The sequence below is a fragment of the Hibiscus syriacus genome, unplaced genomic scaffold, assembly GCF_006381635.1.
Source record: "Hibiscus syriacus cultivar Baekdansim isolate YM2019G1 unplaced genomic scaffold, ASM638163v2 tig00110532_pilon, whole genome shotgun sequence".
Lineage (NCBI taxonomy): Eukaryota > Viridiplantae > Streptophyta > Magnoliopsida > Malvales > Malvaceae > Hibiscus > Hibiscus syriacus.
In genome coordinates, this window is record NW_024062771.1 from 195,410 (window position 1) to 339,588 (window position 144,179).

The following is a 144,179-nucleotide window of genomic DNA, read 5'->3' on the forward strand; positions in this document are numbered from 1 at the left end:
TCACAAGTTGGCAAATATGCATGTATTATATGAAGCTCAACAAAGCCACAAAGAAAGACCATTTCCCCCTTCCTTTCATCGACCAAATTCTTGATAGGTTGCTGGGAAAGGCATTTTACTGCTTCCTCGATGGATATTCAGGGTATAACCAAATAGCCATAGTATCGACGGATCAAGAGAAAACAACATTCACATGCCCAATAGCACCTATGCATTTAGAAGAATGTCGCTTGGATTGTGTAACGCTCCAGCTACATTCCAAAGATGCATGATGGAAATATTTTCATATATGGTGGAAGAATACATGGAAATATTTATGGATGATTTCTCCGTCAAGGGTGATGATTTTGAACGATTCCTCGGAAACTTATCTAAGGTACTGAAATGATGTGAAGAAGCCAAACTAGTGCTGAACTGGGAGAAATGCCATTTTATGGTGACCGTAGGAATAGTGTTGGGTCACAAAATTTCATGTCAAGGCATTGAAGTCGATAGAGCCAAGGTGGACATAATTGCAAACCTACCCCTAGCCACGAGTGTGCGAGGTGTACGAAGCTTCCTTGGACATGCAGGCTTCTACAGGCGATTCATAAAAGATTTTTCTCAAATCTCTAAACCCTTATGTCTTTTGCTTCAACAAAATCATCCATTTGAATTTACTAATGATTGTTTGAATGCCTTCACATATTTTAAGAAAAAGCTTTCGACAACACTAATAGTTGTCCTGCCAGATTGGAACGAACCATTTGAACTTATGTGCGATGCCAGTGACTATGCATTCCAAGCAGTGCTAGGGAAACAAAAAAGTAAAATTTTTCATGTCTTATACTATGCAAGTTTTACTCTTAATGATGCAAAAGTTAACTATACCACCACTGAAAAGGAACTCTTAGCAGTAGTATTTACATTCGATAAGTTTAGGCAATACCTAATAGGCACTATGGTAATTGTGCATACAGATCACTCATCCATTAAATATCTGATTAATAAAAAAAGATGTGAAGCCTAGACTAATTCGATGGATATTATTATTACAAGAGTTCGATTTATAGATTAAGGAAAGAAAAGTTATAAAGAATCAAGTGGCAGACCATTTGTCTAGGCTAGATAAAAAACCTGATTATCTTGACACAACAAAAATTAGAGAGGATTTCCCTGATGAGAAAATATTATTTGTCACGGTTGCACCGTGGTATGCTGACATTGTTAACTTTCTTGTTAGTGGTATTGTTCCTCCTGATTTATCTAGCCAGAGAAGAAAGAAGTTTCGACATGATGTGCGACATTACTACTGGGATGAAATATTTCTATTCAATCAATGAGGAGACCAAATAATTAGAAGATGCATTCCAGAAGAAGAGAAAAAAATTCTACACCAGTGCCACTCGTCACAATATGGAGGGCATTTCGGTGGAATCAGAATAGCAACAAAGGTACTCCAATCTGGATTTTATTGGCCAACCTTATTCAAGGATGCACATGAATTTTATAAGTCATGTAATAGATGCCAATGAACAGGAAGCATATAAAAAAGGCACGAGATGCAATGGCAAAATATTCTGGAAATTGAACTCTTCGATGTATGGGGAATAGACTTCATGGGACCATTTCCTACATCTTTTGGAGATTTGTACATTCTCTTGGCAGTGGATTATGTATCAAAATGGGTTGAAGCCATTGCTACAGCTAAAAATGATTCTGAAACGGTGTTAACATTTTTGCACAAAAATATATTCACTCGATTTGGAACACCACGAGCTATCATCAGTGATGAAGACACTCATTTTGATAATAAATTGATTGCCAATGCACTGAAGCGATATGGAGTACGACATAGGATTGCTATGGCGTATCACCCTCAAATGAATGGATAAGCCGAAGTGTCTAATAGGGAAATTAAATAGATCCTTGAGAAAGTGGTCAACCCAAATCGAAAGGACTGGTCATCGAAGCTAGATGAAGCACTATGGGCTTATCGCACAACATTCAAAACATTGTTGGGAAAGTCACCATTCAAACTGGTCGGATAGGAATGTCATATGCCGGTTGAACTCGAACATAAAGATTACTGGGCCATCAAGAAGCTAAACATGGATGCTCAGCTTGCTGGCGAAAGAAGACTCTTGGAACTGAACGAGATGGATGAATTGAGAGCAAACGCATAAGAGAATGCCCGCCTATACAAAGAGAAAACAAAACGATGCCATGACAGAAACATACTGCCAAGGCAATTTTATTATGGACAACAAGTACTGCTCTTTATTTCACGTCTTAAGTTATTCCTATGCAAGTCAAAATCACGATGGTCCGAACCATTCATTGTACACCAAGTCCATGACAATGGAGTAATTGAAATCCAGAACCAAAATGATGGTTCCATATTTAGGGTGAACAGACAGAGACTCAAGGAGTATAAAGGAGCCCCAGTTATGCGCGACAAACTGACATCGTTGGCACATGATGTCCAAGAGTTTGCTTTACTTTCTTGAACAAAATTTCATTGCCTAGGCAACAAAAAATTTGAATTTTGTACATAAATAAATTAAGTTATTTTTTTCTTTCATTATCCGTTCTATTTTATTTTCTTTATTTATTGTAGGTAAGTAAAGAACACGTGACTTCATGGGGAATAAGAGCATGCATGAGAAGAGAAGAAACCCTAGGACGCATGGTTTTAGCGATAGAATAAAGAGGGAAAGATATCATTTCCCCCACTTTATGTCCAATCATATATTTCTCATTAATGCATAGATCTTTTCCCTCCAAGAAAGGACAAAACTACCCCAAAACAACCCATTACTTTCCAAGAAAACAAACTGCTCAACTTCTTCTTCTTCATCGTACCTCAACCTCTCATCACTAAGAAAAAAATTATTTCTCTCCCCATCGTCACCACTGATATCAACCAAGAACAATGGTAAGAACAAGAAAAGCCCCAACCCCAACACAGAGTTTCGAACGTTTGTAAACAACGAAGAAGAAGCACCCTTCAAAATGTTTTAGAAACGTCAAGTCTATTTGCAAGATAGATTCGTCTGCTCACCGAGAAAGAGGAGTCGTTTGGACCGGAGGTTATGGACATGATAAGAAAACACAACTGGGAGAAGTTTGCTCGTAATCCCAAAGACGTAGCACCGGCGATGGTACGGGAATTCTATGCCCATCTCAAGGACCTGTCTATCCACACAGTTTATGTTCGAGGAAAGCTCATTCGATTTTCTCCCTCTGCACTCAACCGATACTTTAAGTTGGGAAAAGTGGAGGGGCAGCACAAGAGATTTGTGGCTGAGCCCGATCAAGAAATGTATGACAGCGTACTACATGATTTATGCTTTGGGTGGGCTAAGTTCGAAGGGAATGCCCCAACGAGGAAAAGAGTAGATCAACGAGAACTAAAATCGCACGTGAAATTATGGAACCACTTTCTCAAAGGCAAGCTGATGCCAACATCCTACAACACCACTGTCCTCATGAAGAGTCTGATGCTCTTGCACTCGATCATATATATGAGGAATATCAACATTGGAGAACTCATTTTTGAACAAATCCATTAATGTGCCAAGAGGAATCGAGGTAACCTTTTGTTTTCTAACTTGATAACCACATTATGCAAGAAGAAAAAGGTTCCTGAGGAGCCCTTCGAGGATTTTATTAAACCCAAGGAGGGTATTACCAAGAAAAAGGTCCCCGAGTTGATGAGTTTAAATGACGATGACCCAAAGGAAGGTTTGGAGCGAGGAGCAAAGTCCGTTGATGTGGCTAGAATTGTTGTTGTGGTCACACACACTTGAGAAACACGCGAAAAGATCGGTCACTTGGAGGACCACATGGAAATTTACTTCGAGTATATCAGGGCAAGGGATATGCAACTCAATGCCTTCTTCCAGGAGTTGCTCCCGAACACTAACATCAGACTACCGACCTTCCCCAGTGTCAACATCAAATACACTACGGGCGGCAGCACATTCCATGCCTCTACATCGCATGTCCCTCTAGAAGTTCCCCCAGAAGTACCCGTTGAAGTGCCACCACTAGCAACTCAAGTACCATGCGTACCAGAGGAAGGCCAAGGCGACACAGAAGAATTCCTCAGCTCCTCCTCCTTTTCAACCTCCCGAAAGCAGTGATGATACTCCACCCCACTTCTTCACTGATGAAGATTTTACTCCAGCACCGCCGTAACCTACGCAAGATCCCATTCCGTCCCCTGTCAGTCAAGTTACTCCAGTCCCAATAGTAATTCCTAGTCCAACACCAGTTCCAGCACAACCAACTCCTACTACCGAGTAGTCAACTCCAACACGAGCCTCCTCTAGCAAGAAGCACTACAAGAGAACTGCAGGCCATGTACTTCAGTCAACTCCCTTACCAATAGCAGTAGACTCGGGATCTGAGAGTCCCTCTCCTCCCAAACGACTCCGAACGAGGGCGTCCAACCAAGCCATCCCACCACAGTGAGTTTCTATTTTATTTTTTTTCTTTTTCGCATCTGTATATAGATTCATGTAGTTTTAATTTCATGTATTGAGAATAATGCATCCCTCAAGTTTGGTGGGTATTTTACCATATTCTACCATACTTTGTTAGAAAGAAGTTGAAGATAATTGGCTGAAAATTTTGATTGTCATGACATAAGCAGGTTAAAGTTATTTTTAGGAATAAATTAGGGATACCCAATGATGAATGCATAATTTGATTGCCTATGCCAGAATTATTGTTAAGGCTGTCTAAAGAAGAGAACCAACCTTAGGCCTGATTCTTTGAAGTTCATAAACACAATTGTAGGCTGTCTTTGTTTCAGGTAATCTGTAAAAATTTTGGAAAAGAACTTTTTGCTTGCTGAGACTTCAAAAATATTTTAAGGGTGAAGTAAAACTCTCTAGTGTTTGAAAACTTGAAAAATAAGAAGAGACACTCCTTTGTGCAAAGGCATAAACATAAAAACTCCATAAGAAATTAAGATTAGCCACGGCATATGAGTGAATGAAAGTAGTCACATAATGATTATGCCCGACTAGCTTGGGGGTGGAAGGTATGCTCCCTTACACCTAGAGTGTGGAACGATAGTTGTAATGAGCTGACTCCCCTGCGAAAAAAAGAAAAAAAATAAATAAAAGAGATGATAAATAACTAGGAGATAAACTAAGCCTGACAAATAATTTGTTGCCTTGACAACCCATAAGTGCTTACTCAAGTTTTCTAATTACCTTTATACAAAGACTGGTTACAATCATGTACACACTATAGTAAAGAATCCTGACTAGGGATTGGACTTAACTTACATGACTGTCAAAAATATTGAGGCCAAAAACTTTTTGTTGAGGGCTAAAATCTAAAACCATATGATTTTCTTAACTCTGCTTTGCCATGACAATTTTGATTTTCTTCTAGCTATTGTACATTGCTTGAGGACAAGCAATAGCTTAAGTTTGGGGGTGAGATAACTCCGTAAAAAGACTTAATTTCTAGTCTTTTCACTTAAGTTATTGCTCGTCTAAAAAAAGTATGCATAGCAATTTAGTTGCATTTAGTTGTATATAGGTTACAATAGCTTGTGGTGGATAAATTTTGCTTAGGCAAGATTTATTCGGTTTGACTGATGCTGCTGAGGAGAAAGGGTTGTTTGGATTGTGTTTGTGTGGGAAAATTACAGGGGAAGAACATTTCAGTTGTGACAACATAAATTTGCAAAGGCTAACGAAATAGATGAGAACGTGAGGAGTAAATTTATCTCACCGAGGCAAGGTTTATCTGAAGAAGTCTAAAGCAGGTGTGACAAAACTGCCTGTGTCACAAGCCAGCTGGATGACCTACTTCACGTGCAAGCAAGCCTTAGTTATCCTGACAGCCGCCTTTACTTTTTAAGTCCGGACATTTATTTGTCAATGGTTATTTAAGGAAACTCAAAAAACCATGCAAAGCCTTGGGAGATTTTTTCTTATAAATAACCAGTCGTAGCCGCCAAAGAGAGAGGCAAGGAAGAATAGAGAATAACTTTACCCAAGGCGTGAGCAAGCAACTACAGTGCTTCTTCACCGTCTACCCACCGACCTTCCTTGGTGTCCTCTATAACTAGACGTTAGCAGAGCGGTGATCAGGCCTCGAGAGAAGGTGGTCACCAAGGCAGAAGTAGTGCTGATCAGAATCATCGCGACAGAGCCCCCAATTTTGGGTGTCGTTCTTCTTTTATTTTTAACTCTTTAATTATTTGGGGTTGTACTAAACGTTGAATTTTGGATGATATTTGATAAGACCATGAATGTCTTACTTGGTGTTAAACTTTATGTTGCTTGAACAATATTTTTATGTTTTATGAATGATGAATTATGTTTTGCTTATGCTATTTTGCTTATTGTTTAAATATTTTGCCTTAACACTGTAAGAGCATCGAGAGATCACCTGGGGTTTTGGTAAAAGATGTCTCGGCATTGTAAGAGCATCGAGAGATAGCCTTTTGTCGAGATAGTGATTCTTATATTTGAAAGAATTAAGATAGATTTACGTAAGCAATAAAATGAATCTGGGATGGTGAAGTTCTAACTTGTCTACCTTAGAGATAAGGAGCGGTTTCAATCGACTAACAGGGATAGATGCTAGAGTAGGATAGACAATGCCTATAGTTTACGATGAGAGGTATTGCTACAGTAACATATTGTAGTTAACGCTGAGGAGTATTGCCATAGCAACCGTCTAAGAATACCTAGTAATCCTGTCGGGCAGCTTGAGCGAGTCATAATAATTCATTCTAGACCTAGAAATAATTGTTGACAATGCAAGGGTTTAGCATCAGTACTCTGTGATATGTTTGATTATGTGAGATTGTTTGCATTCGATTTAAATCAATACTTATATTGTTTTATTTACTTTAGTATTCTACATATTTATTTTGTCTAGACCAAAACTTTCCTACACTCATTAAATCACTTCTTTATTTTGTTAATATTAGTTCTTAAGTTAACAACTTAGTAAGACTTAGTTTGTGACATTAGTTTTAGTTGTGGCGAAAATATATTTCTCGACCAATCCCTGTGGAGACGATACTCACTTACCCTATATTACTTGAATCGATTGTCTATACTTGCACAGATTTGCTTGCCTTGACATATACATTTACAAGTGATCAAGAGGTATGGGGTGCGGCATAAATTTACCACATCATATCACCTCCAGACCAATGGGTATGCTAAGTTGTCCAATCGAGAAATCAAGCAGATTCTTGAGAAGGTGGTAAACCCGAAGAGAAAGGGCTGGTCACCCAAGTTGTATAAAGCACTTTGGGCTTATCGTATCGTATTTAAGACACTGCTGGACATGTCCCAATTCAAACTTATGTATGGAGAAGCATGCCATCTACCTGTAGAGCTAGAGAATGAGGCCTATTAGTCTATTAAAAAACTCAACATGGACGCCCAACTATCTGGTGAGAAAAAGGTTGCTACAGCTCAATGAAATGGACAAATTTCATGCCCAAGCCTATGAGAATAAGTCATCCTATATAATTCTCGGTAGAAGTTTTTTCAGGGCAAACTGAAGTCCCGATGGTTTGTACCCTTTCAAGTGCATCATGTGTACCATTATGGAAATGTGGACATCAAAAATCTCGATGATGTCTCAATTTTTAAGGTGAATGGCCAGCACCTCAAGTTGTATACTAGATGCCCAATCCTATGAGACAAGTCAACACTTCTCTTCCATGATGTTTCAGAGTTTGCATCACATATCCTTTAAATTTGCTCTATAACATTCTATTTTGTAATCTGTACATAAATAATATATTTTAACTTACCCGTTTCTTTTATTTCCTTTTTAGTTTTATTTTATTGTTAGTTCACTTTCAAGTTCATCCAAAGATATGTGGCTACATGAAGAGAAAGCATGAAAAAAGGACAAAAAGAAACACTACCAAAATATTTGTCTAAGGCAGGAAAAAGTGAAGGAAATAATCTTTTTTTTAATTATTTTATTTATTTTATTCCTTTTAAACTTTTCAAAATAACCAATTACATTCTAGGTAATTATTACCGTTTCTTATCTTTCCTCTTTTTGCAATAACTCCCCCAAAACCACCCACTCATATTCTCTTTATTCTTCACTTTGTTTTTATTTTTAAGTTTTCTCTTAAACTTTTTCTTCTTCACTCGTTTTATGGCACAACTACAACATGTTTTTCTTTCTTTTTCTTCTTTCCACTGCGAAACCCCAACTACCATCACAACACAAATTTCTTTTCTCTTTTCTTCTTTCACAACTAAGATGGAGAAATACAAGAATGCTTCCAGCAAGGGTTCTTCCTCTCAACCACCGTTATAAACCCTCATTCATAAATTTAAAAATAATACGACGGATGATAGATTTCAGCACATAAAAGGTCGATCAGTGTATTTGGAGTAGGGTTTTATTCTACCAGTAGAAGGTGAAGAGCCTTTTTAACATCCCAAATACCAAAATAAAATTTTTGGAAACTTTGAAGCATGAATCCAAAATATTGAAAACCTTAGGGACTAAATTGTTATATTTTGTGCAGGATGGTTTAGCAAATAATTGATGGAGTAAGGGGTATAATGGTTATTTGACAAGAAAGACTTTTATTTCTCCTTATAAGAAAAAGTAACCACGTGGATAAGGAAAGAAAAAGGAAAGAAAGCTCTGGAGTTATCTTCTTCCTCCTGTGGGTGCTTGGCTAATGGTGAGTTGGTCTTAAACTGGTTAATTCTTTCATTTAAAGTTTGATTTTGATTTATTGAGTGATAAGAAAGCTTAAGCAAAACTTAAGGTAGCTTAAAACTCAAAGAATTGGAAATTATGAAGGATTGAATGTAAGAAGTTCATAAGTGAAAATTTGAATAAGAAGGTTTAAATGAATTTGGAAGTTGAATTTGACTTGTCATAGGTGTGAATAAGAAGTTATAAGTGTTAGAACAAAGTTTGGATTACACGGAAAATTTATTGAGATTCTTAGTTTTAAGAATTTTGATGATATATGGAAGATAATAAGGTATTGGAATGATAGAAGTTAATTAAAGTGTTTATAGTTGAGTTTGGTGGTACGAAAGAAGCTTTATATATGAAACTTTAGAGAAGTGTTGATGATTTTTTTGGGAGAAACAGCCTGTTCTGGGTAGGGGGTACCGATACCTTATGAATTGGTACCGATACCCTAAGACCAATTTTGAAGAACATCTTCATGAGGTATCGATACCTAAAGGAGGGGCATCGATACCATAGGTACCAATACCATCAGTCAGGTATCGATACCTGTAAACATCGAATTTAAATAGTGTATCGATACCCAGTCGTGTATCGATACCCTTCTAAAGGGAAGTATCAGTACCATACATAGGGGCACCGATACGACTTAAGGGAAAATGAAAATTTTGTTCATTAAATAGTTAAGGATCGAGTTATAATGTTTAGGCTTCTGATAATTGTCTTGGGAATTATATTTATGTAGATATTGAGCCTAAACAAGTTCCGAAACAATTGGCAAGTAAGATTGATCAAGAGCAAAGTTCAGACAAGTTGACAAGAAATAATAATCAAGATAATATATGAAAGTGGTAATGACTAGTGAGGGCATGTGAGTGCATATTAGTTGATAAATGATGTTTAAAGGAAATAAAACTAACGATGAGTCTATTTCTTATATTATGATGCATGAATTCATGAATATAGGCTTGTGTTGATATGATTGTTGTATGTATTGTATGTTATGGTATATGATATATATGATATAAGTGAGTACATGTTAGTGTAATTATAAATGAGATATGTGATGATATGAAAATCTGTTATAAGATATATGATATGAACATAAGAGATCATACGAACATGAGAGATGTGATTATGAATGAAATGATATGTTTATATGAATATGAGAAAAGGTATACGTGACTATGTGATCATATGAAAATGTGATAAAGAGCTATGTGAAAGAACTATGTGATATGAATGTGTGAATGTGTAATAAGATAAATGATAATTCCCATGTTATGTGTCATGAGAGCCAGAGGTATAGTTGGCATTCCAAGAGTCAAGGGTTCTACGTGGTCTTTTGGGACATTTCATAGTGGTCCTTTGGGACAAATTCATATGCCCCAAGTGGGACCTTAACGAGCTATGGTGACAGTATATATTCACAACCTTTATATACTCACATATTTATAGTTCTCACATGTGTATATGGGCTAATAAAGAGATATAATAAATAAATACGGTATAATGATATTTTTATTTCATTGTTTAGTGATATATGTGTTATATGATGTTAATGTGTATATATGATAAGTAAAGGGTCATATGATAAAATATATTAATGATAATGAAAAGAACAATAATAAGAATAATGAAATAATATGTATATGTATGTAATTATGTTTTGATTCATAATGAATTTTATAATTTATTATGATTACATGAAGTGTGCATAGTAGGAATTAGTAAGGATATGTTATAGCAAGTTTATTTATGCCTCACTAAGTCATCGACTTAGTGTGTTAGTGTTTCACACGTAGGTTCTGGAAAGCAACAAAAGAAGCTAGAAGAGCAAGAAAGATTAGCATCTTCCTTATGAAGTTTAGATCAGAAAATGAATGATTTAGATATATTTTGTTATTTTGAATATAGTTGTCATGTACTAATAGAATTGAACTGAATATGCTCTGATATGTTATGTAAACCAATTGATTTAATTAAAGTAAAATATTTATTTTCTTGAAATGTGAATTTAAATTTTATCCGTTTGTAAAGGAAAAACACTTTGAAAAGTTGATGTGACATCTCATACTCGGATCCGGGTCATATACGGGTTGGGGTGTTACATTTAATGGTGTCAGAGCTAAGGTTTAGTAGGCTTAAATAGAAGTTAAGCGAGTTTTAAAAGGGTATACATGCCAACATAAAGTGAAATTTCTGATCTGATAGTGTAAGGAGTGTACTGTCTTGCTAATAGAATTAGACTGATGTGTTATAATAGAAGTATGATAATGAGAGTTTCGAAAGAAGTGATAGACCAGATGGTGATAGCAATTCACCTGCTCTCGCCATACATGATGAATAACGGACACATCAGGAAGTACCTCGTAAGATCAAAGGTGGATTTTAGAAAGTTGAAATCATGTTAGAATAACGTTAAAGTGTCTCCACTGTCTGAAAGTGGAGAAGTTAGATGAAGTAGATCAGTTAATGTGGATGAGTTGAAGTACAGTAAACAAATGTTATTTTGAGAATGATAGAAGATTCAATGATGTGGTTAGTAGTTTCAAAGAGTTTGATAATAAGCATCTAGGTGATAAGTTTATCATATATATACAACCATAGCTTATGAACTTGAAACAGGGGAGCTCGAAACTCAGATTAAAAGAATGCTATGGTGTTGAAATCGTTCCTTTTTCAAGAAGTAGTTATTGGTGTTAAAGTTCTAGAGAGAGCTCATAATGATTGAGAGAACTGGTATTTAAAAAGATTAGTATTATCAAAAATCAAAATCGATGAAAGTAAGACCCACTTGAGTAGTAGAGTCTGGTACTGGAAGATTAAATAAGGAGGTAAAAGTTAGATATGAAGTTAAGTGTGGATATGAAAGTGGTGAATTGGATTGAACGTTATGTTAGGAATTATATAAATTGAAGAAGAAGAAGTATCTAAAATGGATCAAGTGATGTAGATATTGTTCTGAAGAGTTTAAGAATGGTTACATCAGCGATCGGTTGTAAGATAAAGGAAGTTGTAACGCTTGAGTTTGAACTCAGAAAATTACATTGTGTATGAGTAGGAATGCGGATTTGATAAGTTAAGTAAATTATTGATGGGTTAATTCTGATTGGAAAGGATGTATATGATTGGTTAATTAGGGCTTGTGCCCTAGACTGAACAGTTGCTACTGACTAGCTGTAATATTAAAGGTGATAGAGTTGTAAGATTTGAAAAAGATATAATGTTAGGTTAATTAAGTATGGAGTGGATTTGAATATAGTTATGAACTATGATTATGTAGATATGATATAGTCAAATAAATGAGTATTTACATGTATGAAGGGAGCTTTAAGGAAGTATAACACCTATTTTAATCGATTAAGGAATTATTTAAATTTGGTTTCTAATGAATTAAGTAGAGGCCATCAAGTAAAAGAGATGGTAAAGAATGAGGTTCTGTAAAAGAAAAGTTAAATGTCTAAAAGATTTGAAGAAAAGAGTTTCGAAACAGGAAGAAAAAATATGATCTATATGGTAAGAAGATTTGAAGAGTGAAGGAGATAAGGATTCGTACGCTTGAAAAAAGTTAAGGATCAAATAGATAAAAGCTCTATTGAGTCATGAATTATAAGTTTAATACTGAAATAAGAAAAGTAGGTAACGTTGTATAAATAGATTGTTTGATTTTGCAAAGTGTATGTTTTAATCCTATATGATGAAGGAAATCAGTTGAATTATGATCTTGAGTACTAAGAATGAATGTAACTGTTTTTATGATAAGTGATATGAGATGAATTTTCAACGGTCAAAAGTAAGTAGATGAGGAAACATGAGAACATTAGAAGATATGTTCTTATTTGTGTGTTTAGTTAAATTTGAGGACAAATTTACTTAAAAGGAGGGGAGAATTGTAATATCCCAAAAGTCGGGTTAGTGGCCAAAATAGAATTTTTGGAAACTTTAAAGCGTGAATCTAAAATATTGAAAAGTTCAGGGACTTAATTGGTAATATTTTGTGCAGGATGGTTTAGTAGTTAATTAATGGAGTAAGGGATATAATGGTCATTTGACAAGAAAGACTTTTATTTCCCCTTATAAGAAGGAGTAACCACGTGGATAATGAATGAAAAAGGAAAGAAATCTCTGGAGTTATCTTCTTCCTCCCGTGGGTGCTTTGCTAAAGGTGAGTTGGTCTTAATCAGGTTAATTCTTTCGTTTTAAAGTTGGTTGTGATTTATTGAGTGATAAGAAAGCTTAAGCAAAACTTAAGGTAGCTTAAAACACAAAGAAATGGAAATTATGGAGGATTGAATGTAAGAAGTGTATAAGTGAAAATTTAAAAAAGAAGGTTTAAATGAATTTGGAAGTTGAATTTTACTTTTCATAGGTGTGAATAAGAAGTTATAAGTGTTAGAACAATGTTTGGATTACAAGGAAAATTTAGTGAGAATCTTAATATTAAGAATTTGGATGATATATGGAAGATAATAAGGTATTAGAATGATATAAGTTAATTAAAGTGTTTATAGTTGAGTTTGGTGGTACGAAAGAAGCTTTATATATAAAAATTTAGAGAAGTGTTGATGATTTTTTTGGGTGAAACAACATGTTCTGGAAACGGGTATTGATACCCTATTAATGGGTACCGATACCCTAAGACCAATTTTGAAGAACATCTTCATAAGTTATCGATACCTAAAGGAGGGGTATCGATACCATATGTACCAATACCATTAGTCAGGTATCGATACCTATAAACATCGACTTTAAATAGTGTACCGATACCCAGTCGTGTATCGATATCCTTCTAAAGGGAAGTATCGGTACCATACATAGGGGTACAGATACCACTTAAGGGAAAATGGAAATTTTGTTCATTAAATAGTTAAGGATCGAGTTATAATGTTTATGCTTCTGATAATTGTCTTGGGAATTATATTTATATAGATATTGAACCTAAACAAGTTATGTAACAATTGGCAAGTAAGATTGATCAAGAGCAAAGTTCAGCAAGTTGACAAGTAATAATCATGAACATAAGATATGAAAGTGGTATTGACTAGTGAGGCAAGGTGAGTGCATATTAGTTGATATATGATGTTTAAGGGAAATAAGACTAGTGATTAGTCTATTTCCTATATTATGATGCGTGAATTCATGAATATAGGCATGTATTGATCTGATTGTTGTATGTATTATATTTTATGGTATATGATATATGATATAAGTGAGTAAATATTAGTGTAATTATAAATGAGATATGTGATGATATGAGAATATGTTATAAGATATATGATATGAACATAAGAGATCATACGAACATGAGAGATGTGATTATGAATGAAATGATATATTTTTATATGAATATGAGAAAAGGTATACGTGACTATGTGATCATATGAAAATGTGATAAAGAGCTGTGTGAAAGAGCTATGTGATGTGAATGTGTGAATGTGTAATAAGATAAATGATAATGCCCATGTTATGTGTCATGATAGCTAGAGGTATAGTTGGCATGCCAAGAGTCGAGGGTTATACGTGGTCCTTCGTGACATTTCATAGTGGTCCTTCGGGACAAATTCATATGCCCCTTGTGGGACCTTATACGAAATGTGGTGACAACATATGTGCACAACCTCTATGTACTCACATATCTATAGTTCTCACATGTGTACATGGGCTAATAAAGAGATATAATAAATAAATATGGTATAATGATATGTTTGTTTCTTTGTGCGTTGATATATCTGTTATATGATGTTAATGTGTATATATGATAAGTAAAGGGTCATATGATAAAATAGATTAATGATAATGATAAGAACAATAATAAGAATAATGAAATGATATGTATATGTATGTATTTATGTCTTGATTCATAATGCATTTTATAATTTATTATGATTACATGAAGTGTGCATTGTAGGAATTAGTAAGGATATGTTATAGTAAGTTTATTTATGCCTCACTAAGTCATCGACTTAGCGTGTGAGTGTTTCACACGTAGGTTCTGGAAAGCGAGAAGAGAAGCTAAGAAGAGCAAGACATGTTAGCATCTTCCTTACGAAGTTCAGATCAGAAAATGAATGATTTAGATATATTTTGTTATTTTGAATATAGTTGGCATGTACTAATAGAATTGAGTTGAATATGCTCTGATATGTTTTGCAAACTAATTGATTTAATTAATGTAAAATATTTATTTTCTTGAAATGTGAATTTAAATTTTATTTGTTTGTAAAGGGAAAATACTTTGAATAGTCAATGTGACATCTCAGACTCGGATTCGGGTTTGGGTGTTACATTTAATGGTGTCAGAGATAAGGTTTAGTAGGCTTAAACTGAAGTTAAATGAGTTTTAAAATGATATACATGCCAACATAAAGTGAAATTTCTGATCTGATAGTGTAAGGAGTGTATTGTCTTGCTAATAGAATTAGATTGATACGTTATAATAGAAGTATGATAATGAGAGTTTTGAAAGAATTGGTAGACCAGATGGTGATAGCAATTCACCTGCCCTGGCCATGCAGGATGAAGAGCGGATGTCTTAGGAAGTACCTCGTAAGATCAAAGGTAGATTTCAGAAAGTTGAAATCATGTTGGAATAACGTTAAATTGTCTTCACTGTTTGAAAATGGAGAGGTTAGATGAAGTAGAATAGTTACTATGTGGATGAGTTGAAGTATAGTAAACAGATGTTATTATGAGAATGATAGAAGACTCAGTGATGTGGTTAGTAGTTTCGAAGAGTTTGATAATAAGCATCTAGGTGATAAGTTTATCATATATATAAAGGAAGAGCTTATGAGCTTGAAACAGGGGAATCGTATTGTGTATGGATAAGAGTGTAGCTTTATAGGTTGAATGAATAGTTGCTAAGCTGGTTTAAATTAAAAGATTTATGCAAGTAGTTGGTGGAGGATTTGCACTCAGATTAAAAGAATGTTATTGGTGTTGAAATCGTTTCTTTTTCAAGAAGTAGTTACTGGTGTTAAAGTTCTAGAGAGACCTCATAATGATTGAGAGAAATGATTTTTAAAAAGATTAGTATTATCAAAAAGAGACAGAGATTATGGGTTTCCAAAACAACCTTGGTTAGAATCAGCTGTATTTCATGTGGAAATATCAAATTCGATGAAAGTCGGACCCACTTGAGTAGTAGAGTCTGGTACTGGAAGATTAAATAAGGAGTTAAAAGATAGATATGAAGTTAAGTGTGGATATGAAAGTGGCGAATTGGATTGAACGTTATGTTAGGAATTATATAAATTGAAGAAGAAGAAGTATAATGGATCAAGTGATGTAGATATTGTTCTGAAGAGTTTAAGAATAGTTACATCAGTGATCGGTTATAAGATAAAGGAAGTTGTAATGCTTGAGTTTGAACTTAGAAAATTACATTTTGTATGAGTAGGAATTCGGATTTGATAAGTTAAGTAAATTATTGATGGGTTAATTCTAATTGGAAATGATGTACATGATTGGTTAATTAAGGCTTGTTTCCTAGATTGAACAGTTGCTATTGATTAGCTGTAATATTAAAGGTGATAGAGTTGTAAGATTTGGAAAAGAATAAGGCTAGGTTAATTAAGTATGGAGTGGATTTGAATATAGTTATGAACTATGATTATGTAGATATGATATAGTCAAATAAATGAGGATTTACATTATTGAAGGGAGCTTTAAGGAAGTAGAACACCTATTTTAATCGATTAAGGAATTATTTACATTTGGTTTCTGATGAATTAAGTAGAGGCCATCAAGTAAAAGATATGGTAAAGAATGAGGTTCTATAAAAGAAAAGTTAAATGTCAAAGTTATGAAGTTGTGATTAAGATCGATAATTAGAGATGAGTATAAAAGAGTTTCGAAACAGGAAGAACAAATATGATCTATATATTAAGAAGATTTGAAGAGTGAAGGATATAAGGATTCGTATGCTTGAAGAAAATTAAGGATAAAATATGATAAAAGCTCTATTGAGTCATGAATTATAAGTTTGATACTGAAATAAGAAAAGTATGTAAGGTTGTATTGTTTGATTTTGCAAAGTGTATGTTTTAATCAATATGATGAAGGAAATAAGTTGAATTTTGATCTTGAGTACTAAAAATGAATGTAATTGTTTTTATGATAAGTGACATGAGATGAATTTTCAACGGTCAAAAGTAAGTAGATGAGGAAACATAAGAACATTAGAAGATATGTTCTTATTTGTGTGTTCAGTGAAAATTTGAGGACGAATTTTCTTAAAATGAGGGGAGAATTGTAACATCCCAAAAGTCTGGTTAGTGACCAAAATAGAATTTTTGGAAACTTTAAAGCATGAATCCAAAATATTGAAAAGTTTAGGGACTTAATTGGTAATATTTTATGCAGGATGGTTTAGTAAATAATTGATGGAGTGAGGGATATAATGGTCATTTGACAAGAAAGACTTTTATTTCCCCTTATAAGAAGAAGTAACCACGTGGATAAGGAAGGAAAAAGGAAAGAAAGCTCTGGAGTTATCTTCTTCCTCCTGTGGGTGCTTGGTTAAAGGTGAGTTTGTCTTAAACTGGTTAATTCTTTCATTTTAAAGTTGATTTTGATTTATTGAGTGATAAGAAAGCTTAAGCAAAACTTAAGGTAGCTTAAAACTCAAAGAATTAGAAATTATGGAGGATTGAATGTAAGAAGTGCATAAGTGAAATTTTGAATAAGAAGGTTTAAATGAATTTGGAAGTTGAATTTGACTTGTCTTAGGTGTGAATGAGAAGTTATAAGTGTTAGAATAAAGTTTGGATTACATGGAAAATTTAGTGAGATTCTTAGTGTTAAGAATTTGGATGATATATGGAAGATAATAAGGTATTGGAATAATAGAAGTTAATTAAAGTGTTTATAGTTGATTTTGGTGGTATTAAATAAGCTTTATATATGATAATTTAGAGAAGTGTTGATGATTTTTTTGGGTTAAACAACTTGTTCTGGGCAGGGGTACTGATACCCTATGAATTGGTACCGATACCCTAAGACCAATTTTGAAGAACATCTTCATGAGGTATCGATACCTAAAGTAGGGGTATCGATACCATAGGTACCAAATGCCATCAGGTAGGTATCTATACCTATAAATATCGAATTTAAATAGTGTACTGATACCCAGTCATGTATCGATATCACTTAAGGGAAAATGAAAATTTTGTTCATTAAATAGTTAAGGATCGAATTATAATGTTTAGGCTTTTGATAATTGTCTTGGGAATTATATTTATGTAGATATTGAACCTAAACAAGTTCCATAACAATTGGTAAGTAAGATTGATCAAGAGAAAAGTTCAGAAAAGTTGACAAGTAATAATCATCAAGATAAGATATGAAAGTGGTATTGACTAGTGAGGCTAGGTGAGTGCATATTAGTTGATATATAATGTTTAAGGGAAATAAGACTAACGATTAGTTTATTTCCTATATTATGATGCATGAATTCATGAGTATAGGCACGTGTTGATATGATTGTTATATGTATTATAAGTTATGGTATATGATATATGATATAAGTCAGTACATGCTAGTGTAATTATAAATGAGATATGTGATATGATAATATGTTATAAGATATATGATATGAACATAAGAGATCATATGAACATGAGAGATGTGATTATGAATGAAATGATATGTTTATATGAATATAAGAAAAGGTATACGTGACTATGTGATCAAATGAAAATATGATAAAGAGCTATGCGAAAGAACTATGTGATATGAATGTGTGAATGTGTATTATGATAAATGATAATGCCCATGTTATGTGTCATGATAGCTAGAGATATAGTTGGCATGCCAAGAGTCGAGAGTTATACATGGTCCTTCGGGACATTTCATAGTGGTCCTTCGTGACAAATTCATATGCCCCTAGTAGGACCTTATACGAGTTGTGGTGACAACATATGTGCACAGCCTCTATGTACTCACATATCTATAGTTCTCACATGTGTACATAGGCTAATAAAGAGATATAATAAATAAATATGGTATAATGATATGTTTGTTTCTTTGTACGTTGATATATGTGTTATATGATGTTAATGTGTATATATGATAAGTAAAGGGTCATATGATAAAATATATTAATGATAATGATAAGAACAATAATAAGAATAATGAAATGATATGTATATGTATGTATTTATATCTTGATTCATAATGCATTTTATAATTTATTATGATTACATGAAGTGTGGATAGTAGGAATTAGTAAAGATATGTTATAGTAAGTTTATTTATACCTCCCTAAGTCATCGACTTAGCGTATGAGTGTTTCACTCGTAGGTTCTGGAAAGCGAGAAGAGAAGCTAAGAAGATCAAGACATGTTAGCATCTTCCTTACGAAGTTAAGATCAGAAAAGGAATGGTTTATATATAATTTGTTATTTTGAATATAGTTGGCATGTACTAATAGAATTGAGTTGAATATGCTCTGATAGGTTTTGTAAACTAATTGATTTAATTTATGTAAAATATTTATTTTCTTGAAATATGAATTTAAATTTTATCTGTTTGTAAAGGAAAAACACTTTGAAAAGTCAATGTGATATCTCAGACTCAGATCCGGGTTTGGGTGTTACATTTAATGGTGTCAGAGCTAAGGTTTAGTATGCTTAAACCGAAGTTAAACGAGTTTTAAAATGGCATACAAGCCAACATAAAGGGAAATATCTGATCTGATAGTGTAAGGAGTGTATTATCTTGCTAATAGAATTATATTGATACGTTTTAATAGAAGTATGATAATGAAAGTTTCGAAAGAAGTTATAGGTGATAGACCTGATGGTTATAGTAATTCACCTACCCTGGCCATACAGGATGAAGAGCGGACACCATATGAAGTACCTCGTAAGATCAAATGTGGATTTCAGAAAGTTGAAATCATGTTAGAATAACATTAAAGGGTCTCCTCTGTCTGAAAGTGGAGAAGTTAGATGAAGTATATCAATTACTATGTGGATGAGTTGAAGTACAGTAAACAGATGTTATTATGAGAATAATAGAAGATTCAGTAATGTGGTTAGTAGTTTCAAAGAGTTTGATAATAAGCATCTAGGTGATAAGTTTATCAGATATATAAAGCCAGAGCTTATGAGCTTGAAACAGGGGAATCGTATTGTGTATGGATAAGAGTGCAACTTTATAGGTTGAATGAATAGTTGCTAAGCTGGTTTAAATGAAAATATTTATGCAAGTAGTTGGTGAAGGATTTGCACTCATATTAAAAGAATGCTATTGGTGTTGAAATCGTTCCTTTTTCAAGAAGTAGTTACTGGTGTTAAAGTTATAGAGAGAGCTCATAATGATTAAGAGAACTGGTATTTAAAAAGATTAGTATTATTAAAAAGAGACAGAGATTATGTGTTTCCAAAACAACCTTGGTTAGAATAAGTTGTATTTCATGTTGAAAGATCAAATTCGATGAAAGTCGGACCCACTTGAGTAGTAGAGTCTGGTACTGGAAGATTAAATAAGGAGTTAAAAGATAGATATGAAGTTAAGTGTAGATATGAAAGTGGTGAATTAGATTGAACGTTATGTTAGGAATTATATAAATTGAAGAAGAAGAAGTATCTAAAATGGATCCAGTGATGTAGATATTATTCTGAAGAGTTTAAGAATGGGTACATCAACGATCAGTTGTAAGATAAAGGAAGTTGTAATGTTTGAGTTTGAACTCAGGAAATTACATTGTTTATGAGTAGGAATAGGAATTTGATAAGTCAAGTAAATTATTGATGGGTTAATTCCGATTGGAAAGGATGTATATGATTGGTTAATTAGGGCTTGTGCCCTAGATTGAGCAGTTGCTATTGACTAGTTGTAATATTAAAGGTGATAGAGTTGTAAGATTTGGAAAAGATATAAGGATAGGTTAATTAAGTATGGAGCGGATTTGAATATAGTTATGAATTATGATTGTGTAGATATGATGTAGTTAAATAAATGAGGATTTACATGTTTGAAGGGAGTTTTAAGGAAGTATAACAAATATTTTAATTGATTAATGAATTATTTAAATTTGGTATCTAATGAATTAAGTAGAGGCAATACAACTAAAAGAGATGGTAAATAATGAGGTCATGTAAAAGAAAAGTTTAATGCCAAAGTTTTGAAGTTGCGATTAAGATCGATAATCAAAGATGAGTATAAAAAAGTTTCGAAACAAGAAGAAAAAAATATGATCTATGTAGTAATAAGATTTTAAGAGTGAAGGAGATAAGGATTCGTACGCTTGAAGAAAGTTAAGGATCAAATATGATAAAAACTCTATTGAGGAATGGATTATAAGTTTGATACAGAAAAAAGAAAAATAGGTAAGGTTGTATAAAGAGATTGTTTGATTTTGCAAAGTATATGTTTTAATCATATATGATGAAGGAAATCAGTTGAATTATGATCTTGAGTACTAAGAATGAATGTAATTGTTTATATGATAAGTGACATGAGATGAATTTTCAACGGTCAAAAGTAAGAAGAGGAAGAAACATGCGAACATTAGAAGATATATTCTTATTTTTGTGTGTAGTGAAAATTGGAGGACGAATTTTCTTAAAAGGAAGGGATAATTGTAACATCCCAAAAGTCGAGTTAGTGACCAAAATAGAATTTTTGGAAACTTTGAAGCATGAATCTAAAAGATTGACTAGTTTAGGGACATAATTAGCAATATTTTGTGCAAGATGGTTTAGTAAATAATTGATGGAGTAAGGGGTATAATGGTCATTTGACAAGAAAGATTTTTATTTCCCTAATAAGAAGAAGTAATCATGTATATAAGGAAGAAAAAAGGAAAGAAAGCTCTAGAGTTATCTTCTTCCTCCCGTGGGTGCTTGGCTAAAGATAAGTTGGTCTTAAATTGGTTAATTCTTTCGTTTTAAAGTTGGTTTTGATTTATGGAGTGATAAGAAAGCTTAAACAAAACTTAAGGTAGCTTAAAACGCAAAGAATTCAAAATTATGGAGGATTGAATGTAATAAGTGAAAAAGTGAAAATTTGAATAAGAAGGTTTAAATGAATTTGGAAGTTGAATTTAACTTGTCATATGTGTGAATAAGAAGTTATAAGTGTTTGAACAAAGTTTGTATTACATGGAAAATTTAATGAGATTCTTAGTTTTAAGAATTTGGATGATATATGGAAGATAATAAGGTGTTGGAATGATTGAAGCTAGTTAAAGTGTTTATAGTTGAGTTTGGTGGTTGGAAAGAAGCTTTATTTATGAAAATTTAGAGAAGTGTTGATGCTTTTTTCGGGTGAAACAGCATGTTCTGGGCAGGGGTACCGATACCCTATGAATGGGTACCGATACCCTAAGACCAATTTTGAAGAACATCTTCATGAGGTATCGATACCATAGGTACTGATACCATCAGTCAGGTATCGATATCTGTAAACATCAAATTTAAATAGTGTATCAATACTCCAATCATGTATCGATACCCTTCTAAAGGGAAGTATCGGTACCATTCATTGGGCTAACGATGCCACCTAAGGGGAAAATGGAAATTTTGTTCATTAAATAGTTAAGGATCGAATTATAATGTTTAGGCTTGTAATAATTGTCTTGGGAATTATATTTATGTCGATATTGAGCCTAAACAAGTTCCGAAACAATTGGCAAGTAAGATTGATCAAGAGAAAAGTTTAGACAAATTGACAAGTAATAATCATCGAGATAAGATATGAAATCGGTATTGACTACTGAGGCCAAGTAAGTTCATATTAGTTGATATATGATGTTTAAGGGAAATAAGTCTTGCGTTGAGTCTATTTCCTATATTATGATCCATGAATTCATGAATATAGGCATGTGTTGATATGATTATTGTATGTATTATATGTTATGGTATATGATATATGATATAAGTCAGTACATGTTAGTGTAATTATAAATGAGATATGTGATGATATGATAATATGTTATAAGATATATGATATGATAATATGTTATAAGATATATGATATGAACATAAGAGATCATATGAACATGAGAGATGTGATTATGAATGAAATGATATGTTTATATGAATATGAGAAAAGGCATATGTGACTATGTGATCATATGAAAATGTGATAATGAGCTATGCGAAAGAACTATGTGATATGTATGTGTGAATGTGTAATAAGATAAATGATAATGCCCATGTTATGTGTCATGATAGTTAGAGGTATAGCTGGCATGCCAAGAGTCGAGGGTTATACGTGGTCCTTTGGGAAATTTCATAGTGGTCCTTCGGGACAAATTCATATGGCCCTAGTGGGACCTTATACGAGATGTGGTGACATCATATGTGCACAACCTCTATGTACTCACATATCTATAGTTCTCACATTGTACATGGACTAATAAAGAGATATAATAAATAAATATTGTATAATGATATGTTTGTTTCTTTGTGCAGTGATATATGTGTTATATGATGTTAATGTGTATATATGATAAGTAATGGGTCATGTAATAAAATAAATTAATGATAATGATAAGAACAATAATAAGAATGATGAAATAATATGTATATATATGTATTTATGTTTTGAGGCAGAATGCATTTTATAATTTTTTAGGATTACATGAAGTGTTCATAGAAGGAATTAGTAAGGATAAGTTATAGTAAGTTTATTTATGCCACACTAAGTCATCGACTTAGTGTGTGAGTGTTTCACACACAGGTTCTGGAAAGTGAGAAGAGAAGCTAAGAAGAGCAAGACATGTTAGCATATTCCTTACGAAGTTCAGATCAGAAAAGGAATAATTTAGATGTATTTTGATATTTTGAATATAGTTGGCATGTACTAATAGAATTGAGTTGAATATGCTCTGATATGTTTTGTAACCCAATTGATTTAATTAATGTAAAATATTTATTTTCTTGAAATATGAATTTAAATTTTATCCATTTGTAAACGAAAAATGCTTTGAAAAGTCAATGTGATATATCGGACTCGGATTCGGGTCGGATACGGGTTGGGGGTGTTACAACCTTTTCCCCTGAGATAACATCTGTCATAGCAAAACACCACTCCGAGGTTTTTGTTCAATATCCAGGTGATGTCACCCCATTCTTCATGAGGGAATTCTAAGCTCACCTCACAAAGATTCAAAATACCTCAACATTCCTGATTCTGATTGAAATGGGCTTTTCAGCATGCCCTAATATTTGTTTCTTGTTAATCTGAGCCTTCAAAATACCCCACATGGATATGTTTGAAGGAACCTTTAAAATGCCCCAACATTTGCTGATATAGATGCTAAAAGTGTGCTCAACATTACTTCTTGTTGAGATGAGCCTTCATAAATGCCCAAATATTCATACTGACGTAAGCCTTCAAAATGCCCCAGTATTCTATTTCTGGTTGAAATGGGCCCTCAAGATGTCCCTCTAAATCTGTCTGAATTGGGATTTCGAGATGCCTCAATATTCTGCTTCTGATTCACTCTCAATGTATGTTTGACTGGAATATCATGATCCTCATGAGGTCCAATTTTGATAATGCACTGTTATGGGTACTTGTGGCTTTATTCGTGCCCCAAATCTGTTTATCTTGAATACTCTCATTCTGGTGTCACTAAACAGTAGTGTTGTCAAGTAACTGGAGGAATTCTCTTATTGTTGTCACAGAATTAAGAAGTACTCAATCATTCTGACAAAAACGTCTGAGATATGTGTCTTCTGAATGAGGTGGCCATTTTCTGGATCTGGAGGGATTTAATTGGACAGAGCGGTATAAATCGCTTGGTAATCCATTCCAGGCTGACACTGTGGCTTATCATCTTTCATTGAAGGCTATCTCTGAAATATACTTTTAAGTGGTAGAGAAGCCAATTTTGGTGAACAGTAATCTGATGCAATAGCAAGACTACATATACAGTGGTACAGGCTCATCAAAAATCCACACCCATGCAACATGTTAATTCTGATAACAACTCATCTGATTATGAAGTGATCTTTCAGGATGATTTCACATATATTGATAGTTCTTTCTGATACCAAAGAAATCCTGAATTCTGATTCTGATGAGGAGAATAAATTGTTATACTTGACAAAAATAGGATATTCAGAGGCTAAGGCTTCAATAGCCATGGAGAGATGTGGTCTGAATTCATCAATTACAGAGTTGACAGATTTTATATGTGCTGCTCAAATGGCTAAGGCTGCTGACACACTTCTTTCAGTAGAAGATAGGAAGCAATTATGCAATGACCCCAATTACAAGCAAAGACGAAACTCTGGCTATGATTTTTGGAAAAGGAAGAAATAGAGGAAGCTTGAAAAGAAGCTTCTTAATGAAGACGGTCATGCATTTCATCTTCCTAATCCAATGATTGGTTTTGGGGTTCTTACCAAATCAGATCAGATAACTCAAAGAACACTTCCAGAAGATGCTATTGGGCCTCCTTATTTCTACTACGAGAACGTGACACTTGCTCCAGTTGATGTTTGGACTGGAATATCACAGTACTTTTTTGATGTAGAGCCAGAATTTGTAGATTCGAAGCATTTTTGTGCTGTTGCCTGGAAACGGGGCTATATTCATAATCTGCCAATCTAGAATAAATTTCTTCTTATTCTGCTTACTCCATGCACCATACATGATATTTTTCCATTGACAAAGAAATGGTGCCTTCCTGGGATCCAAGAACAAAGTTGAACTGTTTACAAACATGTACAGGAAGTGCCAAATTGACAGAAAGGATCTGTAAGGCTCTTGAAACTTATGACGATGAGCCATCTTCGAGTATCCAGAAGTATGTTCTTGATGAGTGCTGAAAATGGAATCTGGTATGGGTTGGAAGGAATAAAGTTGCTCCACTTGAACCTGATGAGGTGGAAATGCTTCTAGGTTTCCCTAAAAACCATACACGAGGAGGAGGATCTGCTAGAGACATGTTCCCCGGTGGTATCAATGTCCTGTCTCTTTTTTCTAGAATCAGTGATGCAGAGGTTGCCTTCTACTGTCTTGGCATACCTTTGAAAACAAATGTGCAAGAACTGAATGATGATCAGTTAGAGCAATTGATGAGTAGATTTGTCAAATTTGACCTTGTTGTCGGTGGCATTCCATGTAACAACCTTTTCTTGATAAGTTGCTGATAATGTCACAGGAGAGCATCATAAGTTCAATTCTCCAAACTTTCTGGCTTCTCAGACCACTTGATTTCAAGAGTGCTTCATCATTTTGGTCTGACTTATTCTTTCTCTTCAATAGAGGTAGAATAGGCAACAACTTGCTTCAAGGACCTTCCTCATTTGAGACATTCCTGTTTGAAAATGTTTTTTTCTCCCTTTTTTTTATTGAAGAATGACAGAATTTTGTAAAGTATTGCCTTTTACAGGTTCACAATAGAATGAAATCATAAGACATGAAATTAATGAATATCAAATAAATCAACTACACTTTTAAATCATTCAAAAATCATAGTCCTATGGAAAGTGTCAAAATTATTGACTGATTTGAGGTGTAGGTTAGTTATGGTAAAGTAAGGTCTCTCAGGTTGGTTCAGTATGTCACTTCGGGCTTCCACTAACTTAAAGAAATGGTTGTTATGCTCATCTTTGTAGAAACTCTTCTTATTTCCAAACTCTCAGGAATGTCCTTGGGATGTGCGAAGCTTCATTAAGAGCTTAAGATCGTCTCTTATGTCATTGTTGCACCATTCATTATTCGAGTCACCTTTTCAGGTTTTCAACTCAAATCCTTTTTTGGTTTTAAGATGTTATTTAAAAATGTACATCTTGAACCCCCCTTTATCATTTTTTTCATATCATGCATTAAAGATTTTAAAAACCAATTTGTAAATAAAAATCAATCTTGAGAGGCGGAATGAATTCTGAAGATATTCTCTTTCACTTAGAAATCCATGTATGATTAGAATGGACTTTTAAGGTATGTAACATAGGCCATGACTTATGGTTACGAAAAAAAGGGGATAAAAAGACCCAAATAAGTGTTTAAAGGTAATCAAACCAAGGATCAATTCATTTTGATGCCTTCACCCTGCCTTGCTTAACTTGGATCTGCTTTGGTGGGGATTTTTCCAACATCTGGATCCCTCTAGACTGCCAACTTTTGGATTCATTTCCTTTTTCTCATATCTCCAGCATTTATTACTCTTCTTGTTTGTACTTGATCAACCTTGTAACTTGAGGCTCAATAAGTCACCCATCTTGATTTAATTTTCCTTTTTCTTTTTTTTCCTGTTTTCCTTTTTTTTTACCTAATGAGTATAGGACTTCAATTGCTTCGAGCACCTCCTTTTCCTCTTGCATTTTGGAAATTTTCCATTATTCTTGATTGGATTGATATTCAAGCACTTTATATTTGACAAACCTTGTAGTTCAAAACTTTCTTGACTTCATGGAAAATTGTCTTCGTAATAAAACTGTATTGACAATCTTTATTCTTGTGAGCCAATATCCTTTACCTTGCCCCCCCAATGTGGAGGGTGATCCTTGGTTAAGGTTGAATCCGAAGAAAAATCACTCAGGCTCAAGTGGGGACAACAAAGGATATATATATATATATATATATATATATATATTTAAAAGGATAAATGAAACAATGTCGTTCATCATCTCATACACAGAAACCTTTGTAAAAAGAGGTATCCATAGGGGGATGAATATTCAAGATTAACTTTATTTACATGAAAAAATGTAATTAATGCATGATATATTTATTTCAATCAATCACTTTTTCCTTCTTCTTTGAGTATGCCTCAATCACTCGAAATCATCTTCAATAAGTTGATTCATGATGCCTCATATCGTCTCTTCTTGAAGGAAGATTCCCAGATAATTGAAAGTTTGGTTCTTTTGAGGTGTTTTGGTTTATGATGGTTTTGTGTTTGGAAGTATAAATGTGTGACTTTTAAAGTCATGTATATGGTGGAAGGGGTAATATCATAAACCAACCAACTCTATCCGAGAAGGTAAACATCTAGAGTTAGTGTCTCAAAAACAGGTAGAGACATTTCTTCATAGTCTCAGATAAATGTACGGTCAAAATTTGGTTTTAGTAAGGATCAAGTAATTGGCATTGGATGGAAGGTATAATTTTATCACTTGCCAAAGATATATAACTCTTTAAAAATTAAAAGAATATTTAATCTACTTTATACTCAATAATCTCAAGGTTAAAACTTGATTCCTTGCTCATAACCATAAAAGCAATACACATTTATTTATTGCACAAAAGGTGGAGAAAGGAACAAAAAAACAAGTTCAAACAAGATGCTGAAAATAGAAATTACTACAGTGGTAGATAACACTTCCACTTGTTTATGCATCATGCCTCATTATTCCTATAATGTTGGGTATGTAATAGGATCAGGGTTCTTTTCTTCATTTTCCCCCCCATTTCTTGATTATTTCTTTTGTCAAAACCCCTTTGTCAACGAGCGTCTCTATTTCTTTTAACAGTGACCAATAATTCCCTGTTGAATGTCCAGATACCCCCAAGTGAAAATTACAGAAGCTATTTTGATCATAGCAATAGGCATAAGGCTTTGGTGACACCTTCACCAATCTTGGTGTAATATATTGACCTTTAACCAAATGAGGGTACAGGTATGAGATAGATTCTTGAAACACCTTCAGAGTTTTTCTTGCTCGCGAGGCTATCACCTTCTTTGATCGTTCTGAACGACTGAATGCTCTCATGTTATCGAGGGGGTTCTGGGTGCTCATTTCAGCTATAATTGGGGTAGTGTTCACCAGACTCCTTAGATTTCCCCTTGGGACCAAATCTTGAATTTGTCTTGAATTACCATGCTCTCTAATAGGTTCTTGATCATCAGACACTATCACATCAAACTCATCATTATCATTATCATTCAGAACCTTATTCACAGCCTTCACAGCGGGATCCTTTAAGGGTTTCTCTCAATGGACTATAACATTTATCAGGTCCATCAGTTTTATCATTTGCTCTTTTGAATCATTATGGGATTTTTTTACTTGATCAATCATCTCTTGTTGAGTCTTGATAAGTTGCTCTTGTAGTTTCTCAATTCTACCAACCCTTGCTAAAATCTCATTCATGGTTCTTATCCTTGTTTAGGAAGACCAAGTTAGCTCCACTTTGATTTCAGAAATTATGTCATGGAATCATCCACGAATTACACTCATGTTTTCATGTTTAAATGTATGTAAAATAGTTTAAAACCAAATGTAATTATGTAAAAATGAAAATGTAAATACAAACGTAAAAAATGCAAATGCAAATGCAAATGTAAATATGTTATGTAACAATAAAAATGCAAATTGTATAGTACAAAAACAAATATAAAAGTATAAATTCACAATGAAAAATGCAAAGATACAAAATGCAAATGCATGTATGAAAAGGTGTTTACTCAAGAGTGATCATCTTAGAACAGATTTCATTGAACACAAAAGTTTCGGTACATCAAACAAAACTTTACATATAAGGATATCTTTCACTCCTAACTTATCCAAAGCCCAGTTAGTTTCCATTCATGCTCAAAAAGTTGAGTCTTCAGTCTGCTTCATCTCCTTGTAAAATCAGCTAAATCTATCACTTAAGAACCATATTATTTGTCTGAACTGCAACTTCTTCCATGACATTCTCTTTCATCTTCTGTGTCATTTCTCGGAGTTGCTCATTTTCCCTTGTAAGAGAACCTTTCTGTCCAAGAAGTTCTTGAACAAGATCTTCATCTATGTTGCAGTTCTTTTTCAGCTTGGTGACCCCTGTGATCCACTCTTCTGGGATGTTTCCTATGCCAGCATTTCGAAAGGCTTGACTGATCTTCTGGAAATCTTCATGCATGGCTTCCATTTTTGTGCTTAATTTCTTATTTTGATCCTTTAAACAACATGCTTGAGCTTCATAAAAACCTCCTCTATTCTGCGTGTCCCGACTGATACTCTTACTGTAGACTGCTTTTGGTATCAATCTGGCAGGATCTTTGTGGAGTACTTTTGGTATTAATATAATAGGCTCTCTGTGTGCATTGCTTGCTTCTATCCTCAGAGTTTCCTCAGGATGTCTTTCCTTGGCCGCATCATATTTTGTTTGATCATAAAACTTTTTGTCCATTTACGATTTCTTTCCAATTTGATGAACAGTCTTTCAAGTAAACACCTTTTGGTTATGTCATGATCATGCAATTTAAACAAAACAAATTAATGTAAACAGGTTAGAGTAATGTAAAATAAAAATGAGAAAGGAAAAAAATAAACTGGTTAGTACCAATTAATAAAAAGAGGAAAAAAATCCTATCTATCATGGTATATAAATCCTAACCTCATGTTTTCTAGTTCCATGCTTTGTTTGGAAAAATTAACCTAACCACATGATTACCAATTCACATGCATTTATTCAGAAACAAAATCAATAAAAAACAAAAGTTAGAACTTATTTCTCTTTTGTGTACACCTATTTTGGATAAAATTTTGGCATGGTTTCAGATCGGGAGAGTTTCTAGGGTTTATTATATGCAAAGTTTCAGTTCTAGGAGTAAAGGTACTCGAACTGTCCTTGTTGATGCCCCCTTGGGCTACCAACCCTCAATCCTAGTCCACTACAGACTTTAAACGGATCGAGTTCAATTCGAGGGGACACATTTCTCTATGCCTGACATGGAGAATAAATTCTCACGAAGACATAGAGCATATGAACCCCGAAAGCTACTTTCTAGGTCTGACACGGAGAATAAATTCTCACGAAGACATCGCTTTCACTCCCACTTAAAAAGGGACAAGCTTGATTAGAAAGCTTATGTTATGCAATGCAAGTGTTGTGTGTGAGGAGAACTGTTCAAACCTCTGACAAACAAATAAATAAAATTTAATACTTGAAAATAAAATAATATACATATAAATATTATGAAAATAATAAGTATATATAAAAAATTTGAAAAGAAAGAATTATAAATTAAATATATGAACTTTTTTTCTAATTAATAGAGATAATTTATAATTAATTTCAAAGCATGACCGTCCCCAGCGGAGTTGCCAAGCTGTCGTAACCAGTTTTAGCCTGGCCACGAAAATTTTACTCGACATGAAAAGTGATGTGAATAAATGGTTTTTAAAATGTTTTTGGGAGTCGCCATAAACCTTTTGAGTCAGGTAGGTCGAATATCTAAAAATTATCTTTTAAAAAGTTTTTAAGAAAACATCAGTTAAAAGATAAACTGATCTGCGTTTTAACCAAAGATTTGTTCTTTTTAATAATAAAAAGGGATTCGTGGTCGATTACGTTTGGGGAAGGATTAGCACCTCCACAACGCCCAAAATTGGTACTTATTAATTATAAATTGTCTCTATTTTTAGAAATTTAAAAATTTGAAGATATATTTAATTTATAATACTGTTATTTCAAATTTAAAAATATATTAATAATATATATATATATATATATATTTTATAAATAAGATATTTATTTACTTAGAAATATCAGAAAAGGGTTTCTAGGTGCTTTAAGATAGCTCTTTCCTTCGATATTAAAAAATAAATAAATATTAATAAAACATTTATCTAAAAATAATAATTTAAAATATTTATTTATTTAAAATACCAGAAAACGGACATCCAGTTGCTTTAAGACTGCCCCTTCTTAATATTGAAAAATAAATAAACATTTTTCTTAAAAGTAATTTAGAAAATTTAAATTCATAAATAGGATTTTAATAGAAAACAAATAAAATAAATAAATAAATATTATTTATTATATATATTTATGACTAAATAATAATAACATAATAATTAAAGTAATAATTTAAACTTATTGAAATCAAAAGGATAATAAAAAAATAAATTATAAGTAATTAGTGACTAAATTAAATAAAATTAAAAATAACATAAACAAAATGCAAAATATCAAAATTTAGGGACATAATTCGAATCATAAAAATATAGCTACTAGTAATGTAATTAGCCCTTATTTATTAATAGGTGATTAAAATAAATATTAACTAAATTATGAGGGACTAATCATAATATTTAACCTAAATATATATAACTACGGTGCAGTGACTAAAATATAATAAAGTATAATTGAAAGTCCAAACTAAAAGGCACATAAACTGATTTCAGTGACTAAAATGATTAGATTACAAATTGTAGTGACTGCGTAAAGGGTTTACCCTTTACCAAATTACACACAGACCCCTCCCCCAAAACGATGTCGTTCGGGGACGGGTTTTGAAGCCAAAAAACTGGCCTAAAATAGCCGGTCTCCCTCATTTCCTTGTTCTACTTCTCTCTCTAAAGAGAGAGAAGCTCTGCCTTCTCTCTACAAATTCCCTCACCGGAGGGATAAGGCCATCGGACGGCCACCATGCTCCGGCTCCGATTCCCGCCAATGACCACCATTCACGGTGGCCGGAGTTTGGAAAAATAGCCTAAATCGATCCTCTATTTCCCCTAAACCCAAATCTAGTTTCTTTTTCTCCTAAAACTCTTTCAATAGACGTAGATCTAAACAAAAACCGAAGGTTTACCTCGGTTTACAAAAGTTTCCGGTGACGTTTGGTATCTCGGGGGTAAGTTCTTCTCTTTTCTGTTTTTATTTTTGATTGTTGATGTTTGCTGTGTTCTCGTTGCTTCTCTGTTCTCTGTATCTTGGTTATCTTCCTCTCCCTCCTCTTTGTTTGCAGGTGAGCCAAGGCTTTATAGCTTTGATGAGGCTCTCATTGGACCGGTCCCAAAGGGATTTCTCGGTAAGTCACCGAACTATGTGGTGACTCTCCATATAGCTTTGACGTGTGGATGGGTCGTGGCAGTAGTAGAGTATTCGACGAGGGCGGCAGCTGGCCGAGACGTGGAGGCATGGCAGCATCTTCTGGAAGCTTGGCAGCAGAGGATGCGCCGCGTGGTAGTTGAAGAGGCGGCTGGAAACGTGGCCCTAGGGTGATGATACCCTAGGGTTTCATCTGGAACCTTTCTGTGGACCGTTGGATCAATGTCAGATCCAACGGTCATAAGGAGCTGGCGGCTACTGGTGATTATACAAACCTAAATTGGGTTTAGGGTTTAGCTGGGCCAATTAGCTTCTATTTGGGTTGGGCTTCCAGATCTAGGCCTCCGGGATTTGTAATTGGGTCGTGTAATCTGGGCCTGTTTGTAATAATAAAAATATTAAATAATAAAAATATATAATAAATAATAATATAATAATATAATAATAATAATAATATAAATAAAAATCGGGACAAAAATTTAGTGTCTACAGCTGTGAATTGAATGTACATGACTTTTAGGATTGATAGGACCAACTTTAGATCTTGAGACTTTGTGAACCTTGATACACAATTGTATGTTTTCCATGCTTAAGGAACTTAGAAATTTTTTATGAAAAAACCTTTGCATGCAACAGCATTAACTTGTTGAATAATGTGCGTAATGTTTAAATTGTTTGATGAAAATCCATTGTGCTTAAATGTTGCTGAATTGGAAATAAATGCTTCAATATTACTATAGAGAGACACTCTTCTTTGCTACTGTAGTGTCTGGATATTGTTCTTCAAAAAATGGTAGCTATAGCATATGAGTGAATGAAAGTAGTCATGGGATGACTCTACCTGACTAGCTCGGGAATGGAAGGTATGCTCCCATTCATCTAGAGTGTGAGATGGTAGTTGAGATAGGCTAACACCCCTCGTAGCAGTGTAAAAAATGTTAAGTTAAATTTATGTTAAGTTAATGTTAATGGGAGTAAATGTGTGCTTAACTGGTAAAGAAATGCTAAAGAATAATATGAAACTTGATTAAAATTTTTCTAACTTTGTTAAGCATGGACTGGATACAATAACGCACACACAATGCAAAGGGTCTTTCTCTAGGTAATTGTTTGTTGTAAAGCCCATGTCATATCATTTAGATTGCATTTAGGTTATAAAGTTGCATTTGTTAGAAACGTATTGCTATAACATAAATTTATTGGAAATTGGTGTTACTGAGGGAAAGGCCTTGCTTTTTGTGGTGTTGTGTAGGCAATGAAAACTTAAGGAGAAAACATGACTGCTAAGGCAAGCTGGAGAAATTACTTCTAGAGCATTATGGGGATGGAATGCTAAAAGACTTGCCGCAATAAAAGATGGCTAGTAAACCTAGAGTAGAAAATATAAAATAGTAAAAATATTTTTGCTTAGTTGTCTAGTCACACGTCACTCACCACCCATGCTACAAATTTTGGGACCACCTTCCACAATAACCACCCTTTTCATGTGAGAATGATGCCACTTAGGGTACAAAGAAAACTTTGGGCCCAAAACCTAGAAATATTCTCTCTATAAATACCTAAGGTGCCTTACATTTTAGAGAGATTTTTGGAAAGCTTTGGGAGGTGACCTAGAGAAAGGTGACTGCTCATTTCCATCTTCTTATTCCCTTTTTATCCCCTTTTTGTGGTGTCCTCCATAGCCGAGCTTCAAGAGAGGTAGTAAGTAGACCTCGAGAGAAGATAGCTTACTAAGACGATGCATGGTGGTGGATCTAAGTCACGAAAGTAGCGCATTTGGGAGTTTTTTCTTCTTCTTATGCTTTATTTTTCTATCTTATTTGGGCTTGTACTAAACTTTAATATTCTTGGAAGAACTTAGCCACACCTGGACTTTCTTATTTGATGTTAGATTTATGTTGGATGATTTTATTTTGTGTTAATGGATGAATAGATGTTTTTATGTTTTAAATGTTGTTTTGCTCACTATTTTTATCTTTATGCGATGTAGCATTGTAAGAGCTTTTGAGAGATTGTCTTTTTCTAAGTAAAGATACCTAGTATCAAGAGACCTAGGTTAGATCTACGTTAGCAAGGGAGCCAAACTGGGATGGAGAGGTTCTAATCCACCTTAGAGATAAGGAGAGGATTTTATTTGACTAAAAGGGATATGACTTAGTCAATAGGCTAGTGTTGCAGTTCATGCTGAGAGGTATTATCGTAGCATTAGTTTTATCAAGTTCCTTACTTGAGAGAGTTTAGGGGCATTTCAGTAATATCGGGCAATATACTCATAGGAGTAGAGATTATCCATAGCACATGATAGTACTGACATAGCAAATCCATGACATTTGTCTCTGTAGAAGCTTGATTGTGTGAGGTTGTCAAGTTTAATATAATTTTCCAAGGTTGAACTTATTTTATTGCTTTAGCATACATTTGCATCTTACTTAATTTCTTGCCTGAACACACTTTTACATTTCCAACAACTTTTACCGAAATAATTTCACTCCATTCTCGCCACAACATTCCATCACCATTTATATACCATTTGCCACAACTATACATTCACTTGTTCATACCATCGTACATGTATACTTAGATTTAGTTAGTTTTAGTTTTAGTTTTAGTTCATGAAAACTTTTATTTGCTATAACTTGCTTTTAAAATACCTTCAATCCTTATGGAGATGATACTCACTCACTATTGTATTACTTGTATCGATTGCGTATACTTGCATAGATTTACGTGCCACAACACTATATATTTACATGCGATTAAATATACAAGTATGGATACCAATATCAATATTTTAAACCCTAGTATCGATACTCCAAGCCCAAAGGTCAAAAAATGACTAGTTTTTATTAGAGCAATATTGATACTCCCAGCTCAAGTACCGATACTCCCTAGTTTGGGCATTTTATTTTACAGAAATTAATTCCACAATGGCTCTAAAACATCCCCAATAGCTAGAAACGATCACAAACACATTCTAACATATAAAAAGGAGTTGAATACACTTGAAAAAGGTTACAATACCTATCCAAGCAATCCATATCAAGAGTAAATATCTTTCATTCGTATTTTTCCTTTTCTCTTGTACATAAGTGTTTTAGTGAGCTTAATTGTGTAAACATTTCCTTTGAGAGGTTTCTTTTTACAATTTTTTATTCTTTTGTAAAAGGGGTTTTAGTTATATCTTAGCCATTAAAAAGATAGGGATTTCTAAAGGTTACTCTTGAGCCTATAAAAAAAGAACAAATTAGTGAACTTGTTAGAAAATCCTTAGTGTGGAGATAAAGTAGTGGATGTAGACTTAGTTGAAGAGTCCAATTACTCTAAATATTGTGGCTATTTGTCTATCTTTATTTACTCAATTCCCTAAATTTTATATTTGGCCAATTCACCCCCACTTCGCACATTTTCGGTTGATCGATCGAGCTTCGAAATTCCTAACAAACGGAAACACACAGTTTGTAAGTGACATATTCCAACGTAATCGTCACTTAACCACTCAAAAAATGAAAAGTATGCATCTCAAGCCTCCAACGTTTTATCAAAGCCGCAATTAACGTCGGGTTCAACTTAAAACCACACAAAAATATGGTTGGATATAGGCTCGATTACTGTAGATATATAATGAATTGTTCATGTGGATCTCTCAATGTCATTCCTCGTTTGATGAATTTTTTGTTCTTCTTTCAAAAGGACTTTGAACAATGAAATGTGGACATCATCAAGGCATGACATTTCTTGTCAGAAAGAATTTTTTGTGGAAGTCTTCATAAATAAATCTTTTTTCTCAATTTTTTTCGTAATAATAGATAATAAAAATCCTAAACCCCAAAAGCATGTTTATAACCTCAATCCCAATTACTATAAATGGCTTGCTTTTTCAAAAATCAAACTGAACTTGTCACCACGAGGTGACAAGTTCCATGTTAACCGTTGGCAACTAACTGTTGTTGTTGCTCGTTGCCCAACAGCTCTAAACGATTATTTTATTTGAATTCAATCAATCTTACAAAAATTAATTATTTTTAATTATTTAAAAATAATAATTTCTCAAGGGACGAGTCTCATTAAATAAATTAAAATAGTAGCCCAAGTGGGGCTCATTAAACTGGGACCAATAAAATAATATATCCAATGGAACTCGTCACCTGGAGGTTACGAGTTCCATTTTATTGTAGCATTTGTCGTAGATTGTAAAATAAAAATAGTAGTGCCCTAATGGGCTAGATAATTTCTGGGTTTGCTCTACTGGGCTTAAAAAACCTTGTTGGATTCCATATCTTTTTTTATCTGGACTACTCTTCTAGACCATTTGGACTTGGACCCCGAATTAGATTATTTTTAGACCAAAAAATAAAAACGAAAATAAATACAATATTAATACTAATAATATATAACTTAATATAATATACATAATATATATATTGTATATACGCTATTTAATATAATACTATACTAAATATATATAATATATATTATAAAATATATAAATACTATATAATTATAATATATATATTATACGTAACATTTTAAAATATAAATATTATAATATAAATATATTAGAAATTTAAAATAATATTCGAACGAAAATGCGTGTCTACATAGATCTCTTGGGTTGCGAAGTTATGCTTGCGGAGGAGTTTACAATTAGTAGTATCTTTTATAAAGACTCTCAACCATTAGACAATAGACTCTCAAATATGTTGCAGTATTAGGTACTCGAACCTAAGACCTCTTAAAACAATCACTCATTTAACCACTGAAGTAACCTGGATCGTGCAAAATATAATCAAGTTAAAGTGAATTAAATTTCAAAAATAATTTTGTGTCTTCCCTTAACTCATCAATTCATTTCATTATATAATCAACATTTTATAAAATTTAAATTTTAGTCTTTACAATTTTAGTTTTCATTCATTCTAGTCTTAAAGTGAAAAGAAAAAAATAAAGTCGTTGTCATGAACATTGCTAAAGTTGCTGACATGGTAATTTACTAAAGTTGTCGACATACTATTTTATCAAAGTTGATTTCAGTTATAAAAATGTATTGAAAGCAATATTTTCTACAAATTTTTGTTTAATCATAATTTTGTTTTAATCATAATTTTGTTTTATTAAGCTAAGATCATTACAAAGTAGTATATGTTCTGAAAACTCTCAACTATTTGACTGAACGCTTAATCACCCTGCTGTAGTCGTTGATGCTCGAACTCATGACCTCTAAAAACAAAATGATTCCTTTAACCATTAAGATAAATTGATTTGAGCTTAACCATAATATTTCATCAATTTAACCTGGTTTATGACAACACACAAGTTATTCGAATTGAACTCCAAACTTGATTTTTGAACGTGAAACTAAGGATTTGTTTGGTTTTAGAAAATATAGGCTATTTTCATTTTCTTAGAAATTATAAAAAATTGAAGAAAACGTGTTTGGTTGTAAAATTGAAAAATGATTAATGGAAAATGAAAACAAAAATAAGTGAAAATATGAAAATATAAATAAGATGTTTTTAATATTTTTATTAAAATTGTTTTGAATTTTAAAAATAAGGAAACATGATATCTAGTTATGTAACTTTCCTTAAAGAGGTCTAAATAATTTTATGTGTAATATCCCAAATTTTACTTAGTGACCAAATGTAAAATTTGAAAGTTTGGTGACTAAAGTATGAAATTAAGAAAAGTATAGGGACCAAAGTGGTAATTTCCCCAAAAGATTTTTCATTCCATAAATGAATAGTTCACCACAAGAATGATGTTTTGGTGGTAATCATATTCTTGAACCGGAATTTGCGTTTAAAGCTAGAAAGTGTTAAAGTCGGTAAATCGGATTGAGTATAAATTTTGATAAAATTTGAAGGATATTAAATTAAGATTAGAAATATTATTTCCACATTTTAAAATGATGGAAAATAATGTGGACCATTGGATTTTAGAATTTATTTCCATTTTCAATTTGGACCGTTCGATGAAAATGGCAAGATTGAAGCTTTTGGAAAAGAGAATGGGTAAAGTTGTAAAGGGAAAATTATTTTGTTCATATTTGACTTTGAGAAGATGATAAGTGTTATGTGGCTTGGTATGGATGTAATTATCAAGTTTTCTTAATAGTAAATTTTTCATTTCTCAATTAAATGAATTTTAAATTTATTTAAGCTTAAATAAAGGATAAATTAACATGAAATTACTTAGAAATTTCATGAGAGCTTGGTTATCCTCCATTATAGTTGTATACCCCAAACCTAGGTAAGAGAAATTTTATTTCTCATTTTTTAGCAATTTCATTTATTTTTTGGATTAATACGTGAAATAGAACATTGTTCTATTCGATGAGCTCTATCATTTGGTATCAATGGTTCATGCTAATCTTTCTTGAGTTCATAGATCCCAAATTCTAGGGTTTATGTTCATGTTAGTGTTTTAGGAGATGATGATGGATTGTGAGGTTTTTGATGTTGTAGAACCATTTTGAATCTTGATTGATGATTAAAACCACATATATATGTTAATAACTTCGGCCTAAACCCTAAATTGTGGAAAGTTTATGATTTGAAGAAATTAAGTTATGGGTTTGATTGTAAAGACATGGAATTGTTGAATAGAGGTTGATTTCATGCTTGAATCAAGTGAAAAATCATGGAATCCCAACCCCTAGTGCATTCGGCCTTGAAGAAATGAATAGGGAAAATTGTGAAAAAATTTCCATGGGTTAGAAATGATATTTGGAAGGTTCTACAAGTCGTAGAAAAATTTTAGGAACATTTTGTATTTTTTAAAAGTTAGGGGACCTATTCAAAAATTTTGAAACATTATGGGGTAAACATGTAATAACCCAATAGTTGATGTACATTGTTGGAATTTTATATTAAAGGGTTGAAATTGATGTTATAATGTGAAACTGAGCTATTTTGGGGAGTTAGCAAAGTCTGAGCATGAAATGGTAATTATTGATAAAGTTAGTGACTAAAGTGGTAATAATGGTATTGTTGAGGTATTGGACTGGAAATTAAATGTTGGAACTTTATTTGAGCTATTTGGGACTTTAAATTAAGAAATAATGGCAAGGGATCATTATGAGTAAAAAAGGAAAAGTTAAGATGAATTTTAGAAGAATTCGAAAATAATAGTACTTTTGAGTATTATTATTGTGCTTAGAATGTTAGTAAGAATATTAATATGTATTTTATATTTGAATGTGTTATGCATTAATGCTTGTGTAGATCGTGATACAAGCAAATCGAAAGGCAGTGAAATAATCTAAAAATAATCGGATATTAATAGTAAGGAATAGTGAGGCATATCAGCTGAGTGTATTTTATTATGTACTTATATGATACGAGGATGACTTGCGATGAGTCAACCTCGAGTGCTTTACAAAACATGTTTTTTTACATATTTATAAATTTTTTCATAAAGTTTATGAAAATGATTTTTTTATTGAATAATTTAGGGTATGAACTATCCTAAAACAAATGGATGTGTTTCACACTACTTATCATATATTGATGTTTTGGAATAAATGTTCAATCTGCGATTTAGATATAATAGCCTATTGTATGTACATTGAGAGTCATAGGTGCAATTGTAATACCTTGAAAAAGATGGTTATCGAACGATTTTGTTTAATGCATTATTGTTGTTGAAAACATTTTGATGTTTCGATATAACAAATTAAGTTAAATGAATTTTAAGATTTTACAAAAGATTTTCTAAGTATATTCGATGTAATTATTCGAATATCAAAATATTACTTGAAGTCTTTCAAAGTTCATTTTAATCCTTACTAAAGTGTACAAATATGTTAAACAAATTTACAAAGTATTTCGAGCCTTAATCGAATCAAAAATCATTTCTTAATTAAAATCAAACAAAAATGGGCATATTGCCCAGAGGGAACCGATTCCCCCTGAATGGTTTGGCTCTGAGAAAATAATAGAATGCTCGGAGGGAACCAATTCCCCCCAGGGGGTACCGATTCCCCCCTGTGTAACAGTAGAAATATTTGAATTTTACACTGCAAGAATCGATTTCCTATGAGGGGGTACCGATTCCCCCCACACTCCAAGCAGTTTTATTAATCATTTTCACACTTAAACGGTTCTATTAACTCAACTAATCATTCCCAAAGTTCAGAATCAATTGAAGGAGTATTTAAACAAGCTTAGAAGCCATTGATCAAGAACAAGAAACAACAATCAACAAGAATCAAGAGAGAATCAAAGAGAAAGCATCAAACCTCATGTTTGAGCACTTTCAAGCCTATTTCATTCAATATTCATTTTTTCTTTCAAGAACACTCATTGTGCTCAATTGTATTATTCTTGAGTGTTCTTTCTTTGTTCTAGAATTTGGCAAACACATTTGCCTTGTGAGGTTTTTCATTAAGTTTGCAAATTTGTAATATTCTCTTTGAGAAAGATTGTTCTCAAGAATGGGGAATATTCTTGAGGGAGTTGTAAGGTTATCTCTTTGGCCTTAAAAGAAAGAACAAATTAGTGAATTTGTTGGAAAATCTTTAGTGTGGAATTCTAAGGTAGTGGACGTAGAATTTGTTTGAGAAAGTCGAACCACTCTAAATCGCTGTCCAATTATTTTCAATTTTCTGCAAAAGCTTCCACCAAATTTTTAATTGCCAATTCACCCCCCTCTTGGCCAATTCCATCGATCGATTAACTCAACAATTGGCATCAGATCTTGACTCATTTGAAGGTTTAATCACCTCTTGAGTAGATTCGGGAAGAGTTACATCGATAATCAAGTCATCAATGGCCTCCACTTCAAACTCTGACTTCGGTCTTGATTCATTGCCCGTTAACAAGCCTCCTTTATTCAATGGAGCTAATTATGCTTATTAGGAGAATAGGATGATGTATTTCATTCAAGAAAGTGACATGGGACCATGGAATATTATAGAAGACGGATACATCAAACCTTCCACTCATCCAAGATTGTGGAGTGAAGAAGAAATAAGAATGTTCCAGCTCAACTCCAAAGTCATCCATATTATCTTTTATGCTCTTGGACCGAATGAATACAGGAGAGTCTTGTACAACTGCCAAGGAGATATGGGACAAACTACGAGTCACTTATGAAGGCACCGACGAGGTAAAAGAATCTAAAATTAGTCTTCTAACTCATAGCTATGAACATTTTAGGATGAAACCGGATGAAGACATCAAAGCTATGACGGATAGATTTTCCATGATTGCCAATGGTCTCAAATCATATAGAGAGATCATTCCAAATGAAAAGCTTGTGAGGAAGTTGGAGTTGCTTCAAGATGAAACTAATCGGTTCACTCCTCACTCATGAAATGATGCTTCAAGATGAGGTAAACCTCGATAAGATTGATGAGACACCAAAGGAGAAGGAAAAGAAGAAGAACATTGGAGTTGCTCTCAAATCCACAATAGATGAGAGTGATTCGGATAAAGATGACGATGAAGATGAAAAGGAAATGGCATTATTTGCCAAACGGTTCAGAAAATTAATGAGGCCCAACCGATGAAGAAAATTCAAACGAAAAGAAGCCTTCAAAACTGAACCAAAGGAGAAGGACCCGATCATTTGCTACGAATGCAAAAAGCTGGGGCATGTCAAATATGATTGCCCTCAATTGAAGAAAAAGGGTCGATCCAAGAAGAAGCACAAGGCTCATGTGGCTACATGGAGCGATTAAGAAGGCTCCGATGAAGAGGAACAAGAAGTAGAAAACTTGTGCTTGATGACATTCGGGGAAGATTCTAAGGTAACCTCTAACTCATTCGATTCGGATGAATTATCTTATGATGAGTTATTAGAGGATTATATTGGGTTGGCTTTGGATTATAAGACTTTATTTTCAAAATACAAAAATGATATTTCAAAATTAAAGAGTGAAAATAGTCTTATGTCCAAAACCAATGATGATCTTGAAAGTAAAATAAAAAAAATTTGCAAATCAAACTAGAAGAGTTTGAAAAGAAAAATTTTTATTTAAAAATTTACTTTCAAAGGTCAATGATAATCATCAAAAGAAAATTGATGATCTTAAAACTTCTTTTGATAAAGTTGGAACAAAACGTTTTGAAAATGGAGAAAATTCAAAATCTAACTTTGTTAGAAAAAGTTTTAAAAACTACAATCATAGAGGTCCCCAAAGAACCTCTAATGGAAAAATCGTTAGAAGTATATGGGTTCCTAAAGAACTCATTACTACTAAAGATAAGGATATCCTACACAAATTGATACCTAAGGGGACTAGAATTTTGGAAACTAATGAATATGGACCCAAAAGAATTTGAATACCAAAAATCAAAAATTAATCTATGTTTGTAGGAAAATGAGCATTGCTACAAGGAACGAGAAACAAATTCAAACTCAGGGTACCTTGATAGTGGATGCTTAAGACACATGATCGGAGAGAAAACTGGTTAATAGAGCTTAACGCCAAAAATGGAGAAGAGGTGACTTTTGGTGATAACTCAAAATGTCACATTGAAGGTATAGGCACTATAGGTAATACCTCTTCCATACAAATTAAGAATGTTTTATATGTGAATGAATTAAATCATAATCTATTGATTATTAGTCAATTGTGTGATAAGGGTTTCAATGTCATGTTTGATATTAATGGTTGTAAAGTCATTGACATTGCATCTAATCGGATTATGCTTGTTGGTCATAGAATAGGAAACATTTACATGGTGCATTTAGATTCTATAGATATGACTAATTTATGCCTAGTTGCTAAGGATGAGCATGATAGTTGGTTATGGCATATGAGACTAGGACATGCTAGTATGAGTATTTTACAACGGTTAATTCAAAGAGATTTAGTTCGAGGGTTTCCAAAACTAAAATTTGATAATGTTAAAATCTGTGATGCTTATGCTAAAGGAAAACAAAAGCGGATTTCTTTTAAATCCATTAATGACGTATCCACTAGTAGAGTATTACAATTGATCCATATAGATCTTTTTGGGCCAACTAGGACTTCTAGCTTGGGTGGAAAACAATATGCATTTGTCTTGGTAGATGACTATTCTAGATATACTTGGTCTCTATTCTTAAGTACTACAGATGAAGCATTAGAAAAATTCATCACGTTTTCAAAAGTAATCCAAAACAAAAAAGGTTACTCTATAACTAGTGTTAGGAGTGATCACGGAACTGAATTTGAAAATCTTGGATTTACTAAATTTTGTAATTCTAATAGTATTAGCCATAATTTTTCAGCACCTAGAACCCCTCAACAAAATGGAGTTGGTGAGAGGAAAAATCAAACTTTAGAAGAAATGGCTAGAACCATGCTTTGTGAAAACAATTTGCCAAAATAATTTTAGGCGGAAGCCACAAATACCGCTTGTTATGTTATTAATCGAGTAATGATTAGGCCTATTTTGAAGAAAACTCCATATGAACTTTTTAAAAATAAAAAGTCTAAAATTAGCTATTTTCATCCTTTTGGATGTAAATGTTTTGTTTTAAACAACGGTAAAGACAATCTTGTCAAATTTGATGCTAAAAGTGATGAAGGAATTTTTCTGGGTTATTCCTTAAATTCTAAAGCTTATCGAGTATTAAATAAAAGAACTTTAGATGTAGAAGAGTCTATACATGTTGTTTTTTTATGATAATCCCCTTTCGAGGAATGATTCTTGTGTGAATGATGATGTAGGTATTATAAACATAAATGACGTTAGACATGACGTTGGAGAACCATCATCAAATAAAGAAACAAAATATGAGGAAACTCAAGATCCTCTCGAGAATCCAACCATTGAAGAAAGTGAAGTTTCTTACCCAAGGGAATACAACTATGTCAAGGATGGTGAAATAATAGGTCATCCATCCAAAGGGGTAACAACTCGATCTTCTCTTAGAAATATTTGTAATTATGTTGCATTTATCTCATGCATAGAGCCTAAGAATATTAAATAAGCATTAAATGATGAACATTGGGTTATGGCTATGCAATAAGAGTTAAATCAATTTGAGAGAAGTAAAGTATGGACATTAGTTGAAAGGCCTAGTAATAAATCTATTGTAGGTACTAGATGGGTATTTAGGAATAAGCTTGATGAAAGTGGTAATAAAGTGAGAAACAAGGCTAGACTTGTTGCTCAAGGCTATACTCAAGAAGAATGCATAGACTATGAAGAAACATATGTTCCCGTGGCTAGGATGGAAGCAATTAGAATGTTATTAGCATTTTCATGTTTCAATGAATTTAAATTATATCAAATGGATGTTAAAAGTGCATTTTTAAATGGTTTTATAAAAGAAGAAATGTATGTGGAAAAACCTTCTGGTTTTGAAGATTCAAAATTTCCAAATCATGTTCTTAAATTAACAAAAGCGCTTTATGGTTTAAAACAAGCTCCTAGAGCTTGGTATGAAAGATTGTCAAACTTTTTAATTGAAAAAGGTTTTTCAAAAGGGAAGGTTGACACTAAATTACTTTTAAAGCATGAAGATAAAGATTTATTAGTAGTTCAAATTTTTATTGATGATATAATATTTGATTCTACTAATGATGTTCTTTGCCAAGAATTTTCTAAGCTAATGCAAAGTGAATTCAAGATGAGCATGATGGGGGAGCTCTCATTTTTCTTAGGACTCCAATTCAAGCAAATAAAAGATGGTATCTTCATAAATCAAGCTAAGTACGTCAAAGATATGCTCAAGAAGTTTGGACTGGAAAATGGGAAACCTCATGACACTCCAATGAGCTCATCAACAAAGCTTGAGAAAGATGAAGGAGGTAAATGTGTGGATGTTAAATTATATAGGTCAATGATTGGCTCTTTGCTTTATCTAACCGCAAGTAGACCGGACATTATGTTTAGTGTTTGCTTGTGTGCTAGATTTCAATCATGTCCTAAGGAATCATATTTACTAGTTGTTAAGAGAATCTTTATATACCTTAAGGACACTCCTAGTTTAGGACTTTTGTATCCTAGAGACTCTAGCATTAGCTTGCATGCCTTCTCTGATGCGGATTATGGAGGATGCAAATTAGATAGGAAAAGCACCTCCGGTACTTGTCAATTCCTTGGAAATATCCTGATTTCTTAGTTTTCAAAGAAACAAAATTGTGTTGCATTATTTACCACTGAAGCGGAATAAATTTCAGCCAGTAGTTGTTGTGCACAAGTTTTATGGATGAAACAACAACTTTTTGATTATGGAATTGAAGTAGGTACCATTCCTATCAAGTGTGACAATACTAGTGCTATTTGTCTCACTAAAAATCCCATCCAACACTCTAGAACTAAGCACATTGAAATAAGACATCACTTCATTAGATACCATGTCGCTAAGGAAGATGCAGTTCTAGAATTTGTTAATACTTTGCACCAATTAGCAGATATATTCACAAAACCTTTAGACAAAGAAAGATTTTGGACACTTGGGAGAGAATTAAGTTTAACTAACCTATCTTCACTTAGTGCTTAAATTGATTTTAGCACTTTTAAGAATAAATGAAAAATGCTTATAATAATAATAATTTTTTATTGCATTCTTTGCTATTAGTTAGGGGGAGTTTATGACTCTCAGTGAAAATTAATTATATGTTCAAATGTTGTTTAAGGATAAAATTGATTGCTTTAACATGATTATTTTTCAATATATGAGTTGCCAATACCACTAGAGAAAATTAATTTAGCATTTTGAGTGTTTAAAATACATATTTTTGAATTTTAGTGCAGGAGGAATCGATACCCCCTTGAAGGGGAATCGATTCCCCCTTTGAAGGGGAACCGATTCCTTCCCAAGGGAATCGATACCCCCCACGGGATCTGGATGATAAATGCTCAAATTTATCATATTTTTCAAAACCCTTATCTCTCTCTTTTCATGTCGTTCACCTCTCCTCTCTCACCCTATCTTCACATTACTTCAAAACAACGTTTTCTAGTCGGAATTACTTCAAATATTAACTCATAAAACCTGATACTATCATCAAATCGTGCAAACTTCATCCAATCTCACTCAAATTCGAATTTTTCAAGGTAATTTTTCTAAACTCACTATTTCATTTTTTTTGAACATAGAACTAGTTTTAATTAGTTCCAGGTTGAAATAGATATCGGGCACTAATTGCTTAGTGTTTAGAAACTCAAAAAACGAACAATATTTCAAATTTTTCTATGAATTTCAAAATTAATATATATATATATATATATATATTATTTTTGAGAATTATTGATGTTTTGATTCAATTATGTTGTCTTCATGAAAAATATACGGATTAAAACTTTCAAACATTATTTTTCAATAATTTTCAAAAACTTTTCTCATTAGGATTGTTTTAGAGAACATTGAAATATTGATGACTCATTTGAGTTTTGGGGTTGATATTTGTTGCATACATGTGTTTTAAAATTGCATTTTATTCTTTCTATTCCGATTATCTTATGTCATGTCTCACAAACATTCTAGATCTTCCTGTAGTCGATCTAGCCAACCACCAAACCAACCTCAAAATCCACCTCCTATCCAACAAATTCCTAATACCAATCCCGATGATCCTAATATGACCATTCGTAATTCATGCTTCAATGAACCTGGTCGTAGACAAAATCTTTTCTTTAGGTATTCTCAATACTTTGAGTCTTAAAAAAATCGGGAAGAACGAATCCCATCTCTTCAAGCCATGTTAGACATCAACTTTCAACATCTTCCTACCTTACAAAAGTGGAAATTTGATAAACTATTTGAACTTGAACCAATAGTTTATCATCAACTCATTCGTATCTTCTACTCTAATGTTGTTTGCATTCAAAACCAGGCTAAAACCGTAACCATAGGAATTCGATCCTATCTTCTAGGACAATTCTTGTATATTAACCCGGAATACATAGCCAACGTATTAGGATTAGATAATGCAGGCTTAGACAATGAAAATCAAATGGTAGGTTCTCAGTATAAACGAAGGGATAGTGCGAGTGTTTTAGATCTCCATGATCGTTTCCTTCATCTAATGATCTCTTGGTGGTTTCGACCATCTGGAGGCAGATACTCCACTCTTCGAGCCTTAGATTTCTTTTGGATACATTGTATCCAAAAATAATCTTAAAATAAACCTACCTCAGATTATCTTTGCTGAAATTATTGAAACCGTAAATCTAGCTCCTAATAAAAAACCATGTTCATCTCTAGTTTAAGGTTACATTCTGAGTAATCTATTTTTAAAAGCCGAGCTTAGGGTTGGTCTTGATGCCTCTTTTCCTCTCAAAAATCTAATCAGCCTCTTTTCTTTAACTAAATCGGGATAGAAGGTCAATGAAGAAATGGGTCCATGGGTTCGTACCAGTGAGCAACCTCTGGAAACTGACGAAGCCGACGATGAGCAGAAGCAGCATGAGGAACAAGCACAGTAAGAAGATCAAGTGCCTCCATACTTCTGATCATTTATGGAGAATCTTGATATGAGGTTTGCATCTATCGAATCACATATGACTGCTACCAATGAAACGATGAATCATTGTTTCGACACTTTGGATGAGAGGGTCGATGCACTTTCATGTGATGTGACCAATATTTGGACACATTTATCTCCTCCTGATCCACCGATGGACGATTAGGCCTTGTTTCTTGTTTAGCTTTATAAAAACTTCAAACTTATTATTTTCAACATTTTGAATGCTTTTGGATTGTTTTACTTTGGTTGTTGGATGTTTGAATTTGTTTGATATTTTATGGATGATTTGAACTTATCTATATAATGTGGATTTGCTTAAATTTTTATTTTGAGCATCAATTACATCATGTTCGATATATGACCAATTTTACCATTTCACATTCATTTATGAATACTGATTACGAAACTAATGGCTAATATCTTCTCTTGATTGTGGTCTTAGCAGCCTCAACTTTAAATTTCTAAATATCAATTGGATAAAGTTTTCAAAACCTTGTTTAAAAACATTTTTGAGTCTTTTTGATTTAACAAAAAGGGGGAGAAGTGTTAAAGTAAGGGGGAGTAATTTCAAAACTGGATTTCAAAATTTATTTTCAATTAGAAAATCTTAAAACTACTAAAATGTTTTGTTATATCAAAAAGGGGGAGATTGTTGAAAACATTTTGATGTTTCGATATAACAAATTAAGTTAAATTAATTTTAAGATTTTACAAAAGATTTTCTAAGTATATTCGATGTAATTATTCGAATATCAAAATATTACTCCAAGTCTTTCAAAGTTCATTTTAATCCTTAATAAAGTGTAAAAATATGTTAAACAAATTTACAAAGTATTTCGTGCCTTAATCGTGTAATACCCCAAAAAATTTAGATAATGACCAAAATGTAAATTTTGGAAATTTGATGGCCAAAGTATAAAATTTGGGAAAAAGTTTAGGGAATTAAGTGATAATTTCCTAAAAAGAATTTTATTCCATAAATAGATGGTTTACTCTTGAGAGTGGAGTTTTATAGAAATCATATTGTTGGATTTGGAATTTTTAAAGACAGAGTTAAAGCCGGTAAGAAATCGATAAATACCGATCGAATTGGAATTTTACAAAAATTTGAAGGATGTTATAAAATGGTTGGAAATATTATTTTAATATTTTATATAAGAGAAATTTGGTCTGGAAATGTGCAAATTTTCAGATTTAACCGAAACTGTGAAATTTAGTGAATAAAACGCAAGTTTTGAAAATTCATGGGCAAAACGGTAGAGTGCAAGACTAATTGTTCATCTTTGACTATTATAAGATGATAAAACTGATATTTCTCTGATTTGGAAGGAGATAAGAATAAGTATTTAGGTTATTTGGTAATTATAAAAGTTTCATTAAGGTTAGATTGGTATTTAACCAATTTAATGAATTTAATATTCATTAAATAATAAACTAAAGGATAAAAGCATGATATCAATCAAACATATCATGCCAAAGTGTTCTTCTTCTCCAGCACAAGAACGTGAGAAAGCTTGAAGGTAAGATAATATTTCATTTTCAATTTTGAGCTAATTCCTTTGGAATTGGAGTTATGTTGTGAGATAGGAAAGGATATAAGAGAAAAATGCTATCATTTGGTACCAATATTGCATGATTATCTTGCTTGATTTCAAAATCCCCAAATCTGGAAATTTGGGTTTATACTATGGTTGTTAAATTGATAATGATTATTGATGATTTTGAGGTTGTATGAATTGATGAAGAACATAAGGATGAGGTTAAAGAAAAACAGTTTAGATTTTGGGAATTACAGTAGGTTCAAAAATTCACCAGAAAATATATAAAACTAATTTGGAGGTTAATTTTATATATTGTGTTCATATATGGATCTAGTTTTGTTTAAAACAAACGGGGATCAATTTCAAGTTGTATACAAATATATATGAATTTTTAACTGAGGGAAGGTCAGAAAAATCGGACAGCAAAATTCTGTACAAAACAGATTCTGTTGGTGAACTTTGAAAATTCACCATAAATTGTAAAGAATGAATTAGAAGGATTTATTTATATGCATAGATTCGTATGCGAGTCTAGTTTTTAACGGAAGAAACGGAATTGAATTTCAGCGTCTATATCAATACAGAATAATGATTCTTTAAGGGTAGTACGAGTTGTCTGAATTCTGGAAAATTGATGGGTTATTGTGTAAGTGTTGTATAATTGATGTACTATGCTGGAATTGTTGTTTGAGAATTGAAAAGAGTGTTAAATGTGAAATTGATTATTTTGGGAAGATTGAAATGATTGGTGATTTAAGTACAACAATTGCATAGTTGGGGTACTTAAATGTATTTATGCTTTTGTAAAAGCATTTGAATGGAAATAATTTAAATGTTGGAATTATTGGTATTAAGAATTTAAGAGGTAAAATGGTGAAGACCATTTTGAGTAAATGGGAAAAGTTGGTTCCAATGTTATAAGGAATTATTAAGAGTTAAATATTTTGATAGATGATGAATTTCAAATATAGTATGGAGATATGATGGAATGTATTTATGTTAGTAAAATACTAACATATGGATTATTATGAATTTGTGATTTATATAGATTGTGATTGATTTCTAATCGAAGCAAATCAAATATAAAAGGGCTTATTGTGGACAATATTGAGGCTCATATATTTTGAAAGACATAAAGTGTCAAGGTGAGTGCAATACATGCATGAAATTACACATGGATGTTTTATACATCATAAGGAAGACTTGCGATAAGTCGACCTTGTTTATATCAGCATGATATTATGCCATGTTTTTATAAATTGACATGACATTGAAATGTCACGGTATGAAATCAAAATGCATTGATTATGAAAAATGTGATATTTTACCATGAATGTTTTCGGGTATGAACTGCCCAATGTTAAATATTGATAATATACTTTGCCATGGATGAATTGAATAAAATAGACTATATGCCCAAGTAAGTCATTGAGGGACAGGGTATAGTTGGCATGCCATAGAGTATAGCAGCTGCAGGTTTATATTAGTACTATAGTGTGTAAGGACACTAAGTGCAGGTTTATATCTGGATTAGCACTATAGCGTAAGCTTAGTGTAGGTGGTGGGCACGACCTTATGTCTATTGTCCGGATTAGCACTATAGCGTAAGCTTAGTGCAGGTTTAGCACTACGGTGCAGGTATTTTACTCGTATACCCAGGGTCCTCAGGGTGTTATATTGGGCTATTGTCTACGGTTTATTGAGTATGGATTATGTTTTATTGGTTAATAATAGTAACCATGCAAATAAGCTTATGAGCTTACGGAATAATGGCAAGTATATTGAAAAAAAAATAAGCTTACGAGCTTATGGAATTTTAAAGGTAATTATTTTGGTAAAAATAAGCTTATGAGCTTATGGGATAAAAGGTAAGAAATTTATATTATATTGATCATGGGAAAATATTGAAGATACTATTAGCATGGTTTTATGGCATTGGACTTGAAATCTAAATTCATGCATGAATTGTATTGCACTATATATTGTTTTAATTGCCTCACTAAGTTTGTACTTAGTGTGTGATGATATTCACGCGTAGGTAAAAAGCAAAGAATAAGAATAAAGAGTTCAGAATGACATCAAGCATCGAGAGGTATATTTCAATATCAGTAAGACATCCTATTGTGAAATTTGATTTTAGATAGTGGCATGTAATTTGGAAATGTTTAATTTAATTATTGATTAAATTTTTGGGAATTTTTATAGTGATGAAAGGTTAATTGTTATGAGTAACCCCGTTTTAAACCAAAATTTCCAGTATGAAAAAGGGGTACCGATTCCCCTACTACAGGGAATCGATTCCCCCACTGTTCACCGTTCACTATTTGGGTACTATTCACTATTCATAATTAAAAATATTTTGAATTAAATTGGTTACAACGAAACGTAATTTTTATGATATGATAATTTTATAATATCATTTAATATTTTAAGAAAATAAATTTTAAATTGCTTTCGAATCGTAAAATGGTTTTAGAAAATACAGGTGTCATCTGTAATCTGTACAAGTATAAATATATGGGTTACGGGTGTTACATTTATTGGCATCAGAGCTACAAAGTTTAGCCGATTATAGGACTAAACCGAGGTTGTTTTTTAGTTAAAAAGTGTATACATGCCACTAGGATATCAAAAGTTACTGATATTTGTATATATACTGTGATAATGTTTATTGGGAGTAAAGTTACTTTTAATAATGTATGATGATTCTGACTATGTTCAGATGTTGAAATTAAAGACAAAGGTAATAAAGTCGAAATGGTTGAAAAGAATGTCTAGATTGAAATCGACAAAAAGGGAACATATATGACTTATTTAAAACACCTTAGAAGGGTGGATGTTATAAAGGATTTTTCTCCATTTTGTGGAAAGAATCGATTAAAAAGTTTGAATGACTTACAAGAAAAGTCGAATCGGATGAGGATCCAGAGGAGATTTCTGAATCTAGTGATGATTCTGAGGTTCTCCAGGTAAGCTTAAATAAGTGAGAAATATTTAAGCTAGGCAATAAATTGTTAAAAGCATTGTTGATTTGAGCAAGAGGAAATACATAAGCAGTAATATGATTTCCGCTAAATGTTTAAAGAAAGTTGAATTATTAGTAAATCAAATGGTTATGAGTTGGTTTGAAAATGGATATCAAGTCCATAAAATTGGATAGAGTTACCTTGTGAAGGTAAATATGTGAAAATGGATTGTCTAACTTTCCATGCTACAATGAATTATTGTTTAGATTGAGATGGATTCTCAAGAACTTTAAAAGTGTCAAGTTCGTAATGATAAGAAAAGGAGTAAATTTGTTTACTAGTGTGATTTTAGCATTAATTGCTATGAAGTTATTGCTACAAATTTATCAAGTTTTCTTATTGAATGGTGTGAGCAATGAAATTTTCATTTGAGATGGAAAATGTTGTAAATGTTCAAGAATAATTCCTATGGATCTGGATAAGTTATACAGATTTTCCTTAATATGAAATAAGGAATTCCAAAGTAGAGATATTCAATTCTACTTGATATCGAGTGATATTATTGTGGAAGACCTATGGGTCATGGTCATGGTCACGGTCATGACACAAGGGTTAGAAGGACAAATAGTAAATGTCTGATAAAGATTTAGAAGCTTATGTTATTGATGAATCTGATGGGATTATCATTAACGAGTTTTAGACCATTTTGATCATAAGTTGGTTGTCTCTGTAATAAGGTTGGGTTAATGGTCGCAAGAAGTGAAAAAAAAAATGCAGAGAAAATAAAAATTTTAATGATTGATGAAAAAGTGAAATCATCAATAAGTGATATCTACAATGGTTACGATTAAGATGATGTAAAAAGGATGCATAGCTTTTCTAGCTAAGGTAATAGATACTTAAGTATCTGAAGTAAGATCAAATGATATTTCCATAACTTGGGAATTTCCATAAGTCTTTTTAGATTTATTATTATGGGTTACCTCCAGATTGAGAGGTAAAATTCAATATTGATGGTTATCAAGACATTAATCTTGTATCTATGGGTTCATATCAAATGATTTCGATTGAACTAAGAGAATAAAGAACTAATGCAAGAATTGATAGATGAAGGATGCATTAGACTGAATATTTTATACCTTGGGGTAAACAGGTATTGGTTATAAAAAAATGGATATATGCAACTATGCATAGATTATTGAAAAGATTATTGATAGTTAAACAAAGTAACTATCAGAAACAAATATCCTATTTTGAGGATTGATGACTTGTTTTATCAGCTTAAAAGGGGCAATAATGTTTCTAAAATTGATAATCGAATGGGATATCACCGGTTAAATTTTAAAGAGGAAGATGTTCCAAAGATAGTTTTCATGAAACGGTATAGACACTACGAGTTCGTAGTAAAGCCGTTTGGTTTGAAAAAGGCTCAGGTAGCATTCATAGACTTGATGAATCAAGTATTTCAATATTACTTGGATTAATTTGAGGTGGTTGTATTGATGACATTCGAGTATACTCGAATACGAAGATAGAGCATGATGTTCATATTGTATTGTGCTCAAGATAATTAAGAGTAAAAAGTTTTATGCCAAAATGTCAAAGTGTGAGTTTTGGCTATCAGAAGTTGCTCTTCTTGGTTATTATCGAAGGTTTGTGAAAAACTTTTCGATGGTTGCTTCTCCTTTTATCAAGCTCTTGAGAAAGGATGTTTCATTTGCTTGGACTGAGAAATTTCAAGAGTGTTTTACAGTTTTAAAGAATATTTTAACAAAAGCACCAGTGTTGGTACAACTGGAATTGAACAAAAAGTATGTGGTGTATAGTGATACATCTCATAATGGGGAATTGAAGAAAGATATTCTTTCTGAAGCAAATTATAGTCCATTGACTATCCATTCAGGTGGGAAAAAATGTATCAGGATGTAAAAAGTCATTTTGGTGGCCAAGTATGAAATGAAACAATATTGAGTTAGTTGATATATGTTTAACATGTCAACAAGTAAAAGTTGAGCATAAAGTGTTTTCGTAATTGTTGCAACTGATTTCTATTCCAAAGTGGAAATAGTAAAGAGTCATTATGGATTTTGTTATTGGACAACCTTTGACATCAAATAAAAAGGATTCCATTTGGGTGATAGTGACCGGTTAATTAAATCGGCCCATTTTATTCCGATGTGAATGGACTATGCATTGGATAAATATACGGAGTTGTATATCAAGGAGATAGATCGATTACAAGGAATACAAGTATCCATTATATCCAACAGAGATCCAAAGTTCACTTTAAGACTTTGGAAATATTTGCATAAAGAGTTGGGTATTTGATTTAATTTCAGTATGATCTTTAATCCACAGACGAATGGTAAATTAAAAAAAAATCTATTCAGATATTAAAAGATATGCTGAGAGCATGTGTGATTGATTCTAAGGAATCATGGGAAAAGAAAAGTAATTGTTTTTAGTAGAATTTTTCTACAATGACATTATTAAATTAAGCATCAAGATAACTCCGTGTGAAGTTTTATATGGGAGAAAATGTCGAACACCATTGAATGGGTTCAAATTAAAAGATTGAAATTTTTGTTGGCCTAGATTTATTGAAAGAGGTTTATGATAAAGTACAGATAATTCAAGAAAATCTCAAGATGATATGTAATTGGCAAAAGTCTTATGCAGACTTGAAGTGATAAGAGATTGAATTTTATGAAGGTGATAAAGTAGTTCTCAAGGTATCATTTTGGAAAAAAATATTGTGCGCTCAAAAAGGCAAAGAAGAACTAAGCTTAAGATTCATTGGATCTTATGAGATAAAAAAAATTTAGACTGATGGATTATCAGTTAGCATTTATTATGGAGGTAATGGAGAACCAGAGTTGGACAAAGTACACAATGTTTTTCATGTGTCGATACTTAGAAAGTATTGATTGGATCTTTCACATGTTATTTCATCAAAGGAAATTAAGAGCCGACCAGATTTGATTATAAAAAAAATCAGTTTGGATATTAGCTCGAGAAATCAAAGAACTGCGTAACAAGATGATTTCGCTAGTTAAAGTGATTCAGAAAAATCATAATGTAGAGGACGTTACTTGGGATAGAGAGGATGATATGAAAATGTGTAGATATTTTTAAATCAGATTGAAAAATTTGATTAAACAAGTTCAAAATATAATAATGTGCATGATCTTTACAAAATTCTCAAAGTAAAGAAAAAACAAATTTGGAATTCAAGAAGTTGACAGAAGAAGTTTTTGTATGAGACGAGATTATGTCTTACCAGTTCATACAACCCTAAATTAGGGTTATGAATCTACAATAGAAAGTGAAATCCTCATAAAAGAGAAGTTATGGTTTTCATAGGAAGTTTTAAAATTCGAGGACGAATTTTCTTAAGGAGGGGAGAATTGTAATACCCCAAAAATTTAGATAATGACCAAAATGTAAATTTTGGAAGTTTGATGGCCAAAGTATAAAATTTGGGAAAAAGTTTAGGGAATTAAGTGATAATTTCCTAAAAAGAATTTTATTCCATAAATAGATGGTTTACTCTTGAGAGTGAAGTTTTATAGAAATCATATTGTTGGATTTGGAATTTTGTAAAGAAAGAGTTAAAGCCGGTAAGAAATCGGTAAATTCCGATCGAATTGTAATTTTACAAAAATTTGAAGGATGTTATAAAATGGTTGGAAATATTATTGTAATATTTTATATAAGAGAAATTTGATCTGGAAATGTGCAAATTTTCAGATTTAATCGAAACTGTGAAATTTAGTGACTAAAACGCAAGTTTTGAAAATTCATGGGGAAAACGGTAGAGTGCAAGACTAATTGTTCATCTTTGACTATTATAAGATGATAAAACTGATATTTCTCTGATTTGGAAGGAGATAAGAATAAGTATTTAGGTTCTTTGGTAATTATAAAGTTTCATTAAGGTTAGATTGGTATTTAACCAATTTAATGAATTTAATATTCATTAAATAATAAACTAAACGATAAAAGCATGATATCAATCAAACATATCATGCCAAAGTGTTCTTCTTCTCCAGCACAAGAACGTGAGAAAGCTTGAAGGTAAGAAAATATTTCATTTTCAATTTTGAGCTAATTCCTTTGGAATTGGAGTTATGTTGTGAGATAGGAAAGTGATATAAGAGAAAAACTCTATCATTTGGTACCAATATTGCATGATTATCTTGCTTGATTTCAAAATCCCCAAATCTGGAAATTTGGGTTTATACTATGGTTGTTAAATTGATGACGATTATTGATGATTTTGAGGTTGTATGAATTGATGAAGAACATAAGGATGAGGTTAAAGAAAAACAGTTTAGATTTTGGGAATTACATTAGGTTTGAAAATTCACCAGAAAATATATAAAAATAATTTGGAGGTTAATTTTATATATTGTGTTCATATATAGATCTAGTTTTGTTTAAAAGAAGCGGGAATCAATTTCAAGTTGTATACAAATATATATGAATTTTTAACTGAGGAAATGTCAGAAAAATCGGACAGCAAAATTCTGTACAAAACAGATACTGTTGGTGAACTTTGAAAATTCACCATAAATTGTACAGAATGAATTAGAAGGAGTTCTTTATATGGATAGATTCGTATTCGAGTCTAGTTTTTAACGAAAGAAACATAATTGAATTCCAGCGTCTATATCAATACAGAATAATGATTCTTTAAGGGTAGTATGAGTTGTCTGAATTCTGGAAAATTGATGGGTTATTGTATAAGTGTTGTATAATTGATGTACTATGCTGGAATTGTTGTTTGAGAATTGAAAAGAGTGTTAAATGTGAAATTGATTATTTTGGGAAGATTGAAATGATTGGTGATTTAAGTACAACAATTGCATAGTTGGGGTACTTAAATGTATTTATGCTTTTGTAAAAGCATTTGAATGGAAATAATTTCAATGTTGGAATTATTGGTATTAAGAATTTAAGAGGTAAAATGGTGAAGACCATTTTGAGTAAATGGGAAAAGTTGGTTCCAATGTTATAAGGAATTATTAAGAGTTAAATATTTTGATAGATGATGAATTTCAAATATAGTATGGAGATATGTTATGTTAGTAAAATACTAACATATGGATTATTATGAATTTGTGATTTATACAGATTGTGATTGATTTGTAATTGAAGCAAATCAAATATAAAAGGGCTTATTGTGGACAATATTGAGGCTCATATATTTTGAAAGACATAAAGTGTCAAGGTGAGTGCAATACATGCATGAAATTACACATGGATGTTTTATACATCATAAGGAAGACTTCCGATAAGTCGACCTTGTTTATATCAGCATGATATTATGCCATGTTTTTATAAATTGACATGACATTGAAATGTCACGGTATGAAATCAAAATGCATTGATTATGAAAAATTTGATATTTTACCATGAATGTTTTCGGGTATGAACTGCCCAATGTTAAATATTGATAATATACTTTGCCATGGATGAATTGAATAAAATAGACTATATGCCCAAGCAAGTCATTGAGGGACAGGGTATAGTTGGCATACCATAGAGTATAGCAGCTACAGGTTTATATTAGCACTATAGTGTGTAAGGACACTAAGTGCAGGTTTATATCCGGATTAGCGCTATAGCGTAAGCTTAGTGTAGGTGGTGGGCACGACCTTATGTGTATTGTCCGGATTAGCACTATAACGTAAGCTTAGTGCAGGTTTAGCACTACGGTGCAGGTATTTTACTCATATACCCAGGGTCCTCAGGGTGTTATATTGGGCTATTGTCTATGGTTTATTGACTATGGATTATGTTTTATTGGTTAATAATAGTAACCATGCAAATAAGCTTATGAGCTTACGGAATAATGGCAAGTATATTGAAAAAAAAGAAGCTTACGAGCTTATGGAATTTTAAATGGTAATTATTTTGGTAAAAATAAGCTTATGAGCTTACGGGATAAAAGGTAAGAAATTTATATTATATTGATTATGGTAAAATATTGAAGATGCTATTAGCATGGTTTTATGGCATTGGATTTGAAATCTAAATTCATGCATGAATTGTATTGCACTATATATTGTTTTAATTGTCTCACTAAGTTTATACTTAGCGTGTGATGATATTCACGCGTAGGTAAAAAGCAAAGAATAAGAATAAAGAGTTCAGAACGACATCAAGCATCGAGAGGTATATTTCAATATCAGTAAGACATCCTATTGTGAAATTTGATTTTAGATAGTGGCATGTAATTTGGAAATGTTTAATTTAATTATTGATTAAATTTTTGGGAATTTTTATAGTGATGAAAGGTTAATTTTTATGAGTAACCCCGTTTTAAACCAAAATTTCCAGTATGAAAAAGGGGTACCGATTCCCCTGCTACAGGGAATCGATTCCCCCACTGTTCACCGTTCACTATTCGGGTACTATTTACTATTCATAATTAAAAATATTTTGAATTAAATTGGTTACAACGAAACGTAATTTTTATGATATGATAATTTTATAATATCATTTACTATTTTAAGAAAATAAATTTTAAATTGCTTTCGAATCGTAAAATGGTTTTAGAAAATACGGGTGACATCCGTAATCTGTATAGGTATAAATATATGGGTTACGGGTGTTACAAATCGAGTCAGAAATCATTACTTAATTAAAATCAAACCAAAATGGGCAGATTGCCCAGAGGGAACTGATTCCCCCCAAGGGGGTATCGATTCCCCCCTGAATGGTTTGGCTCCGAGAAAATAACAGAATGCTCGGAGGGAATCGATTCCCCCCAGGGGTACAGATTCCCCCCTATGTAACGGTCAAAATATTTGAATTTTAGACTACAGGAACCGATTCCCTATGAGGGGGTACTGATTCCTCCCACGCTCCAAGTAGTTTTATTAATTATTTTCACACTTAAACGGCTCTATTAAGTCCACTAATCATCCCCAACGTTCAGAATCAATTGAAGGAGTATTTAAACAAGCTTAGAAGCCATTGATCAATAACAAGAAACAACAATCAACAAGAATCAAGAGAGAATCAAAGAGAAAGCATCAAACCTCAAGTTTGAGCACTTTCAAGCCTATTTCATTCAATATTCATTTTTGCTTTCAAGAACACTCATTGTGCTCAATTGTATTATTCTTGAGTGTTCTTTCTTTGTTCTAGAATTGCGCAAACACATTTGCCTTGTGAGATTTTTCATTAAGTTTGCAAATTTGTAATCTTCTCTTTGAGAAAGAGTGTTCTCAAGAATTGGGGTATATTCTTGAGGGAGTTGTAAGGTTATCTCTTTGACCTCAAAAGAAAGAACAAATTAGTGAATTTTTTGGAAAATCTTTAGTGTGGATAGCTAAGGCAGTGGACGTAGACTTTGTTTGAGAAAGTCGAACCACTCTAAATCGCTGTGCAATTACTTTCAATTTTCTGCAAAAGCTTCCACCAAATTTTTAATTGCCAATTCACCTCCTCTTGGACAATTCCATCGATCGATTAACTCAACAATTGCATTCTTATAGTAGTACATTTGTCGTACTATGGCATTATGTGTGCAAGGATGGTGTTCATAACGAATTACCACTCCGAAATTGTTAGTATAGTGTCGTTGTGTATCATAGTACCTATTCGTCATTGAAGAACGTAGGTACTAATTGTGTACCTTGCATTCTCATCTGTCATACATTGGGATGTGAATAGAATTTTGGAATACAATGATTGATAAGTATGCTATGCATATGAAAATAATATTTCGTAGGTTATGTGAAGGAAATTTTGTTTATCAAGTCAGTTCTATGTGATTTATATATTTTATATAAAATAAGTCATATTTTGATATCTTATGATTACTTATGTTTTTAAAATGCCTTACTTTATTATACCTCACTAAGAGAATACTTAGCGTGTGATTATTTCACGTGTAGGTTTTAACGTACGATCGAAGTGAGGAGTACAATTGATATAATCTGTCAAGGGTTGTCTCGTCAGTAACAGTATGACATCTTTAAATGTTCTTTTTATATTACTAGTCGGCATGTATTTTGTTATTTTATGATACAGATAAATGATATATTACATATTAGTAGTAAATGACGTTTTGAATGTTTTATTGTTAGATCGTATAATTTAAATAAACAAAATTTTACTGCTTTTCAAATACGAAAACTGTTTTAAAAGCATGTGAAATCTTTGACTCATGTTTCAGAACGTATACGGGAAAGAGGTGTTATATTTTAACAATATTTTTTTAACTTAATGGTATTTGAAACTCTCAAGCTTTTTTAAAAAGATCAATACGGTCCCTAAACTTTTTTACACTCAATGTAGTCCTTAAATAAAATTTTGGTTAATAGTTTAATTTTGTAGCATTTTATATTTAATATATTAATAATTTTATATTTTATATTTTTAATTTAAATATATTTTTTTAATTTTTAAAATTAAATAAGTCCTCAAGATTTCTAAAATAATCAATTTAGTCTATCTATCATATCATCGACCATCGTATAGTGTCACAATAATATCATATGATCTGTCACATCAATATTGTATATTGTCATGTAAGTTTTTGAACTGTCATGTAAGTATCGTGACAATCAACATTTGATTTTATTATTCGAAGGGTTAGATTATTTTTTTCTAACTTTAAGGATCACAATACGAATATAACATTTAAAAAAATTAAAAAAATTATAGTTGTATCTGTGTTTTTTTTCTATGTGTTTTAATAATTATAAAAATTAGTTAACCCTATTCTCATATGTAATGAGGTAAGGGGGAGGTAGGGTAGTAGACTGCCCCCAACACCAGGTTGAGAGCAGCTTCCGTGAAAGACCTCCGTTATGAATTGCCCTAAGTGAGACTCGATCCTACGACCACAAGGTTAAGAGCCTTGCGCGATGGGCAATTCTTTTAATAATTATAGATTAATTTAATTTTTTTTATTTTAAAAAATTAGATATCAGATACAATTTTACTATTTTAACTTTGGATTCATGTTTTCATTTATATTAATCAAACATGTTTTCTAAATTTCAAAAAATTAAAATTAAAAATCTATTTTCTTAAAATAAAAACAAAAAATATAAAAATCTATTTTAAACCTGTTTTCTAAGATTTCTATCTCCGGGAAGTAACCATGACTATTTTATTCATTAATATATACGATTACTTGGAAGAAAAAAGAACTGTAGCTTTCCTATTCTACGTCAGCTTCCTTCAAAACAAATTAAAAAGAAACAACAAAATGACCACAACTACGCACTATTCTTTTTCCATTTCCAACTCGCGCTGTGTCGTTTCCATCTACTTTCCGAACAAAAAAAGAAAAAAACTTCGATCTATTCCATGGAGTGTGGACTCGCTGTGGTCGGCGAGAACTTCGTCTTTTCCATCCTTGGGATTTTTTCGGAGGAGCCGGTCTCCCCTATGCTGCTGGAGTTTGCCCGCAAGGAGCAGCTCCATACCCATCTCACGAAATGGGAAACCGTCCTCCTGAAGATCCAGGCAGTGCTCAAAGATTCAGATGAGAGGCAATTCACTGATCGCTTCGTTAAGTTATGGCTTGACGACCTCAAAGACTTGGCCTACGATATTGAGGATGTGCTTGATGACTTTTCCACTGTTGCTCTGCGCCAAAGGTTCAAGAAAGAAAGTCACACGATCGCGGGCAAGATACGGAAATACTTTTGTTCCTTTTTTTTATCAATTTACTTTCAAGTATAAAATGGGATCTAAAATAAAGGAGATAAGCTCGAGATCGCAGGATATTGTTGAACAGAAGGATGCCCTTGGTTTGATAGAAAAAATTGGGGGTAGCCGTAATAGGGTGCGACTAAGGATTGCCAGTACTTCTTTGGTGAATGAATCTCTTGTTTTTGGTAGGGACGGTGATAAAGACTTCATTATTAATCAACGTATTTTCAAGGAGGAAGAATCATTTGAGGGTGGGATTTCTGTGATTCCCATAGTTGGAATGGGGGGCTTGGGGAAGACTACCCTTGCTCAGCTCGTTTATAATGATTCTAGTTTGAGAGTTACTTTAAATTGAGAGTTTGGGTTTGTGTTTCTGAGGAATTTGATGTTGTTAGAGTGATGAAAAACACATTTGGAATCCTTCACTTCAAGGTCTTCTGATGTGAATGACTTGAACGAGTTGCAAGTTAGAGTGAAGGAGCTACTGTCTAAGAAGAGATTTCTGATAGTTTTAGATGATGTTTGGAACGAGAACTACAGCGATTGGATGGATCTTCGTGTTCCTTTTGAAGTAGGTTCTTTGGAAAGTAAATGCATCGTTACAACCCGTAACCAACGTGTTGCATCAAAGATGGGAACCGTTCCTTCTTACAATTTGAAAGAAATGTCTGATGATCATTGCTTGTCTTTTTTCACACGACATGCTTTAGGGAGTACGAACTTTGATCATCACCCGAATTTGAAAGTAATTGTTGAGGCAATTGTGAAAAGGTGTAAGGGCTTGCCATTGGTTGTGAAAACCCTTTTAGGCCTGTTGCGCTGCAAGATGAATTATCATGAATGGGAAGATATACTGAACAAGATATGAGATTTATCAGAAGGAAATAGTGATATTCTACCAGCCCAGAGGTTGAGATACTATTATCTTCATTCTCCTTTGAAAAAAAAAGTTTTTCTTATTGTTCAATATTCCACAAGGACTATGAATTTCGAAAGGATGAAGTAGGTCATTTTTAGATAGCTGAAGGTTTTATCCATCAACCGAAGTGAATGAAGCATGTGGAAGACTTGGGTTCTGAGTATTTTCATGATTTAGTTTCAAGGTCCTTTTTTCAACAATCAAGTGTTAGCAAATATTGTTACATGATGCATGACCTCATCAATGATTTAGCTCAATATGTTGCTGGGGAAGTTTGCTTTACGTTGGAGGACAAGATCAATAGCAACGGGCAGTGCAATGTCTCTGAGAGGGCTCGCCACTCCTCATTCATTCGTCAAAAATACGACATCCTCAGAAAATTTGAACCCTTCTACAAAACAAAATGCTTAAGAACATTCCTGGCTTTACCTGTTTTCATGCCGGATCTGGAAGTAGAATGCTATTTAACTAATAAAGTGTTCCAAGACTTGCTGCCAAAACTTCGATGCTTAAGAGTTCTATCTCTGAGTGGTTATTGCATCAGTGAGCTGGCAGATTGTATTGGTGAACTTACTCACTTGCGATACCCGAATTTATCTCACACTAAAATTAGAAACTTACCTGAGTAACTTTGTGATCTATGCAACCTACATACACTAAACTTGAGAGACTCTAAGAAACCTACTAAATTGCCTCGAGGAATGGGAATCTAGTTAGTGTCCATTATCTGAATATTTTTTCAGAGATTAATTACCTAAGTTAAGAAGATTGAGTTGAATTTGTAAATATTTTATTGAGTTATAATCCCTAAATCTAAGGAGTTCTTTTTATTACTAGAATTAGTCTCTTACCTAATTTAGAAGTTACCTAAGATAAGGCTTACGATTGTATATATAGTTGTAAGTTTCCTACACGTTTAATAAGAGTGAATTACAGTAAAATTTGTGGCTTTTGTCATGGTATCAGAGCTACTCATTTTTGGGTCTTAATCGTCTTGTTGAGCATTTGTTTCTTAGTTCTTATTATTTCTTAAGAGAGTATGACACCTGATCAGCAAGATATAGGCAATACGGGTGATTCCAGCAGTACAGAAACTGCTTAATAAGGCGCAATGGGTGAGGGAAGTCCCTCTAATTCGATAAGTGACTTACAGAACTTACAAGCCACTTATAGATTGAATAGAAAAAACTACCATAAGTGGTCACAATTGGTTCAGACTATCCTAAAAGGGAGATGTTAAGTTAGTCAACTCCTCAAAATGGGTCCTAAGGAAGATGATCCTAGATTTGAGGCTTGGGATGATATCTCTTGTTTGTGGAATTCAATGATGCCTAAAATTAGTGACACCTGCATGATTCTTGGAATAGCCCAAGAGATATGGGAGTCTATAAAACAAACCTATTTGAAGGTTTGAGATGTTGTCCAGATTTATGAAATCAAGAGCAAGATTTCAGCCAGTAAATAAGGAAGCAAATCTATTACAGAGTATTCTAATATACTATAGAATTTGTGGCAGGAAATAGACCACTATCAATGCATTCAGATGAAATGCAATGAGAAATGCAATGAGGATGCAACAATTCTAAAGTGCTTTGTAGAAAAAAGATAGAATTTATGATTTTCTTGCTGGACTAAATATAGAATTTGATGTAGTAAGGGTCTTGATTATAGGAAAAAAAGACTTGGCCTCATTGGATGAAACTATTGCTATCATTCATGCTGAAAAAGAAAGAAGAGAAGTGATCGTGGTTGAAAACAATCAAGTAGAAAGTTTAGCCTTGGTTACTAGGTATGTTCTTGAGGGACCAAATCGTCTGGAGTAGTAGAATATTGAAGGCAGATCAGAAGGAACAAGGACTCCTTATGCAAAAAATCTCGTCACACCAAAGAGAAGAGCTGAAGGTTACATGGAAAGCCTCAAATTGCAAATTAGAATTTCACAGAGAAAGGAGGTTCAACAAGAGGACAAAGCAGAGCTAATGCAACTAAAGATGCGGCTAAGGAGTTTGATGAACAATCTGTTGAATTCAACCGGGAAGAAGTAGAAAAATTTAAGAACATACTGGAATCCTTAGAAAAACCGTCATCTACAGGTACATACAATTTAGTTTCTCAGGTATATATTCGTCCTCATCTCAGAATTCTAATACCTTGGAATCGTCCATCCACATACCTACCCAAAACTCTAGGTAATTGACTCAGGAGCCACAGATCACATGACTAATTCATCACTAAAATTCCTCACCTACATACCCCGCTCTAGCAACAAGAAAATCACAGTTGCAGATGGTATTATGGTAATGGTTGTTGGCCAAGGAGATATTGCCATCAGCAAAACCCTATTGCTTAAAATGTCCTACATGTGCCAAAACTATTTACTAGCCTTATCTCTATTCCAAAGGTTATCAAAGACACTAACTGCAATGTTTTATTTCATCCTACACAATGTATTTTTTAGGAGCAAGAAACAAAGAAGATGATTGGGCGTGACAGGGAAATAAATGACTTATACTACCTTGAAGACCATAGTGGATCAGTTAGAGTTTTAAATACTCAACCATTATCTTTTTTATCTGAATCTATAACCAATAAAGACCAAATATGGCTACATCACTTTCGCCATTTTCACCCATCTTTTAGACTCTTAAAAGCTATGTTTCCTTCTTGTGTAATTCCTTAAATGTTAAGAATTTCATTGTGAAGTTTGTGAATTTGCAAAGTATAAATGTTCCTCTTTTCCAACAAGTAATAAGTGTACAAATAGTCCATTTACCCTTATTTACAGTGATGTTTGGGGGCCTTCCTCTATTCCTAACATAACTAGGGCTAGATGGTTTGTGTCTTTTATAGAAGATTATACTCGGGTTACTTGGATTTATCTTCTAAAACAAAATTCTGATGTTACCTCTCTTTTAAAACCTTTTATACCATGATCAAGACTCAGTTTCGGGCTGAAATAAAATGAATCAGAATAGAGAATGCTAAGGATTACTTTAATCAAGTCATGTATCCTTATTTCTTATAAATAAGTATTATACATGAGTCCTCTTGTGTAAACACTCTCTAACATAATGGGGTAGCAGAAAGAAAGAATAGACTTCTTCTTGCCATAACTAGAGCCCTTTTATTTCAAAGTAATGTCCCTAAAAGGAACTGGGGGGAAGCTGTATGAACTGCAACTTACATGATAAATAAACTATCTACTAAAGTCCTTGAATCCCAAAGTAGTCATTTTCAAGTGTGTCTTTCATTAATTTTCAGTGTTTGAACGTGTCAAGATCAAATATTATTTTTAATGAATTCTTATATATTTAAAATTTTAAAAATAAATCGAATCGAATTTAATGACAAAAATGAAACAAAAACTTAAGTGTAGTGATGATTATGAAAAATAAAATAGTTGGGTGACCAAAACAAATATGTGAGAATAGTTGAGTGACTAAGTATGTAATTCATCATGTATTTTTAACAGAGTTAACGGATTAGAACAAACGAGATAACAATTTTTAATTGAGGGGTAAAACGATACGAAAAATACTTTAGAAACAACTCGATAAAAAGATATAGTTAAGGGGGAAATATGCATTTAAGCCAACATATTAATTTACCTTCTTAATTATTCTCTGACACTGAATCTATACTTTATAGATATGAAATAAATCACATGTCAAAAAGTAATTATTGTATCTTTTTTCGTAAAAACATATTGCTTTTTAGGTAGAAAAGCTAGATGAACGGTATTCATACATTTACCTAATCATCATAATTTTTTAATGGATAAATTACAAATTTCATCACATGACTTTATTATCTCTCCTATTTTACTCATTGAACTTTAAAAATTTTCAATTTTATCATTAAACTTAATACATTTAGTTTTTTGGGTCACTGAACTTTACTATCTCCTCTATTTCGGTCACTCCATAATTAAATAGTTGACGGTATTAAAAACAACTCTGTTTAATAAAATAAAATTTCCCCAAAAACCACATCATTTTGTATCTATATAACAATCCATTTTAACACCGTTAATTATTTAACGGTCGAGTAACAAAAAAATAATGTATTTAGTTCAGTGACAAAATTAAAAAAAATTAAATTATAATGAGTAAAATAAGAGAATAAAATTCAGTTATCAAATTTATAATTTACCCTTTCATAAGTGGAAGGGGAAAACAACAATAATATCAGTAGTACTAGCTGGATGAATCAGCAGATGCTGGGATGTAATCTCACCTCGTAAAAGTTTTGATTTTTTTTTATATTTTAAGACATTTCTCTGTATTTCTTGTTTTTACACCTTTTAAAATTTTATAACGTCATATCTCTCAAAATTTTTATTATATGCATATCCGACATAAATTCCTACATTTATTCTACTAGTAACAATATAAAGAAGACAAGTGAAAAAAAGGGAGTTATTTGAAATGAAACGGTATGTTGTCTTTGCTTAAGTTCACAGGCCGTGCAAGGAACAACCACCTCATAGCATAGGTGAATCGGATAAGGGTCTAAAGATGGATCCGGAGGTGTGAAAGACCGTTGCATTTTTTTAAAAAAAAATTATTACTTTTAAATAATTTAAATGTTTTTATATTTTATAATATTACAATTTTATATTGTTTTTACAATTTTATATTTTTCATATATTTTTAAAAATTATATCCTTATCATAAAATTTTGTATTTACCCTTAAATAATAGAATATCTACTTATTAATGTGTTGTACAATAAAAAAGTGAAGAAAATAAATGTTGTTAATTATGCACGATGGTTGTGGACCATCCATCAATCGGGAGGTGGGCTTACTCGCATTAAATTTGATATTCTGCAAAACTAATCATCAAAGTAATTTGAAGGGTAAATTTTGCTAATGGAAAGACACGTCTCCGAGATAGGGGTGATATTATTGTTCGACAATTTAATATAAGGTTAAAAAATAATAATTTTAGATTATAAGCGAAAAGGTTATAAAAATTATAACATTTTAAGTTGAACATAATTTAAAATGTTACAATATTTTTAATATTTTTGGTTGAACTTAAAATGTTACAAAGAAAGTAATATTTTTGGTTGTCAACATAAAATTTCATAATATTTTCGATTGAATTAGAAAATATTAGAAAAAATAACATTTTAAATTGCGTACAACTTAAAATATTATATTTTTTTTTATATTTTCGATTGCACCCTAAAATCAAAATTTTTAGCCTTATATTAGGTAATCGTCTATTTGAAGAAATAATACAAACTTTGGTCAACTTGAAATGTTGCTTAGTAATTGTAACGTGTGTTTGATTAAAGACTTAATGTAAAAAAATATCAAACTATACCTCCTTTTAATTTCAAGTGTTCAAAGAATTTTTCATTTAAAATGTGTTGGTATTTTGACGTTATTCTTTTAAGTGCTTATGTCGTAACGACTGTTGAAAAACTCGTTTATCTAACGTGTGTTGTGTTAAGAATTTTTTTTTTGAGAAAATAGAAAATACTTGAAATTATTATTTATAAGAACCATTTTTCTGAAATTATAAAAAAAACTCAAAATTCTTAAAAAATTTAATTGTAATCCTCTTACAACTGTCAGTTGCCAATCAACTTAAATTTCAACGACGCGCGATTAGTCGAACACCCAATGATCGAAATCCTTGCTCCAACCCCTCATTACAACAAATAATTGACTATTGCAACCCAAACCTTAATCCCTTTCAATAGTCGTAAAATCATGCAGTCACACAATATTTGGTGTTCAAACGATCGTGAAAGTAAGGGATTTAGGTTGTTGACTGTTATCATATAACGTTGCGTGTTCGGCCGATTGGTAGTGTTGGAGGTCGACACTAAGGGATTGAAATTAGAATTTTAATAGATTACTAGATTTTTTTTTATAGTTTTATAAAATCTTAGTTTTTTTAAAAAAATATATATAATTTTAAGTTTTTAAATTTAATAAAATTTTTAAAATTTTTGTAAATGGGTATTTGTCAGTTAAACAAATTTTTAATTGGTGTGACATGCCATGTAACTAAAAAAAACTAACATCAAATATTTATATATATATATATATTATACTCTAACTGAAAAAAATTTAAATACCTAAAATTATCTTAATATATAATTTGGACACTTAATTATTCGTTAAAGTTTGTTTTAATTATGAAATTAATTAAATATTGTTAAAGTACAGATAGATTAAAACAAGTATAGTTCTGATTTCTCTATCTTCAAATTGGGAAGGCCAATGGCGTGCTCCAAAGATTACATCTAGAAATCATTGGAGCTCGAGTCACAATTTTATAAGGGCTTAAATATTCAAAATATGCCTAATGTATGCCTATTGTTTCAGTTTAGTACCTAACATCTATTTTGTTATAGTTTGGTGTCTAATGTTTCATTCCATAACTTAAAATGGAGCAGGCCGTGACGGACCGTTAAGTTTAGCTGTTAAGTGACACATGTCACAACCTGCTAATTTTAAATTTTTTATTTAAAATTAAAAATATTAAAATTATAGATATGTTTTTTTAAAAAGAAAACACAAATTTTGAAGTAAATCCAAAACTTTGAAAACCTTCATTTCAACTTGTAAACCCACATTGGTCGTCACCTTTTGCCATTGATGAAGCTTCACCCGATCTCCCCTCCACCGACAACCAAAACCCCTATGAAATCGTGATCGATCGACGATCGATCGACGGTCGATCGACCATCAAAATCGTATGGAATCATGATTTTCATCCTAGGGTTCGCGGGGTATAAAACGTTGATTCGTCATCGATCAGTCATGATTTAATTAGAATTTGTGTCATCGAGGGGAGGGCAGTCGGGTGTAGCTTTGTCGACAGCAAAAGGCGACGATCGACATGGGTTTAGGAGGTTAAAATGAAGGTTTTCAAAGTTTTGTGTTTATTTCAAAATTTGTGTTTTTTAAAAAAAATATATATATATAATTTTAATTTTAAATAAATTTTTAAAATTATCAGGTTGTGACACGTGTCACTTAACAGCTAAACTTAACGGTCCGTCATGGGCTGACCCATTTTGAGTTATGAAATGAAACGTTAGACACCAAATTGGAACGAAATAAACATTAGGCACTAAAATGGAACAAAAGGCATACATTGGGCACTTTTTGTATATTTAAGGCTTTTATAAGTTATAAAAAAGTTAAGTCCATCATATGCTCCTAAACTATAACTCTAATTTTAAATTGATTTTTGAACTTTTAAATGTTTTAATTTCATCTTTAAACTATGATTGTAATTTTAAATTAGTCTTTAAATTTTGAAAATTTCAATTTCATCCTCAAATTATGACCTTCATTCTAAATTGGTTCTCAAAATTTTTAAACATTCTAATTTCATCCCCAAATTTATCCAAGTATGTAATTGGTTTCAAGCATAGTTTAAACTAAATTTTGTTTTTTTAAAAAAATATAATAATATAACTTAGCCTAACGATTTTATTAACAAGGGATGTGATAAGTATATACATATAGTTTGGGATGAAATTGGAAAGTTCAAAAAGTTTGGGACCAGTTTAGAATGAAGGTATAGTTTGGGGTAAAATTAAAATGTTCAAAAGTTTGAGAATTAATTTATAATGATATTTATAGTTTAGGAATAAAATTAAAATATTTAAAAGGTTAGAGACCAATTTAAAATTGAGGGTTATACTTTGGAAACATGTAATGTTATTAACTTGTTATAAATGGATAAAACTTTTTTTTATAGAAGCATCTATTTTATTAAAAATAGAAAATATCCAAATTACAATGAAGGTTTACAACCACAATCGTAAACTAAACACATAATAAAGATATTTTTCTAAAAATCTAGAAAATTAGTCACTTAAGATCATAAGAACCACACAAGGAAAAAGTTAAAAACCCTAATCAAATAAACTCGGATAAAAGGTTGATACGAACAAATCTGACCTCATCGGCAAACGAACCACAAAAAGGAAAAAAAACTTTTGAAAGGCCACCGACAAATCACAAATCAGAATTAAGCGACATGGATCGTGTATTCAAATTTAATTTGAGGGCTCAAAGCTGGGAATATCAGCATGATAACAAATAAAGCGTCATCTTGATCAGATATAATGATGTCAAATCCAACACTAAAAAGGATAAATAGAAATAACAACCCAACGACCGAAAGCGTGCCATAGAGACAGAGAAAAATATGAAATAAATACATAGAAAAACATGTCAAAAAGGCACACGAAGATGTTTCATAAAGGTAGAATTATTAAAAATAAAAAAATAAGAAAAATATAAAGATACACTACAATAAAGTTGTAACACCCTAAACCCGATTGGGCCTATAGTGCCACATTGGGCTACCGAAGCAACCCCTGGTTTTCAAAACATGTTCTTTTCCTTTTTAAACATACTGAATTGGTATCATAATTAAACATAAATAACTTATATAAAACCAATTTACAAAACCAGAGTTTTGTGACACATAATTTAAAACAAAATAATACAACTTAAATACATAGTAAGGTTCTATGAATACACATGCCTACTAAAGCTATAGAACATTACTCTGTCAGAGATGCTGGAAGTCCTACTATGGCGGTGCTCCATGAATGGCTTAAGCTACTGACTTGCCAACGAAAACATCCGAAGGCTGAACCTACAAATCCCAATAGTATAATCACTAATCTGGAGTAGCATAAGAATTTCATGAACAATAGCATGCTGAAGACATTGTACTAAGTAGTAGGTGCATGCGTGACCTAGATCAAGTGCAACCTACTTAAGGCTTTACTGCTTTATCACTAAAGTAGGGGTCTCATGCTTCCCTTAATCATCTGATAAGAGCCTCTCCAAGAGTACATCTCTAAAGGGTCTCTAACCCTAATGATTGAACATGCTACGCATGATGTAAATGCGACACTGAAACTCTTGTGCACTATTTGAATACAAACCTGACTAGTATCTTATCTCACGTAGCTCTCAGACACTAGTTACTAAAGGAACCCTAGTGTCACATAACATCAACGTAATTCTTACAAACATATTGAATGATCTTTTGGTCTTCACATAACCATCAAGTAGATCACTGAGGGGAACCCAGTGTCACATAGCATCGATACAATTTTTAGACAAACTGAAGCATTGTCATAGTCTGACATAGCCTTCAAGCCAAGCTTTAACATGTCTGACATACTGAACTGATAGGAATATACATGCTTGATTGACATAAACATACATGAAATAGGTCTGATGCTGTGGTCGGAGGAATTTACGTGCATTTTGGAGCGACATAACTAACCATGCAAATCTAAGGCCCATAGGCCATATAATAATGATATTGCTAACCCACTCATCATGAGTATTCGGGTCTCGCACCCTAGTTAGCACCTGAAGTGCCTCGTACACTGGTAGTGCCCCACTATGGCAATTAAGGTAACCTGGGTACACTTTGACATAGTTGGACTCACTAAAGTGAAGTCAACGTCATACTAGCTTCTAACTCACTCGTTCTCTCACTTAGAATGTTATACGAAGGCTTACTTATTATTTGAGGAACTAGCTAGCATGATATCTGACTCAGGTTCATTTCTTAGTAGCGATACTGTATTCGATCTTACCATAATTCCCTTCAAAACTTCTTGAACTGAAAATGATGGCTTATTTTTCCTAGGTTCACTGACATTCTCAAATCTCATATTTTTAATGACCACTAAATCTGATATAATCATCGTACCGCTTATCAGATGTATCTTGAACGATCATTGATCCTGACCATTCATATTCATCATTGTTCAAAGATACTTTGGCGTATTATGCTTAATATGGTTACTCCTGATGTAACATGTTCTTGCGAGTGTTTATAGGTATACTTGGTCATTTATGTCCCTTATAAACTAAATCTTACTATTACGGATTATCCTTAGCTCTTACGGACTTTAAACAGGTCAAATCTAACCGGTTAAAGAGAGTAGTATCGATACCCCTATGAGTATCGGTACCAAAAATGCATTTTGCTATGAAATTGGGGCACAAGTATCTATACCATCACCTTGAATATTGATACTAGATAGGCAATATCGATACTCCAACCCAGAAACCTTAGTTTTTACCCCAATTTAACCAGTATCGATATTGTTCATCCCAGTATCGACACTCGAACCTAGAAATATGTATTTTAGGCTCGATAAACACTCAAAATGCAACCTAAAGGTCATAGTTTGAGTCTAAATCATGTACTGGAGTGGGTCTGAAGGTGTCATTAAACACATACTAAACAACAATTTCATGATTCATGGCATGAATCAAAGTTAAAACCATAAATTCTCAACAGCACAACTCTTAGCAATATCTTGAGATTTACAAAATCTTAATACTCTAAAGGATTAGAAATACACTACCCCGATTTTAGAAATCCAAAATAAAATTCCTTTAGCTAGAAATCCATTCCTCAAGGCTTGGATGAAGAAAACCCTTTTTTTGCAAAGCCAAAGCCCAAAGCTTGAATCGTTAAAAATGATATTGTTGGGGGGAGCAATTAGGACGAAAATGAATTAAGAAAAGGTTAAAGACCCTACATTGGAACTATATTTACTTAGAGAAGATGAATAAAGAAGAAATGAAGAAGAAGATAAGTGGGAAATGAAACCCATGTCCAAAAATATATAAAACCCCAAATCTTAGCTTCAAAATCCAACAACGATCTAATTGTTCTTTTAAACCTTTGTAATTTGTCACTTATTTAAAAATACCATTTTATGGCTAATTAGACCCTAAAACAAACCCAATTAAGCCCAACAACTTAATTAATTAAATTTGCAAAGCCCACTTACCTCTCGGGTAAACCTGAAACTACTGGCCTGGAATTTGGTGTGTTATAACTCTCATCTCCTTAAAAGAAATTTCGTCCTCAAAATTTACTTGGTCCAAACAATTAATTATCCTTAAGTCAAACACTTAAAAACCTTGAAGTACCTAACTTATATCAACACTGATTTTGAAGAAAGAAGTCCTTACAAATTGATATGCGGCTTAGAACTCATAAAATTAATCCACACTTTTTCGGGGTGCTACCAACGCCGATATTCAAGAAAAAAATTTCAAGAAGCACAAAGTTAAAGAAATCACATCTTTGCTATCTAACACTGTACTCTCGAAACGTTCCACAAGGATGGCGCTGCTCTAAGATTCACTGTATCGTTAAATCCCTTTTGTGGGTAACCTCATTCAATCGAGTTAACTCGTTGCATAACCTGACAAACTCTTTTACTTGTTGAGCATAGACAACTCATCATACCATACCCTAAAATTTTACAGCACTTGTCAACCCTGTATCCATACCGGCTACTAAAGAGGTGATGATGATTCTTGATTAATGTCGATATCTATGATTCTACTACGCAACTTTGATTCAATACTCATCCCCAAAACCTGACTATTCCTCATACACTTTGTGGCCTATATAAGCTTTGCTCACCTGATCGAGCATCTACGGTGCTCACAACTGAAAATTGACTACTCATTTGATGAAACTTGCATCATTGACTCTTCTATAGAGTACATGACATAAGGTAGAGATCTTATACGACTGGAATTTGACTTATGGGTTCTAATACTCTACATCTTGCACTCGCTAATGCTTACCATTGTGGAGTTATTCGATGACAGTTAATGCTAGACATATGCCATTTAACGAACTTGATCCTTTTATATCTAAAATACTCCAAAAATATATGATACTATACAATGTTGTGCACTACTAAGGGTGTTATAAAGCTCTTGCTCATACCACACAAAGACATTACGTATGAGGCTTCGCGTAGTTATCTGACTCACTTACTGTTCACATATGAATGCACACTAACAAAATCAGATGAATCTTTGTACTTTGAGACTTGCAACTCACTATATGACCTTTAGTGCTTTTAGTACATAGAGTGAGATTTTGAAACTACTCTATTAGAATATATATTTTAATACCCCAAACATCGGGTCAAGGACTAAAATATAAGGATTTAAAAGTTGGTGGTTTATTTTGAATAAATTAAAAAAGTACAAGGACTGATTTTGGAAATTATGATTAAAACTTATTATTAAGGATGGAATAATGGAGGGGTATTATGGTCTTTTAGTAGGAAACGAATTTAATATTAATTTTTTAGATATATTTATTAAGTGATGAGTAGGGGAAAAAGGAAAAGGCTAGAACTTTGGTTCTCTACTCTTCTTCTTATTCTCTTCCTCGTAACTCCATTGATAAGGTAAGATATGTCCAAGTTGGTCATTCCTTTCATTTTTGGGTTGGTTTTGAAGCCTTGAGTGATATAGAAGCTTAAAGAAAGTTTAAGGATGAATAAAACTAAGAGATTAGTGAATTGTTAGTGAATTAGTAAAATGTGTGTTTTTAGTGAATTGATGAAATTTGGTCAGTAATTGGATTTTAAAGGCATATTTGACTTGTCAAGGATGTTAATAAGAAATTTGGAGCCTTAGAAGTGATTGAAAACATGTTTGAATATTTGGTGTGTTTTTTAGCTTTAAGTGTTCTTTGGAGAATTTGGATGTTAAAAATAGATTTATGAAATGTTAGTTAGTTGGGGTAAGTTATAAGAGTAAGAGATTTAGATGAAATTTGAGTAAAAATCGAAGTGAAATAAGTAAAATCTGGGTAAGAGTATCAGTACTGGAAGAACAATACCAATACTATAAGGTTAAATTGAAGGAAATAGTAAGAATATGATGAACAATATTGCCACTGATTGAAGTAGTATTGATAATGATATGGAGGTATCGATACAAAGATAAAGGTATTGATAATGTAATTAAAAATTGAATTTATAGAATGCAAAAATGGTATCGATTCTTAAGTGGGTATCAGTACCATAGGAGATAAGTATCGATACTGTAAGAGGGGTACCGATACTATTCAGTCTGAAATTTTAAGTAGATGGCTTATTTTGTTTATGTAAATACAAATTTGTTAATATTTGAGGTATACTACTGGAAATTACTGGTTGATGGATGAAATTGAAGTTAGAATGTGAAATTAAACCAGTTTGGAAAGTTGGTAAAGTTTATGTACAAAATGGTGAACATTTAGAAAGTTAATTGCTTAAGTGCAATTTTTTGTATTGTTGAGATTTTGTCCTGTAAGTTTAATGCTGGAAAATATTTGGACTTATGTGGGCTTTAATTTAAGAATTTATGACAAGGTCCCATTATGAATAAAAAGGAAAAATTAGGATGAATTTTAAAATAATTTGAAAATAATAATACTTCTGAGTATTATTATTTTGAATAAATGTTAGAAAGTATACTAACATTGTATTTTATATTGTATGTATGATTATTGATGCTTGTGTAGATCGTAATCAAATTCCTGAGACAAGCAAACAAAAATGCAAGGATAAAGTTACAAAATAGTCAGTCAACATTAAGGCATAATATTGAGGCATACCAGGTGAGTGCATTTATTATGTACTTATATGATTTGAGGATGACTTGTGATGAGTCAACCTCGAATGTTTTGATAAAAGTATGTTTTACTGTATTTTAAAATATTTTCATAAAGTTTATGAAAATGATTTTATGAATAATTTTAGAGTATGAAAATGTTCTAAAATAGATGTACGAACTTTTATATTATTTTAACAACTAACGATGTTTTAGAATAAATTTTTAATCTGATAATTCGATTTAAAGGCCTATTGTATGTGCATTGAGAGTCGTAGGTGCATTTCGACATATTTTGTGTATGATGGTTATCAGTCGATTTTGTTTAATGCATATGTTACATTTTTGTATCAGTACTATGTGTACTTTTGGCATTATGTGTGCATTCATGCTATTCATAATGAGTTTTTGAATTACCATTTCGTTACCTTAGTATAGTGTTATTGTCACTGCAGAACCTATGATTTCGTTTAGCACTTATGTGCAGCTCATATACCTTGCATTCTCATTCAATATATATTGGGAAAATAAATGGGTACTTTGGAAAAATATTGATTGATAGGTATGTTAGGCATACTAAATATTGTTTCACATATTATGTGAAAAAAATTTGGTTTACCAAGTCAGTTTTATGTATTAATATTATTTATGCGATTAAATTCGTATTTTGATATTTTATGATATGCTTATGATTGGTTATGCCTCTTTTATATTATCATGCCTCACTGAGTGAATACTTAGTGTGTGATGGTTTCACGAGTAGGTAATAGTATACGAGTGGAGTAAGGAGTAGAGCTGATATCATAAATCAAAGGTTGCCTCATTAGTAATTGAATGACATTTATGTCTACTTTTGATATTACTAGATGGCATGTAATAGATTTATGATGATGCTCTGGAATGTATTGGAAATATGATGTTGTAGTATTTAATATGTTAGAACTTTAAGATTATTTTACATACTAATAGTTAATGAACATTTTTATTATTGCATTAAAATATTTTATTTATAGAAACAAAATTTTACTAGTTTTCAAATACGGAAATGTTTTAAAAATCATGTGACATCTGTGACTTGAGTACGGGAACGTATATGAGAAATGGGTGTTACATATATCCTACTAACTTATTAATTGAGAGTACATGGGGCATCTGTGCCTAGTTAGAAAATAAAGTGCCACGACACTCATTGAGGTATATCTTGACATTTCTGGCAATTAGAGAGATCGACATTCTTGTTAAAGTGACTCGGTATTCTTAAGTCTCATGCAGGTCTTCATCCCAATGTTGAACTTGGGATTTTAAAATTTTTTGTGGGTCGACCACACGAACCCTCGAAGAAATCTAAAATAACTTTGCTTATTCTGCTATGATCTACCAACTTGACACTTAGATCCTCAAACGTAGGTTATCCTTATCTAGTTCACTTAACACCACAAAATAATGCATGCACTTATACCTACTGAAACAACATGAAAATATAAGACATCTGAAAACATACTCATCACATCATCTACGTCATTGACATCCTTACCCTGCTTCTCTATTGTCTGACAAGTGGGAACGAACATCATCGAACCAGAAACAAGTCGAACCACTCTTCTACTCTCCTATGCCAGCATAGAACCAGTTCCATCTGAACTTGGACAATCCTTTACCAAATGTGCCAATGATCCACATATATAACACTTCATGAAAAGCTTTAAACATTTCCCTCGATGATTTAAGCACAATGCTTGTACTTTGGATACCTCAAAACTCTATCAGAGCCTCTAGAGCTTGCCACAGACAGTGAAACTAGTGGTCTCCTACAAGACCCTATGCTTGAATTCTGACTCAGTTGGAGTAACAAAGTTGATGTTACTCTCCTATGCTCTCATGGACCTCTGATCCTATCTGTCATTGACAGAGATGAATTTAGTGGAACACATGTCCTCATACTTGGGCTACCTGATTCTCCCAACAAACTTTTCCTCATAACATGAACGCTCTTTACGACCTTAGCCTTTCGTGTCAACTCAGAAAACACCCTATACGGATCTGCTGCCAACTGCTCATGGATATCGATATGAAGTTCCTAAAGGAACCTATTTCACCTAAAACACTCAGTCACCACAAATTCTAGAGCATAATGGCTCAACTGAAGAAAATCACTCTCGTACTCGAACACTGAGCGGTCTCCCTAAACTAGTTGGGAGAATTACATCATCAAACCATCTATGTGTATCTCGTAGAATATACTTTCCTATGAACTCATCTAAGACTTGATCTTACGTAGGAACATTTGGCTATAGATCCATCTCTACAGTCTCCCACCAATCCATAGCATCACCATTGAGAAAAATAGTGACATACTCTAACTTACCCTCTGGGGTATGATGAAGTTTCCTTAGAGTCACATGGTCTCTCTCAACCACTGATAGATTGAAATCGGATCATCATAGCTTGAACCATAAAAGTTCACTATCTTATACCTCCTCAATCTCTTTACTAGGGTCTCTAACGACACTAACACACTCTGGGTGGCCGACTGAATAGTTTGTAATCTAGGAATGGCGTTCACTATCTCCCTGAGAGTGAAAGCCAAATATTTGAAGAAGGTTTCCCCAGCGACTCCTGTGTCTAACGGAATCCCTTAATCATCTACCCTAGGCAGAAACTCCTCGTTAACACTATCTAGATGAGTGTCTTGGCTCTCCATCATATTTTCAAAACCATGATCAAAACCATCAGACATCAAAACATTCTACAACACATATTAAGAAAGGAAATACCATTAGGATTCCAGACTTGTACAAGTACTTTAAATACCTAGAGGCTTGTATTCACTGTCACCTTACTAAAAACGACCACTGGGTCCTAGGACCGACTCAACCTGACGCTCTGATACCACTAAATGTAACCCCCTAAAACTGATTGAGACTAAAGTGCTACACTGGGTTACCGAGGCAACCTCTGATTTTCAAAACCTATTCTTTCCCTTTTCAAACATACTAAATGGTATAATGATAAAATATAAATAAATTATATAAACTCATTTTACAAAATCGGAGCTCCGTGACACATAATTTAAAACAAAATAATGCAACTTGAAGTTTACAACTCAAATACATAGTAAGGTTCTATGAAAACACATGCTCATTTAAGCTACATTACAATACTCTGTCAGAGGTGTTGGAAGTCCTACTGCAACATTGCTGCACGAACGACTCAACATACTGACCTACCAACAAAAAGCATTCGAAGGCTGAGCTTACAAAGCCCAACAATCAACAACAACAACAACAACAAAACCCAATTCCCATATGTATGGGGTAAGGGGGAGGTAGGGTAGTAGGCTGCCCCCAACGCCAGGTTGAGAATAGCTTCCGTGAAAGACCTCCGGCAGTCAGAAAATTAAAAATATAGATAAAATGCAATGCATGTATAAATAATTACATAAATACATAGCTAAACAATCTTCATATGCAGTCATTAATATCATATGTGCTTCTGTAATGGGGAGTAATCCCTGCAAAATAATCCCTGCGAAAGAGTCTCTGCATATAGACAGAAACCTAAGACCCGGCTAAAATTAACAGAGGAAACATGATGAGAATGATACACATGAGACAACGATAGCAAGCCCAGTTCTAATCTTTCATAAATACCAATAACAGAAAAGTATAAAAAGTAAAAGTCAAGGAAATAACTACAAATGCATTTAAAAGAAGACAAAGATGATACACCCTATAGATGTGACTCACACTACTCGACTACCCTAGTCTTAAGCCTCCATAATTTCATATCATAGGTCATGTCTTCGGTAAGGCCTAAATCCCTCAAATCAGATCTCAAGCAGTCATCCCACTTCCGCCTTGGTCGTCCTTTCCTTCTGGCACCGTCGACTGTAATCGACTCTACCCTCCTGACCGCATCCGACGGTAGTCGCCTAAGGACGTGCCCAAACCACCGTAGTCTTTCCTCCCTCATTTTTTCGGAAACAAACATCACCCCTAAGGACATCCTAATAGCAGAGTTTGTCGTCATATCCCACAGAGTCCTACCACATGTCCATCGAAGCATTCTCATTTCTGCGGCCTCTATCCTCCTTACGTGATCCTTCTTGGGTGCCCAACATTCTGATCCATACAACAGCGCTGGTCTTATTGCCATTCTATAAAATTTTCCCTTAAGTTTTAGAGGCACCTTCTTGTCACACAAAACTCCATATAATTGCTAATCTAGAGAAGCATCAGAATTTCATAAACAAAATCATGTTAAAGACATGACTCTAAGCAGTAGGTGCATGCATGGCCTAGATCAAGTGTTACCTACTTAAGGCTTTATTGCTCTATCACTGAAGTAAGGGTCCCATGTTTTCCTTAATCATCTAATAATTAGATGACCTCCCCATGAGTACATATCTAAAGGTCTCTAACCCTAATGATTGAACATGCTATACATTATCTAAATGTGACACTAATACCCATATGCACTATCTGAAAGCAAACCTGACTAGTATCTAGTCTCACATAGCTCTTAGTAGGGGTGAGCGTTTGATCAATTTGAGTCGAGCAAACTCAAAACATTTTGAGTTATTCGAGTCGACAAGTCCTATTTTACAACTATGAGTTGACTTGAAATTTTTTCGAGTCGAGTTGAGTTTATAAAATTCGAGTCGAGTTGAATTTTAGAGTTTGTTTTTAAATTTAATTATCAATATTTATAGTATTGTGATATTATTTGATTTCAATTTAAATAGTTTTTTATTATCATATATAATACATACATATATATATATATAACAATTTATTCATGTGTGCTTTTTGATAAAATAAAATATAATATATATATATATATATATATATATATATATATATATTTCTTTCATATGTGATATACATATATCATACAAAATTGAGGGACTTGACTCAAACTTGAAAATTCATCCACTAATTACTAAAATTTTCGAGTTATTCAAGTTGTATTTTACAACTCGATTTGGACTTGAATTTTTTTTCGAGTTGAGTTGAGTTTATGAAATCACAACTTAAAGACATTTCGAGTCAAGTTTTTTTGAATCGAGTATAAAAAAATTGGTTTTTTTAGTCGAGTCAAGTTTTGCTTACCCTAGCTCTCATACACTAGTTATTGAGGGAACCCTGGTGTCACATAGTATTAATGTAATTCACACAGACATACTACATGATCTCCTAGTCCTCACATAGCCATCAGGTAAATAACTAAGGGGAACCCGATGTCACATAAGATTGGTACTATTCCCTCATAAATTGAAGCATTGGCTCGGTCTCATACAACCTTTAAGCCAAGCTTTAACATATCTGACATAATGAACTGATGGGACTATACATGCATGACTGACATAAATAGACATGGGATATGTCTGGTGGTGTGGTCAGAGGAATTTACATGCATCTTAAAGTACAGCCCAACCTACTTTGACTACAGAAAAGCCTAGAGGTAAGAACTAGAATTTACATGCATCGAAAGCTTACCCAACAAAACTGACATAACTAACCATGCAGATCTAAGGCCCATAGGCCACATAATATTGACATTGCTAACTCACTCCTCACGAGTGTTTAGGTATCGCACCCTAGTTAGCCCTTGAAGTGCCTCACACACTGGTAATGCCCTACAAGGGTAATTAAGGTAACATGGTACACTTTAACATAGTTAGACTCACTAAAGCGAAAGGTTACTTATTATATGACGAACTGGATAGCCCGATACCTGAATCGGGTTCATTTTTTAGTAGTGATACTCTATTCAATATTAACATAATTCCCTTCATAACTTCTTGAGATGAAAAGGTCGTCTTATTTTTCTTGGGTTCACTGACATTATCGAAGGTAATATGTTTTGCGACCATTGAATCTTACATAATTATAGTATCACTTATCGAATTTCTCTTGAACAATTCTCGGTCCTAACTATTCGTATTCATCATCGTTTAAAGATACATTGGCGTATTAATCTTAACATGGTTACTCCTGATGTAACCTGCTCTTGCGAGTGTTTCTAGGTATACTTGGTCATTTGTGTCCCTCACTGACTAAGTCTTACTCTTTCTGTAACACCCTAATCTAGTCCAACCCGAAGATCCATGAATTATGTTGTCGCACAGAATAACTGAAATGGTCAACCTAAAAAATTGTTTTCATGACGGTTCATAATTATCAAAATCATCCATCATATCATATACAAAATTAGACTAAAGTTTACAAAATATGTTAGTCTCCAAAAATATGTACAATACAACTATAGAGTTTAAAATCAAAATAGAGTTATGACTCAAATACACAAGGTCCATATAAAAAGCACACCCTCTAAAATTGATTTAAGACATAATTTGCAATTCTTCTAGTCTAGAATGTATGGATGAGATAGGCACCTTGATGATCATTCTACTAATATGCGCACGACCATATATTTCATACTCTGAGTTTCACAAGCTCAGTGCCATAAAAAAACTATACAATACTAGTTACATTCATTACTTGAACATGTCATAATGTAAATCCATGAACATGCAAAAGAACATATCAAACATGAGATAGGCCAAGTGGAGTGGTCTTAGGAATTTACATGCATCTTAGAGAACCCACTAGCCCATCTAAAATGGGATAAATTTGGGCTAAGAATCGGAATATACATGCTTCAAAACTTATATCCCATAGTCTACCGTGGATCCTCGAGAGTTAGGGTTAAGGTCTAGAATTTACGCGCAACGGAAGCTCACATCCTGTACCTAGGCAAGCATGGGGTACGATTCTGGAATTTATGTAAATAGGAATTTATACCACTACGACTTAAAATTTATGTGCATCGGGTGCGTACAAAACAAACAATATTTGGATATTCATAATAAAGGACAATCGTCATAATTCTAGAGTAACTCGGGTATCCTATCCGTTTCTTGAGCATCATAACAGGTCAATCTTATGTCACCCTATCTTGCTTGGTTTATAGGTGAGAAATGAGCTAACTTATTATTTCTCACTTGTATTGGATATTTAGAGCTTATACAAACTTAAAACACCTCAACCCGAACACCCAAACCAATTTACAAAAATTTCCCAAAAATCATGTTGGGTATTGATATTGTGCCAATGGAATCGATACTAGACCCTTGAGTATCAACACTCGAGTGTGCATCAATACCAAATTTTGCTTCGATGTTTTGATAATTTCTTTGGCATCGATACCCCTGCAGGGAGTATCGATACTCTACCCTAGGTATCGATATTCCCATGAGTATCAATACAAAAATCAACTTCAATGTTTTCAAAAATGTATCAATATCGATACTGACCATCTAGGTATTGTTACTAGACCCTGAGTATCGATACTCCCTGAAGGGGTATTGATATTGCCTTTATAAAATATGGGGTTTTAGCCATTCACGAAGAAAAATATCAGTACTATTATTTCAGTACCGATACTGGCGGACTAGAATGCCTTGTTATGAGCATGAAAATGACTTTGAACCTCAACTATACACTCCCTTAAGACTAGCTATAGGAAATCATTCAGAAGCCCAAACGAATAAACCTGAAACTCCTAACTCATAATATGTGGTGGTACAAATCTCCCATCATAAGAAGAAATTTTGTCATCGAAATTTTCTTGAACAGAAGAGGTGCGGAAACTGAAGTTGTATGTCTTCCTCGGGTTCCCATGTCGCTTCCTCTACATCGTGGTTCCTCCACAAAACCTTTACTAATGGTATCATATTGCTTGTTGTGAGTACTATAAAATTATACGCAAATAATGTGCAAGTATACATAATTGCTCAAGTAATAAAGTGATAAGTGAGTATCGTCTTTATAGGGATTAGTGGAAATTATAAAGTTTAACCAAAACAAGCACTACTCTATCTAAGTGTAGTTAATGATGATATATACCAATGGATATATCACAACAATGAAAAATATATGTTGGTTGATATGGATTAATAGTATGATATGGTAGCAGATGAAAGTGTAGTGGGAAGAGCATATTATAATGTCAAAAATGATATAAATGTTAAGACAATAAAAAACATTAAGAATAGTAAATAAATGATAGTTTGATAATCCTCACACAACAAGCTGCCTAGGGGAATGAATGGTAGGGATTGATCTAAGAATGCTAAAACTTATCTATCAGGTAGATTTAATCTATCTCATATTCACTTGCTCGACAGAGTTTGCTAAAAAAGATTTCGCTATCTCTAGTCAAACGAACCTAATAGAATGTAATACCACAACGTCTCCTTTGGGTCTCAACTATGGAAGCTTACGCTATTGATAAAAAATACTTAGTCGTTGAAATCCTATCTTAGTCTCTCTCAAGCACTAAGGGATTAGGATATAATATTACTATGTCAGGTTTAAGCTTAAGAAAATACTACACCCCATTGTTTATGCAGATCTTACTTGTGTTTCTCTCGAATACTACAAGTATTGATGACCAAGTTTCTCCTAAACACCTAGCCTTCATCTAAGTAATTGACACTCTCATGCATCCTACAAACTTAAAAGATGATACATTTATAAGAAAAACAAGTAAATACAAAAGATAAATTTAAATCTACCATTAAAACAAAATTGAGCATCCATAAAATCAACCCCACCAAATAAGGTTAGTTCATGGTACGGTTCAAATCATCCATGAAATAAAACATGAAAATCATTCGTTCCAACAACTCATTATCAAATGAAAATAACAGCAAAGGGGAAGGGAGAAGAAGCCTTCGACATGCGCAGCCAGAGCTCTCCTCGACCACCACGACTATCCTTAGCTTTCTAGATCCTCTCGGATGCCTAGCTCGCCAATCCTTAGATCTTGTTAATGGAGGAACACCACTAAGAGAATATAAGGAATTGTATAGTGGAGAAGGTGAAGAAAATATAGCTGAAGATGGTGAGTGCGTCACTTCTTTTCTCTCTCATATTAGGTGTATTAAATAATAAAAAATATCCAAGGGTATTAATGGGTTTTAACACTCTAAATACCCATTATACCCCTAGAACCACTCCTTGGACATGAGTTTTATACTCCCAGGTGGCAGTGGACCCCAACAGGCAGTTATAACCATCAGGCACATGCCTTGCTAGCTCTCATTTTATAAAAAATATACTGTGCCATAAATGCCAAGGCATTTCTATATGCTTCAGCAACGTGTGATGTCACAACATTCCTTCCCAGTTCAACCTCTTGTTTGTTATTTCTAGCACAACATAAATAACCATACCTTTTCCTCATACAACACCTTTATAAGATAAAATATCACAACCACCACTAATGCAACTATGTGCCACTAAAATGACCTAAATGGGCTTTTAAACAAACAATAACTTAAGTGAAAAATGCCTTAAAATTAGCCTTTTTAGGGAGTTATCACACCCCAAACTTAAGCTATTGCATGTCCTCAAGCAATGGATAACACTTAATGAACAACAGAATGTCATGGCAATGTTTAATAGCAAAACAGTCAAGAAAAAGTAGAATTTGAACCCTCAGAAAAATTAGGCTTCATCATTCTAGACATATCAAGAATTCAAGTATATTTCCCTAGGTTATCAGTTTGTGGTAGTGTGTGTGCGTGATTGTATCCAATCTATACTTGACAAATTTAAACAATTTCTAATTGAGTACCCTAGTTTTACTCCAACATTTACTTATTCGTTAAGCACATTTATGCTCCCTTTTTTACTCTTTTTTAATTAATGCTGCTATGAGGAGAGTCAGCCCATCACACCTACATTCCCACACTCTAGATGAAAGGAAATATACCTTCCACCCCCAAGCTAGTTAGGTAGAGTAATCATGTGACTACTTTCATTCATTCATATGTATTTTGGCTTTCATTTATTCAAGAAAAATCCAGGCAATGATACAACAAAGAGTAGTGTCCGTCTAAAGCTATGTCGAAGAATTTATTCACAATTTCATACATAAGAGAGTTCTAATTGATTTATTATTTAAACACTATACCAAAATTTGATGCCTAGACTAACCAGAGTTCCTTCATAAAAATTTCTTAAATTTCCTAAGTATATAGAACATACAAATCGTGTAAGAGTAATTCACAAAACATCAAGCCCTAGTGTCAGTTCTACCATTCCCAATAGTCATTTACATTCAATTTCTAGCCTAAAAGTTCATCATCATTGGGTATCATCAAAACATCTTTTCTAACCATCTTACCAATTACTGATGCCATGGCATAACTTTATGCTAATACTATCATGCACATGTTCTTCAAAGAACACTACCTCCCCCAAACTTAACAGAATCATTGTCCTCAATGCTTAAAGAGAACTAAATAAGAAATAAAACTACGTACAATGCACTAGAATGTAAAATAAATGCAAATAGAGGCACCTAATTTTTCGGTGGTGGTGTTGTAGTGGAGGTGCTGACAGCTCTTTGTCTTGTACGCTTGTGAAGTGGTGTAGGGCAAGAATCGGAAGAAGTAGAATAGTAATGGGAGATGTTGATTCGTCCAGCCAATGTCTTTATTTGACAGCTGTTGCATCTAGTAGGAGAAAGTCTAGGTGCAGGAATGGGAGTAGGGGTTATGTCCGCTAGGACCATAGGTGAGTCCAGAATATAGGATTGGGGAGGGTCTAGAATCAGTTCATCAACAGGGGATCCACTTCATCTGGTTCTAGAGATACCTCAGCATTGAATGTCGATAGAATTTCATCTAGAAAACCTAGAATGTTCTATTGCACATGGGGAAGTATTTCATGAAACATAGTTTCCACCACAACATCTTTGTGTTTCATTTAGCCAAAACATTTCTCATATCGCCATGTAGAGCATGCAAATGAGTATGTGTCCTTTTGATAGTTTCTTCGAGAGCAAGCAGTCTTGCCTCGGTATTAGATGGTTTGTCATCCCAAGACTCCTCATTAGTAGCTGCCTTAGACTTAAGGTTCTCCAAACCTAACAACAATGGCAACCGAGCTCTTGTTATGCTCGAGGCACTAGATAAAACTTCATCAAAATTACTCTCTAACCTTTTCTTTGCGACATAATGTTGTAATAAGATTAGGAAATACCAACGCACTAGATTTCTTACTTAAGCAACCATGCACTTGTTCAATAATTATATTATCCACGTAAATAGTACGTGTAACCATAATAGAGTGCAAAAGCATTAATCGTGGGAGGGTTACTGTTGTGTTATTGGTGGTCGGCATGAGCTTATGCTACATGAAATGGTTCTATAGTTTTGCTCGTGGTTGAAGACGTTCCCTATTAATAGAGTAACGACTGGATTGTCGGTTATTCCAAGAGGTATTTAAAAAACACAAATCGTCCAAAACTCCGTCATAAGTTGCACTGTCAGTATCTCTCTCAAATTTTGCATGTTGATCTTCAACACCCTACAAATGAAAATACCGATTAATGGTAGACAGTGTGAAACAAATGTATTTACCACTAACAAAAATAGAATGTTGATTTGGCTTAGAAATATTGGCATAAAACTCCTTCACTAAAGAAGCATTAACGTGATCAGGATGTCTCGTACACTTGTGGCATTTTAATGGCTCAAAATTGTCCATCACATATGGCCCAAAGACACCATCTTGCTCATCAATGAAAACAAATCCAACTCAAAGAAAATCTTATGATTTTTGAAATTTTGAAACCACAACTTTGCTTCATCTTTTCTGAACTGCTGAATAATAGGAGCTTCTGCCTCTATAGGTTTCATACATACCATTTTTGTAGTGCTTTGAATGAAGAAAAATGAAAAATGAGTGAGCTTTGTGTTATTGAAGATTTTCGGCAATGGAGAAAAATGAGAGAATAAGAAGATGTAAAGAAAAGTTAAAGGAAATAGTGAGAAATATGGAGTGAGTGGATGGTTGAAAAGAAATGAGTGGATGAGGTAAATGGGTAGGTGGGAAAAAGAAAAACTAAACTGTAAAATTAAATGTGATGTGAAAAGACAATGGAGAGAGAGAGAAGTAAAAATAAGGAAATAAAATAAAAATTGCTTTTTTTTTCATCCCTTGATAACCGGTCCACGTACGACTATAGTTGTGGGTCCTCTATAAAACAAAACATCAATATAATTATTCAGAAAAAATAACTAAAAATAAAAATAAAATTGACAATAAATAAATTCATTATTTATGCACAATCAATGAAATTCAATACCGTGGCATTGAAATTTGGATTTCAGTTGGGCACACTCAAACATCGTGCAGGTACATCACTTCCTTGTCACACAGAGGTGGAATTCCATTGTAATCTTTTAAACGCTGGCCGTTAACTTTGAAGATTATTCATCATCTATGTTCTTGATGTTAACAACTCCATGGGAATAAATATGATGCACCTCAAATGGTCCTAACCATCGAGATTTAAGCTTCACAGGGAAAAGTTTAAGTATGGAATTGTAAAGCATCACTTGTTGGACAACATGAAAATGCCTTGGCATCAGTTTTTAGTCGTGCCACTTCTTGGTTTTTCCTTGTATATCCGTTTATTTTTATATGATTGTTTCCTAAACTCTTTAATTTCATTATGTTCCAGTAGTCTCTACTCCTCAGCTAACTGAGCATCGAAATTAAATAGCTTAATGGCCTAGCACGCCTTATGTTCGAGCTCAACAGCGAGATGAAAGGCTTTCTCATACACCAACTTGAATGGTGACATGTCCAGAGGAGTTTCGAATGATGTTCTATACGCCCAAAGTGCCTTATCTAACTTCGGTGACCAATCCTTCCGCCTTGGGTTAACCATTATTTCTAAAATCTGCTTGATCTAATGGTTGGATATATCAATTTGAACATTTTTCTGTGGATGATATGTCAGCAATCTTATGACGAACTCCATATCTCCTTAGTTCATTGGCAATCAATTTGTTATGGAAGTGGGTTCCCTCATTCTAATGATAGCTCGAGGTACTCCAAAATAAGTGAAGATATTCTTGTGCAAAAACTTGAGTACAATTTTAGAGTCATTCCTTGATGTTGTATTGCTTCCACCCACTTGGATACATAATCCACAACAAGCAAGATGTATAGATCACCTCCAGAAGATTGGAATGGTCCCATGAAATCGATGCCTCAAATATCAAACAACTCTATTTACAAAATACCTTGCAGTGGCATTTCATGTCGCATGGATATGTTTCCAGTGCGTTGGCATCGATCGTAAGATTTTTAAAATGTCTGAGCATCTTTGAAAAGAGTTGGCCAATAAAAACCTTATTATAGGACCTTGTTATTAATCCTTTATCTTCCAAAATGGCCTCCACTAGGGCTCATGTGATAATGGTATAAAATGTTGCGTTGCTCCTCTTCAGGTACACATCGTCTAATGAGCTGGGCACCCCAATGCTTGAACAAATATGGCTCATCCAAAAAATAATACCTTGTGTTGTGCTTGAATTTCTTTTTGCCTTGACTGTTCAAATCAAAAGGAAATATTCCACTAACAATAAAATTAACAAGGTCAGCGTACCACGAGATTGTTGTGGCATATAAAATTTTCTCATTAGGAAATCCCTCTTGAATATCTACAGTGTCATGACATTTAGAATTTTTTTGTAGCCTAGATAAATGATTAGCAAATTGGTTCTCAGAACCTTTTCTATCTACAACCTCTAAGTCGGATTCTTGTAAAAGTAAGATCCACCTAATAAGTCTAGGTTTTGCATCCTTTTTGTTCACTACGTATTTTATAGTTGAGTGAACAGTGTGAACAATAACTTTAGTGTCTATAAGGTATGGTCTAAATTTATCAAAAATAAATACCACATCAAGTAATTCTTTCTGAGTTGTGGTGTAGTTCAATTATGCTTCATTTAAGGTACGACTAGCATAATATATAACATGAAAAAGTTTACCTCGGCGTTGACCCAAACCAGCTTCTACAACATAATTGCTCATATTACACATCAGCTCAAATGGTGATGTCCAGTCGGGAGGAACTACAATAGCGTTGAGATCAATCGTTGCTCCAGCTCAATGAATGCACCGAGGCATAACTCATCAAACACAAAGGGTTGATTCTATTAAAGCAATGTGCACAAGGGCTTATAAATCTTGGAAAAGTCATTGATAAATCTTCTATAAAATTCAGCATGTCCAAGAAAACTCCTTATGCTCTTGACAGAGGTTGGTGGAGGCAATTTTTCAATCACTTCAATTTTCCTTCATCCACCTCAATGACCTTGTTAGATATCTTTTTCCCTAATACAACGCCTTTAGTCATCATAAAGTGACATTTGTCCCAATTTAAAACCAAATCAGCCTCCTTACATGTTTTGAGAACTTTTTCCAAATTGTTGAGGCATCACTCAAAAGCGTCTCCAGAAACGGAGAAATCATCCATGAATATCTCAAGGAAGCCCTCAACCATATCAGAAAAAATAGCCTGCATGCAACAATGAAATGTTTTCGGGGCATTACAGAGTCCAGAAAACATCCTCCTAAAAGAAAAAGTGTTGTAAGGACAAGTGAATGTAATTTTCTCCTGGTCCTCAAGTGCGTTGGCAATTTGATTGTACCCATAATACCCATCTAAAAACTAGTAGAATGTTTTTCCTTCTAATCTATCTAAATTTGGTCAATGAAGGGTTGAGGAAAATAGTCATTGTTTGTAGCTTTGTTGAGGTTACGATAATCCATACATATTCTCCAGCCGGTGACAGTGTGAGTGGGTAATAACTCATTATCATCATTTGTAACCACAGTCGTGCCACCTTTCTTTGGTACACATTGGACAGGGTTCACCCATGAGCTATTTGATATAGGGCAAATCACTCCAACATCAAACCATTTCAGAATTTCTTTCATTACCACTTTCTTCATAACAATGTTGAGTCTTCATTGTAGTTCATCGAATTGCAATTGAATTCCTTTAGCAAGATCTTGTACATGAAAATCGTGGGACTAATTCCCTTAAATTAAGCCATAATCCAACCAAGTGTTTTCTTATGCTGCATCAAAAGACTTAATAAACTTTGCTCTTGGTTAGTAGTATGGTAAGAGGAAATAATCATAGGTTAAGTGTTTTCGCTACCCAAGTAAACATATTTAAGATGCCCTAGCAAGGGTTTAAGCTCTAGGGTAGGTGCATGCAATAATGATGGCTTAGGAGGAATAAATTCATCAAAATTCAGGGGTTCAAAACTTGATCTAGCTAGTAGTAAACTAGATTTTTCCACCCCAATAATTTGTCAAAGTCCTCTAAGCTTTCATTATCAATCGAATATTCCTTGTTTGCTAACTGAAAAGAAATTGTTCTGGAAAAGATGTTTGGTTTCTTCTTCAATTAATGAGTTCAATTCATACCTTCCTTGGCATTCTTCATGGTCATCGACATACTTGAGAGTACGAAAAACATTGAGAGTTACACACTGGTCGGCCACTCTCATGGTGAGTTCACCTTTTTTACAATCTATCAAAATAAGACTAGTGGCTAGAAAAGGTCTACCCATAATGATAGGTGCCTTGGCATCAACTTCATAGTAAAGAATAAGGGAGTCGACTGGAAAAACAAATTTATCCATCCTTACTATGACATCCTTGACTCTCCCCTATGGTCTAACATGGGATTAACCTACAAGATGTAAAATCACCGAGGTGGGTCTCACATCTCCTATGCGAAGCTTTAAGAGTATATACTTCAACATTAAGTTCACACTTGAACCAATATCACATAGTGCCATTCCAACAAAATTAGCTCCTATAGAACAAGGAATAATGAAGCTGCCATAATATTTTTGGTTTGGTGGCAACTTACTAAATGAAGAACAAAATTTTTTTTGTGTGGTAATTGTCTCATACTTCTCTACTTTCCTTTTTTGGTGCAAATTTCCTTAAGAAATTTGGCATACGGCGACATCTGTTCAATAGCTTCCAAGAGAGGTACATTAGTATAAAGTTGATCAAGAATGTCCACAAACTTATTAAAATGAACTTCATCATTATGCTTATTCAATCTTTACGGGAAGATAAGTGGGGGTTTAGTTTCCTTAACTGCAGGAGTAGGAATTGCTTTCGCCGTGGCATCAAACTTTTGTACCTCGACAGGCTTATTGGTAGAATCGTTTTTCTTGTCCTTATCGGAAATGATATCATCATGTAATTTAACTTCAACCAGTTCGGCATTGGGGTAGAATTATCATGTTGTGTCCCCCCAAACTTGACTTGTTGGTTAATTTTCGTTTCACTCCTAAGAGTTAACATATTGCAATGTTCTTTTCCATGAGTTTTAGTGACTTCAGTGTCACTTGGAAAATTTCCTTGCTGACGCTTTTACAATACCGCAACAATCTGACCAATTTGATAGACTCATGGTTGGTTCGACATTAACTCTCGTGGTGATTTCCTTGGCATAACAGACATGTCGAGCTAGCTGCTTTTACTTCATTTACCTCAGTGGAGCGTTGTAAATTTTTTAGCATATTAGTAATAGCTGAGAGTTGAGCGGACCGAGTCCTTTGTATCTAACTTGAATGTTCCAGGTGCTTTCCTCCCACTCCCAAGCATTGAGGAAGAAAATTGATAGTCATTATTGACAATTCTATCCAAAATAGCAAACACCTTCATAGGTTATTTATCCAATAATTTCCTATTCGTCTAGGCATCAAGCATCATCCTTCTGGGTGCATTGACTCTATTATAAAACATAACTACTTGAGTGCAATTGTGAAAACCATGATTTAAACACTTTCGAAGCAAACTCTTGTAACAATCCCAACACTCATACATATATTCATCGTTTCCCTGGCGAAAGGATGTTATGTTATTCCTTATTTAAGTGTTCATGTTCGGTGGGTTATATCGCAATAAGAAGCTCTTACAAAGACCGACCTATGATTCCATCAAACTGGCTGGAATAATACTCAACCAAGCCCTTGTTCGGTTAAACAACGAATATGAAAACAACTTTAATTTCAATACATCCTCGTGCACTCCTTCTTGGTGGAAAGAATCACAAACCTCCAGGAAATTGTGAATATACTGCCTGGCATCTTCAGTTATCATGCCCTATAGAATTCAACATATTAAACATGATTGGTTTAAGCTCAAAATGTGCAGCTTGAATTTTGTGTGCCACAATTCTAGGATTGAAATTATCTAACATCATATTGAAATGATCACGAATAACACGAGGCCTATCAGCAGGTCCAACATTTTGTAATGCCTCATTATTCTGATTTCATTCATCTTGACTAATGGCCTGACATTATGATTAATGTCATCTTGACCAATTTGATACATATTTTCTCAAGCACATTAAGCATGTCACCTTTGTCTAAAGAGTCTTTCAATCTCAGGTTCTATTAGTTCAAATGCCTCATCATAATGACTTATAGGCATACACTAAATAAACCTGAAAAAGAATAAAGCAAAAATATCAAGTAAACTATATAAAAAATAAAGAAGAAAAAATAAAATGATCTGGCAAAACTAATTAACTTCATGCTACCAAATCTCGGCAACGTGCCAAAAAATTGTTGTGTGTTGTAAGTACTATAAAATTATACGCAAATAAGTGCAAGTTTACACAATCGCCCAAGTAATAAAGTGATAAGTGAGTATCGTCTCTACGGGGATTGGTAGAAATTATAAAGTTTAACCAAATCAAGTACTACTCTATGTAAGTATAGTTAGTGATGATATGTACCAATAGATAATGTCATGTCAATGAAAAGTATATGTTGGTGGATATGGATTGACAGTATGATGTGGTAGAAGATGAAAATGTAGTGGCAAGAGAAGATTATAATGTTGAAAATGATAGAAATGTCGAGACAATGAAAAACGGCAAGAATAATAAATAAATAATAGTTTGATAATCCTCACAGATCAAGCTGCCTACAGGAATAAATGATAGAGATTGATTTAAGAATGCTAAAACTTATCTCTTAAGCAGATTTAATCTATCTCAGTTTCACTTGGTTGACGAAGTTTGCTAAAAATGCTTCTGTTATCTCTAGTCAAAGGAACCTAATAGAATAGAATGCCATGACATCTCCTCTCAGTCTCAACCATAGTAGCCTATACTATTGATAAAAACTACCTCTCTTAGTTGTTGAAATCCTATCTTAGTCTCTCTCAAGCACTAAGGGATTAAGATATAGTATTACTATGTTGGGTTTCAGCTTAAGAAAATACTACATCCCATCAGATCTTACTTGTGTTTCTCTCGAATACTACAAGTATTGATGACCAAGTTTCTCTCAAACACCTAGCCTTCTTCTAAGTAACGGACACTCTCATGCCTCCTACAAACTTAGAAGATGAAACATTCATAAGAAAAATAAGTAAATGCAAAAGATAAATTTAAATCTACCATTAAAACAAAATTGAGCATCCATAAAATCAACCCCACCAAATAAGGTTAGTTCGTGGTAGGGTTCGAATCATCTATGAAATAAAACATTAGAATCATTAGTTCCAAAAACTCAATATCAAATTAAAAATAACAGCAAAGGGGAAGGGAGAAGAATCCTTCTATGCATACATCTGGAGCTCTCATCGATCACCATGACTCGTCTAAGCTTGCTAGCTCATCTCAGATGCCTAGCTTGCCACTCCTTGGAGCTCGTTAATAGAGGAACACAACTAAGAGAATATAATTAAGGATACGTTGGAAAAGGTGAAGAAAATCTAGCTGAAGATGATGAGTGCGTCACTTATTTTTTCTCTCATATGAGGTGTATTAAATAATAAACAAACACTCTAAATACCCATCATACCCCTAGAGTCACTCCTTGGGCATGAAATTTATCCTCCCAGGTGGCTATGGTCCCCAACAGGAAGTTATGACCATCAGACACGTGCCTTGCCAGCTATTATTTTATAAAAATATCTGTTTGGGTTTTTCTGCGCCAGAAATGCCAAGACATTTCTATATGCTTCAGCAACGTGTGATGTCACAACATTCCTTACCATTTCAACCTTTTTCTTTTTATTTCCTACACAACATAAACATCCACACCTTTCCCTCGTACATCACCTTTATAAGATAAAATAGAATAACAAGCACTAATGCATTTATATGCAACTAAAATAACCTAAATGGGCTTTTAAACATATAATAAATTAAGTGAAAAATGTCTTAAAAGTAGCATTTTGAGGGAGTTATCATATCCCCTTATTTCACTATTCCTTGACGTCTTTGGGAAGGATCTGGATCAGATCTTTCTAATAGGTTAAGTCTTGCCTCACTTCAACTTGTTAAAGAGGGATCACATAGGATGGATTGAATCGGTAACTTTGAATATTGGAGACGTGAAACATATTGTGAATGCGTTCTAACTCTAGAGGCAAGGCTAATAGATAAGCCACTTGCCCAACTCTCTCCAAAACCTCATATGGTCCAATGAATCATGGGGAAACTTACCCTTGTGTCCAAACTAAAGTACCTTATTCCATGAGAAGACCTTGAGAAACACCTTGTCTTCTACTACAAATTCAATATCCTTCCGCTTTAGATCAATATACGATCTCAGTATGTCAGAAGCCTCCTTCAGATGACTTTGAATCAATTAAACCTTTTCTTTGGTATCTGGAATCAAGCTGGGGCCTAGTATCTTGCCCTCACTGAGCTCTATCCAATAAAGTGGAATCCTGCACTTACACCCATACAAGGATTCTTACGGATCCATCGAATACTTGCCTAAAAACTATTTTTATACGTGAACTCCACCAAAGGTAAGTGATCTTCCCAACTTCCCTCGAGATCTAAAATGATGCATCAGAGCATATCATCTAGTATCTGAATGTTATCATCGGTAGGCCAGTTACGAAGTCCATCATCACTCTCTCCTATTTCCACCGTGGTATCTAAATTGGTTGCAAGTACCCTAAGGGAACATAATGTTCCACGTTGACTTATTTGCATACTAAGCACTTGGCCATAAATTCAAACACTTATCTTTTCATGCCAGGCCATCAATACAATGGTTAAAGCTCTTGGCACATCTTGTTTCTACTTAGATGAATGGAAATGGGGTTATAATGCACTTCATGAAGGATCTTGTCAAGAAGCTTGCTACTGGCTTGCACATATAAATGCCCTCGGATGTACAATATATGTTCATCGCGTAACTCAAAATTGGGGGCCTCACCCTGAAGGACTTGCTATACTCGGGCCTTCAATAAGTTATCTGCACCTTATAATCTCTTAACTTTACCTACTATCTCTGGTTTAACTCTCAACTCGGCCAGTAGACAACCCAAAACAGCCAAACATAAACGTGCTAGAAAAGTTCAGAACCCCACCACGGTTTTCCTGCTTAGAGCATCTGTAACCATGTTCGCTTTGCTCAGGTGGTAGTCGATTACACAATCATAGTCCTTTAAAATCTCAACCTATCTTTGTTTCCTCATGCTCAACTCCTTCTGAGTAAGAAGATACTTAAGGCTCTTGTGATTTTTGAAGATGTGACATTTCTCCTTGAACAAGTAGTGTATCTAAATCTTTATGGAAAAGACTACTATGACAAGTTCTAAATCATGAGTAGGATAGTTTCACTCATTAGGCTTGAATTGACGAGATGCATAGGCAACAACCTTCCATTCTTGCATCAGAACACAAACCAAACCATTTTATGACGTGTCACTTAATACGGTGAAGTCTTTACCTGACTATGTTTTGTCAAAACGAAAGCTTGCATGAGGATTCCCTTTAAACAATCAAAACTCTCTTGGCGCTTCTCGTTCCATACAAAAGGAACTTTTTTCTAAAGTAGTTTGGTCAATCGTGCCATAATCATGGAGAAACCTTTGATGAATGGATGGTAGTACCCGGTAAGGCCTAGCAAACTGCGTATCTCGGTAACATTCTAAGGCAGTTTCAACTCTAACACTGCCTTAATCATCTATGGGTCTACTCGGATACCATCCGCTGCTACTACATGACCTAAGAAAACTACTTCGGTCAACCAGAACTCGCATTTCCCAAACTTGGCATATAACTATTGCTCTTTAATTATCTGTAAAATGATGTAGAGATGTTAATCATGTTCTTCTTCCGATTAAGATACACAAATTTCATTGATGAAGATTACCATAAAATGATCTAAATAGGGATGAAAAACTTGATTCATCAAAATAACTATTGCTCTTTAATTATCTGTAAAATGATGTAGAGATGTTAATCATGTTCTTCTTCCGATTAAGAATACACAAGAATTTCATTGATGAAGATTACCATAAAATGATCTAAATAGGGATGAAAAACTTGATTCATCAAATCCATGAATGATGTCGGGGCATTGGTGAGTCCAAAAGGAATCACAAGAAACTCATAATGGTTATATCTTGTTCTGAAATAAGTCTTGGCAATGTCAATGTCCTTGACTTTCAGTTGGTAGTACCCTGACCTCAAGTCTATTTTGGAGAACACACAAGCTCACTTAATGTTGAGTTAATCGATCGACGAAGAAGCCAAGAGGGGGGTGAATTGGTAATAAAAATTTTGGTGGAAGCTTTTGTAGAAAATAGAAAATAATTACACAGCGATTTAGAGTGGTTCGACTTTCTCAACCAAAGTCTACGTTCACTACCTTAACTATTCACACTAAGGATTTTCCACAAATTCACTAATTTGTCTTTCTTTTGAGGACAAAGAGTAACCTTACAAATTCCTCAAGAATTATACCCCAAATTCTTGAGAACACTCTCTCCCAAAGAGAGCAATACAAATTTTGCAAACTTACAGAAAAAACCTCACAATATAAGATATTTGCACAATTCTAGAACAAAGAAAGAACACTGAAGAATAATACAATTGAGCACAATAAGTGTTCCAGAAAGCAAAAATGAATATTGAATGAAAAATAGGCCTGAAAATGTTCAAACTTGGGGTTTGATGCTTTCACTTTGATTCTCTCTCAAGTCTTCTTATTTGTTTTTGATCAATTGCTCCTAAGCTTCTTTAAATACTCCTTAGAGTACTTTTAAAATTTGGGGATCATTAGTGAAGTCAATAGAGCTGTTATTGTGTGAAAACAATTAAATAAAATAGTTAGGAGCGTGGGGGGTATCGACACCCCTATATAGGGCATCGGTAAATGCAATGTAAAATTCAAATATTTTGACCGTTAATTGACTAGGGGTATCAGTACCTCCAGGGGGTATCGGTACCCAGAGAGCATTCTATTTTTCTCGGAGCCAAAACTTGCATAGGTGTATCAGTACCCTCTGGGCAATCTGGTTTTTCTTGAAATCCTTTTATGAAGAAAATATTTTTGGCTCGATTAAGCCTCAAAATACTTTGTAAAATTTATTTCAAATTTTTTTAAGATTAAAACACAGTTTTACACTTTAAGTAAGGATTGAATTTGACATTTAAAAACTTGGAGTAATATTTTGATATTCAAATATTTTAATCAAATATATAATTAAAATATAAAATCTTAAAATTCATTAACACTTAATTTGTTATATTGAAACATCAAAATGTTTTCAACAATATCATCCTTTTTGATATAATAAAACATTTAAAAAAATTAAGATTTTCTTTGAAAATTATTTTTGAAATCAATTTTTTCTTTACTCCTCCTTACTATAACACTTCTCCCCCTTTTTATTAAATCAAAAAGACTCTATAAACGTTTTGAAACAAGGGTTTTGAAAAACTTAGCCAACTGATATTTAGAAATTTAAAGCTTAAGCTGCTAAGAACACAATCAAGAGAAATGTTAGCCATTAGTTTCATAAATCAATATTCATTAATAATATGCAATGGTAATTGGTCATAATCTAATATGATGTAAATGATGCAAAACTTAAAATCAAATTAAAAAAATTCAAACAAACCAAATATATATTAAGTTCAAGCATCCATAACAAACAAATCCAAAAACATCAAAATGTTTAACAATAAGTTCTAAATCAAACCAAGAAAAACTAAAGCAAGGCAAGGTTTAATCCATAGGAGGATAGAGAGGAAGAGAATAATGTGCTCACATATCGAGAGTGAGAGCATCTAAATGTTCGTTCATCTCCCGTTGTTGAGCCTCCATTACGGTTAAATGGGACTATATGGATGCAAACTTTAGATCAAATGTCTCAATAATTGATCGAAAATATGGAGGCATTTGTTCCTCGTACTGTGCCGGCATGTTCTCGGGTGCTTCATCATCAATATCTTCAATATCTTGCATTAGTTGTTAAATCTTTGGATCTTCGTCTGCTGTCGATGCCGGAGGAGGTGGAGCTCGTGAAGAACTAGCTCCCGGAGTTTTCTCAGTTGTTTGAACCCATTGATTAGTTTCCTTATCCAATGTCCATCCCGATTTCTTTAAAGATGTCAAGTTGATTTCGTTTTTGAGAGGGATGGATACATCGAGCCGTACTCTAAGCTCGGCTTTGATAAATAGATTATTCATAAGACAACCGTAAACTAGAGTTTCACAAACTTTCTTATTAGGAACAAGGTTGACGGTTTCAACGAGTTTGGAAAAGATAATTTAGGGTAGGTTTATTTTCCAATTATTATGGATACAATGTATCCACTAAAGGTCTAAGGCTCTAAAAGTGGAGTATTTGCCTCCGGATGGTCTAAACCACCAAGAGATCATCAGATGAAGAAAACGATCTTGGTGATCTAACACACTCGCACTAGACTTGACCTTGTAAGGAGAACCTATTGTTTCTTTTTCATTATATAAGCCATCATTATATAATCCAAATGCGTTAGCAATGTACTGGGAATCAATATAAATAATCAAACTAAAAGATAGGATTGAATTCCTATTGTTTCAGTTCTAGTTTGGTTTTGAATACAAACGACATTTGAATAGAAAATTCAAACAAGTTGTTGGTAAACTACTTGTTCCAGATGAAGAAGTTTATCAAATTTCTAATCTTGAAGAGTAGGAAAAAATCTAAAGTTTATTGCTTCCATAGCTCGAAGAGAAGGAATACGTTATTCCCGGATTTTGTATAACTCAAAATACTGAGAATACCTAAAGAAGAGATTTTGTCTACGATCAGGTTCGTTAAAGCATGAATTACGAATAGTCATATCAGGATCATCAGGATTAGGAATTTATTGAATAGGAGGTGGATTTGAAGGTGGGTTAGGTGGTTGGTTTGTATGACTAGAGGATGTCCTAGGCCTTTTTTGAGACATGATTAAGAAATCGAAAGAGTAACCTGCAAATTTAAAACATATGTATACAATACAATCAATTCCCAAAACTCAAATGAGTCTTCAATATTTCAAGGTTCTCTAAAATATTCCTAATGGGAAAATTTTGAAAAAACTATGTTTGAAAACAATGTTTGAAAATCAATATATAGTTTTCAAAGATAACATAATTAAATCAAAACACAACAAATTGAAAATCATTATCATTTTTTTATTTCAAAAATTAACAAAATTTGATCAAATCTTGTGTTTTTGATGAAATGAGTTGTAGAATATTGTTTAGAAACATTATATAATCAAAGCACGATATATAGTTCAACCTAGAACTAACCAAAACTAGTCCTAAGTACAAAAATCAATTAAATATAGTTTAAAGAAAAGTTACCTTAAAATTTGAAGATTGAGTGAATTTTGATGTTGTTTGCACGAAATTAATGATGCTAGTAGGTTTCGAAGTTGAAAACTAAGTGAAATCCAAATTGAAACGATAATTTTTAGACAATGTAGAGATTAGGGGTTAGTAAAGGGGCGCACGAGGTGAGAGAGAAGAATAGAGGGTTTTATCACAAATGGGGTTTTTGGGAGTTTTGTAACCAGAACCCGAAGGGGGTATCGATACCCATTCAAAGGGGGTATCAATACCTAGCGCACAGAAAATTTAAAAATCAGTATTTAAATACTCAAAATGCTAAATTAATTTGCTCTATTGGTATTGGCAACTCATATTAAGAAAATTAACTATGTTCAATTAATCAAATTTATCCTTAAACATAATTTGAACATATAATTAATTTTCACTAAGAATCATAAACTCCCCCTAACTAATAGCACAGAATGCAATAAAAATATTATAAACATTTTTCATTTAAAAGTGCTAAACTTATTTTAAACACTAAGTGAATATAGGTCAGTTAAATCTAATTCTCTCCTAAGTGTCCAAAATCTTTCTTTATCTAATGGTTTTGTAAAAATATCTGCTACTTGATGCAAAGTATCAACAAATTCTAGAACTACATCTTATTTAGCGACATGATCTCTAATAAAATGATGTCTAATTTCAATGTGCTTAGTTATAGAGTGTTGGATGGGATTTTTAGTGAGACAAATAGCACTAGTATTGTCACACTTGATAGGTATGGTACCTACTTCAATTCCATAATCTAAAAGTTGTTGTTTCATCCATAAAACTCTTGCACAACAACTACCGGCTGAAATGTATTCTGCTTCAGTGGTAGATAAAGCAACACACTTTTTTTTTCTTTGAAACCATGAAATCAGCATATTTCCTAGGAATTGGCAAGTACCAGAGGTGCTTTTCCTATCTATTTTGCATCCTCCATAATCTGCATCAGAGAAGGCATGCAAGCTAAAACTAGAGTCTTTAGGATACCAAAGTCCTAAACTAGGAGTGTCCTTAAGGTATCTAAAGATTCTCTTAACATCTAGTAAATGTGATTCTTTAGGGCATGATTGAAATATAGCGCATAAGCAAACAATAAACATAATATTCGGTCTACTTACGGTTAGATAAAGCAAGGAGCCAATCATTGACCTATACAATTTAACATCCACATATTTAACTCCTTCATCTTTGTCAAGCTTTGTAGAAAAACTCATTGGAGTGGCATGAGGTTTCCCATTTTCCAGTCCAAACTTCTCGAGCATATCCTTGACGTACTTAGGCTGTTTGATGAAGATGCAATCTTTTCTTTGCTTGATTTGGAGTCCCAAGAAATATGAGAGCTCCCCCATCATGCTCATCTCGAATTCACTCTACATTAGCTTAGAAAATATCTTGGTAAAGAATATCATTAGTAAAACCAAATATTATATCATCAATATAAATTTGAACTACTAATAAATATTTACCTTTTCTCTTTAAAACAATGTAGTGTCAACCTTCCCTTTTGAAAAACCCTTTTCGATTAAAAAATTTGACAATCTTTCATACCAAGCTCTAGGAGCTTGTTTAAAACCATATAAAGCTTTGTCAATTTGAAAACATGATCTGGAAATTTTGAATCTTCAAAACCTGGAGGTTGTTCCACATACACTTCTTCTTTTATAAAACCATTTAAAAATGCACTTTTAACATCCATTTGATATAGTTTAAATTCATTGAAACATGCAAATGCTAATAACATTCTAATTGCTTCCATCCTACCACTCTCATCAGGCTTATTTCTAAATACCCATCTAGTACCTACAGTAGATTTATTACTAGGCCTTTCAACTAATGTTCATACTCTACTTCTCTCAAATTGATTTAACTCTTCTTGCATAGCAATAATCCAATGTTCATCATTTAATGCTTCATTAATATTCTTAGGTTCTATGCATGAGATAAAGGCAACATAATTACATATATTTCTAAGAGAAGATCGAGTTGTTACCCCTTTGGATGGATCACCTGTAATCTCACCATTCTTGACATAATTGTATTCTCTTGGGTAAAATACTTCCCTTTCTTTAATGGTTTGATTCTTGAGAACATCATGAGTTTCCTTATCTTTTACTTCTTCTTTTGATGATGGTTCTCCAACGTCATGTCTAACGTCATTTGTGTTTATAATACCTACATCATCATTCACACAAGAATCCTTCCTTGGAAGGGGATTATCATCGAAAACAACATGTATAGACTCTTCTACAACTAAAGTTCTTTTATTAAATATCCGATAAGCTTTAGAATTTAAGGAATAACCCAGAAAAATTCTTTCCTCACTTTTAGCATCAAATCTGCCAAGATTTTCTTTACCGTTGTTTAAAACAAAAACATTTACATCCAAAAGGATGAAAATAACTAATGTTAGGCTTTTTATTTTTTAAAAGTTCATATGGAGTTTTCTTTAAAATTGGCCTAATCCATTACTCATTTTATAACATAACAAGCGGTACTTGTGGCTTCAATCCAAAAATATTTTGGCAAATTGTTTTCACAAAGCATGGTTCTAACCATTTCTTCTAAAGTTTCATTTTTCCTCTCAACAACTCCATTTTGTTGAGGGGTTCTAGGTGCTAAAAAATTATGGTTAATACCGTTAGAATTACAAAAATTATTAAATCCAATATTTTCAAATTCAGTACCAGGATCACTCCTAACACTAGTTATGGACTAACCTTTTTCGTTTTAGATTACCTTTGAAAACGAGATGAATTTTTCTAATGCTTCATATTTAGTACTTAAAAATAGAACCCAAGTATATCTAGAATAGTCATCTACCAATACAAAGCAATATTGTTTTCCACCCAAGCTAATAGTCCTAATTGGCCCAAAAAGATCAATATGGATCAATTGTAATACTCTACTAGTTGATACATCATTAATGGACTTAAAGGAAGCTCTTTGATGTTTTTCTTTAGCACAAGCATCACAAATTTTATCTTTATCAAATTTTAGCTTTGGCAACCCTCTTACTAAATCTCCTTGAATTAGTCGTTGTAAAACACTCATGCTATATGTCCTAGTCTCCTATGCCATAACCAACTATCATGCTCATCCTTAGAAACTAGGCATAAGTTAGTCATATTTTTTGTATCTAAATGCACCATATATATGTTTCATATTCTATGACCAACAAGCATAATCCGATTAGATGCAATGTCAATTACTTTACAACCATTAGATTCAAGTAAGACATCGCATCCTTTATCACAAAATTGACTAATACTCAATAGATTATGCTTTAACCCATTCACATATAAAACATTTTCTATTTGTATGGAAGAGGTATTACCTATTGTACCTATACCTTCAATGTGACCTTTTAAATTATCACCAAAAGTCACCTCTCCTCCATTTTTGTCTTTAAGCTCTATGAACCGGCTTTTGTCACCGGTCATGTGTCTTGAGCATCCACTATCAAGGTACCATGAGTTTGAATTTGTTTGTCGTACCTTGTAGCAATGCTCCTTTTCCTACAAACATAGATTAAAATTTTATTTTTGGTACCCAATTTCTTTTGGGTCCATATTCATTAGTCTCCAAAATCCTAGACCCCTTGGGTATCCATTTGTGTAGGATATCCTTATCTTTAGTAGTAATGAGTTCTTTATAAACCCATATACTTTTAACGATTTTTCCATTTGAGGTTATTCGGAGACCTCTATTATTGTAGTTTTTAAAACTTTTTATAACAAAGTTGATTTTTGAACTTTCTCCATTTTCAAAACGTTTTGGTTTAACTTTATTAAAAGAAACTTTAAGATCGTCAATTTTCTTTTGATGATAGTCATGGACTTTTGAAAGTAAGTTATGCAAATCATTATTTTTCTTTTCAAAACCTTCAATTTTGATTTGTAATTCTTTTAATCTTACTTTCAAGATCATTGTTGGTTTTGGTCATAAGACTATTTTCATTTTTCAATTTTGAAATATCACTTTTGTATTTTGAAAATAAAGTCTTATAATCTGAATCCAACCCATTATAATCCTCTAATAACTAATCATAAGATAAATCATCTGAATCAAATGAGTTAGAGGTTACCTGAGAGTTTTCCCCGATGGCCATTAAGCACAAGTTTGCTACTTCTTATTCCTCTTCATCGGAACCTTCCTCATCGCTCCATGTAGCCACATGAGCTTTGTGCTTCTTCTTGGATTGACCCTTTTTCTTCAATTGCTGGTAATCATATTTGACGTGTCCTGACTTTTTGTATTCGTAGCAAATGATAGGGTCTTTGTCCTTTGGTTCATTCTTGAGACCTTCATTTCGTTTGAACTTTCTTCCTCGGTTGGGCCTCATCAATTTTCTGAACCGTTTGGAAAATAATGTCATTTCCTCGTCATCGTCATCTTCATCCAAATCACTCTCATCTCTTGTGGATTTGAGAGCAAATCCCACATTCTTCTTTTTCTCCATCTCCTTCTTTGGCTTGTTAATTTTCTCGAGGTCTACCTCATCTTGAAGCATCATTTCATGAGTGAGGAGTGAACTAATTAACTCTTCAAGAGTTAAAGACTTTAAATTCTTAGCCTCGATGATTGTCGTATTCTTTGATTTCCAAGCTTTCGGAAGACAGTAAACTAACTTCCTTACAAGCTTCTCGTTTGGAATGATCTCTCCATATGATTTGAGACCATTGACAATCGTTGAAAATCTATCCGTCATAGCTTTGATATCTTCATCTGGTTTCATCCTGAAATTTTCATAGCTATGAGTTAGGAAACTAATTTTAGATTCTTTTACCTTGTTGTGCCTTCATAGTGACTTGTAGTTTATCCCATATCTCCTTTGCGGTTGTACAAGATGAAACTCTCCCGTATTCATCCGGTCCAAGAGCACAAAAAAATAATATGGATAGCCTTTGAGTTGAGCTGGAACAATCTTGTCTCTGCTTTACTCCACGTTCTTGAAGGATTGGAAGGAATGATGTATCCGTCTTCTATGATATTCCATGCTCTCATGTCACTTGATTCAATGAAGTACCTCATTTTATTCTTCCAATAGGCATAGTTAGCTCCATTGAAGAAAGGAGGCTTGTTGACGGGCATTGAATCAAGACCAAATTTGAAGTTTGAAGTGGAGGCCATTGATGACTTGATTATCGATATAACTCTTCCCGAATCGACTCAAGAGGCGATTAAACCTTAAAATGAGTGAGGCTCTAATACCAATTGTTGACTTAATCGATTAACGAATAAGCCAGGATGGGGGTGAATTGGTAATAAATATTTTGGTGGAAGCTTTTGCAGAAAATAGAAAATAATTACACAATGATTTAGAGTGGTTCGACTTTCTCAACCAAAGTCGACGTCCACTACCTTAGCTATCCACACTAAGGATTTTCCACAAATTCACTAATTTGTTTTTCTTTTGAGGACAAAGAGTAACCTTACAAATCCCTCAAGAATTATACCCCAAATTCTTGAGAACACTCTCTCCCAAAGAAAATAATATAAATTTCGCAGACTTACAGAAAATACCTCACAAGGTAAGATGTTTGCACAATTCTAGAACAAAGAAAGAACACTCAAGAATAATACAATTGAGCACAATAAGTGTTCTTGAAAGTAAATTTGAATATTGAATGAAAAATAGGCTTGAAAATACTCAAACTTGGGGTTTGATGATTTTTCTTTGATTCTCTCTCAATTCTTCTCAATTCTTTTTGATCAATGGCTTCTAAGCTTGTTTAAATACTCCTTGGATCACTTCTGAACGTTGGGGATTATTAGTGAAGTCAATAGAGCTGTTATTGTGTGAAAACAATTAAATAAAATAGTTGGGAGCGTAGGGGTATTGGTACCCCTACATAGGGTATCGGTACCTGCAGTGTAAAATTCAAATATTTCGACCGTTAATTGATTAGGGGTATCGGTACCTCCAAGGGGTATCGGTACCCATAGCGCATTCTATTTTCTCAGAGCCAAAACTTTCATAGGGGTATCATTACCCTATAAGTGGGGTATCAGTATCCTCTGGGCAATCTGATTTTTCTTGAAATCCTTTTATGAAGAAAATATTTTTGGCTCGATTAAGGATTGAAATACTTTGTAAAATTTGTTTCAAAAAATATTTTAAGATTAAAACACAGTTTTATACTTTAAGTAAGGATTGAATTTGACATTTGAAAACTTGGAGTAATATTTTGATATTCGAATAATTTAATCGAATATATAATTAACATATAAAATCTTAAAATTCATTAACACTTAATTTTTTATATCGAAACATCAAAATGTTTTCAAGACTTAAGTTGGTGGAAAAAAGCATCTATCCGAGGGAGAGGGTAGCGATTCTTTATGGTTAACTTGTTTAGTTACCAATAGTTGATGCACAACCTCATCGACCCATCTTTCTTCTTAACAAAGAGGATTGATGCTCCCCAGGGTAAAACACTCAATCGAATAAACCCATTTCCAATAACTCTTGAATTTGGTTATTTAGTTCCTTAAACTCTTTCGGCTCCATGTGATAGAGTGTAATAGACACCAAAGTTGATCCTAGCAAAACCTCTATGCTGAACTCGACCACATAGTCGGGCGATAACCCTCGTAGCTCCTTTGAGAACACATTGTAGAACTCTCGCACAATATAGTTATCCTCAAGTGTTGAAACAGATACTCACGTATCCACAACATGCGCCAAGAAGGCTTCACACCCCTGACTTAACAACCTCTGAGCCTTAATCATCGACACGAATTTAGTAGAGCAACCTGAACTCCCACTAGTCATTACAACCTTAGTCTCATAGTCCTTGTAATGTTTAATTTGCCTCACCTTGTACCTCAAACTTGCATCATTCTCAGTAAGATAATCCATGCCCAAGATCACATCAAACTCTCGAAACAGTAGCTCTATTAAGTCAACTAAGAAAACTTCACCTTGAAGCTCTACGGGGAAACGACGATGAACCTTGTCAACCATTATGTCTAAACCTAAAGGGATAGATGCGCTGACCCATATTTCTACATCCTTTGCTGGGATATTTCTCTCTCGAACTAAATCATAAAAAAAATTTGAGTGGGTGGAACCCGTATCTACCAATACAATAACATGAATACAGACAACCGTAAAGATACTTAAAATCACATCAGCAACGTCACATATCTCATGGGCATGCATGACATACTAATGCAAGGCTACCCTGGGCTCCCGAACAATCTGGATTTGGCGGTGCCTTTTCTATATTACCTTAAAGTGGTTTCACCACCCCCGGAGGACCCTCATCCCTTCTAAATAGACGGTGTAGATCTTTGAGATGATTTAGGGGCACACTCTGAGCCCATGGGTAATCCTTGATAAAATGGTCCAAATACCCATAACTGAATCAACCTCTGGTCACTTGATAAAACTCTCCGAGGTATCTCTTGCCATAAGCTGGGGACATTGGGTGATCTGGTGCCCTCTCTGATTTGTTGGTGCTAAATTCATAAGTCGTCAATAAGAGTCTCCTGTGAGAGTTAGACCTACCTCCATGGTCCGATCTTTGGATTGCTCCTCTGGACTGCCCTAATAGTGGTCTTCCTGAACTCTGAGGGACCCTGGCCCATTTTGCAGATGACTTGGCTATCTAGATGTCTCTGAGACCCTCGAACCTGTCCCACCGAGTCACTCATCAACTGAGCCTTCTTGTTTAGAATTCTCTCGACCGTCTTAACCTGGCGAGTTAGATCAACAAATGTATGAGGAGGATTGGTTGTCAGATGAGCCTGAATGTCTAATTGGAGGCCCTCACTGAACCTCCTACAATGGTACGCCTCAGTCAAAATAAGCTCAGGGGCATACTTGCTCTGTTGGAGAAACTCCTTTTCGTACCCTAATTCGATCGGGTAACCCTGGGTCAGGTGCAGAAACTAGTTGTGTAGATTATCAGTGTGGGCATCTCTGATGTAATTCTCCCTGAACTCTATCAAGAAGTGATCCCAAATTGGCATCTCTGGCACCACCACCAACTATATGGTCTCCCACCAATCAATTACATCACCCTTCAGAAGGGCGGTGACGCACTCTAATTTCCTCAAGAGTGAGGTGCAGCTGAAGAAGGGTATAAAGTGGCTCTCAAACTAATGGTTCATAGAGATGGGGTTAACTTCTATAAATCTATAGAAATTGATCATCTTGTAATAATGGATCCACTCAATTAGGGACTCCTGAGGTGCCATAGCAGGTTGAACCGAGGGTATAGGTGGAGGAGGTGGCATAGTGGACATATTCAGTATGGGTCGAAACAATCTGCCTGAGGGTCAAGGTCAGATCATAGAATAATATTGCCTATCGACGCCAGTGTCTTCAGGTGCTTTCTGATCCAAATATGGGGCATACTCGTCACCAAAATCTATGAAAAAGGAGGCACGACTTTTATTCTAGACCTCATGGCTAGGAACATTGCTATAGGTCATGATCGAATTCTGAAATCAGAAAATAAAGAGAGGTCACTATTGTCATTCCAGAATCTTAAGTATTCTTGACAATATAGTGACATGTACTCACATAGGAACTTACTGACTTTGACCTACGAGTTATAGGAATGAGTAAACATTGACGCTCTGAAACAACTAAATGTAACACCCTAATCCAGTCTGACCTGAAGATTCATGGATTACAATGTCACACAGAACCACCGAAATAGTCAAACCAATTTTTTTAACATAGTTCATAATTATCAACATCATCCATTATATCATTTATGAATTGAGAATAAAGTTTACAAAATATGGGAGTATCTCAAAATACTTACAATACAACCATATGGCTTAAAATCAAAAATAGAGTTATGAATCAAATACACAAGGTCCATATAGAATACATGCCCTCTAAAATAGACTCACAATATACTCTATAATTCTTATGGTTTAGAATGTATGGATACGTTAGGCTCCTCAACGATCCCTCTACTATCATGCACATGGAAACACATTCCATACGCTGAGCTCATAAGCTCAATGGCACAAAAATAACTATGCAATACAACAAGCATTTGTTATATGAACATGTTAAAATATAATGCCATGAACATGCAAAAGTACATATCAAACATGAGATACGCCAAGTGGAGTGGTCGGAGGAATTTATGTGCATCTCAAACAACATACTAGCCCATCTAAAATGAGATAGCTTTATTGTAAGAACTGGAATTTACGTACGCCAAAACTTATAGCCCTTAGTCTACCTCGAATCCTCGAGAGGTCGGGGTAAGGTATGGAATTTATATGCATTAGAAGCTCACATCTTATACCTAATCAAGCATGGGTACAATTCTGAAATATACATGAATCAAAATTTGTATCGGTACGACTCAAACTTTACATGCATCAGGTGTGTGCCAAACATACAATACCCGAATATTCATAACAAAACATGATCGTCATAATACTAGAGTAACTCGGGTGTCCTAGCCATTTCCTGAGCATCATACAAGGTTGGTCTTATGAGTTGTTAGTTCATTTACAACCTTAGGAAGAAGATAAAGTTTCTTCATTGCTACTTAAATCTCATAAAATGAATCAAAACATATGATGATTTCTTAAATCCCCACTTAAACATATCTTTATGAAACTTAGCCAAAACTTGCAAAAAGTGTGTTTGAATAAAAGCTTAGGAGTTGTGGATTGTGAATGTTACCTTAGAATTCATAAGGGATGCATAGGATTTTTAAAGCTGCAACCTTTGATGATTTCTTGGAAAGAAAAAATAATGGCAAGAAGAGATGAAGAAGACAAAGCAATGGGAGAAAAAAGTGATATCATAACAGACGTGAGATTATCCCACATAAATGGGATTCAACTTTGTTTTGAAATAATGGGTTAATTACTTACCTAGTCCCTCATTATTTATTTTATATTCAAGGACACCTATTTTAAGGTTTGTTGGGCTCATATATGGCCCAAGTCAACTCCATTTGGGTTCTAAGCTCCATAACTATAAGGAAATCATTCTAAAGCTTAAATGAATAAACCCAAAACTCCTAAGTCATAATTCGTGGAGTTACAACTCTCCCCTCCGAAGAAGAAATTTCATCATCGAAATTTACCTTAATAAAAGAGTACGGATACAAAAATTACATGTATTCCTCAGGTTTCCATGTCACTTCCTCTACATCGTGGTTCCTCTACAAAACCTTTGCTAATGGTATCCTCTTTTTTCCCAGTTCTTTAACATATCTGGTAAGGATTCGAATCGGTTTTTCCTCATATGTTAAGTTTTGCATCACTTTAACTTATTTAAGAGGGATAACATAGGATGGATCGAATCGGTAACTTCGAAGCATAGAGACGTAAAACTTATTGTGAATGTGTTATAACTCAAAATACAAGGCTAATCAAAAAGCCACTAGCCCAACTCTCTTCAAAACCACATATGGTCCAATGAATCATGGAGTCAACTTACCCTTGCATCAAAATTGAAGTACCTTCTTCCATGGGGAGACCTTGAGAAACACATTGTCTCCCACTGCAAATTCAATATCCTCGTTCTTTATATCAACATACGATATCTGTCTGTCAGAAGCCTCCTTCAAACGACTCTAAATCAATTGAACTTTTTTATATTTCTTAGATCAGGCTGGGGCCTAGTATCTTACTATCACTAAGTTCCATCCAGCACAGTGGAGTTCTACACTTGCGCCCATAATGGCTTCATATGGAGCCATCTGAATACTTGCTTGAAAATTGTTGTTGTACGCGAACTCCACCAAGGGTAAGTGATCCTCCCAACTACCCTCAAGATCTAAAATGGTACATCGTAGCATAACCTACAGTATCTGAATAACACTCTTGGACTTCTCATCTATCTGAGGATGAAAGGTTGTGCTATAATGCAACTTAGTACCGAAGGCTCCATGTAGTGCTTTCCAAAATCGGGAAGTGAATCACGAATCTCTATCAGAAATGATCGAGGTAAGGACTCTGTGCAATCTTACAATCTCAAGTATGTACATCTAAGTAAATCTCTCTAATTAAAGTCCACCCAAACTGGAAATAAATAAGTGGATTTGGTCAAACAATCCGCTATAGCCCAAACTGCTTCATGATGGAATCTTTCCATCAAAAGACAGGTTACGAAGTCCATCATCACTGTCTCCTATTTCCATTACGGTATCTAAATTGGTTGCAACAACCCTGAGGGAACCTAATGTTCTACCTTTACTTTTTGGCATACTACACACTTGGCAACAAATTCAGATACTTCTCATTTCATGACCGACCACCAATACAATAATCGAAGCTCTTGGTACATCTTTTTGCTACCCGAATGAATAAAGAAAGTGCTACAATGCACTATATGAAGGATCTGGTAAAGAAGCTGGTTGTCGGCTAGCACACATAAAGGCCCTCATATGCACAATATGTGTCCATCGTATAACTCAAAATTGGGGGCCTCACCCCGAAGGACTTGCTCTACTCAGTCCTTTAATCGGTTGTCTAAACCTTACAATCTCGTAATTTTTCCTACTAGCTTAGTTAACCGATCAAAACTCGATTGGCACTTCTCGTTCCATACAAAAGGAACTCATTTCTGAAGTAGCTTAGTTAACATTGTCGTAAACATAGAGAAACCTTTGACAAATCGATAATAGTACATGGTAAGGCTTAGGAAACTAGACACCTTGGTGACATTCTTAAGGCATTCCCATTCTAACACCGCCTTAATCTTCTATTGGTCTTCTCGGATACCATCTGCTACCACTACATGACCTAAGAACGTTAAATCGATTAACTAAAACTTGTATTTCCCAAACTTAGCATATATTTGATGTTCTCTAAGCGTATGTAAAACAATACGGAGATAGTGATCAAGTTATTCCTCAGATCGACAATACATAAGAATTTCATCGATGAAGACAACAATAAACTGATCAATATAAGGATGGAAAACCCGATTCATCAAATCCATGAATGCTTCCAGGGCATTGGTGAGTCTGAAAGGCATCAAGAGAAACTCATAATGGCCAAATCTTATTCTGAAAGCAATCTTAGCAATGTCAACATTCTTGACTTTCAATTGGTAGTACCTTAACATTAAGTCTATTTTGGAGAACACACATGTGCCCTTAAGTTGGCCAAACAAATCATCTATCTGAGAGAGAGGGTAGCGATTCATTATGGTTACTTTGTTTAGTTGTTAATAGTCGATGCAGAACCTCATCGACCCACCCTGTTTCTTAACACAAAGGATCGACGCTCAGTCAGATAAAGTCATTTTTCAATACCTCTTGAATTTGGTTATTTAGTTCCTTAAAATCTGTTGGTTCCATACGATAGGGTGCAATGGACACTGAAGTTGATCCTAGTAAAACCTTTATGCTAAATTTGACCTCATCGTCGGGCTATAACCCTGGTAACTCCTATGGGAACACATTAGCGAACTCTCGCACTGTACGGATATCCTCAAGCATTGAAATAGAGACTCGCGTATCCAGAACATGTGCCAAGAAAGCTTTACACCCCTGATTCAATATCTGAGCCTTAATCGTCGAAACGACTTTAGTAGAGCAACCTGAACTCCCACTGATCATTATAACCTTATTTTCATCGTCCTTGCAAAGTTTAAGTTGCATTGTATTACACCTCAAACTTGTGTCATGTTCTGTAATCCAATCCATGTCTAAGATCACATCAAACTCCCAAAATAGTAGCTCCATTAAGTTGACTAAGAAAACTTCACCTTGAAGCTCTACGGGGTAATAGCGGTGAACCTTGTCAACCAGAACGTCTAACCCTAAGGGATTATATGCTCTGAACCCTATTTTTAAATCCTCAACTAGGGTATTTCTCTTTCGGACCAAGTCATAACAAACATAAGAGTGGGTGGAACCTTGATCTACCAAATCAATAACAAAAATAGAAAAAACTGTAAAGATTCCTGAAATCACATTAGTAAAGCCACACTTCTCTTGGGCATGTATGTCTTACTGGGGCCAGTCTACCTTGAGCTCCTGGACGATCTCAGATCTGGCGATACCTCTGTTATATTCCCATGAAGTGGTTCTGCCACCTCTGAAAGATCCTCGACCCCACTGAATAGATGGTACATATATATGAGATGATACGGGGGCAAAATTCTGAGCCAAGGGCTAATCTTTGACAAAATGGTCCAAAGTTCCGCAACTAAAACAACCTCTGATCACTCAGTAACACTCCCCAGGTACCTCCTACTATAAGTCGGGTACACCGGGTGATCTGGTGCCCTCTCTGATCTATCTGTGTTAGATAAAAAACTATCGATAAGGGTCTTCTACGAGAGTCAGACCTACCTCCACAATCCGATCATTGGGTTGCTCCTTTAAACTGCCCTGATGGCAGTCTCTTTGAACTCTAGCGGGCCCTGTCCTACTTCATGGATAATTGTAACTGTTTAGATGTCTCTGATGCCCTTTGGCTTTGCCCACCAAGTTACTTGCCTACTGAGCCTTTTTGTTCAAAATTTTCTTAATGACCTTAACCTGGTGGGTCAGATCCACAAATACATGAGGAGGATCGACTGTTATATGAGTCTGAATGTCAAGTAGAGTCCCTCCCTAAACCTCATATAACAGTGTACCTCAGTCAAAATAAGCTCTGGGCATACTTTCTCAGCAGGGGAAACTCCTTCTAGTACTCTATTACGGGTCTGGTCACTTTGGGTCAGGTGTAGAAACTGGTCGCGCAGATCATCGTTGTGGGCCTCTATGATGTACTTCTTCTTAAACTCTATCAGGAAGTGATACCCACTGGGTATTTCTATCTCTGTCATCAACTCTATGGTCTCCCACCAATCAATTGCATCACCCTTCAGAAGGGCAATGACGCACTCCAATTTATCCTTGGGAGTGAGGTACAACTGAAGAAGGGTACGGAGTTTCTCCTGAAGCCACTGATCAGTAGAAATGGGGTAGTTATCCTCAGATCCATAAATTGATCATTGAAATCGATCATCCTTTAACGAATGAGCCTCTCAACCAGGGACTCTAGAGGTACCATAATAAGCTGAACTAGGCGTATATGTGGGGGAGGTGGCATAGCAAACAAATTCAGTATGGGTCGAAACAATATACCTGACGGTCAAGGTCATATTGTGGAAGAATGTCACCTCCTCGACACTAGCGTCTGTAGGTGTTTCTGATCTTAATATGGGCGTACTCATCACTAAAATCTCTGGTCAGGGAGGCGTGACTCTTCTCCTAGCCCTCGTGGCTAGGAATATTGCTATCGGCCTTGATCGAATCCTAAAATTAGAATGGAAATAGAGGTCACCATCTCCATTCCAAAATCTTAAGTATTCTTGACACTCTAGGGGCAATTACTCACATGGACACTTATTGACTCTAACCCACGGTCCTATGAATGCCTAAACCTGGACACTCTTATATTACTAAATGTAACGCCCTAATCCTTTCCGACCCGAATATCCATGGATTACGATATCACATGAAACCACCAAAATGGTCAACCTAAAAATTTCTTTTCAAGACATATTATAATTATCAAAATCATCCATCATATCATATACAAAATCAAAATAAAGTTTACAAAATACGAGAGTCTTCCAAAATACATACAATACAACCATAGAGTTTAAAATCAAAATAAAAAGTTATGACTCGAATACACAATGTCTATATAGAATACATGCACTCTAAAATAGACTTAAGACATACTATGTAATTCTTTTGGACTGGAATGTACGGATACGATAGGCTCCTCGACTATCCGTCTACTAACATGTGTACAGAAACACATTTCATACGTTGATCTCACAAGCTCAGTTTCACGAAAATAACTATGCAATACTACATACATTCATTACGTGAACATGTTGGAATGTATAGCCATGAAGATGAAAAATTACATATCAAACATGAGATAGGCCAAGTGAAGTAGTCGGAGGAATTTATGTGTAACTTGGACAACCCACTAGCTCATCTAAAACATGATAGTTTTTGGGTAAGAACTGGAATTTACGTGTGTCAGAACTTATACCTTGGATCTTTGAGAAGTCGGGATGAGGCCTAGAATTTTCTTATATCTGAATCTCACTTCTCATACCAAGTCAAGCATGGGGTACGGTTTTGGAATTTACCTGCATTGGAATTTGTATCAATACGACCCAAAATTTACGTGCAACAGGTGCGTCAAATAGACAATATTTGGATATTCACAACAAAGGACGATTGTCATAATGCTAGAGTAACTCGGGTGTCCTAGTTGTTCCGCGAATATCATACAAGTCCAATCTTATGTCTAGATGATAAATGATCTAACTTATTTGTTCTCATTTGTATTCGATACTTATAGCTTATACGAACTCAAAACACCTCAACTCGAACACCCAAACCAATTTACAAAAATTACCCAAAAATCATCATGGATATCGATACTATACCCATGTGTATCGATACTCAGGTGAGTATCGATGCCAAATTTTTCTTCGATGTTTTGAAAATTTCCTTGGTATCGATACCTCTATGGGGAGTATCAATACTCTACCTTGGGCATCACTACTCCCATGAGTATCTATACCAAAATGAGCTTCGATGTTTTCAAAAATGCCTCAGTATCGATATTGATCATCCGGGTATCGATGTTGGACCCTGTGTATCGATAATCCCTGAAGGGGTATCAATATTGCTATTATAAAATGCTGGGTTTTAGCCTTTCACAAAGTATAATTTCATTATTGTTATTTTAGTACCGATACTGACGGACCAAAATGACATGTTTTGAGCATGAAAATATCTCTGAACCCCACCTATATGCTACCCTAAGACTAGAAAAGCTTATTAAAGTCTTATTTGAAGTCTTAAAGGTTAAAAGTTATCATCTTTCAAGCTTACAAACATAAAAAATGGAATTTGCCATGAAATTAATCTAGCATGCTTGCATGAACAAAACATACCAAAATGCACATACAATGATCTACATGTGGTATAGACAAGTTAGAATCATGTTACCTTGAAGCTAGGAGACTGAAAATGTTCTCAAATCACCCTAGGATCAACTTTCCTTTGCCTTTAACTTTTGAGCTCTCCCCTTGTTCTTGCACTAATCAAAACAAGTTTAATGAGTTGTTAGCACATTTACAACATTAGGAATAAGCTAAAAATGTTTCATTTCTACATAAATCTTATAAAAAGAATCAAAAACAAGGATTTCCTAAACCCCTACTAAAACTCCTTTTTATGAAACTTGGCCAAAACTTGTAAAAAGTGGGTTTGTATAAAAGATTAGGAATTATAGATTATGAATCTTGCCTTAGAATTTACAAGGAATGACTAGGATTCTTAAAATTTCAACCTTTGATGATTTCTTGGAGAGAAAAGAAGATGGAAAGAAGTGAGGAAGAAGACAAAGCAATGGGAGGAAAAAGAGATATCATAACAAACGTGAGATCATTCCACATAAATAATATTCAACTTTGTTTTGAAATAATGGGTTAATTTCTTACCTAGTCCCTCCTTATTTGTTCCATATTCAAGAACACCCATTCTAAGGTTTGTTGGGCTCATCTATGGCCCAAGTCAACTCCATTTGGGTTCTAAGCTTCATAACTATATGGATCATTCTAAAGCCCAAACAAATAAACTCAAAACTCCTAACATGTAATTCAAGGCTTATGACTATGAATCATCTTTAGCTCTTATTGACCTTAAATGGGTCAAATATGACAATCCAAAGCAAGTAGTATCGATACTCCAGGGTCAAGTATCGATACCCTATGAGTTTCGGTACCAAAAATGCATTATGTTGAAATTAGGGCCCCAATATCAATATGTCACCCTGAGTATCGATACTACAGAGCTAGTATCGATACTTCCCTTGGTAGTATCAACACTTCAGCCTAGGAAGCCTAATGTTTACCCCAATTTAATTAGTATCGATACTATTCATCCCAGTATCGATACTCGAAACAGAAATGGGTATTTTAGGCTTGGGTAAAACTCAAAATTCATCATAAAGGCCATTATTTGAGTCTAAATCATGTAATGAAGTTTTGGGTAGTTATTTAGGGTCTTAAGGTGTTATAAAACACTTACATAACAACAAATTTGTGATTTATGACATGAATCAAAGTTAAAACCCTAAATGCTCAGCAACACAAATCTTAGCAATTTCTTGAGATTTATGAAATCTTAGTGCTCCAAAAGATTATAAATACACTACCTTGATTTTATAAATATAAAATTAAGCTCTTTTAGCTAGAAATCACCCTCCTCGAGGCTTGGATGAAGAAAACCCTCTATTTCTTACAAAGACAAAACCCAAAGCTTGAATCTTTAAAAATGATTTTGTTTGGGAATTTAGGACGAAAATAAATTAAGAAAAAGGTTCAAGATCTTGCCTTGAAACTATGGTTACTTAAAGAAGATGAATGATGGAGAAATGAATAAGAAGATAAGTGGAAAATGAAACCCACGTCCAAAAATATATAACACCCCAAATCATAGCTTCAAAATCCCACAATGGTCTAATTACTTTTTTAGTCCTTTGAATTTTGCCCTTTATTTAAAAATATCCTTTTTATGGCTAATTAGGCACAAAACCAATCCAATTAAGTCCAACAACTTAATTAATTAAATTCACAAAACCCACTTACCTCTCGGGTAAATCTGAAAATACTAGCCGCAAATTTGGGGTGTTACAAAAGCAAAGGAAAAATAATAAATACCAACGGTCTATGATCAGTACCAAGACTGATGGCATCACCGATCACAACAATAAAAAAATAGGCTAACAATGACTAAGAAGAAAAGAGAATAATATATCAAATGATACATGCATAACAAGGCTCACATCAAAGGAAGATGGACTAACGCTTCCAAGGGACTCAAATGATCAAGCCTTGGAAAAGAATAATAATAGAGAAAAAGACTTACAACTTCTTTTTAAATGGGATCCTTATGTTATTTGGTCAATGTGTTATCTGGAGTTACAAATGGATGTCTCTTAGCTTTCCAACGGCTTTTGAATTGCATCCATTTTAGTAAATCGCATCAATCTGATATCAGGAACTCAAGATATGACCACTATACGGGATTTTGTAAATTTTAATATTTTCATCTTAGGAACAAAGGTTAGAAATGTAATTTGCTTGTAATGACAAAACCCTAGCAACCTCATCTTATTCTCCAAGCCACCACCTTCTAGATGCTCGATCTGGACTGTCCATCACATCCAATGTCTAAGGATCAAGTTATACAATGAAATTCCTAGTTTGTATCTCCACCATCAGATCAAGCACTGCATCAAGGGCCCAGATTGATTCTTCCCATATCACATGGATTAGGATAGTATTTTATTATTATTTTATTCATTATTCATGTTCCCACACAGACTCCTCAAACATTATATAAAATAGCCCCCTCATTGTAATCATCAAGTTTTATTCTTTTATGCAATACAACGAGAGTTTGTTTTTGCAAGAACTGGTTAACTTCTCCCTTCTAAGAATCTTTTTCTTTGTTCTTCTGTGTTCTTGAGAAAGACATCTTCACACATTTATTTTCCTATTCATTGCGATTAAAAGGGATGATTAGAGTCATATTATCGAGTTTGCCTTTTCATTACGATTAGAAGGGTTCGATAGGTCATATCTATATATTTTTCATCTTATATCACCATCTTCTTCTATTCCCATCATCACACCACCTTCACCAAACAAACCCTAAGGTTTGCATCAACTATATACTATTGGGGTAAATTTTCAATTCAATTTCCCTATCAATCCAACCATCTGATCTTAATTTCATTTTCATCATCTTGATCCTTGATTCATCCTCTTTCCAATGAGCATTCATCCATCAAAATATAGTAACCCTAGCTTTGGGCACCTATCTTAAAGGAAAGATAAGATGTTTTCATTTTTTTACATGTTTTGTCTCTTGTTTTAATTCTCTTACCCTTGTTTTCTCTTGTCTTTATTCTTTCTCAATCTTATTACCCTTGTTTTTATTGTATTTAATCTTGTTTATTGTCTATTTTTCATCAACTAAAGTTCCTAAAAAAACCTAATCTTGCCACCAACCCTAATTCACCAATTCAAAGCCTTTCGTTTCTTCCTCGAGTCTAGAGCATTTATAGGTTTGTTTCCTCGACGAGAGCAATGCTTACATCATTCGTTGCCGCTTCTCTATCAACAAACCCCTAGAGTTAACTTGTAATCGGAAAAAACTAAAACAAATTGATTCACTTGTATTAATATTTATATTTTAATGTGTTGAATATTTTAACAGTTCATTATATTTTCTTATTCATGTTGATTTTTTTTCTAAATAATTTCATTGGTTTACCAAAAAATAATAAATAATTTCGTTATATACTTTATTATTTTTAAATATTTTTAAATTTAGACAAAGGGATAAAATAACAAACATCATTTTTTATAAGAAGAAGATAAAATAATTGACATCGACATAATAAGTTCATTATTTTCCATCAATTGGTTTAATTTGATAAAAATAATAAAAAATTAAATATTAGAATAGTTTTCAAAAAAAGTTTAAAGACTAAAATATCATTATGCTTAAAACTAAAGTGAATAACTAAAAATATTTATAGGGTCAACTACATAATCGATCACTTATGTTTGTGTTTTATCCACGTTTCCTCATTGATATTAAAAAGTATATGTTGAGTTAATCGATCGACGGAATCGACCAAGAGGGGGGTGAATTGGCAATGAAAAATTTTGGTGGAAGCTTTTGCAGAAAATAAAAAAATATTTGCACAGCGATTTAGAGTGGTTCGACTTTCTCAACCAAAGTCTACGTCCACTACTTTAGCTATCCACACTAAGGATTTTCCACAAATTCACTAATTTATCTTTCTTTTGAGGAAAAAGAGTAACCTTACAAATCCCTCAAGAATTATACCCCAAATTCTTGAGAACACTCTCTCCCAAAGAGAACAATACAAATTTTGCAAACTCACAAGAAAATCCTCACAAGGAAAGATGTTTGCACAATTCTAGAACAAAGAAAGAACACTTCAAGAATAATACAATTGAGTACAAATAAGTGTTCTTGAAAGCAAAAATGAATATCAAACGGAATAGGCTTGAAAATGCTCAAACTTGAGGTTTGATACTTTCTCTTTGATTCTCTCTTGTTTGTTGTTTCTTATTGTTGATCAATGGCTTCTAAGCTTGTTTAAATACTCCTTCAATTGATTCTAAAAGTTGGGGATGATTAGTGGAGTCAATAGAGTCGTTTAAGTGTGAAAACAATTAATAAAACTGGTTGGGAGCGTGTATGCATCGATGCATACACAAGGTGCATCCAGTGTAAAATTCAAATATTTTGACCGTTGGAACACTTAGTGCATCGGTGCACTAAGTGTGCATCGATGCATCAAATGCATTCGATGTTTTGAAAAAGCTTGAGTGCATCGATGCATGGTATGTGCATCGATTCATCAAATGCATTCGATGTTTTCATTAAAACCCGAGTGCATCGATGCATGGACAATGCATCAATGCATGAACTACATTCGATGTTCAATTAATTCATTGGTGCATCGATGCATATCTTTAAAAAATTGATTTTAGGCTCTTTTTTGGTTCAAAATAATTTGTGAAAATTGTTTTAAAAATAGTTTAAGTATAAAACTTAATTTTACACATTTAGTAAGGATTAAAAATTAATCTTGAAAGACTTGGAGTAATATTTGGATATTTGAGTAATTAAATCGAATATTCTTAGAAAATCTTTTGTAAAATCTTAAAATTCATTTATACTTAATTTGTTATATCGAAATATCAAAATGTAACTACTAATAAATCTTTACCTTTATGCTTTAAAAACAATGTAGTGTCAACCTTCCCTTTGGAAAAGCCTTTTTCAATTAAGAAGTTTGACAATCATTCATACCAAGCTCTAGGAGCTTGTTTTAAGCCATAAAACGCTTTTGTCAATTTAAGAACATGATTTGGAAATTTTAAATCTTCAAAACCAGGAGGTTGTTCCACATACACTTCTTCCTTTATAATATAATTTAAAAATGCACTTTTAACATCCATTTGATATAATTTAAATTCATGAAAACATGCAAATGCTAATAACATTCTAATTGTTTCCATCATAGCTACAGGAGCGTATGTTTCATCATAGTCTATGCCCTCTTCTTGAGTATACCCTTGAGCAACAAGTCTAGCCTTGTTTCTCACTCTGTTACCACTCTCATCAAGCTTATTTCTAAATACCTATATAGTACCTACAGTAGATTTATTACTAGGCCTTTCAACTAATGTCCATACTTTACTCCTCTCAAATTGATTTAACTCTTCTTGCATAGCCATAATCCAATGTTCATCATTTAATGGTTCTTTAATATTCTTAGGCTCTATGCATGAGATAAATGCAACATAATTACAAATATTTCTAAGAGAGGATCAAGTTGTTACCCCTTTGGATGGATCACCTATAATTTCACCATCCTTGACATAGTTGTACTCTCTTGGGTAAGATACTTCCCTTTCTTCAATGGTTGGATTCTCAAGAGGATCATGACTTTCCTCATCTTTTGTTTCTTCCTTTGATGATGCTTCTCCAACGTCATGTCTAACGTCATTTGTATTTATAACACCTACATCATCATTCAAACAAGAATCCTTCCTCGAAAGGATATTATCATCGAAAACAACATGTATAGACTCTTCTACAGCTAAAGTTATTTTATTAAATACTTCATAAGCTTTAGAATTTAAGGAATAGCCCAAAAAAATTCCTTCATCACTTTTAGCATCAAATTTGCCAAGATTGTCTTTACCGTTGTTTAAAACAAAACATTTACATCCAAAAGGATGAAAGTAGCTAATGTTAGGCTTTTTATTTTTAAAACGTTCATATGGAGTTTTCTTCAAAATAGGCCTAATCATTACTCGATTAATAACATAACAAGCGGTATTTGTGGCTTATGCCCAAAAATATTTTGGAAAATTGTTTTCACAAAGCATGATTCTAGCCATTTCTTCTAAAGTTTGATTTTTCCTCTCAACAACTCCATTTTGTTGAGGGGTTATAGGTGCTGAAAAATTATGGCTAATACCATTAGAATTACAAAATTCAGTAAATCCAAGATTTTCAAATTCAGTTCCATGATCACTCCTAACACTAGTTATAGAGTAACCTTTTTCATTTTGGATTACTTTTGAAAACGTGATGAATTTTTCTAATGCTTCATCTTTAGTACTTAAGAATAGAACCCAAGTATATCTAAAATAGTCATCTACCAAGACAAATGCAAATATTTTTCCACCCAAGCTAGTAGTTCTAGATGGCCCAAAAAGATCTAAATAGATCAATTGTAATACTATACTAGTTGATACATCATTAATGGATTTAAAAGAAACTCACTTTTGTTTTCCTTTATCACAAGCATCACAGATTTTATCATTATCAAATTTTAGTTTAGGTAACCCTCGAACTAAGTCTCCTTGAATTAGCCGTTGTAAAACACTCATACTAGCATGTCCTAGTCTCCTATGCCATAACCAACTATCATGCTCATCCTTATCAACTAGGCACAAATTAGTCATATCAGTAGAGTCTAAATGCACCATGTAAATGTTTCTTATTCTATGACCAACAAGCATAATCCGATTAGATGCAATGTCAATAACTTTGCAACCATTAGTTTCAAACATGACATCGAATCCCTTATCGCATAATTGACTAATACTCAAAAGATTATGCTTTAATCCATTCACATATAAAACATTTTTAATTTGTATGGAAGAGGTATTACATATTGTACCTATACCTTCAATGTGACCTTTTGAATTATCACCAAAAGTCACTTCTCCTCCATTTTTGGCGTTAAGCTCTATGAACCGGCTTTTGCCTCTGGTCATGTGTCTTGAGCATCCACTATCAAGGTACCATGAGTTTGGATTTTCTCGTGCCTTGTAGCAATGCTCCTTTTCCTACAAACATAGATTAATTTTTGATTTTTGGTACCCAATTATTTTTGGGACCATATTCATTAGTTTCCAAGATCCTAGTCCCCTTAGGTATCCATTTGTGTAGGATATCCTTATATTTAGTAGTAATGAGTTCTTTAGGAACCAACATACTTCTAACGAATTTTCCATTTGAGGTTCTTCGAGGACCTCTATGATTGTAGTTTCTAAAACTTTTTCTAACAAATTTAGATTTTGAATTTTCACCTTTTTCAAATTTTTTTGTTCCAACTTTATCAAAAGAAGTTTTATGATCATCAATTTCTTTTTGATGATCATCATGAATTTTTGGAAGTAATTTATGCAAATCAGTATTTTTCTTTTCAAAATCATTAATTTTGATTTGCAAATCTTTAATCTTACTTTCAAGCTCATTGTTGGTTTTGGACATAAGACTATTTTTGTTTTTCAATTTTGAAACATCATTTTTATATTTTGAAAATAGATTCTTATAATCCGAAGCCAACCCATTATAATCCTCTAATAACTCATCATAAGATAATTCATCTGAATCAAATGAGTTAGAGGTTACCTGAGAGTTTTCCCAGTGGCCATCAAACACAAGTTGGCTACTTCTTGTTCCTCTTCATCATAACCTTCTTCATCGTTCCATGTACCTACATGAGCCTTGTGTTTCTTTTTAGATTGACCCTTCTTCTTCAATTGAGGGCAATCGTATTTGACATGCCCCGGCTTTTTGTATTCGTAGCAAATGATTGTGTCTTTCTCCTTCGATTCAGTTTTGAAGCCTTCATTGCGTTTGAATTTTCTTCCTCGGTTGGGCCTCATTAATTTTCTGAATCGTTTGGCAAATAATGTCATTTCCTCGTCATCGTCATCTTCATCCGAATTACTCTCATCTTTTGTGGATTTGATAGCAACTCCAACGTTCTTTTTCTTCTCTTTTTCCTTTGGTGTATTGGAAATAAAAAATTTTGGTAGAAGCTTTTGCAAAAAATAAAAAAATATTTGCACAGCAATTTAGAGTGGTTGGACTTTCTCAACCAAAGTCTACGTCCACTACCTTAGCTATCCACACTAAGGATTTTCCACAAATTCACTAATTTGTCTTTCTTTTGAGGACAAAGAGTAACCTTACAAATCCCTCCAGAATTATACCCCAAATTCTTGAGAACACTCTCTCCCAAATAGAACAATACAAATTTTGCAAACTCACAAGAAAATCCTCACAAGGAAAGATGCTTGCACAATTCTAGAACAAAGAAAGAACACTTCAAGAATAATACAATTGAGTACAATAAGTGTTCTTGAAAGGAAAAATGAATATTGAATGGAATATGCTTGAAAATGCTATAACTTGAGGTTTGATGCTTTCTTGTTTGTTGTTTCTTATTGTTGATCAATGGCTTCTAAGCTTGTTTAAATACTCATTCAATTGATTATGAATGTTGGGGATGATTAGTGGAGTCAATAGAGTCGTTTAAGTGTGAAAACAATTAATAAAACTGGTTGGGAGCGTGTATGCATCGATGCATACACAAGGTGCATCAAGTGTAAAATTCAAATATTTTGACCGTTGGAACACTTAGTGCATCGGTGCACTAAGTGTGCATCGATGCATCAAATGCATTCGATGTTTTGAAAAAGCCTGAGTGCATCGATGCATGGTATGTGCATCGATGCATCAAATGCATTCGATGTTTTCATTAAAACCCGAGTGAATCGATGCATGGAGAGTGCATCGATGCATGAACTGCATTCCATGTTCAATTAATTCATTGGTGCATCGATGCATGGATTGGTGCATCGGTGTATCCCTTTGAAAAATTGATTTTAGGCTCGTTTTTGGTTCAAAATACTTTGTGAAAATTGTTTCAAAAATAGTTTAAGTATAAAACACAATTTTACACATTTAGTAAGGATTAAAAATTGATCTTGAAAGACTTGGAGTAATATTTGGATATTCGAGTAATAAAATCGAATATTCTTAGAAAATCTTTTGTAAAATCTTAAAATTCATTTATACTTATTTTGTTATATCGAAACATCAAAATGTTTTCAACAGTATAATATACAATCATTTTCATTTTTATTTAATTAAGATGTAGTCACCATGAGTTAATTGTCGTTATCAATTAACATATTAGGTGATGTTGCATTTAAATATTTTGGTATAATCACACATTTGATTCTTATTATTTACACATTCTCTCAATTTAGTCTTACTTTTAATAAATTAAAATAAATTTAATCACCCAATCAAATGATGTCACGTGTCACTGATGTCACATGTCACTATTTGGTTAGAAAACTAATTTTATTTTAATTTAATATATTTATTTTCCATCAATCGGAGTGTCTCTCTCTAATTGAAAGAAAATAAAGCAAAACAGATTGAAGTCAAAGAGATTTGTACCTAGGTCTTGGGAAACCTAACATGTATCCAACCATTGAGCCAAGACCATTGCTTAATCTAAAATAGACAACATAATGTATATATTTTGTATTTTAATGTATAAATATTTAACTTAAATTAATAATAATATTATTTATATAGATTAATTTTTAAAAATATATATTAATTTATTAAATATATTTTATTATAAACTTAATTTAAAAATATTTTGTTTTTAGTTTTATTTAAAAATATATTTTTATGGTAAAATATTTTGAAGTTAATATACGAATAAAATATATTTAATAATTTAAAATAATAATATAATATATTTAGTAAATTAAGATAAAATATATACTTTTAAAAGTTAAAATAATAATAAAATATATTTTCAAAACTTCAGCTAATAATAAATAATTTAATAAAATAAAATATTTCAAAATTAAATCAATCATAAGATATATTTTATAAGTTAATATAAAAATATTTCTTAAAATTAATATATATATATATGCATTTAAGTTAAGTATTTATACACTAAGATACAATATATATATCTCTTTTAGATTTACACCAAAAAAATTTTTTTGAATGAAAATAAGGCTATAGCCATTACATCAAAAGCTTATACAAGCATGAGGAGGGCCATGGATGAGATTAAAAGCAAGAAATGTGAAGATATTTACTATAAAAAAAACAAAGAGTAAATCTGGGTTGTTCACTCATCTAACAGTCCTAAATCTATATAAAACTAAAAAGTTTTACATTGTGCAAGGGGATCTTAACACACACACACATATATATAGCTTTGTTTTCTTTCAACAAAAGGGTGTTACGTGTCACCATCTGAGTGGTGGAAGAATATATTAAATTAAAATAAAGTTAGTCCTCCAATCGGATGTTAACATGTGGCACCAGTGAAACATGACATCTTTCGATTGGATGATTAAATTTATTTTAATTTATTAAAAATATGACTAAATTTAGTGAATATATAAATAACATAGACCAAACGTGTGATTATACCAAAACATCACGTCACTTAATCTGTTAATTATTAACGTTAGTTAACTCGTAGTCATCACGTCCTAATTAAATAAAAACAAAAGTTATCATACATTAATTAAATAAAAACGAAAGTGACTATATATTATGTTTTTTAATTAATGAGGAAAAGTGCACAAAACACTAGCATAAGTGATCAATCATGTAACAAATTAATAAATTAATTATTTTCCACAAATTAAAAAAAGATAAACTACATAATAGTCACCAACTATTAAAGCTTTTCTTTTTTATCCACTTGACTATAAAAAAATTATGAAACATTTAATTTAGCCCCCCCCCCAATATCCTCTGAGTCAGTAACCCGAGACTGTGTTGTCATTTTTAAAATTAGTAAAATATATAATCATTTTTAGTCAAAATAAAAATATAATTTTACCCTTAAAAATACTATGAAATTTGTGTTTTCAAACTTTTACTTCAAAATAGATGTTTGAAACACAGTTCCAGAAAAACGTATACTTTTTCTGTCTTGGTCGGATCTAGATACTTTATTGGTTACAAGATTACTTGAATTTCATTTTTGTAGCAACTTAACGAAGAATTAATTAGAAAACCCATTTTGCAGTGAAACTTGATCATACAAATACTTATGAATTGTTATCTCTAGAGGATTTAAATTTGAATAATTGTATTTGTAAGATGTGTGTACGTACTGTGTAGGGACAAAGGTAATATTTTATGTTAGGGGCGTCAAATTTATAAAATTCTAAGCGAAAACAAACTTATAAAGATAAACATGATTGAGCGATGTGGAAATACTATCAATGAATGTAATCGTGTATCTAAATCCAATCGAAGGATCCAAAGTAGAGAAGATCAACATGATAACAAATAAAATGTCATCTTGATTAGTCGTAATGATGCCAAATCTAATCTTAAAAAAAAGAACGGTCAAATGAAAAAAGTGTCATAAAGACATAGAAAAATATGTCATAAAGATAAAAAAAAGATATATCAAAAACATAATTATTAAAAATTTAAAAAAAAATAAAGATAAACTATCATAAAACAACAAAAAAATAATGAATACCGACGATCAATGATCAACTCCAAAATTAATATCACCATTAATTATAAAGATAAAAAGAAAATAGACTAGCGGCTGCTAAAAAATATGACTTGTTGAAAATTAATTCTTATAATTATATAAATTTGACCCATTGTCATAGATTTAATATGATTACCTAGATACTGATAATTATTGAAAAAATAATAATTTTGTGTCTATATAGAATCGCTAGCGTTTCTTTTCCTTTTCTTTATCTTCCCTCCACTCCCCCGTAATCTAACTATGTTGTTTTTAATGCCCAATATAAAAATAAGTGTCTAAATTATACACTTTTCATATTTAGGTACATAAATTATTTTTGGTAAATTATATGTCTAACATTACAAACGTTATTATTTTGAGTGCCTCGACCGTAATCACATAAAAAAAATTCGTTAAATGACACTTGTCACATCCAGGTACTTTTGAATTTAAGAAAACTTTAAAACATTATTATGTTATAAAAACCTTAATTTTTTTAAAATTACAAAAAAAATCTCCAACCTAAAAATTCCTAAAATCAAACCTAATGTCCCTAACCCTAAACTTACCATCTCCCTTGTTGGCCATGGCCATCGCCGTCGACATCATCCTTGGCATCTCCATTGTTTGTGGTTTTCATTCTTGTTACTGAAATGGTCGTCGGAATCGTCGTGTGTCATAATTTGCAGTCATTTGGTTTGGCAAGTTATCTTCGGGTGGGGTTTTTGGTTGGTTGTTCGTCAAATGTAGATGCGATCGGGGTAGGTTCGGCCAACAAAAATAGAGGCAAAAGGTGTAGCAAGTGTGAGTATAGGGATTAAATTTTGGGTTTTCAAGTTATTTGGGGTTTTTAAAGATTTGAGAAGATTTTGGTCTTTGTGTAAAAATTATTTTTAGAACTTTTATTTTTAATAAGGTTTTGAAATTTATATAAATATGACACATATCACTTAACAAAATTTTTAACAACTGTTACGAACGAGATGCTTAGATTAATAACATTTGTAACATTAGACATCTATATTGAGAAAAAAATAGTTTAGGGACCTAAATGAGGAAAAATATAGCTTGTGCACTTATTTTTATATTAATTCATTGTTAATTAATCTTTGTATGAAGATAGTGAATAATTTTGTCTACTTTTATAGAACATTCTTTGTTTGTTATTAAAGATCATCTTTTTTTTTTCTCGTGAGTTAGATATGACATCGTCTCTTTAAAACCAAATGAAACTTATTTGGTTATCATATTGTTTCATCCATACTTTTGATCCTCTGTTTGAATATTGATATGGATTCATGATCATCAAAAATAGGTCAAGATTGAGCAGTGGTAATGTCAGTTTATCAACGAGTAATTATTATTATACGACTTTGTTGTTAGTGTTGATGATATTTATTTTTCGCCGTTGACAATGATGCTTATTTGTAACTATTATTTGTCTAAGTTATTTGGTTAGATTTTTAACTCTTTCCGTCTATGTTCCTTGTTTTTAAATTTTTGTAAGTGATTAGTTTGTACGAACTAAAGACCCATAGTAGTTAAAAGAATTATTGTTATTTTAAAGGTCTAATGTTCAAGCATATTATCTGCATGAGTGTTTGAGCGTTCATTGTCTTGAGTTCAACAAATGCTACATTTTAATTATTCTAGACTAATAAAAAAATAAATGACTAATTTGTGCAATTCGATGTTTTAAAAAATATCCTTACTTACCTAATTAATTTACTCATACTCGTAATTTTAGAATATTTTAATTTTATTTAATAAAAATGATGACCATTATTAGTTCAATTTTTTCAACCTTTTAATTTTCCAAACATTTTTAGTGAGAACAATGAAAATAAATTTTCTATTATTTTTATTTGTTCCATATTTTCATTTTTTTTATAAAATTACTTTTATCTTTCTAAAAAAAAACCAAACAGTCTAATATTATATTTCCCTTTATTTTCTTTCTCCTCTTTAATTCATCCTAATGTCCCTTTCATTAATTTCCCTCTCTCTTCCCTCTCTATCCCTTTCCTTCTCGCCTCACCTCATCAGGAAAATAATTTTCACACATTCTCTCCTTTTAGTAGTATTTTTCTTTGCAATTTTTTAATAGAAGTTAATGTTATAGGTTATAAATATATATTATGGAGGTAAGAAAAGTATGTCACGTGACAGAGAGTTGGTATCTACTCATGTTATTGATAATATTGCTCTAATAATGTGTTTGAAAAAATATATTATGTCATGTAAGGTACAAGGAAATTACTTTTTTTTTACCGAAGATTTAGTTACAATATTTATTAGAAGTCGCTAGGACTACCCGACGACTTTAGAACACCATTCAATTATCTTTGTTATTATGCATGTATGAAAAATGAAAAAAACAATATGTAAATGATTTTTAAAAATCATCGTGCTACAAACGACTTCCAAAAATTACTGTATTTTATAAACGACTTATAATAAATATTATAACAAACACAATGTTTAAAAAATAATATTTTTTTCATGTATTCTGTAAGATAAAATATTTCTTTAACACATTATTCAAAATATTTAGCGAATGTTACTTGTTAGATTTAGGGGATGTTGACAGTGAGAAGAGTGAATAAGGTCAGATTGGATGACTTGGATCCACCTCAATTTGTCTTACATGCCATCTCATGTACTGCTATCATCCAACTCATATCTGTTAAGGGGGAAACAAAAGAAAAGAGAGGAGCTGAGGGCATCCTCATGGGACCACAGGCCAAAGGCAAGGGTACCCTGTGTAGTTGCTATAGGAGGTCAAATAAGATATTATGTCTTTAGAAAAGCTTAAAAAAACAAGGAAATTAAAAAATCTAAACTTATATCATAATCAAATCTATAAAAATTTTAGTAACATGATATATTTGTTTCACAAGGTACAATTTTTTTTATCAAATCTTCAAAAAAACATAGTTCAAATGTAGTTTTAACTATTTGCTAATGCGATTCGCTCTTATGAAAATGTCTTCTCTTATATTTCTCTATCTAAAGACCTATTTGATTACTTTTTTTAGTATTACTATTATTATTATTATCATTATTATATTAATTTAAAATACTATATTTTTTCGCTAATGCTATTCGCTTTTATGAAAATGTCTTCACCTATATTTCTCTATCTAAAGACCTAAAAGATTACCTTTTTTAATAATAATAATAATAATAATAATAATAATAATAATAATAATATTATTATATTAATTTAAAATACTATAATTTTTTTACCAACGAAGTTGGTTCAAGTGGTAAGCCGTTTTATATCGCTTAAGGAATGTCTCAGGTTTGAGTCATTGTGTATGCAGAAAATCTCTGCTAAGAGATACACCCACCAAATCAAAACCTTGAAACAGGAAGGTAACAAAAAATACTGTAATTTTTGAAGGATTATATAATTAAAATAACATTCATTATTTCATACTTAAAAAATTATTAAACACAACTTCTGCATCTAAATTAAACTAATCCTTACTTTTTAGAAGTTATCTATAGTTTAATTTTTTTATTAAGCTAAAGTGATTACAAAGTAGTATTTGTTCTAAATACTATTAGACATTTAACAATGAACACTCAATCACCCTACTACAGCCACTGGTGCTCGAACTCATGACCTCAAAGAACAACAACGATTCCTTTAACCACTTAAGTAAGTTGGTTCGTGCTATGCCAGTTTAATTTTAAATGAAGTTGAGAGTTTATTCTATATTTATGGACTTCAAGACATATTCCAATGAAATAGACATTGAATTCACATTCAAAAGTTCATAATGGAGTGAAATAAGAATTTTAGGGTATAACACTTATTCTCGATGATGATCGATAATGATCGACGATAATGGTGAGCAACAGTTCGTTGTGAGGGATTTTGATCGAGTTCATGGATTAAATTGATATTTTATCTAAATTTTACGGGTCAAATTAGTATTTTATCTAAATTTTAGCGGTCAAATTAAAAACCAACCCTTTTACTTACGTGTCACTGTTGGATTAAAATCCATAATTATGGGCACGCATTTATGATGTATATTGTTAACATAAAATATGACATAAGTTAAGTGACCAATTATGTTATAAAGTCATAAGGTATTAGAAATATCATGAAAAAGTGTAGATACTATTAAAATTGTATTTATAATTATATGAATGTCATAATTATAAGTACAAACAATAATTGATTCTTAAATCAACTATATAAATGGGTTATGGTACCCAAAAATAGATCTTCTCGTATTTTCTCTTACCCCATGAGAGAGTTAATACTAAAGAGAATTCTATATTCTTGTATGATCACAAACATAAGACAATCTTCAAGATCTCAACCTTCTAGGTAATCTCTAATATTGGATTCATGTACTCTTCCGAAAATCTAGTATTTGTTTTATTCTTGATGGGACATGATTGGATCCAATTTTGATTTCATGTTTAATTATATTTTGGTTCTAACAAGTGGTATCATCACTTCTTCATGTTGAATCATTGAATATAATTTATTTTTATAAATTATGACCATCTAGTATTTACGATTTTTTTATTCTTTTCGTGCGACTAATATGTCGAGCCGAAAATTTCACCGAATTATTTGCCATAATTTTTGTGCTTTAAGTGTGTTAACCTAAACCCTAACTTTTGTTCATAAAATTTAAGTTTTAAATTTTTTGGTTAAAAGATGAAAGTTTAGTCACAATTTAGTAGTAAATATGATACTTTCCAGTGTTATCATAATTCAATTCTACAAGTGTACCAATTGTTGCTCAAATTTTGATGCGATACTTATGATAATGTAGCGATTTAATCTAGATTTGATATAATATGTAGCCATTTCATCTAGATGTGATTTAATTCGATCGAAATTTCTAGTTCTTTATTAAGAATTGTTCGGTAATATTTTAGGTAAAGATTGTGTTGATTGTAGGGATGCAAAATTAGGTAATCGTTCATGTTTCAGTCGGATCCTATCAAGTTAGGTCAAATCAAATATAAGTTAAGTCAGGTCAATTTTATGGTTTGACTCGAATTAGGTTGGGTCCAGGTCAAATCAGTGCGGGTCATTTTCAGGTTGATTTGACATCAGATTCAGTTTGGGTTTGGATAGTGTTAATTTTAGTTCGGATCGATATCAGTTCAAGTCAAAACGGTTCAGGTCTGAGTCAGTTAAATTCCAGTTAATTCAGGTTCGGATGGACTTCAGTTGGATCTCGTTTAGATTGGGTCATATTATTAACAGACGAAATTCAGGTCAGATCTTTCCAGGTACGGATTGAGTTCAAGTTAAATAACTTTTGGGTTAATTATTTTTTGTCATTCATGAATGACAGATTGTAATTTGTAATTGTATATAATTTGAAGTAAATTACAAAAAATATAAATAATTATGGGTCAATTTTAATAAAAATATAATTTTAAGGACTAAATTAAACAAACATAAAATTACAAATTGAAATTTAAATAAATTAAACAACACATGGATGAGGGATCAAATCGAAATAATTATAAAATGTTATGTTGAAATTAATATAAAAATAAACTAATTTGAATCTATTTAAAAATTTGGTGAACAAAAGTTTATAAGGTTTGAATATTATAGTATAATTTTAAAGACTAAATTGATTAAATTTTTAATGAACAAAAGTTTATAAGGTTTGAATATTATAGTATAATTTTAAAGACTAATTTAATTAAATGTTTTTAAAACAAATATAAGTACATATTTAAATAAAGCCCGTTTACAAAATAAACTCAAATAATTCTAAGCTCAAATTATTACAAGTCCACTTTTCTTCAAAAATATGAAATCCCTAGATTGCTCATCTTTTTTGCAGTCCATTGCTTTGGTTTTGGGGGAGTTTTGACATTTTGGTGCTTTTGTAAATATGCACTGGGGCCTTCCCTTTATGACAATTTATGGTGATCCAAGTGAAGAAGCACAAACAAATCTGAGCCATTTATTAACATTGGATCCAGAGGTAAAGAAAGTTCCACGTCATTGTCGAAAAACCATCACCATCATCAAAACTTCGCCGACGTGTTGCCAATGGGTCTTCAACACCGTTGACACGTGGATTACACGCGCCACCCTCCTCTCGATCTCCAGCCAAACATGCAAAAATGAAATTACAAAATATAATTTAAATAAATTAAACAACCTGCAATGATTATATATATATAAACTATATAGCATAAGTATATAAGTATATATACAAGTGTGTATATATATATATTATGCATAAGTTTATTAAGTACATACATACCTATATATATATATATATATAAGTATATATACATGATGTATGTACAGGAGTATGTATATATACATATATACATAAGTAAATATAAGTACATATATAAGTATATATAAGTGTGTGCGTATAAGCATTATATAAGTATATAATTAAATTCAAGTGAATAAAATAAAAGATTGTAAAATTAACATTTACATTTAATAATTGTGCACATTACAGAAAGAAGGAAAAACTAAAAGTAATTAGAATGTATACTGGATTAAATTGCATCGAATTGAAAATTCAAGAAGAGATTTACAATTAAACCTTGACTAAAGTGTAAGAAATCAAAAACCAAATTACAAAGAAGAAAAATGATGATTTTTGGAGGAGCACGGCCTTAATTAACCAAAAAAACCTTATTCGACACCAATCACTTGGCTCCAACTTTCCAAATAAAATCAAAATTTTCCAATATCCTTCTGCATTCCCTTAAAACTCCAAATTTCCCAACTTCTCAAAATTTCTTAATTTCCCTTTAAATTCACAAATAAAATCAAAATTTTCTAGACAAAAAAATAATCTTTCTTTTATAAAGCTTTCTCCCACCACTCACTTGAATATATATATACACTCAAATAAATTCATCTTATAGGTATATTTTAAAATTTTATGTTAAAATTATATTTAAATTATTACATGAAAAAATAAATTAAACTTATAAATATTTAAATTAATTTTATATATTCTAATAAAATCACGTTCAATAAATAAATTATTTAATGAAATTAATTTAATGATTATAATTAGGATTTATAATATAAGGATTATAATTATAGTTTATTATAAATTCAAAATCTTACAACTTTATCAATTATAACTTATAAGTTAGGTAAATATCAAGTCAGTTAAATATTAGAACAGGTCAATGACAAGTCAAATTATTTACTTGTTGAGTCAATTATAGGCCAGGTTTATAACAGGTCAAGTTTATAACAGGTCAGGTAATACCAATGATTTACCAGGTTAATCTTGAGTTCAGGTCTTATCAGTCAGATACAGGTAGAGTTCGTTTATCATATTATGAGTTCAATTCAGATTCAGGTCATTCTCAGATCATGTGCAGGTCGGGTTTAGATCCATAATTTCCAGGTCCAGCTCGGGTTCAGGTAAACACCATTTCAGACTCAATTCAGTTTCGGATCAACACCGCTCAAGTCACAAACAATTTTAATTCGAGTCGGTTTCAGTGAGATTTACATGTAAGGTCAGCTTTTTACGTCCATAGTTGATTGCGTAAATTAGTTTGAATATTTGGATATTGTTGCACCCATTATCAATTGTTATGGATATTTGGCTTTGATTTTGGAAGAGTAAGTAGCAATATTAAATTTTCATGTGATCAATTATTTAATGTATCAGTAAGTAATTTGATTTTAACTTTGGATTTAAATTTGGGCATGTTTTTATTATTACAAATTATGACTATTTGATTTTTGTTTCTTGTATAGTGTTTTGGTTTAATTCGAAGTGTCGTAACGGTCCTTTGGGTGGCCTCGGGTTCGTATTTTGACTTCAAATCGAGTGATGGAGTTGCCACCGATCATTTTCGAATTAGGCAGATCAGATACCTTAAAGTTAACATTTACTGGATATGTATCTTACAATAGAATTGATAGATTTGGGATTCGATTGTAATCGAGGAAGGATTAGAACACTTGAATTGCCCTTCTGGTACCATTCGATTATTGGTTGTCTTAATAGTGAAAATAAAAATTTAGATGAAAATTTAGACATTCGATCAAAATTACTCCCTTGATTTAAATAGGTTTCTTAAAAATAAAATTAACGTTAAGGGAAAAATAAAAAAAAAATAAAAAGAATAATTAAATATTGTAAAACATAAAATGGGGTTAATGAATCAATATAGAGAAATAATAAACAAAATTTTAAATTAAAAAAGGGATTAGGTTGCATTAAAATAAAAATTAAAGGACGAAATTACAATCGGTTACTAGAATGAATTAGGCTTCAAAGTTTGGAGAACTACGAGAATAATTTAACTAGTGGGTAATTACACACGCCACCCTATAAAAGGCTCAAATATTTTTCTTCATTTCCACTCTCCCTTCTGAAAAAATTCCAAAACTATCTTATGCTCTATATTTTCTCCTTTCTCTCTCACCAAAGCTCCTTCCCAAGCCACAACCTATCATTTTTTTAGCCACCACTTCGGCCACCACTAATGGTGGTTGGAGTACCCTAAAGCTATCCAAAACGCTCACCCAATAACCCCAAACCTAAATCATCTCACCAAACGATCATGCAACGACCACTCTGATCTAAAGGTCTCAATTTTCTCACATTCTCTAGCTACTCTTGAATTTTCGATGGCACTTGACTCCTCTCGGTTGCAATGACCACCGATGCTAAGTTTCTACTCCTCTGTTTTATTTTTTTGTGATTTTTTATGCTTTGAAAGGCTTTCCCCTTATCCCTTGCATCTTATTTCTCCCAGGTTTTATAGGAGGCTCGGAGGAGACCTATTCCCCTTTAATCTGGTGGTGATTTCATCCCAAAATCAATAGGATTTTGATAAGGGGTTGCTTACTCCTTTTAATCTGGTTAATTCGATTTGTTATGGGTTTTGTTTCCATGCATGTTATTTGTTACTTTTTCATTTTTTTAATTGATTCGGTCGCATGTCTTATGAAATTTCCCTAAAATTATGGTTGGGAAGTCTGAAATTGGTGTTTTGATTGATGTGTGTCAATTTTTCACAGGCTCGTGCCCTTCACGTGCCATTAATTGGCATGATTGTGACTCTTGGGACTCCACTTGTGAATCTGGGATTGTTAGATCAAGGAGGCCAAATCTAATGACCCTCATTGGGCTACATATAATGATATATATAATTGTCATTGAGTTGAGATATGTTGCAGATGACACCTCAATCGCGAGTTAAGTCGATCTTAGATGATTTGGGCTTGATATCATTCATCGTGAAGTTGAAATCTAACTCAAAATTTGCGTTGGAAAATATTTCATCATTGTTGAGTTAATTAAATCGCCATTGATTTTGGGTTTTCTTCAAATATCCTTCGTCGTGAACTTAAATTTAACTAGAAAACCTTAGTTGAAGGATAGATCATCAACGTTAAGTCAAGCTATGATGTGGATGACTCTTTCATCGCGATTAAGTCATTCCTGGGTGTGTTGCGAGTGCAATATATTTCGTCTTAAAGTTAAAATTGAATCAACAATCTGCAAAATTATATATATTTATGTGATGTCTTGAATGTAACACCCATAACCCGTATAATTATACCTATATAGATTATAGATTTCACCTGAATTTCTAAAACCATTTTACAATTCGAAAGCGATTTAAAATTTATTTTCTTAAAATGGTAAATGATATTATAAAATATCATATCATATGAATTGTGTTTCTTTATAATAATTTAATTCATAAGATTTTTTTTTAAAATAGTGAACAGTACCCGTGAACAGTGAACAATGGCGATGAACAGTAGTGGAATCGGTTCCCTGTAGGGGGAATCGGTACCCCTTATGTAATCTGGAAATTTTGCTTAAAACATGGTTATTGTTCATGCTACAGTAACTTCCAAAAATACATATAAATTCATAAAAATTAACCTTTCATCAATATAAAAATTTCCAAAATTTATTCAACAAATAAATTGAACATTTTCAAATGACATGCCACTATCTAAAATTAAATTCCATCATAGGATGTCTTACTGATATTGAAATATACCTCTCGATGCTTGATGTCACTTTGAACTCTTTAATCCACTATTGACTTTTTACCTACGCGTGAAAATCATCACACGCTAAGTATAAACTTAGTGAGACAATTAAAACAATATATAGTACAATATAATTCATGCATGAATTTCAATGACAAATTCAAAATTCCATAAAATCATGTTATTTTCATATCCAATATTTTATCATGATCAAAATAATATAAAATCTCTTACCATTTATCCCATAAGCTCGTAAGCTTATTTTACCAATATACTTACCATTTGTTCAATAAGCTCGTAAGCTTATTTTACTAATACACTTGCCATTATTCCATAACCATATACCATAGAAAATAACCATAAACAATAGACAATAGCCCAATATACAACCCTGAGGACCCTGGGTACACGAGTCAAATACTTACACCGTAGTGCAATCCCGAATATGACACATAAGGTCGTGTCCACCATCTATACTAGGTATCCTTAAGTACAGTTCCCGAATATTACATATAAGCTAGTGCCCACCATATACACTAGGTATCCTTTAGTGTATTCCCGAATATGCAGCCTGCTGCTGGACTCTATGGCATACCAACTATACCTTGTTCCTCTATGACTTACTTGGGCGTACAGTCTATTTTATTTGATACATCCATGGCAAAGTATATTATCAATATTTAACAATGGGGCAGTTCATACCCAAAATAACATTCATGATAAAAATCATATATGTTCATGATAACATCATATGAAAAAATCAGTGATCAATGTTTTTTATTTTTAACCTTTGACATATTTAGAATATATCAAATATATGATAAATGACATAAATATCATGTCAACATAAACAAGGTCGACTTATCGCAAGTCTTCCTGATGATGTATAAAACACTCATGTATAATGTCATGCATGTATTGCACTCACCTTGACACTTTATAATTTTTCCAAATATTTGTGCCTCACTATGTTCCACAATAAACCGTTTTTATACTTGACTTGCTTCAATCGCAAATCAATCATAATCTGTATAAATCACAAATTCATAATGATACATATGTTAGTATTGCACTAACATAAACATATCCCAAAAATAACTCCATAATATATTTGGAACTCATATTCTTCCCAATACTCAGTACTTAACAATTCCTTTTAACATTGGAACCAACTTTTCCAATTTACAACCCATCAATTTTCCAGAATTCAGACAACTCGCACTACCTTTAAAGAATCAATATTCTATATTGACATACACACTGGAATTCAATTATGATTCTTCCGTTGAAAACGACACTCAAATACGAATCTATCCATATAAATAAATCCTTCTAATTCATTCTGTACAATTTATGGTGAATTTTCAAAGTTGACCAACAAAACCTGTTTTGTAGAATCTGCTGTCCGATTTTTCTGACCTTTCCTTGGTTAAAAATTCATATATTTTTGTACACACCTTGAAATTGATCCCCGTTTGTTTTAAAAAAAAAACTAGATCGATATATGAACACAATATATAAAAATAAACTCCAAATTATTTTTATATAATTTCTTGTGAATTTTCAAACCTACTGCTAGATTCAAAATCCAAACTATTTTCTTTAACTTCATTCTTAGGTTCTTCATCAATTTTTACAATCAATTATTTAAAATCACTTAACTCTTCAAAACCCATAAAACAAAATCAAAATCCCCTTCATCAAATCAAGATGAACTTGAACATGAAACCCTAGTAATATTCATATCAAAATAGAGAATTGAACGTAGAACATTTTTCCTAATCACAACGAGTCTAATTCTCAAGAAATAACTTCAAAATTAAAACTAAAGATGTTTACCTTTCTTGCCTGAAAGTACCGGCCCTTGGATGAAGAAGAAGCTGAAATGGTTTATTCTTATTCTAATGTTAATTATATCTAGCACATGCTTAATATAATACCATAATGGAATTTTTTTCCCATTCCATAAAATTTCCATTTTTGCCCTTAATGAATTTCCATATTCACCATAAAACCAAGCAATCTTATCATTATCATAATACAAAGTCAAATATTAATTAATTTGACTTTGACCTACGAAAATGCCATGAAATTTTCAAAACTTGCGTTTTAGTCACTAAATTCCACTGTTTCAGTTAAATCTGAAAAATTGCACAATTCCAAACCAAATTTCTCTGATCCAAAATATTAAAATAATATTTCCAACCATTTTGTAACATCCTTCAAATTTTTGTAAAATTCCAATTCGATCGGAATTACCGATTCCTTATCGGACTTTAACCCTTTCTAATTTTTCTTTACTAAAATTCCAAATTCATAAATATGATTTCTATAAAACCCCACTCTCAAGAGTAAACCATATATTTATGGAATAAAATTCATTTTAGGAAATTATCACTTAATTCCCTAAACTTTTTCCCAATTATTCTACTTTAACCATCAAACTTTCAAAATTTTCATTTTGGTCTTTGTCTAAGTTTTTGGGTTATTACATTGAAAGTAATGTCCTAAAATACTCCTTAAATGCAAATGTATAATTTTTTAGCATTCTTATTTCTAAAGAGAAGTCTCGATCTTCTTCTGTTAATCTGATTTTTTTCCTTATGTTCCTTGGAGCTGATCTTGCCCTAACATTGACAATCATTATAAATCAGAAATCTTATACTATTGTTTTAATCAATTAACTTTTATCTTCACATCCCGAGGCACTCACTCAGCGTTGGCTTCATTTATTAGAACTAAATATTTGGTTGTATCGTGAATCAGGATCGGGCTAGAGATCTCCTTGGATGGCTTGAAAATCCAATGAAAACTCTTACTACGTGGGATAATTTCCTCTAATGTATGTATGGAAAAAAACTAACAAACTAGTATGTATCTCGGTTGCCTTAAAAAGATGTTAAACAACTTAGAAGCTTCAGGTTGCTTATTTGAAACCTTTTTAGAAAGTTTACTCTTTATTGTAAAGGTATGACTTGATCATTTAATTCTCATCATAGCCATCAAGGTTTGCATTCAAATGTAACATCTTCAAGCTCGGCTAGTGAGTAGGTTTACCTCTTTGTCGTGTGCAAAGCTCTTTTTTTATTGACTCGATATTGTGAAGTCTGCTTTTTAAAATGGGTTGCACAATCTTCTTATTTTTTTGCATCTATTTTCGAGTGGAACCACATGGGAGACGTATTCATGGAGAAGATAGAGATTACGGAGACACCTTGCTTTATTTCAAGTTCTTCAATCAATCTCCTAGAAAATATGGCTTGTTTGAAAGATTTCGTTTTTTCAAAGTATTGAAAAGTTTGATGCAGAAATGATTCCCAAAAAATTGAAGCAAAATATCAGTTCAAAGATTATCAAATAAATGAATCAAACATTTTGATTTAAAAATTATAGCCTTTTGACAAGTGTCAAGATTAATGGTTTATTTGGGAAGGCAATGTAGTTTAGTTTGGCTTTGTCTTAGATTTTTTATTTTCATCATCAAGATGTCCATTAATTCATGGTCATTGTGATCGTTCTCGAAATTCCTTACAATTATGGTATGACCTTCAAATAGGAAATGAACATAATTATGCAACTAGTACATTCAATTGCCAGACCTCCTAGAGATAATTTATGTTTCAGCCCTAAAAAGCTTTCATTTGTTCAAGTTCCATTGACTATTTAAGAAGAGAAAGTGTAAAAATATCGATCTAGAAACAAAATTCATGAGTGCTTTTGTGTAGTTGACTATAACAGTTGTTTCTTAACTCCTTTAGTCCACATTTCATCAGAACTCATTCTATATTCAAAATTTAGCCCTTACCGCATTCTTTAAATTGTACTTTATTAAATTTGATGTTCTTATCTTTGCTTTGATTTTGCTGGGATATTTATCTCGGAACATAGAGACAAGTGTCAATCTTATTCAAAAATTTAAGGCTATTTACATAGTCCATTACTTTAGATGAATACCTCTAATTAGAGGATTCAAATGTCAAAAAGTTTTCAACTTGAAAACTTAAATGTAAATCACTTCATAAAGCTTGGACATTACCTTTATAGCTTTTTTTGACGTTACTCCGAATATTATTAGCTTACTACTTTTAACGGGTGCCCTTAACATAATTAAAATTAGTTTGCATTAATATCATTTAATTCTCTGAGTTTTCGATTTCAAGATTTCTTAAGCTCATCAAGAAGAGTTTGACTGTCATTGAAAGTAAGAAAATTTTATCTTTAGAGCTCAATTTCCAAGCAACGGACCTAAGCCAAATTCTTTTATTCCATCATTCCATTTTGGATAATTATAGATCGTCACTGAACATCCTCATAGTTACGCAAACTAATCGGTCTTGTAATATCATGCATCAAAGATTCCCCATCATATTCACTTCCATACTTACCTGAGCATCTGATGGCTTCATTGTGTAAGAGAAATGTTTCCTTTATTTCTTTCTATAAAAGGTATGAGTATGATGATAAGTCAATGGTAAAAAAATTTCAAGGAATTTAACCTCTTCATATGTTAAAAGGCTATAACCTTATTTCTCAAATGTGGATTTCATTATATTTGATATTCACTGAATTTCAAAAAATATTCATTGTTCATATTTATTTAATGATAAAAATATTCATATAAAAATAAATTCAAACAAGATGTTATTCTATCGGTAACACAACTCCATGGTAATGGACGAATTCTAAACATATTAACCTCTTCAACATTTTCCTCTATTATGGTGTTAACTATGATTCCCCATGATTATAACTCTATGCCACATTGGAGTTGTTGAAATGAATACGGTTTCTAGCTTGCAACCTTTGGACGATCCTTATAAAGGCAGGATGGTTTTTGATGGAATGCCTTGGGATACCACCATGATATTCACAATATGTGCTCTATGGTGGTTTTAATGGATCCACTAGATAAGGTGATACCATATGTGTATTATAGAATTTTTGAAATATCTACTGATATGTTATTGGAATTGGATCAAGTTGCTTTAGAGGATTCGATGATGCGACCGTTGTTGACTTCAGCCAAGAGACAATGGCACCTTTTGCATAGCCATATGTGCTCACATTATTGACCCTACTTCTTTATCCTTTGGGTCTGAGCTCCTATGAGATTCACACCCTTTGATCTTTCATTGTTTGATGACCATTTCACATGCTATTACAATATTGACGAAGCCTCTGGAGGTGATTGCGTGTAAATGTCTGAAGAATAGAGCCTTCAGGGTGTGCAATAATAGTTTCCTCATCTTATTTTCATCCAAGAAAAGATGAAAATTAACAACTACATCTTTCCATCATTACGCATACTGTTAAAACTTTTGTTGACTTTCTTCTCCATACTCTGCAACATTACCCAATCGTGTCTTATGTTATTCACGTACTTGTATTGTTCCAGTAAAGTCCTAGCGAGGTCTCTCCATGAACTGATGTAAACTTGGTTAAGCTGATTGTATCAATGGATTGTTGAACCCGTCAAACTCTCTTAGAGGTAATGGATAAAAGTTGGTCATTTCTAACATGTCCCATCATTTTCCAGTAGAACATTGTAATATGGGTAAATCGACAATTGTTCTCATTGAACTTTCAAAGTTTGAAACTTTAAATTTTGAAGGTAGGATTAGATTTGGAACTAAAATCAGTTTTATAGCATCAATTTCGTAGGGACCATCTTCTCCCTTCACAGTTCATTTAGTATTCTAAGTATTTGATTTTCTCTTCCATCTTTCTGGACTTATCATCCTCGTCAAAGTTTGGGATAAGATAGGTTTTGGAATGTTTAGAGGGTTTATTAGTGAAACCTATGTCTTAAC